Source organism: Denticeps clupeoides, chromosome 18 (assembly GCF_900700375.1).
Source record: "Denticeps clupeoides chromosome 18, fDenClu1.1, whole genome shotgun sequence".
NCBI classification, from domain to species: domain Eukaryota; kingdom Metazoa; phylum Chordata; class Actinopteri; order Clupeiformes; family Denticipitidae; genus Denticeps; species Denticeps clupeoides.
Window position 1 is genome coordinate 15,677,995 of NC_041724.1, and position 135,694 is coordinate 15,813,688.

Here is a 135,694-nt window from a genome sequence, read left to right on the forward strand (position 1 = left end):
TCTTTTAACAGAAATTATTACAAAGTCATTCGTTTGTGTCTGTACATTTATTGCTGGGCGTATGTTTAATCAATAACCTGAATGATAAAGGCAGGAGAGGTAGAAGCCTTGTTCAGAGTGGAGGGATTGTCTATGACAACCTGTAGCATGCCTCAGTGCACTTCTGTCTGACTCCTTTTGTTCTGAATGTTTCGGAAAGTCTTGCATTAAGTGAGGTTTTTGTCGGTAGATTCCTGTAAAGGAATCTTTTTTTAAAGAATGTCAATGGATTCAACCAGGGGACAATTCTCTGTAATAATTTGCTTATGGATCATGAGCACATTGTACCTCCTCAGTTCAGGTAAGTCGAAGGAATGTTTATTCTCAGTTTAGGCACTGTAATAACTGTCTGTGCCCCTTGGCAGGTTCCTTTAACCCCAGTCTCTGGGGGAAGAAGGCTACATTGATGGGAGGACCATGCTATTGGCACCTCAGCGGTCAGTGTGAGGTCCCAACGCTGAAGGAATTAAGTGTGTGTTTGGTCCTGCAACGGAGATTGAAGACATTTGACTGGACAGCCTTTGAGTACAAGCTTCACAATGAGCATTGGGTTGAGTTAGGTTTAACAGGTAGCAATGGGCGACTGAATGTGTGGCTCTTTGGAGCCATGTTGGATGTAGAAGAAGACCTACCACTCCACCAGTGGCACACCATTTGCTTAACCTGGTCTAGCAGTAACAGTCGGCTTCAGGTCTACATTAATGGCAGCCTGCATATGGATGAAGCAGTTAATGGTTCTCTTCTGCTTGGCAACGGAACACTGACGTTGGGGGTCTCACACAGCCTGGTGAATGGAGAGATGGTTTATGAAACTGGTACAGAGCTGATGGGGGACATAACCTTGTTTCGAATGTGGAGCCAGCACATGGGTCATAAGGAGCTGGAAAGTCACAAGTGTGTGGAGGGGGACATGTTCACCTGGAGTGAACGTGACTGGATCCATCAGGGCTGCCAACTGGTACCTGACAACAGGCTAACGTGTGGTGAGAGTCTGGGGTCATTCGCTCTTCAATTACACGCACACACACAAAATTAAGCATGTTTTATGAAATCACCAAAAGTGAGCAATATGAAAATAGGTCAGCTAAAAATATATAAGTTGATGGAACTGCATGTAGTTTTGTTTACATTTGGATTGCATTTGAATTGACCTGAAAATTCTTTACAGAAATCCTGTACAGTAAAGTGCCATGACATCTCTGCACGCATGATGGCATCTCTCATGCATCCTCCGTGCCATACATCACCCATCTCAGCATGCAACTTTAGTGTGGTTCCTCACACAGTAGTTCCTGTCCTGGGGGTTACTCATGTGCTGCACATATTCCAGAGACCTCAAAGCTGGCCATCCCACTGTAGCTTTCTTTCCAATTTTGATTCTGCCATTTTAGGTTTTAAAGTGGTCTTTGGTCAAGCATTCTGAGAGATGTTGATTTATCAATATTTTTGATGATTATTACTGTCTCTGTCTTAGATTGGTCAAGGTATAAAATTGAAACAAGGATCTCAGTCATTCAGGAGCACAGTGACATCACTGAAAATAATATCACGAAGCTTGTCAAGCTATGGGTAAGAGACATTTGGAAATCCCTTTGATGAACATCATTTGTCATTGTGTCCACTGTAACTTGAATATATGTTTTGTTGTGTTCTTACAGCTTGAGACTCAGTTCCATCTTAACATGTCAGTGCAAAACATTGTCATCTCACCTTTAAGGTATCTTTCATTTTCGTTTTAACCAAGTCAAAATATAAGAAAAATATAAATTATTTAATGCTAGAAATTAGAAATGATTGCAATTTCTGATCACATATAAATAGACCACAACGATACAGACCATGAATGTAATTGTTGACAGACAGGAAGTGTTGTAATCTTCTGTTATCTCTGTTTCACAGCCTAGCTCATTCTCAGAGTAATAATCTTGGAGTAGAAGATGAGGAGAAGCAGCTGGTATGTTGTTATCTCGTCTTGCCGTTATAATGTTTGCAATAAGCACAATGTTTGACCAAGCACCAAAATTAATAATATAAAATATAATAATGTCCTGGTAGTGAAACGGTAACAAGCAATAAAATAAAATCCTTCCTTTTCTGTAGGAAAGAAGAATACCAAATACGCCCATTTGGAAAAGGTATTTTATATATATATACTTTATAAATATACTTGCTTATTCCATGCCACTGTGTTAATAAAGAATTAAGAGGTGCTGATGTCTGCAGTGTTAGGGGCTGAGGTTGAGATTTTTGTTTGTAAATTTTAAAACACTAAAGACCTAGCCAAACCTTTTCATGATTACAGATTATGATTATTAACATTTCTGAATTATCCTTTATTAACTTTGAAGTGATTATAGATAATGGCATGAATCATCTATAGTTTCAACAGTTTGGTTTATGCTGAAGTAATCCCTAAAGCTGATGTTGGGGAAGTCCAGGCTAAGATTCACAAAGGTCTGCAACACCCATTTGTCCATGAAGAGCTGCTCTTGAATGCAGATCCAGCCTTCACAGCAGTCCAATCAGTGGGTCGGTCGATGTATTTTCATCTCTGGATTGTATTTTTCTTCTTATTTGATCCCGGGACTAATCCAGACTAACATTTTCAATTTTTTATTTTTTTTTTTGTGTGCAGAGGCTTTCCCCTCTATAACTGCAACTCCACTTGTAACCAGCAGTGCAAAGGTTCCATCTGCAGGTCTCAACTCTGCTTATACAGGTTACCACACTAATGATGTCAAAATGAACTACACTTCCGAAATCTAAATATTATTCAAATAGAGAAGATTATATGATTTAAATGTGATTTATGCTCACTAAAACCAGTTTTATTGGGCTTATCAATAATACAGATCCTTTTTATGTACCACTCTACCAAAAAAAAACATAATTACAGAATGCATTAGCAACAAATATCTGCAATGTCACTTATTTGCATTTTTATACAGAGATTTTGGGTTGGGGAGTCAAATTACAGTGTAGAAACTACAAGTATTTTTTCCAGCACATCCCACAGATTCCAAAAGAATGCGGTTAAAATGTTAAAATGCATCCTCCGGCAGTGTCCTACATACGACTAGACCATAAGGCCTATACGGTGGGGTCTATGGATGATGTGCCCATCACTCTGGTACAGGGTAGAGCTGGACTCAACTTGAACATAAATTAATTCACATATATGTGAATAAAACGTTATCTTTTTTACAAAAGTGGCTGAGTCAACGAAGGGCCCATCCTGCTCCTCACCTGTTCGAAACCCTTCTATCATCTCATCCAGAAGGCTTGAAATATATTACTCCGATACAAGTAAGTTGATAGAGATGTTATAAAATGCATACAAAATCAGTACTTATTAGATACAGATTATGGGCAGATTATTTTGGGGAGGGTCAAATGTCCTTTAATAAATAGTGTTCTTGACCAGTAAAATCTTTCTAAAAGTAATAGTTTTGCAACCTTTGACCAACCACTGACAAACATTCAGTGAATGAAAAAAATAAATAAAATAAATCAATCTTGTTCCTGATCTGTCATTGCAGCTTTTTTGGACACATTTTACAGAGTCAAACTGAATGCAACCATTAATGCCACAGTCTCCAACCCAGAGATAATTCTTCAGGATTGGGTAAAAAAAAACAGCAATAAACACACACTATATTATGAAGTATGGAATTTGGTACATTTTCTTTTGAAATTATTCTTTGGTTTCAGCTTCAAGATGTTTTAAGTCAACAAGACATGAATATCTTAAACTTTGTGATGATACCACAGTGGCAAAAGTAAGTGGTTCCACTCCTTAACTGATTCTCAGTGAAGATCAAATATAATTTCAATCTGAATCAAACTGATCTGAAGAGGCTGATCTGTGGTGTATTCTTCACAGTAATGGCTGCTCATTTCAAGTGCAAGCACCAGCAGGAAATGTGACTCAGACAATGGGACGCATTTTTGACTGCCTGACTAAAATATACCTCTGTGGCTCCATCTCCATCCAGGCCCAGAGAAAAGAGATCAACATCTCACAAATACGTATGGCTGGGGTATTTGATGTGTCTGTCAACAAATCACCTGTTTACATAAGTAAACTTGATGGAAAGTGTATCAATATTAATATATTGATAAACTTGTTGTCAATTCATCTATATTTCAGTAGTTTTAAAATGCATTCATAGTTTCCCAAATTTTATGAATTTATGGAAGTACTATATATATGATGTATAACGATGCAAATATTATTAACTGAAACTTGTCATGTAGTTTTATATACAGTGGGTATGGAAAGTATTCAGACCCCCTTAAATTTGTCATTCTTTGTTACACTGCAGCCATTTGCTTAAAGTTCTTTTTTTCTCATTAATGTACACACAGCACCCCATATCGACAGAAAAACACAGAATGGTTGACATTTTTGCAGATTTATTAACAAAGAAAAATTTAAATATCACAGTGTACTAAGTAGATCTAATACAGCCATGTATTAGATAAGACCCACTGTCTAATAAGACCCTTCAGATCTAGTACTGCCATGAGTCTTTTTGGGAAAGATGCAACAAGTTTTTCACACCTGGATTTGGGGATCCTCTGACATTACTCCTTGCAGATCCTCTCCAGTTATGGCAGGTTGGATGGTAAACGTTGAACAGCCATTTTTAGGTCTCCCCAGAGATGCTCAATTGGATTTAAGTCAGGGCTCTGACTGGGCCATTCACAAACAGTCATGGAGTTGTTGTGAAGCCACTCCTCCTTTATTTTAGATGTGTGCTGTACTTGGCCACATTTATCTTCCCTTGATAGCAACCAGTCGTCCTGACCCTGCAGCTGCAAAACACTCCCACAGCATGATGCTGCCACCACCATGCTTCACTATTAAGAGTGTATTGGACAGATAATGAGCAGGGCCTGGTTTTCTCCACACATACCACTTAGGCCAAAAAGTTCCATCTTGGTCTCATCAGACCACTCACCATCCTTGAATTCTTCAGGTGTCTTCTTGCACTGAGGAGAGGCTTCCGTCGGGCCACTGACTGGTGCAGGGCTGTAGTGATGGTTCACTTTCTAAAACTTTCTCCCATCTCCTGACTGTATCTCTGGAGCTCTGCCACAGTGATATTTGGGTTCGTCTTTACCATTTAAGGATGGGGAGGCCACTGTGCTCTTAGCAACCGTAAGTGTACCAGAATTTATTTTGGAACCTTGGCCAGATCTGTGCCTTGACACAAAGTCTCTAAGCTCTTCAGACCTTGTGATTCTCATATGCTCTGACATGCATTGTTAGCTGTAAGGTCTTATTTAGATTAGGAAAGTGTGGCTTTCCTAATCAAGTCCAATCAATATAATCAAAAAACATCTCAAGGATGAACAGAAGAAATGGACAGCACCTGAGTTAAATATGTGAGTGTCGAGGCAAAGGGTCTGAATACTTGTGACCATGTGATGTTTCAGTAAATGTCAACAATTCTGTTTTTCCGTCAATATGTGGTGCTGTGTGTACATTAATGAGAAAAAAGAACCTAAATGATTTAAGCAAATGGATGCAATACAACAAAGAGTAAAAAGTTTAAGTGGGGCCTGAATACTTTGCGTATTCACTGTGTGTGTGTGTGTGTGTGTGTGTGTGTGTGTGTGTGTGTGTGTGTGTGTGTATTTACATTACAGGCCAAAAGTTTGGCCTGTAGTTTCATTCATAGTTTTGATGCCTTCAGTGAGAATCTACCAATGTAAAAGGTCATGAAAATAAAGAAAACATTGAATGAGAAGGTGTGTCCAAACCTTTGGCCTGTACTCTATATATTTATGTATGTGTGTGTGAGTGTGTGTGTATTTTAGATCCAATATAAAACAAGTACATGACAAGTTTCAGTTAATATATATACCTATATGTAAATATAATTGGTCTGTACACTGCGTGACAGTGTGGCTGATGTGGGCTTTGCCCACAAGATGGCATCTTATGCAAAAAATAAAGGGCTTGCCAGATGTTAGTTTTAGATTTCTATTTAACTTTGATTGTCCTTATTTTAAATTAGATGATAGGTATTGTGATAACTGGCAGTGATTGCTTACTTTTCTTATGATATAATAATGTACTGCTTGTATTGTGGAACCATTCAAGTAATATTATAGTTTGATTGCTGTTAGCTTGGTTTTCATGGAGCATTTAAGGTGTCTGGAGTTTTTCTGGATATTTGACTCAGAGCCAGGTACCTGTCCCGAGCACGACCAGCAGACCATCTATGGTTGGTACTTTTGGCCTGAGACGCAGCCGCAGGAGACAATCATCATGATCTGTGAGAAAAATTCTCAAGAAAGTGCCACCAGACTCTGGTAATCACGGTTTTGGCTCCACATACTACCTCTTAGCATGCAGTAATTGCGTCTAGTTCTGATGTGGCACAGTTAATTTTGTGAAAGTACACAGTGAAGGTATATGACATTGCTGCCTTTTTATCTGTCAAAGCGCATCCTGTATCTGTAGTTAAACAGATCAGCAATACTTATATGATGTGCACGGCTATTTTAAAGCACAAATGACCAAAGACAATAATCCTCATATCACTGGAGGGTGATAAGGGTGATTAAATTTACAGGATGATGAAATTAGTCTCAGAAGTGAAAGCATCTCTTTGTTTACTCAGTTCTGGGTCCATAAATAGTGAGATAGCAAATTCATCAGGAGAAACCTTGCATCTTTGCATCAGAAAGTAGATAGAACAGACAATGCAGTGTGTGAGACATGTAACACATTTCACGTCCAACATGTGTTTGACAGGTTATTAGACCTCCACCAAACTTCCCATCAGAGTGTTTGGACAGAGATAATGTAGATTCAATATTTGCTGTTCCTCTAGTAAATTAGATGGCATGACAGATAAAGCCGTGTGGGATCCTCCAGACATGGCATCATGTGAGAAGATTGGGGTGGATATCAATGATTTGGACAATATCACTGTCACAGGAAGTATGTCCAGAAGCCGTGTTCGCTCAATAATTGTTTATTATTTTATATTATATTAAAATATATCGATTCCTCACTTTTCCTCCAGATAACTCCCAATATGTTGTGGATATTATCATGACTTTGCTCACTAACCAGACTGAACTGAGCCAGACTGAGCTAAACACTATGCTGGACAAGCTTCATGATGTAGTGAGCATAAGTCCAATTTCAACAGAACTTGGGGAAGACATGGTCAGCATAGTTTCAGACATGCTGGACACCAGGGTGGATTTGACTGCACTCACAAACAGGTTACTGCATTCCAGGCTTCAGTCACAGCTATTTCACCGTATATAAAGGTCATAGAAGATAGCTATTCTGTCCTCCAACCTGGCAACTTTCAACATCAACCTGCTTTAAATCTGACAGAATCCTTGAACTCACCGACAGCATTGGGGACAAAATGGACTTTGAAGGTGAAAAATTCAACACAACAGTCCCTTCTCTGGCCCTCCAGATAATCAACGTCAACCCAAACCAATTCACTGGCCTCACCTTTGGGGTGTCCTCCTTCTTTAGTGGCCAGTCACCAGAGGTGAGAGTTACAGTAACAATCCCATTAATGTGTGTGTTAATTAATAGAAGGACATTTTTGAATAACCTTTTTGTTAGTTCAATGAAGGTGCAACTTGGTACATTAATCCTGTTCACCTAACATACTACAAGGACTGAATTTTATGATTCTGAATGATTCTGTCTGGCTTGGGCTGTATGATAAAAAAATCTGGTGATATATATATTTATTTTAATACAGTCAAAAATACATACCTGTAGAATGTGTGCTGACCACATTCAAAAGGCAGCTGCAGGTGAAATGTGGATAATATGGATAAAAAATATCAGGATGCATGTACTGTACACAACAGACACAGAGAGTTTTTTTCTAAGCACATAACATAAAATAATCTAGTTTTAACTAACTTGCTAACCATACACTCATTCTACCCCCAAAAAATGTTTCTTCTCTCCGCTCTCTTCTCTGTTACGTCTGCCAGATCCATTCAGCACATGCACAGACACAGTAAAGTGAACCCAAACCCTATGTTTTGAGACAACGCAAGTAAAAGCATGAGCAGAATGTTTCCGGCAGACGGAACGTGTGAGGTGCTGACACTCCCCCTTCACTTCTCCTGGTATCAGAGAGAATCCTCTTTTGGAATCACTCACTCACTTTCCATAAATGTCTTACTCAGGTTTGTGGATGCCAGAGTCCATCCCAGGACACTCACTGGCATGGCCTCACTCACTCACTCACACCATTCACTCAATACATTTGTGAATATTTTTGCCGCACTGTTGGAGCATAATAAAGTGATCAATGATTTGATTAGAATTTTCTTTATGGCCATAGATTTTTGTCAGCCAGTTGTCTGATGTACAGCCCATTGCTGGCAACGTAGCCTCCATTTCGCTGCCTTTAGCTCTAGGCAGCATCTTCCCTCACAACAGCACCATCAGACCACGCGTTCAGTTCCATTTCTACGGCACTCAGTCCCTTTTCAAGGTAACATTGGTTTTAAATCATGTTCCCAATAGCTGTGCTAAAGTCTTAATAATGCACTGTTGTTTCCAGGACACGTACAGCACTTATAGTTCACTTATCATTTGAAAAACAAATGATAAGTGCTATTCATTTATTCATGATTCATGTGGCAATATAACAGTATGGTTCATCAGTCCTCAAGTCTTCCTCTTCCTCTCTCATGTACAGGACCCTGGTAACAACATGACACTGAATTCTTACATAGTATCAGCCAGTGTCACCAATGCCAGCATCAGCGACCTACAGCAACCGGTCATCATCACTCTGCATCATCTTATTCCAGCAAAGGTGTGCATGCACTACACATGCCAATTAAAGTACACACAGTCTTTTTGCCACAGTAGATTTTTGCAATAAAACTAAATCTCTTGTCTCACCCCGACCCTGCTTCTATATTTCATTTAATAAAATCACACTTTTGAAATAGAATCATTGTTAAAGCAGTACAAGGAATGCACATAATATTTACATTTCCTTTCAGGATCAGGACAGATTGGTGTGTGTTTACTGGAACTTTCAGACAAGTGGTGAGTTCACTACAAACAGCTTTCTCTTCAGGCCTCTGAATAAAACTAGGGTCTAATTGTCAAATCTGAAAGAAATAATTCAGTATTTGGATCCTCAGGAAAGGTTGATATTGAGTAAAAATCAAAATACCACAGTCACAGGTTCCAACTTCACTAACTATTATCATTTCCCTGAACAAGACACTTAAACCCTGATTTGTTCCCTCTAACTACTGATAAGTTGCTCTGGATAAGAGCATCTGCTAAATTCCAAAGTGTAAATATAGAATTATTATTGTGACACAGTAATGTTTGAGTTTATTTGATAATAATGTTTATACTGGGGTAGACTGGGACAGCCAAGGATGCCTGACTCAAAGCACAAGTGACAATCAGACAACCTGCCATTGTGATCATCTGACACATTTTGGTGTTTTATTGGTGAGTGTCCCGCTTGGTTTTATATTATTATCTATCTTTAGAAGTAACTGTTAAGCAAGACATAACATCGTGATCCTAGTTTTTTGTTGACCTTCTGCTACTCTTCTTATAGGATGTCTCCAGGACTCCCATTAGTGAGAAGGATGAGCAGATTCTGACCATCATCTCCAATCTAGGCTGTGGATTGTCTTCCATCTTCCTAGGGATCACTCTGCTCACTTACATAACCTTTGAGTGAGTCCATGTTTGGTGCGACACAATACTGCTACAATGCTACACTCCTACACTCCTACACCTTTAGATCTTTCCTGAGGTTCAATATTGTAATTTTACCTATATTTGTTAGTCCCTTGCCAAAATGCAGGCTTCAAATATCCTTATTTCTTACTTCTGTCATGGTTCCCCAGTTTTAAAAGCTGATTATTGATCATTCATGGCCAGCTGACAAATTCCCAAACATTATGTAAATAAACTTAATGCAACTTTGTTTATTTAACAGATTTTAACAGATCATTTAAGAAATGATGAGTCACTGTCTTCTTGTTCTTAATCTCTTATATCACAGGAAATTACGTAAGGACTACCCATCCAAAATCCTCATGAACCTGTCATTTGCTTTGTTTGGCCTGAACATGATCTTTTTGGTTAACTCCTGGCTGGCATCCTTTGATAACTATGGCCTCTGCATAACCGTGGCCGTGGTTCAGCACTTCTTCCTCCTTTCCACCTTCACTTGGATGGGCCTGGAGGCTCTGCACATGTACTTTGCCCTGGTCAAGGTGTTCAACATCTATGTGCATTCGTACATCCTCAAATTTTGTGCAGTTGGATGGGGTGAGCATTAATCAACTAATTTGTGTCAAACATCATTATCATTTTCTGCTATAGCCTTTGGCTTGGGTGGTATGATGATGTTATTTAACAACATGCAGTGGTAATGCTCACTGGTAGTGGCATTTTCCAGTAATTCATTTTCCTCATTGTATCCTGCACGAGTTCCAGAGGAGAGCCTTCACATGTATGGTTATATATCAGAAAACTAGCTGTACAGTCTGTCGTCATGTTTGGTCATAGATGGAAGACCCACCGGTGGGTGAAGACCCACCGGTTGGTGAAATATTTTGAGTGGCCTCAGCTATGAATGATGAGCAAATGTCTGTCCTGTACTTGTTGAACGTTTTTATGGTGTACATGATACTATTATACTGGCTGTACCTTCTCCTACAGGTTTGCCAATTGTGGTTGTTTGCCTGGTTCTGGCCATAGATAAGGATGTTTATGGTAATTCCGTTCAGGGAGATTCATTAAAGGTCTCTCAAGACAGTTCAGTTTTGTGAGTAAAGCTTTGTGTAAAAAATAATAATTTAAAGTCTAGACTTTTGGAATCACTGAAAGCATTTATCTCTGTCCTCCTCAGTTGCTGGGTGCAGAATGACAAGGCATTTTATGCCACTGTGGTGTCCTTCATTGCGCTCATCTTGCTTTTCAACCTTATCATGTTCGGCATGGTTCTGGTCCAGATCCGAACTATGCAGTCCAACAAGCCAGCAAGATGGAGTAACAGCTTCACACGTGACCTGCGAGTGGTGGTCAGCCTAACTTTCCTGTTGGGGCTCACCTGGTTGCTTGCATTTTTCAGCTGGGGACCTGTCAAGACCCCCTTCATGTATATGTTTGCTGTGCTGAACAGTCTGCAGGGTAATTACATTTACAGCATATAAGAAGATGTGATTATTTAGAGCCACTTAAAATCAGTAGTTACTGGGACATCCCCCCTGGAGACACTCAGGGTAGTGTATACAATACGTGTTTGCTTTATTGCAGGGTTCTTCATATTCATATTCCACTGCCTAATGAATGAGAATGTGAAGAAGGAGTGGAAGATCCACTTCGGACTCGGATCCAATAAACAGAGTGGTAAGAGTAGTAGTCTAACCCAACATGGTGAAGATGTGTTGCTTTGTTGAGATTAAGGATATCTTGAGCTTTGCTTTGATCTTAAATTTTGATGGTGATGATTGAACCTTCTTACTCTGATGCATTTTATTTTCAAGGATTGGCAAAATATATCAAAACATTTTTTTAAAATAAAATAACAAATACATGACTAAATGTATCAAGATAAAATGCTAAAAATGCTTTTTGGGACTGTGAACTGACCTTTGAACATATGAAACACTTTTACCAATCACCAAAATAAATTTACAAGCAGCAAATGATGCGGATGATAAACTGGAAGTTCGTGTTTGCTGACTGCTCATTTACCACACAAGCTGAACCCGACTAAAATGATAGAAATTGATGCTCGGGCAAGGATTTACAGCTCTGTACACTATATAGGCAAATTCAGGAATTAATTTGGCCACAGGTGTATAAAATCAAGTGCCTAGGTCATTTGGAAATTTCTAATTATTCCACAGTAAAAAAATTATTTGTATCCAAAGTGGACGCAATTTGGAACAACAGCCGTGGCGATGACTCTGTAGCTAAAGACTGAGCAGCTAATGTAAAGCACCGGAGTAAAGCATACCACCCATTGCTATAGTGAAGCGTTTCGGCTTCACAAAGCGTTTATTATGCCTTTTTATGTCCTCATGCACGTTCTCTGCTCAGGGTAAAATGAACTTTTGGTGCATAAACCAAGTGGTATCACCAAAAACTCTGCTCCAAGTTAGTCAATCAGATCCTAAACCTGCTTTCTGAGTACAATCTAGGCCTGCTTCCATTGTTTCGTGTTCTTATGATGCTGTCATGTCAATGTCTCACAGAAAGTATTTAGAAATACAATATTTTCATACAAAATATGAAGTCATTTTCATATTCTTTAAATGAAAAAAAAAATTAATATGTATTTGAAATACACTACTCATCAGATGCACCTACTCGTTTAAAGATCTTGGATTTTTTACATAATGGACCAAAACTGAAGACACAGGACTATGAAATAAAAGATGTTAGGTAATTGTAATAAACAAATAAAATATAAACCAAGACATAAAGTGGCTTTTCACAGCAGAGAGCTCTTGCCTTCGGTCCTGAAGGTTGATGCTGAACATCAGTCACTCAATTTAATGAGCACCTCATGACATTTGATGATGACAATAGTGAACAAAGCAGCCATGAAGAAAAAAAGAGGCAACTCTGAAATAACAGATTGCATTTGCTTCTTCATAATGGCCTCCTTCTTACTCACCAAAACATCCAGTAGGAGCCGAGGTGCCATTTGACTTGTAGTGTATGTGCATCAGAAACACTGCCCATCCCTGTTTATGTTCATGTAGAAATAACAGTGCTTGACATTAACCAATGTGTTGCATTTTCAGACTGGAGTCGTTCCATGACTGCTTCTGCTCATCCCCAGCAAAGCACTCTCATAACATCAGAGAAGACCAGCTCTATCAGGACCGTCTCTAATTCATTAAACTCAGAAGACAGTCACATCCTCACCTCATGAACAGGTGAATGACTGGACACACAGTTTCATGAAAAATGTATTCATCCAATCTAAATGCAAGTTTTTTTTATTCTGTTTGCAGAATGTGTTTTTTTTTTCTTTTAACTTAAATTATTGTAGATTTTCAAATGTAAACATTATCTGACATTTCAATAAAAGGTTGTACTGATATGTTTTATGTTTTTAAAAAAAATTGTTAATACATTTGAATACAGTCCCTGACAAAAGTCTTGTTGCAATTGTACAAATTGACCTCACGTGCCGCTGAAATATATTTCTAATCAAGAGTTTTTTTTACAAGAAATGGTTAATTTTATTCCCAACAGATTTTGTAATAATGTTTCAGTGCAAAACAAAACTGTTTTCTACAAACAAAACAAACAAAATACAAACAAAAATTCTAATATTCAAAGCTTGGTAAAGCCCATTGAGTTAATTATTGCAAAGACATAAGTGTTGCCGCCTTGTCATATGAGCTTCATCTGTGACTAATAATGGATCAATTAGGTGTCAGGTGTGTATAAAAAGACCCCCAGTAGACTAGACCTTCACATCAACTGCAACTAGACCTCTGCAAACATGCCTAACATGCACCCTGAGACTAAAGTATTGATTATCAAGAGGCTGAAGACCAGATCCACTGCTGATGTGGCAGACACCTTCAATGTGTCTCAGCATCAAGTACAGAGGATAAAAAAAAGATTTGAAGACACTGGAGACGTTTTTGGTCAGGCAGACCCCACAAGACAACTGCTAGAGAGGACGGTTTGTTGGCTCGAAAATCCAAGGCCAGCCCATTTTCCACTGCAGCAGAGGTCCACAAGACCTGGTCACCTGAAGTCCCTTTGTCAACCAGAACAGTTTGTCGGATTCTGTCTCGAAATGGAGTTCATGGTCGAATCAGTGACCAGACGGCAGCACTAAACAAAAGACAACTGAAAAGCTGTGTGGCATTTGCCAAGGCCCACAGCCTGCTAAAAAGATGAACGCTGGAAAAGTGGTAGAAGGTGGATTTTTCAGATGAATCTTCTTTTGAATTACACCACAGTCACCGCAAATATTGCAGGATTGCAACAGATCTCTTTCTGTTCTGATGTTACATCCAGTATGGGGGTGTGCAAGAGATCTGCAGAGTGGAAGGCAACATAGTTTGAAATACCAAGAAATCTTAGCTACTTTTTATATTCGCAACCATAAAAGAGGCCAAATTCTGCAGCAGGATGGTGTTCCATCACATACTTCCATCTCCACATCAAAGTTCATGAACTCTGGGAGGCATGCAAGACTGCTTTCTTTGCTATTCCTGATGACGTCATCAATAAATTGTATGAATCCTTGCCAAACCGCATGGATGCAGTCCTTCAAGTTCATGGAAGTCATACAAGATATTAAAATTTGGATCTCACAGCACCGCTACTTAATTTGCTGACATATTTTTGTATTTGCTGTAAACTTTTTCAATTTCTGTATATATGACAAAATTTTTGTCTTGCCAAAATTGGAGCTTTCTGTCTTGATTAAATGATAAATCTTTTGAAACAAATTCATTTTGATGCATTAAACATCATTTGGTAGAGTTTTAGCTTTTCATATGAGCTATTTCTAACACCAATTGATTAATTAAAAGTCAGATTAATAGCGGGTGTTTCTACAAATTAGATAAGCAACAAGACTTTGTCAGGGACTGTACATTTAATGCATTATCTTTGGCATTTTCCCCACTTAATATTGCAAAGAGCATTTATAATCTGGAAAAATATCCGCTTCCATTTGGCCCTGAATTCCATTTGGATTCCAACCCTCACCTTTTATGCCCTTTACCCCAAGTTTGTGTTGTGTTCTTTTTTATTTAAAAAGATTTCCCTTAACATTCCATTAACACCAATGTTGACTAAAATTTTTGTAATTATTGAGAAAATATAGTTGAACACGATTAGGAAATATTGAACACGATTAGGAAACATTACACAGGATGAACATGAAACACCGGGCCCTTCCAGACTGGATCATGACAGTACCCTCCTTCCTAGGCACGACTGCCAGACAAAGCAGTTCATGAAGGAGGGAATGAAGTCCATACACAGAGTCTTTTGCACATGAGTGGACGATGAAATGAATGGAAAATGACTGATGACTGATCTGGTATTCCCGATGGACAAGCGGCGGTAGTCCTGCGCAGACGGCTTCAGGCCCATGTGGTACCGGCACCTTGTCCGTCATCCGCAGGTGCCCATCGCAACAGACAGTCTACACCTCGCCCCACTGAATGGTCCCTTCTCACCTTCAATGCCACCAGACATGGGACTGTGGGGCAGGCGTCTTCGACCGCCTGGAAAATCTCATTGGGCGCAAGGGTGGTAGTAGGCTAGTGGGTAAGACTCGCCTATGAACCAGAAGACCCAGGTTCAAATCCCACTTACTACCATTGTGTCCCTGAGCAAGACACTTAACCCTGAGTTGCTCCTGGGGGGGGACTGTCCCTGTAACTACTGATTGTAAGTCGCTCTGGATAAGGGCGTCTGATAAATGCTGTAAATGTAAATGCATGAAGCCAACGTTGGCCAGGGACAAGGCGGCTGGTGGCGTCCTCCCAGCAAGTCACGGCTTGGCATGGCGAGGCAAGTGATCTGAAATGATGACAAGACTTGACGATGAAGAAGGACGCATTTGCACAACGTCATGAAACAGGGGTTTTAATCTGTGATGAACAGGACAGGGAAGACATCAGGTAACAATGACCCAACGGTAAACAGACACGAACAGGGCAGACACAGGTGATAGGATTAAGAAACATTACACAGAATGAACATGAAACTCCAGACCGGATCCCTGGCCCGGAGTAACCCCTTCCGGACCGGATCATGACCAAGTCATAGTCCAAGAGTCTGTTTTAGTTCAGAAAAATGAAATAAAAATGTTTTTTAAATTATTTTCTCAGCATTTTGCCAGTCAACAGTTACAGAGCCTGTGTCTGGAGACACTCTTGTTTTAAACGTTGGTTATTGTGAGTCAAAGACGGGGGAGGGAAGTGCAGAGGCGGGACATTCGGGAAACAAGGATTTATTAATAATACTAAATAAACACAAATAAACTTCAGCACGATGGCTGTAGAGGGTAGAACAAAAACGAGCCGTGTGGCGATTGCCAGAACTCAAAACATAGAACAGAAACTCAAGTTCGTGCACCAAGTCCACGAAAATGCAGTCGCTCCCGAAGGGGCGGAAATCTCCGGCTTTTAACCGCAGTCCGGATTGGGCACAGGTGATGAGTCCAGGTGCCGTCAATCCTGACACAAAGGGGAAGCAGAGAATACCTTTACTTTAAACATTTTAAACAACCACTAAACTTGTATTAATATATACATATTATGTATGATTATGTCACAGGGGGAATTCGATGACGCACTTGCAGACATACTATGGGCGTGGGCATAAGCCGTCGTACCGGTAGAGGACGCTGGGCGAGCGGGGCAGGAGGACCGGAGGCGCCTGGCCGGCGAGGAATGAGGACATTTACATTTTACATTACATTTACATTTACAGCATTTAGCAGGCACCCTTATCCAGAGCGACTTACAATCAGTAGTTACAGGGACAGTCCCCCTGGAGCAACTTAGGGTTAAGTGTCTTGCTCAGGGACTCAATTGTAGTAAGTGGGATTTGAACCTGGGTCTTCTGGTTCATAGGCAAGTGTGTTTCCCGCTAGGCTACTACCACCCAGGACGCAATGGACACGCTGCAACGCAGCGGGGAGTGAGTTCGGGATCTTTGGGAAGGACCGGGGCAGAGGAGAACCGGAAGACGGCGGGTTTCAGGATGGTCCGGGATCTTGGACTGGACGGGAGTAGGTCTTGGGCAGCAGGAAGGTAGGGGAGCAAGGAATCCCGTCTTAACCGATGGGCCAGGTAGGTTCAAGGTCAGGGGCAGGCAGTGGTTGTAGCCAGGAAGTTCCAGTCGGGGTTCTTTTCGTGGTTTCCAGGGGATCAGGCAATTCTCGAAGTCGTGGGCAGGCGAAGGTCGTATTTCAGGAATCACAATTATCTTTCTCCCTCTCTGTCCTGTGTTTGGCTCCTTGTAATTGGTGAAAGATGCTAGATACGTTGATTCTGGGACTTCCTCGACTATAAGATAAGATAAGAGGATCCCTTATTAGTCCCACAAGTGGGATATTTACAGTTGCAGCAGAAAGTGGACAGTATAACATAAAAGCTGCAAAAAAAAGCATAGACAATATGCCAACTTTATAATATAAAAAGTTCAATGTACAAATAAATAGTCCTAGAAAAAACAGTGGATGTGAGTTGTAAAAATAAATAAATATCAGTATATACATAAAATATATTTGTGAAATTGGACATATGTACAGAATATACACATATTTTTATATATATATATGAATTGTGCATGATGCCGTCATTCGTTCACTCATACCAATAGAATGTTGTGTGTGCTGTGCTGCAGTGCATCACAATGACAGTTTCACTTTCACTCCAGAGATGAGAAAGAAAGTGCACCATAGGTGACGCTCTTTAGTGAAAGTGAAGTGATTGTCATTGTCATACATTGCAGCACAGCACACGGTGCACACAACGAAATGTATCCTCTGCTTTTAACCCATCACCTTGGCACCTCAGGATTCGAACCAGCAACCTTCTGAATAGGTTGGTGGGAAGAAGGGTGCCTAAATTAATTTATGTTCTGTAATATCTCCTATTTTAGCAATATGTTTGGTGAAGGATATGGTCAAGATTCTTTGCTTTGCATTGCTTGAAGCTTTCTGGTGGCAGGAAACTTTTTTCCACAAATGATATAGTACAAAACTGACTGAACAAACGTGACACAATGAATGTCATCCTTTAAAAAAAAAACTTGCCCAGTTACATACTTGTCATACTCACAGCATTAGCACACTTCTAACAATTATGAAAAGCTGAAGCATGAAGGTAGGTGTGTCCACTCTGGTGTAGTCTGGTACACTGTAGCAAAGCTCTAAATCAGAGATGAACTGCAGCGTGTATGAAGACATTTCCATATTCACGGGCCAGAAAACCTCAGCATTCACATAAGACCAGGTAAGGAACAATGGCCTTGTCTACATGACTTACATCATAGACATGGGGTGTGTGTGTTTTAAAATGTGAGGAACTCATGATGACAAAGTCAAGAACAGAGGAAAGATATTTTACTTTAGAACATTAGAATAAAAGTTGTGTGGAAACATATTAATGGATATGTAATTGCATACATATGTTTAATATTTATTACACCATGTGTTCAAAAACACAAACTGTTGTGAACATTTGAGTAGTCTTATATTGGCAGCAGGGGGGTAATGAAAAAATTACTCCTTATATGGCTTATCACATCACTACAAGTTCATGTTAGGTCCTCAAAGTGTCCTGATTTTTTTTTTTTTTTTTACTTAGATCATTATTTTACAAAGAAATTGTTTATTCATTATATTGAGCCACTTCAACCTTAAGATTTCATTCAAACAGAAAAGCCTCTGAGCTCCCCCTGAAGATCCCAACATTTTTTTTATTTAAACATTTTTAGCATTGGACTGTGTGTCTAAAATCAATACAATTTTTTTACGAAAAAAAAAATATTGTCTTCTCTTTCCAGCACACATACTATTACATCTTACAACTTCAGGTCTTCTGAAGGCTTCATATACACATCAGCTACTCTCCACACTCTGTGCCAACTATGGAGGAGAGTGCTGACAAGCAAGTTGCTGCGCACACAGAGGACCAGACGGGCAGAGTTGTGTACACCTACTTCCAGGGTGACATCAGCAGTATGGTGGACGCTCATTTCTCTCGTGCCCTCAACAAACCAAAGGAAAATTTTTACAGTAAATAAAGTCAAATTCTTTGAAGTCAGATTTCCTTGTTCTCTCTATATTGGTTTACAGTAGAGCTGTAGAAGGATCTGCATACAGGATGTAAATGTCCTTACAGTTCCTTACATTTTACATTTTTTCCAGCATTTAGGCATTTATCAGACACCCTTAACAGTAGGTACAGGGACAGGAGACACTGGCTAAGTGTCTTGCTCATAATTCGATGTTCCACGTTTTATCAGTGGCCCTGCAAAGGTTGAATGCAAAGCTTGAGTATTTCTCTATTTTTTTTTTTTTAGAAGACACAGAATATAGTCATTGGACCTTGCAGCCTCAATCCTGGTTGGGCACATCCTCTGGACATTCTCAGACTGGCAGAGTTGAGCAGCCTCCAACAAGTCCCTCTCTGTCTCCCACAATATGGGCTGGTAGTTTGGAACTCCCTCCTGTGATGTACCCCCCAAGACCGTCTGCTGAACTTCAGTATACAAACACATGGCTCGGCCTGCTCCAGAGCGAAGAGCCAAAGCTGAGCACAGTGGTGGTGGCTCCAACCAAAGCTGAACTCCTTCCCAGCTGGATAGCTCATGCCTCGGACATCAGTCATAATCCCGGTGTGGATTCTTCACACTATCACTATGAGAAGTTACTCGAAAGGAGATGTTGTTCAATAATGGCACATGTTTCTGTTGCAGGGGCAGAGAAGAAATATCTATACTGGAACTGAAGACTTAACTCTGGACAGAGGCCCAAAGTCTTATCAACTGTTTCCCCAGGGACCACGACACCATGAGCAAGAGCCACACAGACAGCTGGAGACAAAACATTTCACAAAATAGACCTCAGTCATTCCTGTTTCGGGGACATTAACTCACACAGTTACAGAGAAACTTGTTCTTCCAGAACAACAGGTGCTGTACAGTACATATATATATATATCATAGACCTGAAAATGAACGTAAGATGCACTTTGGTGCTGAATTCCTTCACCTGACGTACTAGAATTCCCAAATAAATATCACCAGATCTCAGTAACAATTTGTTCATGAAAAATCTTTAATGTAGGGTGAACTCAGGTTTGTCGAGAAGGGTAGCTTGGAGGGGGTGAGGAGCAAGGCTCTGTCAGCACTTTCTGGTTTTCTTGCATTCATTTCCAGGAACACAGAAGATATTTAAGTGGTATATACAATATGAATATATATACCATGAATAACATTTTTAAAAAGACAGCCCCTACCTCATGTGAGGTTAATCAAACTTGTAAAGCTGAAATAGACAGTTTTACTCTTGTAGTTTTTGTTGTTTTGCCACACTTGTTTCCTTTCATTGTTAAATTAGTCTGAAATGAATACCCTTTAGAATCAATCATCCATTCTTTTGTGTCCTTTTCTAGTTTGAGGGCTTTTCATAACGGAAAGTAGATTTTCCCCTTTCACTACAACCAAGAAAAGGCCTGATGCAGAGATAAAAATGGCAGGTGACTCATAAAAGGGAACAAAATGAGGGCATTTTTTTCTTCCCTGTGAGCACAATGTTTCTACAAAACCAGCAGACTTCACTCAATATCAAAAGAGAATACTTTTTCATTATTGTTAATTAAAAAATTAATCAAACATATTACGGTCAGTGACGAAGACAAAACTTATCTTATTACTGTCTTAAAGTGGAATTTTTTGACACCATTTATTGACACCTATAGTATTTGCAAGACTCAGTTGAACACTAAATAATGCTCATTATGTGGATCAGACAAAAATATGGACAGGTTGGTTTTGCCAAGTCAATGTCTCACTAACTTGGCTTAGGTAAGACAGGGTTTCTGTCAAAAGGTGTATGAATTTTAATTTCAACAAGATCTTCTTAATGCATCTGTACAAGGTCACCAACAGAGCCTTATCTGAGTCTGTGGCTCTGGCATGAAAATTATGACTGGGATTAAGTTATTAAAAAAAACATTTTGCTCTAAATTCATTCAACTTTTAAAGTTGATGGTTGATTCCTTTCCCCTCAAATGGAAGAATTTAAATATGTGTCTGAGCTGAAATCAAACCATGCCCACATGTCTTCACTTGTGTCTCTCAAATGGGAATAAATAGAAATGTGTGGTTTTGATCAACACTAATGCACCGTACAACATGTGGGAATTTTCAGGGGCTCTTGCCCCAAGGAGAAATAACATTGGCCTTTCCTTGAACTAGGCATGAATCATGGTTTTATGTCTTTCTGCTCGGAAGCTGAAAGTTTGGTTTAAAAAAGGAGCCTGTTGACAGGATCTTTTTTGACAGCATAGTAAATAAATTGTTCATTGTCATTATGAACTTCAAAATAACATTGCGAAACATTTTCAGATAATAATAAACGTAATGATATCCGTCAAGGGTTTACATGAAGGCTGGAGATGAATATTCACATTACAGCATAAATATAATTTAAATAATAAATGATTATTTATTAATGCAACAAATACATACATACATGTAATTAATTAATAGTGTAAGTTTTTCTTGAAGCACTTTTTTTTTTTTATTATTTATGCAGTGGTAGGGTAGTGGGTGCTGGAGTCCATCCTGGGACAATTGCCACAGAGCAGTGTCCAGCTGAGACTGGGAAAGGACAATTACATAAAAATTATCATCACAATAATGATGTTGTCTGCACATACAAAGAACAAAGATTTCAGAAATGGTTCATTCACTTGTATTTGCTTGGCTTCTGCCAATGAATTGCAGCTTCTGCATCTCCAGATCTGGGGTTATCCCCCTGTGTGTTTTTTGAGTGAAACAAAATACATGATTTTCTGCTTCCTACACCTTGACCTGGATTTTTTTTTGTAGTATTCTACAGAAGTGACTCAGATCCGATGTGCACTCTGCTTTTTTTTTGTGAACTTCTTGTGAGAAGTCCTTTCACAATAGGGGGCAACAGAGAGGTTGGCCATGTACAATATGGGGTTCTTTTTCATCACATCTACTCTTTTGTGGATGGAACATACTCAGGAACTTTAGGAATATAGTCAGATATTGTTAGTTTATTAGGTATTTAAAATTTACTGAAGATCTTTTTCAGTCATCTTTAGTATGTTCCATCCCTGATAGAATTCTTAATGTTTACGACAAGGAAAGCAAAGGAAAGTCTCACACTTTCGCACAAAATTAGAAAAATTGTGATAATGAGGTCAAAGCCCAAAGAGAGAAATTATCGGAGTAACCCCTACTGGACCAGATCATGACACCTCCCCTGTTTCATGCACACATTGTCTTTATGTGTGTGTGGGGACTAAGTGTGCAACAGAAATGTTCTAAATCTAAACACCTAAACACCTAAACCTAAATTTGGGATCCTTCTTGTAGGACCAAGCCAGTGTACTCCCAAAGTTCATGAAAACTAAATATATCTGTTTGATATACACTGACACTGTGCAAAAGGACCGTACACAACGACAACACTGCGGCTGCTCATTTTTACCTCCAACACAGAGAAGAGTCTTGATGAATGCTTTCCTGGTACCTTGAGAGATTCAAGCAGTGCTGGAGGATCTGAGAGATCGAGGTGCAGAGCGAAGAGTGATGAGAGATCTGAGGTAGGATACTGTTGACCCATCCTTGGCCTTTAGGACAAGTATCAGTATTTTGAATAATATTCAGGCAACTACACGAAGCCCGTGGTGGGAGCTAGGCAATGTGGCAGAATTTGACCAGCCAGAGGAGTGAAAGAGATTGGAAATGTGAGATGAGTTGGAGAGGGAATTGTCCATGGTTTGGTGCAGTGACAAAAGGAAAAATTGGAGAATCAACCAGGGAGATTTTAATATCCTGTTATGGGGAGGAATCAGAAGGGAATAGCTGTTCAGGTTTGCTGGGGTTGAGTTTCAGATGATGTGCTGATATGTGGTCTCTACAAAATGCGACTTTGTTAAGAAATCAACCTTCCTTCAGTCTGATTTTCACTTATTCACACGTTCCTCTTCATAGCAGAACAAGTTTGTGAATGTGGGTGTGAGACGAATAAAATGTTTTACATGCATCTGATAGCATCTGATGCATTTGATAGCATCTTTTTCTACGGAAGGACAGCAGCGTTTCACAGATGAGCCAAAAACAAACTGGTTAAATTTCAACTCAACAGCAGGTAACAAAGCAAGTAAACCCTACTTCAGACATGGTTTTATATATGTATGTGTGCACATATGGCTCACGAAAGGCCCAAAGATCATATGAGGTTGCAATTTAAAATAAACCCCCACCCACACATGTGCTCGCATGCAAACTGCATCTGATGACTACATTCACACGTTGGGACCTCATCTTAAAAGACTTGCCGTGCTAGGAAGTAGCTCTCAGACTACCTCCTAGGGCTCATGAGACAGGCTGCTCAGATGTGCATGGGTGGAACTGGCTAACGCATCTCTTCTCACTCTCCATCTCATCACCCGGCTCTACCATGATAAACACCTTCCACACCAGCCTGCCACCACCTCCTGTGCCCCCTCGGCTGGGCCACCGTCGGTCAGAACCTCGGCAGAACTCCCCCCTGGTCTGGTTTTTGTCAGTGGTGCTGGTTCTCCACATGATTGTCACATTACTTGGATTCATCTACCTGTTTCAGAGAAGCAACCAGGGCAACCAGGTATGTCTTCGTCTTAGCTACTGTGCACTAAAATTTCAACCTAATATAGAGAACACATTGAACAACTTCAAACCAAATTTCACAACATTTATTTAACATTCAGTACATTTGTGTATCTGGAGAGGACTATGGCTGTCAATATAAACCCAAAACCCAAAGAAGAACCCTAACCCTAAGCTCGAACCTTCTTTGGCACCTTGTTGAATGAAATCTTTTTTGTGTGTGCTTTCACTGGGGGTTAGCCATTGTTCAAAAGGGACATGCAGAACCACATGAACTGCGTTGTGCAATGGAGAGACTTTACTGGCTGTAAATGAATATGAACATTTCTCTAAAAAGTAATTCATATTTAGTTTTGTTTTTTGTTCAATATTTGGAAAGGTCAATCAACACAATAAAATGTGGCTGTGCATACAAGCTGAACTGCATACAAAATCCTATGAGGAAAATATAGATTGTCTGTTTGTATTTTTGTGAGCAGTTCATTTTTGCAATACTTGCTAGTTCCATGAGGAATGAATTTACTTTAAATAATACTTCATAGTTATTTTAAATGAAAAACAAATCATACTTAATACTAATAGTAATTAACATTTTTTGCCTGTATTCTCTACCTTAGATCTCACAACTTGAAGCTAGAGGTATGTGTTGTGCTCCAATGCAGCTCCCTTAAAATGTTAATGCTACTAATCTGTTTACATGAAATTCCATCCCTGACATTTTTTTACTTTTAAACTTGCAGCTGACAAGCTGAGTAGTGAAAGACTACATCAACCACTAGCTCATATGTCGCTGAAGAACAACAATCCAACATGCACAGGTATGTACAGCCTCCGCTTCTGCTGTGGCCAATAGGTTTATCTCAACTTCTATTAATATGATGCAAATTATCAAATTTTTAATAGACGTGAAGAGATTTTGTAAAACAATTACAGTGATGAAGTCATTTTTTCCGTCTTCCCTGTTAAAACAATAGTTGAGGACAAGGTGCCATGTGTCCTGGTGTGGAACAATGACCACTCCGTGCGGGTGAACGTGGACACCGAAGGCCCCAGCAGATTGAAGATCAAGCAGACTGGCTACTACTACGTCTACTCTCAGGTCACCTTTTCCAAAAGGGACGTCAAAACATCGCCTCAGAACAGCATAATCAAGTCCACTGACCAAAGCCTAAGGGAAACACATAATAAGAAAGATGAAGTCCTGCTGGATTCCTACTGTTCTGTAGGCTACACTAGCCAGTGCAGTGCCTTCCAAGGAGGAATTTTCAAACTGGAGCAAGACGAGGAACTCTACGTCAGAGTCACAAATCTGACCTGGGTTAGCCCTGACTGGAACTCCACCTTTTTCGGATTATACAAATTGCCAAATGATCTATAAGGAAACTATGTGGAAGACAGGGAGAAACTCCATTCCAATTATAAAGGTTAAACTGAGAAAAACAGGTAAAAAACAACAACAACAGGTGCACTACAGGTGAAGAGTTACCATCATTTTCATCTTTGAAATATTTTTGGAACTATTTCACCCAGTTGAAATTGTGCATTCCCCAAAGTAGTGCTCTTTTATGCAAAAAAAAACCAAGAAAAAAAAAAAACAAGATGGACGTTACGTGACCCACATGGGACTTTCGAACCTTTGAGGTCAGGTTAGGCTGCCCAAAAGCTCCTGTGCTAAATTTGGTGAGCAGCTTGCATGTTATAGTTGTTAGTTTCATTTTCTGAAACTTAGTAGTACAGTGGTCAAAAGAGCTGTTCATTTTGACATTTGAGTAGTTGTAACACAATTCCTTCTAAACAGTGCCAAGCTGTCCTTTATCTATGTGTGTCCTTTTAATGTATCTGTCAGTCTTTAATAATTTATTGTGGTTAAACTTTACTTTACAGGGTCTTGTTACAGTGTATACATGGTATTACATTTTCATGTTACAGTGGTACAGATACATGTAACAGGGCCGCAGTATTATAAAGTTTAACTTTTGCTGTATTTATTAGGATGTTCACTTTTTGTAATGTAATTTTTTTCATAATATTAAACTATCAACTGAGGGTTATGTTATCGCAAAATAAAGTAATCAATAATGATTTTTCAGAGACAACACGGAAAAGCTGGTGCCATGTGAAAGAAGCCCTTGGGCTATATGAAGAGGAGTTGCCGAGCATCTTATATACAGACATGTGGTCCCGTGGTTAGCCACTTGCAGCAGACCCCAGAAAGTACAACATCAGATCGATTGGAACCACAATAGAAAAGCTGCTCTTTTTGACCACAGTACCATCAAAAAAAAAAAAAAGCCATGGAATATATTGTTTTGTGCTACACTGTATTGCAGTGTAATTGTCCTGCATTAGTTCTATGTTCTGTTTTTTTTTTTTTTTAAAACAATCTGAATCATCTCATAAAAATATTTCACCAATTCCAGGGCTGGTTTCAGCAGCTCTCCATCCTGGATGGCGGAAAGAGTGACAGTTTTTTCTTTGACAAGCCACTCTCTGTTCTTCAGGGGTTGCGCGGTAACACTGCTTACAGGAAGAAGATTCACCACACCCCAACACACACACACTTTCCACTGTCATTGACTCGCGCTACAACGAATGAGTCAGTCACCTCGGCAAAGCGGAGCCTGCATGCACTTTCCATGAAGGAAGAAGAGAGAAGGGCTGTTCCGCCCTCGCTTTTCATGACACAACGGGGGCGTAATGTCAGCTGCCCGCCCCACCCCACCCCTGGAATAACACAGGTGCGGTTGGTGATCTGGCGTATTGGTGCATCACTTGGTCACGAGCCACAATGCTGCACACTTACATTCAGTATGAAATACTATTTACATAAGGAGATCAACATATAACATGCAGTTATGTTATTAGTCAGTGCTCATAATCATAATTAGGACTCTACAAATAACCTTTGTTTTTGTCGTCGTTTTATTAAAACAAATTCTTGGATGATATAAAGCAATTTAACACAGACAACAGAAACCATAGGTAATACCAAACGTATGTAAGAGAATTGCATAGAACAACGTTGCAAAGTAATTGCATGTTGTGGTCTCAAAAGAAAAAAATGAAATTAATCCCCCAAATCTACACACATTCAAACAATACATAAGGCTAGAAAGAAAGCATGCAGAACTGGAGTGTTAACAAATACAATCCAGCCACACAAGTGGCTCCACACACATTATTGCCCAAAAATACACAGTGCTACGTAACAGTTGTTTTGTCTGTACAAGCAGAGAAGCTCAATGAAGGCAATTAAAAAAATGAAATAAAATTCAACCAGCAATGTAAAGGTTCTCACAGTGGATACAGGTGCCACCCTGCTGCCGAGTGACGTCCTCATCACTCAGTGCACAATTTTAACAGTCAACTTGTTCAGTAGGTGCACAGTAATGCTAAAATTATTCAAAATAGCAGTACAGATACGGTCATGGCTCTTTTGTTTTTGGAGGTGGAGGCACTTTGTCCCGACGATTCGATAAAAAAAAAAAAAGTGCCACTATTATTTACTCCCTACGGTAAACTTGAAGACTACATATTATGAGCACTAAGAGCCAATAGGACGCGTGAGAAATGAACACATGCGGACAAGAAAGAGTGGGCATGCTAGTTAAAGCTGAATCTAGGGATGTGTAACTGTAGGTGTTCCACGCAGCCAGAACTTTCTAGAAACGTTCTCCTCGATTTCATTTCTGATGTTGTGGAAGACATTCTGTGAGACACTGGCAAACGTGTCCCAAGTATAAATCTGATTATCTTAAAGGCATCCAAAATTTCCGCACATATTGAATGAAGGGTGAATTAAAAACAAGACAAAAAAAAAAAAAAACCAGGACCAGAGTATGTACAACATGTTCTACATGCAACAAGTTGATGAAACGAAAAATAAATACTCTATTCTAGTCTCAGAATATTAAAGCTCTAAATGCTTGCTTTGCTAATTTTCAGTAAGAAAGTATATTGCTATCATTGTCACAATAAATATTTATATATTGGATTTGTACATATGATATACACATTAAATATGTATGTATATTTATTAGTATTTATGGGCTATAATATTACTATGACAATGATGAACATCCCTGATAGCCTTAGACTACATAAGGGTGCAGATCAGAGACAGCAAGAGTAACTCCTATCTGGTACATATTATAGAAATACTGTACATCATGCAAATACTCGCCAACATCTCACTCCACAGATCCATTTTTTGGAATAATCAATTGACAAGATTGAGTCTTACTCAATTTTAAGATGGCCAGAGTCATCTAATACATAAAATGTGCAAAAAAAATAAAATGTTCAGGGAGGCCTTAAAAACTCAGAAGACGTAAAAATTGAAATAAAAAAAGAATATTGTATGTCTGCACGTACAAGAAGACATTACACAGAAGACTGCTTTTTCCCCCCTCTCAATGCACAGTGCACAGTAATGACATTTCAGTCTTGGTTCAACTTTCGGACATAAGCCTTTCATAAAAGTACTTCAGTCAAGCATTACAGAGAGAAAAATTACAATTGGTCAGACTCTTTAAGCACATACAGCCCACAAAGACATTGCACTTCAATTTCTCTCATAACTGAATTATGCTGTACATCACGAATGATGTTTGTAGAAGTGGGGAAAAAAGCGATCAGTGCAGGTCTAACAACCGTGCCCCCGCTAGTAAAGAAATTCAGAACGGTACCTCTTTTCTTGACGGACAGCACACACAAAAAAAGCACAAAACAATCAAAAAACAAACCAAAAATATGCATGCTCGTGAACACAGGTTACATGAAGGGTACGGAGGAATTGCAGAGTCTTCCTTAATGACTGGTTTCTTCCCAGGAGCAGTCGTTCTTCTGTTTGGCCAGTTTGCGGACCACTCTTTCCAGCTCTTTCCGTGACTTCTGTTCCTCCTCCAGACACTGCTTCATCCACTTATTCTCCTGTGGTCGGGACACACAACACAACAAGTCATCCTCTTTTCAGCGTGATTATGTTCTCATGGCCACCCGGTGAACACTTGAATAGAAATGTGAAATGAATGTAGGACCCTCACCTTTTTAAGCTCATGAACCTCATCCTTCAACGCGTAGACTGCATCAACCAGGCTTCTGCAACAGGCAGGTGAAGTAACACTAAACATCATAACAAAATTAATAACCTTGTGAAAACCCCCTCATTTCTTGCCTATAACTAAACATAACGAAAGCAAGACTAGGCACCATGCTAATTTTACTACATAAAAAACTGATTGATTCGTTGCAGCCTAGCATGTTGCCTGGTCTTCAGTTCCAAACATACTTTTCTTCCATGACAGTCTGTCCATTACTCTTCATCTCCTCCACAATGATCTTCTCTTCTTCTGGCAGGAGGACCTGAGGGATACACTCTTTCCGAACGGCTACAAGGAAAACAAAAAAAAACACAGACAAACAGTGAGAGACTGTTGTCAACCACTTAGCGATTATGATGGAGGATGAGCCATGAGCTGCCAAAGCAGATGTTATGGTTACCTGTGGTGGTCTGGTGCATGCTGGCTCCGGTGCAGTAGGCCTCAATCACCTTCAGAATCTGAGCATCTTCCTCCAAGGCAGCTGTGCCTTTTAAATTATACAAATAGAAAATAAATATGTCATACAGTAAGACTCATATGTCCCAATGATGTTCATAGATTTCAGTTCAGCATTTAACACTATAATCCCACAACAGCTCACACAAAAACTGATCCAGCTGGGGCTCAACACCTCACTGTATAACTGGCTGTTGGACACAAGCAGTACGGGTTGGCAGTAACACATCCAGCACCATCATTCTAAACACAGGGGCTCCTCAGGGGTGTGTGCTGAGCCCCCTTCTCTTCACTCTGCTGACCCACAACTGCACTCCGTCACACTGCTCCAACCTCTTCATCAAGTTTGCGGATGACACGACTGTGGTGGGACTCATTAATAACAGGGATGAGTCCAACTACAGAAGCGAGGTGAGCCGCCTGGCTACGTGGTGCGGAGACAACAATCTCTCTCTGAATGTGGAGAAGACGAAATAGATTGTTGTTGACTTCAGGAGAGTGAACACTCAGCATGCTCCTCTGACCATCAACGGTGCATCTGTGGAGAGAGTGAGCAGCACCAAGTTCCTGGGTGTGCACATCACTGAGGATCTCTCCTGGACAAATAACACCACTGCATTGGCCAAGAAAGCACAGCAGCGTCTCTACTTCCTCCGCAAACTAAGAGCACCAGCCCCCATCATGTACACATTCTACTGAGGAACCATCGAGAGCATCCTGTCTAGCTGCATCACTGTGTGGTTTGGAGCCTGCAATGTGTCCTGCCATAAAACTCTCCAACGCATAGTCAGAGCAGCTGAGAGAATCATCGGTGTCCCTCTCCCCTCCCTCCAAGACAGCACACGTCTCACAAAAAAAGCCCTCTGCATAGCAGCCGATCCCACCCACCCAATGCAAACCTTCTTCAGCCTGCTGCCATCAGGGAGGAGACTGCAGAGTCTCCAGGCCAGGACCAGCAGACTGAAGGACAGCTTCACCAATCAGGCTGTCAGGAAGCTTAACTCTCTCCCGGCTCTGCCCCCACTCCCCTCTTCTGCCCCACAAACCTTTTGAATTCTAACACACACACACACACACACACACACACACACACACAAACTGACCTGCACCAGTCACTCTGTGCAGCATTGGTCTGCCAACTACCTCACACTACTCATAGTCAGTTACAAGACTGCTCTGACACTTTTTACACTTTAAAAGCTCTGTTGCACTACATTGTTTACATGGTTTGCAGTCTCCACCATGTGCCCTTATTTGTATAGTGTTTTTAAATGTTATATATTATGCTTATTTTTATACCTTTGTATTTAATGTTACTGTTTGTATTTAATGTTACTGTTTGTATTTTAATGTTACTGTTTGTATTTTAATGTTACTTGTAAGCACCATGGGTCTGAGAGTAACGCAATTTCAATTCTCTGTATGTCCTGTACATGTGGCAGAATTGACAATAAAGCTGACTTTGACTTTGACTTGAGTACAGGCCAAAAGTTCGGACACACCTTCTCATTTAATGTTTTTTTTCTTTATTTTCATGACCATTTACATTAGTAGATTCTCACTCATTGCATCAAAACTTTGAATAAACACATGTGGAGTTATGTACTTAACAAAAAAAGGTGAAATAACTGAAAACATGTTTTATATTCTAGTTTCTTCAAAATAGCCGCCCTTTGCTCTGATTACTGCTTTGCACACTCTCGATGAGCTTCAAGAGGTCGTCACCTGAAATGGTTTTCCAACAGTCTTGAAGGAGTTCCCAGAGGTGTTTAGCACTTGTTGGCCCCTTTGCCTTCACTCCAGCTCACCCCAAACCATCTTGATCTGGTTCAGGTCTGGTGACTGTGGAGGCCAGGTCATCTGCCGCAGCACTCCATCACTCTCCTTCTTGGTCAAATAGCCCTTACACAGGTGTGGAGGTGTGGTTGGGCTCATTTTCCTGTTGGGAAGTAAATGATCGTCCAACTAAACACAACCCGGATGGGATAGCATGTCGCTGCAGGATGCTGTGGGAGCCATGCTGGTTCAGTGTGCCTTCAATTTTTAATAAATCCCCAACAGTGTCACCAGCAATACACCCCCACACCATCACACCTCCTCCTCCATGCTTCACAGTGGGAACCAGGCATGTGGAATCAATCCGTTCACCTTTTCTGTGTCTCACAAAGACACGGCGGTTGGAACCAAAGATCTCAAACTTGGACTCATCAGACCAAATCACAGATTTTCACTGGTTTAATGTCCATTCCTTGTGTTTCTTGGCCCAAACGAATCTCTTCTGCTTGTTGCCTCCAATAGGGCTGTCAGCTGTATAGTAACCTGACCTCTGCAGAACACAACTGATGGTCCCGACCCCATTGATAAAGCAAGAAATTCCACTAATTAACCCTGATAAGGCACAGCTGTGAAGTGAAAACCATTTCAGGTGAAGACTTCTTGAAGCTCATCGAGAGAATGCCAAGAGTGTGTAAAGCAGTAATCAGAGCAAAGGGCGGCTATTTTGAAGAAACTAGTATATAAAACATGTTTTCAGTTATTTCACTTTTTTTGTTAAGTACACAACTCCACATGTGTTCATTCATAATTTTGATGCCTTCAGTCTACCAATGTAAATGGTCATGAAAATACATTGAATGAGAAGGTGTGTCCAAACTTTTGGCCTGTACTTATATATTTTTACTGGAGCTACAGGGCAAAAGCTTTCAAAAGTGCTGATGTTGCACCCTGCAGGTGACTCAGTCCAGGACTGGCGTGATGACTTAAGTGATTTATACTTTAAAGGCTCCATCCATGACACACTGTGAGGAACCATGACACACTGAAGCAGCAACACTTACTTTTTCGGAGTAAGAATTCATCATCAGATGGTTTCCTTTCAGTTTTCCTCTTAGGCAGAAACTTCTTGATTGGTCTGGGGCTTTTACTTGAGTCCTGTGGAAAAAAAAAAAAGATTTCTCAGCGTTGATCAAACAGTTTATAACGGGGAGAGCGTCAGCAAGCACAGTGACCGAGCACAAAAACCACGGAGCTGAAGACAAACAAAGATGGACATCCAGACGCTTCCAACTGAAATTTTGAAGCTGATGTCCTTAACAGATGCTTTACTGAACTGCAGGTAGAAAGAATTCAGCAGCTTCTAAATGTGAAACCTGCATGAGGTGAAAGGTTACAATGCAAACGATGGAAGAAACAAGAGTCACTGATGCTTAAAGATGCTTTTAATTCTTATAAATCTTAATTTATCCTTGGTGCAGAATTACAGCCACTTTGAGCCAGTCCAACAATGAGATTTCCCCTGTTTCGGAGTAGCTTTATGAGCTCATGCTAATGAGGAGAAGACAGCCAGGACGAGGAGAACGGCCTATAGAAGTAAGCAGGCATTTGTGGAAATGACGTCGCAAACAGGAAGTTGTCTTGCCGTTTTTCTTTTATCAACCCACTGGTTTACGTGTTTCACGTGACAGAAGAAAAAAAAATACATTTGTGCCCATTTTAACATCCAATCATAGCGCAACTGAAATGCTTTGCATATTTACATTACATTTGCAGCATTTATCATTTGCACCCTTATCCAGAGCGACTTACAATCAGTAGTTACAGGGACAGCAATGGAGCAATTTAGGGTTAAGTGTCTTGCTCAGGGACACAATGGTAGTAAGTGGGATTCGAACCCGGGTCTTCTGGTTCATAGGCGAGCGTGTTACCCACTAGGCTACTACCCCATTTGGAAGCCATGACGGGTGGTGGAGATATTGTTTTAGGGGAGGGGCGGGAAATTCTCTGGGTGGAAAAAGCATGTCAAACAGGAGATAACTTTTCCCCTTATATAATAATGATTATTTATTTTAATATATTTCAATACTACAAATATGAAACACTGCCTGTCTTAACAGATTTATCCAATCTGCAGAAAATGCCACAATGTCAATCACTGGGGAAAAAAATTAATAAATGATCACAAACAAAACTAAAAGACGATTTAAAAAGTGAGGTGGGTTGGGGGCTCAGTTCCAGGTGGTGGATTTGTGTTTCCTGTGTCCCCTGTGTGTGCGTCTCACTTGCATAATTGGTTTATATGATTATTTGATTAAGGGATAATAACCATAGTTGTGTGTTCACTGTTAAACAACACCAATGAAAAAGCTAATGGTGTGATACATTATTCATTTCAACAGAACATGAATTATCCAGTAAGAATAAACCCAGATTTCTCTGTGAACTATAATCTGGGGCCCAGCACGTATGAAGTTAAACACACACACATTAACATAGGTCTTGAACATGATGCAAATACCATGATTACTCAATTTGGTGGATTTGAATTCATGCGTACAGCTCAGTGTAGGTGTGTGCACATGCGAAAGCGAGCAAGCGCACACACAGACCACAGACACACATGTGCGCACACACACACATACCACAATAACTTGCACAAAGAAAACACATATCAGCACATTAATGAGAATTAAATTCCCAGTGTCTTCATTCCTCGCTCCCCTCCCTTCCCTTCTGTTTCTCGGTAAGATAAGGTTGGACTGTGGTTGTGAATTCAGGCAAAATGCAAAGCGGCCCTGATAGAAAAAGAGAACAGTGGGCCAGGTGAGAAAACAGGAAGGCAGCTTTTTTTTGCCCAGGGAGAAGAAATGGCATGCGACAATGAGCACTTGCCAAGCATGGGACCGCGCACACACACACACACACACACACACACACAATCACAAACAATAACTCTAATTTCTACCCTTACCTTCAGAATATAAGACATCCTCTACAGACGTCAGAAAGGAGGGAGAGAGGAGAAAGAGAAGATATTCGTGCATGAGAATAAAATGAGATGAAGAAGACATGGTTGAATTACAGAGCACCAAAGAAAAAGCCATCCCATAAGTCAAACTGACGGGTTTGCATTGTGTTATATATATGTGTGTGTGTGTGTGTGTGTGTGTGTGTGTGTGTGTGTGTGTGTGTGTGTATGAGAGAGAGATGCATGCATTTTCAAAAGAATGCACATCCACCCTGGAAAAAAAGCTAAAGACAATATTAAGAATATGTTTAAATAATGGGAAAAACATTCATTTTAATTTATTAGGAATGAAAAAATAAAACATAACCTTTGGTACAGCAGATCCCACCAGTATACATGAATCAGTTTCCTGTATTAATCAGAGTTCATTACTGTGGTACTGTGGTGGAGTTGTGGTAAAAGGTGGATAAGTAAAACTACACCATAATAGACTCTAATATCTTAATTTTAATTATGATAATGATAACAGAATGACTGATGTCAATACTCAGTATAAACATGGTATAGAATATGAACTCTGAATATAGTATACTTCACAGCAGCAAGTGATTTCCTGAGTGATGTGCCACGGGCAACGTTTTTCAGTGGCACAGAATTTAAATGTCAGCAGTGTCAAACATTCACCAATCATGTTCAGAAGTGGAGAAAAAAGGACAGCATAGTACACAGTGCACTGCACACTGCATGTGGTGATGACCCACATCAACAAACCGAGACAAAAACTCGAGGCAAAGCCACAGCTACCTAAATCAGGTATGTTACCGGTCACGCAAAAAAAAATAAAAAATCACATTACTCAAACCCGTATCAGTCACTTGCCCACCCAGACGGAGGAAAAGAAAGAAAGAAAAAAAAAGAACTCAAGCCTGCACCGCTCAGCAAACAAGACAACAAGGTCTTGCATACACAATATGCAGGGCTGTGTGAAAACCTACTCGGTGTGAATCATGAGCAGACAACCACAGTGGTCATTTGCAAGAACTGTACCAAAAAAAAAAAAAAAACGCCATTGTTTCACGTCCTGTGGGCAGTTCCTGCGCTCTCAGGACCACCATCGATTAGTCAGCTATGAAACTTGCTCCCACTCATTTTTCCACGGGGGGGGGCTGCCTCTTACCTCCTTGTAACCCAGGGCCGCTGACGGTTTCAGTGGGGGTGCGGGTCTCAGGCAACTCAGAGACCATGGTTTTGTGAATCTGGGGGGCTCCAGTGCTCCACGGAGTGAGGGAACGGGAGCGCTAAAGCTCTGGGTGTGGCCTGGGTGCACTGGGGTCCCTACTGATTGTTTCCCATCCACATTCTAAAAGCAGAAAATGATTAAATAAATGAATGAATGATTCTAGATAAAACTTTATATAAAAACCATATATAGTGCATTATTCCAAAATGAATTAAATTCATTTTTTCCTATTCTAAACTCAACACCCTATAATGACAATGTGAAAGCCTTTGCTCAATAATGTCTATGCCTTTACCAGCAATTACAGTCTTTTTGAACATGATGCCACAAGCTTGGCACACTTTACTTTACTTTACTTTACTTTATTTGGCAGACGCTTTTATCCAAAGCGACTTACAATGGGAAGACACCAGCAATTCTCGTTCGATTTCTATAGAATATCAAGTATACAAACTAAGAGCCCTGATAAGGCTTAGACTTGGCACACTTAACCTTGGGCCAGTTTCACCCATTCCTCTTTGCAGCACCTCTCAAGCTCCATCAGGCTGGATGGGAAGTGTCGGTGCACAGCCATTTTAAAATCTCTCCAGAGATGTTCAATCAAATTCCCATGGACAACTGAGTTTAAGTGGTCGACCAGCTCTAGGAAGAGTCCTGGTGATTTAGAACTTCTTTCACTTATGGATGATTATTAACTGAATATGGAATATTCAATCCACTGTGCTTATTGGGACCTTCAAAGCAGCAGAAACTTTTCTGTAACCTTCCCCAGATTTGTGCTTTGAGACACTCCTGTCTACAGACAATTCCTTTGACTATATGCTTGGTTTGTGCTCTGACATGAACTGTGGGTCCTTATATAGAAGGTGTCTGTATTTCCAAATTATGTCGATTTTTTTTTCCACCGGTGGACTCCAATTAAGCTGCACAAACATCTCAAAGGATGATCAGGGAAAACAGGAGGCATCTGAGCTCAATTTTGAGCTTGTGAATACTTATGTACATGTGCTTTCTCAGTATTTTTTATTTTTAATAAATTTGCCAAAAACCTCAAGTAAACCTTTTTCAAATTGTAATTATGGAGTGTTGTGTGTAGAAATACTTTCTGGATGCACTGCATGATTCTAGAGAACATAGCAGGGATTTCATATGATCAATGTTGCTAGGTGACTCAACATCAGACATGTAAGACCATGTAACAATCTGGTTACCTTGACGATGGTTCCAACTGGACTTCCTCCCTTGCTAAAGACGAGCAGGTGCTCCAGCCACTCCTGCAGCTCTTGCTGACTGCTGCAGAACACAGTAACGCGATCAATCGCACCCCCTGCGAGGTAAAAAGAACCACCCGGAACTTAAGCATCTACTCTGTGGCAAGGAGTCCCAAACATACAAATGATCCAAATTCATCCAAATAAGGTCTACAGAGTATGCATATGATAACTGGGCACAGTAAAATAAAGACTAGTAATAAGTCAATTATAACTAGAAACGGGAGTTATAGCCACGCAGGTTGGGTTCATGCACTCATAGCACATGTGCTAATACCTAGCAGGGGTCACAAACCCAGGTCCTGGAGGGCACCCACACCGCCTGATTCCAGTTTGAATCGCCCACCAGTACCTGACCTCGGGTGATCGGGTGCCCCACTTTGCATTCTACTGCACAGCATTTCAGTCATATTGACATAAACTTCCAATGTTTTCATTTGCAATTATTGTTTCCCCTCCCCCCCCCCCCCCCCCCCCCCCCCCCCCCCAAAAATAAAATGGGCTGTGGTGACCAACATCTCCTCTACAAAAGCCCATTTGCATGTGTGTGAAAGACCTGTGGACAGGCTGTGACAGATGATAGTTTACCGTATTACATTAGGCTCTAGAATGTTCATTTGCTCTATTATGTTATGTATTTATGTGTCACCTTTAGTGCACATAAATATGATTCTGGCATTTGTCCATTTGAATCCCTGAGTAACAGTGTGCTTTAAACGTCTATCTGGGATTCTTCTCTGCTGGTAAGGTAGGACTGGTTTTAAATACCTTTTAGCTTCAGCTTAGTTGATCGCTTTATCATGTGCTACTACTAAATCTAATGGTAATTGTTGTTGTTGCTGTTATTATTCGAGCTTAACGCTAGACAATTAGTATTCTCAAGTGCTTAAGCAACTTGTGACTTCTTGTCACTGATTAAAGTGAGAATTGGGAGGCGGGGTTTAGGCTCATAAATTTAAGGTTGATTCGCAACAACCATCACCACCTGAGTAGATGTGATCTCAACTCACTCTCTACCTCATCAGTTGCTTCGCATACCCTCTAGCTTCTTCGCAATTCTGACTCCTTCTCCTCTTTACCACTTGAATCAGCCACAGACACTCTTATCTCATCACTCGCTTCATCAGTTGACCTCCTCTGTCCGCTATCCTCCAAACCCAAGAGGACCTCTCCTCCTACTCCTTGGTTCTCAAATGCAAAATGTAGCAATCATTGGGTGCTACAAGCAGCAGAAAGGAAATGGAGGAAATCACAACTAGACTATGACCTATCAACATATTGCAATTCGACATCAAGGATGCCTGCAAATTACACAGCATATTTTCCTCTCTGCTCAAACCACCAACTCATCTAGCTCAATACTCAATAATTGTAGTGGACTTTGCCAGTGGTCCCCTAATGATATATCTGAAAACTCTTTCCAAAATTCAGCCGTGGTGCAGAATTATAGCCACTTTTGGCCAGTGACAGTACGATTTCCTCAGGACACTGTTTCGGTGTGTGTAGCTTTAAATGACAATATGTTAAAGAGAGGCGGGACGAGGAGGAGAGTAACACACTCGCCTGTGAAGCAGAAGACCCAGGTTCGAATCCCGCTAACTGCCATTGTGTCCCTGAGCAAGACACTTAACACTTAATATGTTAAAGAGAGGCGGAACGAGGAGGACCCTAAGTTGCTCCAGGGGGGGACTGTCCCTGTAGTCCCTAAGTTGCTCTGGATAAGGGCGTCTGATAAGGGCGTCTGATAAATGCTGCAAATGTAAATGTGTCATCAACACTTCCTGTTTGCCGCAAACAGGAATTCGTGTCGGCATTTTTCTAGAATAAAATTTTATGAACCCTCTGGTCTCACATGACAGAACTAATTTTTACATCCAATCACAGAGCAACTGCAATGCTTTGCACGTTTTCAAGACATGACCATCAGTGGAGTTTTTTAGGTAAGGAGTGGGAAATTATGATGACATAAGGGAAGACATTCCAGATCCAACCGCCTGAGCTGCCGCTCTCTGAACAGCAAAGCAGAACCACCGCCATTCCCTCTGATATCTCCAATTACAGACTGGTCTCTCGCCTACCTTTTCTTTCAAAAATCCTAGAACTTAGCATCGTTAATCAGCTCTCTATCTACCTTACCCAGAACAACCACAAATTAATCTGGTTTCAAAACCACTCACTCCACAGAGACTGGTCTTATGGCCGTTATAGAGAAATGACATGCTGCCAGACAAGCAAAAATGTCATCAGTGTTAGATCTTTCGGCAAAGTCGACCGCAAAACTCTCCTGACCATCCTCAGGGGTCTGGGAATTGGTGACTCAGCATGGCAGTGGGTTGCTTCCTATCTGGAGGATAGATCTTACCAATTGACATGGAAGTCACAAACACTCAACTGGTGTCCCTCAGGGCTCAGTACTTTGCACTCTCCTGTTCTGTCTTTACAACAAATCTCTAGGTAAGGTTACATCTTCCCATGGGTTATTCCTCCCCACAACTCTTCTCACATTTCCAACGTCTCTCGTTCATGCAGATTCCTTCTCTACAACATTAGGAGGATTCGTCCATTTTTTTTAACTCCGGCTACTCAGATACTTGTCCAGTCTCTGGTCATCTCCAAACTGGACTACTGTAACTCACTTCTGGTTGGTCTTCCTCTTAGCACTAATCAACCTCTTCAGCAGACTTGTTTTCAACCTTCACAAATTCTTCCAACCACTCCATTGCCAAGTTCCTTCCACTGGTTTCCTGTAGCTGCCTGAATCAGATTCAAAACACTGATGTTTGCCTACAAAGCCAAGGAAGGGTCACAGCCTCCTACATCAGATCTTTCATCACTCCCTGCTCTGCACCTCAAGCTCTTCCAGCACTACTCGACTGGTACCACCATCTCTCAAGGTACTAAGAAAGCATTCATATAGACTATTCTCTGTCTTGGCTCCTAGGTGGTGGAATGAACTTCCACTAGATGTCCGAACAGTGGAGTCACCTAGTGGAAGACCTTCCTGTTTAGAAAGTATTTGGACTAAAAGTGCTCTCACAGACACCTTCTATATTGTTTTGTTCTGAGTTCTGGGTCCTGGTGAAGGAATATTTAAAGCACTTATGTAAGTCACTCTGGATAAGAGTGTCTGCCAATTGCTGTAAATTTAAATGTGCAATGTAACATGACTAAGCAGTAGTGGATGGGTTAAATGCAGTGGTGGTAACAAAGCAGACTATGCAGCAGAACAGAAGTGAGGTGAATCATGAGGTCAACCACTGCCCAGTAAGAAATGAGCAAGAGGCGCCGCTTGCTCCCTACTTGACAGAATACCTGCAACTAAGTGTTTCAAAAGAGAACCTTACAAACCTGTGATCTCAAAGGCATACTGGTTACTCTCCACATCCTCTATCTGCTTGGTTACTGTAGTCCCGGTCAGTGATAACCGGCTCTGTGAAGTAGAAAGAAGACAGAAAACTCACACGGTTGGAGCACCAACAAGAAAGATGTTTAGAGCTGTATGCTCAGGTCTACTTTGCTCACCTGATAGATGAACCCACTCATTCGGGGGCTGGCTGAAAGCATGACCAGCACATTTGTGAACAGCATGAGGTATCGCTCCTCCTTGTCCTGCAAGGCACGCAGACAGTTAAGGAAATGTGAGAACCACACAGCAAGATAATGTACTGCACCGGTAATAGGGGTGCTGAAATTAATCATATAATCAATGCATCATGATGCAGATTTGTTGCAGTGCAGAACATAATGGCTTACATCATAATGACGTTGCTTGGTGACTTTCTAGTGGTGGCATAAACATTTTCATTAAAAAGTAGTTCCGGTACTGACAGTGGCTGCTTGATCTGAGTACAGCACCACTCCGGGTAGAAGTTTCATGCTTTGCGGCACGTCCCTCAGTGGCCTTGTTCTCTGAATGCGGTCAAAGTGGAAATTTGTTGAACTTTGTTGTATTTTTGTAAAACCAAATAGAATCAAAGCAAGCGGGGCAACGGTGGCCTAGTGGATAAGGAATCAGAAGGTTGCCGGTTTGAATCTACGAAGGTGCCACTGAGGTGCACCCCACACACCGCTCCCCAGGTGCCTGTCATGGCTGCCCACTGCTCACCAAGGGTGATGGGTTAAAAGTAAAGGACACATTTGTGCACCGTGTGCTGTACTGGAGTGTATCACAATGACAATCACTTCACTTTCACTTCACTTAAAGCAAGGGAGTGTTCAGTGTTCAGAGGAAACTCTGGTGAAGCATGCAGAGAAAGGACGCCAGGAAGAAAGAGAATCTCATGCCATTGCTAGAGTTTCTGTAACATTCTCTGCATCAGACGACTAACTCCGCCCACAGCATAGTGACATACTACCAGTATATGCAACTGTTACAAGGTGAACGCTTACATTGTAATCATGTGAAAATGCATAAAACACTATGGGATGCATCGCGATGCATCGATATCGAGGCATTGATAATCGAAACCGAAACATCCCTCTACAACACTGACAGAGGTACGGAGGCAGAAGAAGCTTGTATGGGCCTTTAATGAAAGGAACATTCCTTGAAAACAAAGAAGGTGTAAGGCATCTGGAATCCCAGTGGAAACCGTAACTCAAGTCACTCAATCTCAGACTGATTCACAGAACCTGAAGGGCACCGGTTACAGCCAAATGAAGTCAAATTTCCACCCCTGTCAAAGAATAAATTCAGGCAATCATCTGAGTAAAACCACAACTTGCTCTAAAGCACCATTTCTTCCAGCTGGCAGGACCAGACGCCATTTCGATCACACCTATTTAGACCAAAATACAACATGTTGGGATTTCCATTCTAAATACAGACCTTTCTGAATAGTAAGAAGGTGATATTTTCCTAATCAAAAAGGCCCACATAAGACACAGTTCCTATACAATGACATGTTGTAACCACAATGTTTACAGACTGAAAAGTTATCAGCAGTTCCTGCAGTGGAGCTCTGCAGTCCTGCAGGTATTCTTACCTCATGGCCTCCAGTCTGCACATAGACCTGGGACATGTAGGCCACCTGTCCAAGGGCCTTCATGCCGTCCCCCTCCCAGCCCCTCACCGGCTCAGAGAGAATCTGCAGTTCCAGGTTCTTGCGTTTGCGGAGGTCCTGGCACTGCATCTGTGGGAAATCCAAATTCGGCACCATTCAGAACGTGATGTAATGTTCGGTATCTACACTAAGCTTTGGGACTCCATATTTGAAATGAAATACACTTTATCTCTGTTCTCTGATGACTCTGCAATAGTCAGCCTCATCACTGATGGGGACAACAGGGAGTACATGGAACTGACAAGGGACTTTGTGGACTGGTGCCAGCAGAACTACCTCCAGATCAACACTGGAAAAACCAAAGAGCTGGTGGTAGACTTCCGCAGGCACAAACATCCTCCACTGCAACCACTGGACATCCAGGGTATGGCCATTGAGGCAGTGGAGAGCTACAAGTACCTTGGTGTTCACCTGAACAATAAACTGGACTGGACTCATAACACTAATGCACTTTATTAAAAAGGGCAGAGCAGGCTGTACCTGCTACGGAGGCTCAGGTCTTTTGGAGTACAGGGGCCACTCCTAAAGACTTTTTATGACTCTGTAGTGGCATCAGTCATCTTTCACGGTGTGGTCTGCTGGGGTAGCAGCATCTCCGCTGGGGACAGGAAGAGGCTGAACAGGCTGATCCGGAAGGCCAGCTCTGTTCTAGGATGCCCTCTGGACCCAGTGGAGGTGGTGAGTGACAGGAGAATGGTGGCTAAGCTGTCATCCCTGTTGGACAACATCTCCCACCCCATGCAGGAAACTCTGACAGCACTGAGCAGCTCCTTCAGTGGCAGGCTACTGCACCCACGATGTGGGAAGGAGCGGTTCAGAAGGTCTTTTCTTCCAACCGCTGTCAGACTCTATAACAAAGACCTTGCAGCTGACCACACATACACAGACTTGGGCACATTCTGTTAAATTGTTAACTGTTTAAATTGTAAATTTGTACATATATACAGATACATATTTATCTTTTTTTTGTGATGCTATTACCTCTGTTTTTGCTGCTATTACCTTCTGCTTCTGTCCACTTTCTGCCGTGACAAGTGCAATTTCCCACTTGTGGGACTAATAAAGGTTTATCTTATCTTATCTCAATATAATGCATGGGTTATGAGTCTAATATCACAACGTTCTAACAATAAGACAACTGAGATCCCGCCTAAGGTGTAGGAATGATCTTATTTGTTACTGAATCACAGAAAATGAAGATGGAAAACAAGAAAAATCTAATGTCCACCTACAAAAAAGCACACTTCGACAGTAATGTGAAAGAGGTTTTAGAAAATATTGGAAATAGCCAATTTGTGGTACAGTATCTTTACCATTACCAGAATCAAAAATATTGTTAAATGAGATATTAGTAGACAAAAATGTATTGGGACTCAGACCTGTAATTTTGGTAAGGGAGATATGAGATTTCTAAACCTTTGATGAGGTTAATGTTTACACTCAAAATATTTTAAATTGTATACAAGTCCAGAGGGATGAAATGAAGGATACATTTTTTTTTATTTGTTGCACTACAATGAGAGGGGGTTCCCCCATGAAACAGGAAAATGTAACAATGCATGCAGCCCCGTTCCACGGTGTGAACCATGTACATGTATCCCACCCTCTCTGGCTTTTGACACCTCCTCTCATGCCAGACATTAATGGTGGTTTTTCCATCTTCAGAGTGCTGTGCTCTCTGGCAGCTGCTTCATCAAAACCACATTCTTCCAGATCCATTATTCACATGTGCAAGAGTCAACGGTGTGGAGTTTCTCATTTGTAATGTACTAATTTACAAATAGAACATATTATAAAATACATTTTATAGAGGAAGGAAGTGACTGGCAACTGACAAAGCAGCTCAAGGCTCCACAATACCCACCACAAGACTCTTGAATGTTGCTGTTGCTTTCAGAATGTCGCTGTAGTCAGGATGAGCCTCCTAGTAGAAAAAAAAAATGTTATTAACATCTCCAGTTTCATGCTAAATAGACAAGCACTGTGCTAGGAATTAAGATAAAATGGGGCATTAGTGGCCTAGCGGTTAAGGAAGCCGGTTCGAATCCTGAGCTGCCAAGGTGCCACTGAGCAAAGCACCCTCCCCACACACTGCTCCCCGGGCACCTGTTGTGGCTGCCCACTGCTCACTAAGGGTGATGGTTAAAAGCAGAGGACACATTTCGTTTTGTGTGCCATGCTGTCTATCACAATGACAATCACCTTCACTTCACTAAATGAGGGTGGGTGTAACCTTACCAGGCGAGTCAAGTGTCAGGTGTCAGCGAGTCAATGTGTAGAGGGTAGGGCCGGGCAATTGTACGAGCTTTACTGATGATCGTGATAAAATCAGCTCAATCTCTGTGAATAGCTTAGGCCATTTTGCTTGATTGTGCTAATAATTTGCATAATTTGAATATTTTGTGTGTATTTAAATTACTTTTAAATGGAGACACGTGGCTGCCAGACATACCAAGTCTCCTGGACGTTCCTGGAGTTTCCTCGCATATTGATAGTGGCTCCCTGATACCCTCGAATTAAATAAAATCCCAGAACAAGAGCTTGCTTGCAAGACAGAGAGAGTGAGAAAACATGTGTATGTGCAGATCGCTGCGAGTGTTGCCTGTTCTACAGGCCAATCAGATTTCAGTGAGGGTTGGCTTTCATTTAATATGAAAGACCAAAGTTATGATTACTTTGAAAACTGATTATTACTGTTTATAAACTGATTAACAGTTATTGGCTCAGCATCATGGAAGCGGGAGATTTCCACCAAAAGCTTATTATTTATTGCTGCTGCACTTTGCCTTCTATGTCTTCTATGTATCATGTCTTCTATGTATCATGTCTTCTATGTATCATGTTCTGTCTACGTGGGAGAGGTTTTCAAGTAAGAATTTCATTGTGCTCTGTACGCTGTACTTTATATATATGACAATAAACTTCAACCTCAGAACCTCAGAAAGCACGTGGTTCACTGCTAATGTTGCAAAGAGCGATATGGATTAAAACGGAGCAAATGAGGGACACGATAGTCATAGTTTCATGATTGTTTTATTACCTCTGGTATCTTGGGTTTCAGTCTAGCAACTTAAATAACTAAAAATAATGTTTCGTGCTAAATATTTTTTGCCATATCACACAGCTCTAGTCTAGGATGATAATTAGATAGTGAATAAGCACTCCCAACTCTGGGCTGAGTGTATGGACTTGGCCTCCTACCTCCACGTGCCGCTCCAGCTCCTGTAACAGGGTGGGGTATTTGTCCAGGCGCAGAAAGGGTCGGCTGAGGCTGGTGGTGAGGCTCAGGACACCAGGAGCTCCCTGGGCCTCCATGAACTTGTCCAGCTCCTCGCTGTAATTAACAAATGTTTAGTCATTCTTTACTTCTGCAGTCAGTAAAAATTGTTTTTCACACTATAATGTTTCTTTTGTCCTCATGCTATTTTTCAACTTCCACAAGAAAATACTGTGGCACACCTCGAATGAACAGAAGCATGATACGCGGTCCTGTCTTGACTACTTGTAGTTTGTTTAAACAGAAGTCCTGTTAATACACACGCACTCTTTTGTTGTCGTGCTCCGCCATGGCCAGGAAGAACGTTGTGTCTTTTTACTCTGTACTAGTAGTTGAAAACAAAAAAGTCTTACTGAACTTGGCAAAACAACAGTGTTTTATGGTAATGAATTGAAAGGGAACGTAATTGGAAGGTTGTAGGTTCAAATCCTAAACCGCCACGGTGCTTCTGATGTCCCCTTGAGCAAGGTAGAGTGCCCACACTACTCGTTAAGGGTAATTGGTTTAATGCAGAGGACACATTTGTGCTGTGCTGTGGTGAGTCACATGTGACAATTACTTGACAATGCAGCATATTTCCATTAGCATAAGTGAACATTGTGAAGTCACTATAGTAAATGTAGCATCGTGTAATTTTAAAAGAAAATCAACACGCATTTACATAGAAAAACAGCAAAAGGGGGGAACTTCCTCCCCCTTAACTGTGTCATAGTAACACCCTCTGAAATATCAGAGTAAAATAGCCATCAACAGCTATTATAAGGTGTAATACTGAAAGTCAGGCAAAAGTGTTAAAATAAAAGATGTGATTGAAACCTCTTCCTCAGCACAGTCATGAATTATGAAGAGACTCGCCCTGCAGTGTGTTTGTGCAGCATGAGGATTCTGCAGGCGGGAAGGCAGGGGGTGGGGGTGGGGTCTGCAGAAAGGTCGGCGAGTGTGAGGTGCAAATGAGTGTGCACCGAAATCAAGACTGTTTCTACCTCAACTTAACCACACTTTTATATCCTGCTGTCTTAGCAACAGCTTCCTGTGTAACTCGACAGAGTACTTGCCTCTAAAAAACATCTCTCACCTGCCCAATTTACCACGTCAATGACAGAGCAGACAGGACACGGTAGTCTTGTAGACATATTGCTCATTGTATAATTACAAATATGAACATTGAAAAATCCGCTGCTGTCTGTTCAAATGCAGTGGAGTTTTCATTCTTAATGTAGTACAGTTAATATCATGCAATAATAACTAAAATCGCCTCCAGTGTAAAAAAGTTAATTAGGCCTATGCTATAGCATTTTGATATGTTATCCCTAGTAAGAGTTGGTGTACCCTAAAATTTTTAAACTAATATCTTTAAGTCATTCAGTAAAGCTTGACAATATGTTGTTACAGGGTGGTAGTAGCCTAGTGGGTAACACACTCGCCTATGAACCAGAAGACCCAGGTTCAAATCCCGCTTACTACCATTGTGTCCCTGAGCAAGACACTTAACCCTAAGCTGCTCCAACTACTGATTGTAAGTCGCTCTGGATAAGGGCGTCTGATAAATGCTGTAAATGTAAATGTAATGTAAATGTTATCAATGTGGAACCTCTGTATAGAGCTCAAAAGCAGGTTCCTCTGTAAAAAGAACAAGATTTACATAAATTGCTCTATGTGTTTTATATTAAAAAACCAAATAGAACAAACATATACTCCTTAAAAAGGTGTGTCTTTAATAGTCCCCTGAAGATGAGAAGGGACTGTTCTATTATTAATGACTGGACTGGCAGTTAACAGGAAAATTATCCTCAGAGCAATCACAAAAAGAAAAAACCTTTCCAAAGTTAAGGAGTTGAATGATAACATAGATACCAGCAGACATGTACTCTTACTCTTCTCTGCACTACAAATCAATCTTGTTATAAATGCTTCCGCAGCACTGCTTCCTTTTTCAAAAGAAGGAAACAGTGACATCTAGTGGATTTAAAGTAATAGTGTTTAAAGTATTAGTTGGAAGAAGGTTTTAGTTCATCCAACACATTTCACACTCTACATAAAAATGGTAACATGTGACTGCCAGGTGTGAGGCAGCTCTCACTGACCTGTGATCTGTCAGCACGCTGACTGCAGTCGGGTGGCCAGAGCAGTAGGAGAGGTAGAGGGTGCGAATCTGACACATCAGGTTGAGGTAACAGGATCCCAGACGCTGCTGACCCTCAGGCAGTCTGAGGAGAACATCAAATCATCCTTTTTTATATAATGATTAGACAGGGACTGTGTTACAAAAAGTTTTTTTTTTCTTTTTTTTTTTTTTTACATGTACACAAATGTAATGAGAAGAAAGGCTTTTTCCACCAACACCAATTAAAGGCAACATGTTTCAGTATTAATGTAAAAGAACATCATTATGTACTGATCTGTTGCTGATAAACTGGAGCATCCAAAGTTTCATTAAATTTGATTAGGATAAATAAAAACCTGAGAGGCTGCTTCAGTCTATAGACTAGAAGACTTATTTTAAATCATCGTAAAAATGATCACAGTTTTCTGTATCATTCAGAGACCTGAGGTATTAATGAAATGTGTTGGGGCCTTTAGAGCTAGAATGTATAAGTTTTAAATATTCACTGATCAGGGGAATTAGATTTGTGTGACACCTTTGACCATATGGATATTTGAAATGAGGAAAAAGCATACTTGGTACACTCTTCCAAAGTCACACACAGGCCCTGCTGAAATGTTAAGATCTCCTCCAAGTTCCCGATCAGGCTGGCGCTGTCTGCCGCAGACAACCTGCAGAGTCCAAAACAGAGAGAAGGCAAAATTCTGAGCACAAGCCAGCATCCTGTTCCAAGCAGAATCAGGCCTTCCCATGTCTTCCTCACTTGTCACTGGCCTGAAGAGGCCGCAGGTAGCAGCTCAGCACCGCCTGCAGCTCTTTGATGAACTCGCGCTCATGATCCAAGATGTCCTGCACCACCTGAGGGAACCACGGGCAGTCAGATACTATTTATATTCAAATTCACATGACTAACACTGTCTGCACATCAGCTGGTTCAACACAGCCAACTGGATATCACGGACTCTGTACACATCTATTACTGAACGCAGAGTGTGTCAGGGTTGAGCTGAGGCTGAATAAACACTGACTGATTATATAATGTAGAATTGTATAACCATGTAATCACGTATGCTCCCATAATTCCAGCACATACATTATCCCATTAGCTGCTATTAATAAAAAAAAAAAAAAAGTGTGACAAAAACAAATGAATTAAGGAGACATCCCCTGGTGGCCTTAACTGTGTAGGTGGCTCTAGATGGTTGCTGGTTTTGCTGCTGGTTGATAATGCTGTTGTTGGATTGTTTTGGTGCATTTTACAATCAAGATAATGATTGTTGAAAAAAAAAGCTGCTGTCTTATAAAATGTCACAGTTGTGTTACATTAATGTTCTAAGGTGCCTGTAATTTACATCATAAGGTCCATTGTATAGAGATTCGCATTGTTCAGAAATTATGACATAAATGAAAGATGTTAAGTCAAAACAGGTAAATTCCACAAGCGAAATAAAAATCACCATTATTGCGATAAAGTGGACTTTTTTTTAATCAATTGACATCAATAACAAGACTTTTATTTAAAGGTCTTTCAACCAGCAAATAGAAGTATTATGATAGTACAAGTACCTGAAAAAAATGAGTATTGATGATTAAGTGCTGTTTTTCCTTTTGCTTCCTTTATTTTTTCCCCTACATAGTAGCCAAACAACGGGAATTGTATATCCTATCCTCTTACAGTTTGTTGAGTTGTCAATAAATGGGGTGGTAGTAACACACTTGCCTATGAACCAGAAGACCCAGGTTCAAATCCTACTTACTACCATTGTGTCCCTGAGCAAGACACTTAACCCTGAGTTGCTCAAGGGTGACTGTCCCCGTAAGTCACCCTGGATAAGGGCGGCTGATTAATACCGTAAATGTAAAGTAAATGTTCTGTGTTAATGTAGCCTAGCTAAATCACATCCTCAGCATTAAATAAAAACTCACCACACTGTAGTAGTTCTTGGTCAGCTGGGGCACATCGAACCCTTTTATAGCTTTGGGGGAGATTGGTTTGTCTGGCAAAATAAACATAAATGTTGACGTCAGCAAGACAGCAGTGTAAAATATTTCCCCACTGTCAGGAAACTGGTGTTTGTCGACACTTGTTGGTTCATCAAGATGATTTAAATGCTCAAAACAAACCAGCTTCAGACCTGCCTTCTCTGGTTACAAATAATCTGAAGTCACAGCTTTCTCCTTAATATTATGTGGCTCAACCACATATTTTTATCCTAGGATTTCACATAAGAGCATTCATGTTTCCTCCCCATGATACCTTTTCATGGGGAGGTGAGACATCTGTCCTCTCTAGGGTAACCACAGGGGTTCCACAAGGCTCTGTCCTTGGCCCCCTTCTATTCTCAATATACACTCGCTCACATCATCCAATCACATGGCTTCTCCTATCACTCTTATGCTAATGACACCCAGCTCTATCTGTCATTCCCACCAGAAGATGCTACTATAGCAACAAAAATTTCGGCATGGATGTCTGAGCGACACCTCCAACTCAACCTATCCAAAACCGAGATTCTGATCTTTCCGGGCAACAATTACCCTCAGCAAAACCTTTCAATTCAAATTGGCTCGCTACTGTTAACACCGGCATCTGCAAAAAGCCTTGGAGTTTGGATAGATGACAAACTGAGTTTGAACCATCACATTGCTGCGATCTCCAGATCCTGCAGGTTCACTCTCTATAACATTCGCAAGATTCGGCCTTTTCTCTCGCAACAGGCTACGCAGCTCCTCGTCCAGGCAATGGTCATCTCCAAATTCGACTATTGTAACTCTCTCCTGGCTGGAGCCTCTGCAGTAACCATAAAACCACTCCAGATGATCCAAAATATGGCAGCCCGTCTCATCTTCAATCAGCCAAAATACACCCATGTTACACCTCTTCTTATCTCCCTCCACTGGCTCCCGGTAGCTGCTCGCATGGAGTTCAATTCCTTGATTCCAATCAACTCTATTCTCCGTTGTTGTCCCTGGCTGGTGGAACAACCTGCCCTCCTCCACACGACTAGCCGAGACTATCACCACTTTTAAGAAGCAGGTGAAAACCCTCCTATTCAAAAAATATTACAGACAAATCTAACACTTACACACGCACGTGTGTACACATTGCACAAAACAATACATAAATGTATAAATACATTATAATTTTTCTTCGTCTAGCACTTAACAATCTCAGAGCATGCTCTTCGCTGACAAGTTGAGCCTTATCAGGGCTCTTAGTTTGTAAACTCAATATTCTATAGAAATCGAACGAGAATTGCTGGTGTCTTCCTCTTTTAAGTCGCTTTGGATCAAAAAAGTCTGCTAAATAAAGTAAAGTAAAGTAAGTAAAGTTAAATGTTCTTACACATTTTTACAAAATCATTTCTTTGACTTTTCAAGGCAAATTTTCATGACCATATGATCTCTGAAATTTCAGGTGTTACCAAAGAAAGTTACCAAAATATTGTTAAACTAAATTTATGACAAAAGCTTAACTTAAAGTACAGGGAGGAAACAATCAAATAAATAAATTAATTAATAAAGGTGATTGTTACCGCTAGTGCTGAGCGATTATACGATCTCGATCGATGATAGTGATAAAATTAATCTTGGTGATCAGCTTTTAGTATTTTTCACAATCACTGCCTGACTCTTTGTGGCGCAGCGAACGCCAGCCAACCTGACAGCACTATGAGTGCTAGACTAAGCAGGAAAGGAAAAGAGCTGGTTGACTGTGAATAGTTTAATGTTGAGATGTGTGTGACATGTTAACATGTACTTTCTTGCGTTTTTAATTCGTTATTCATTCATGTGTATATGTATCCACACGCATACAGGTCTTTTCAAGACCTTGAAAATTCTCTTATCAAATTGCCTGACTTTTTCAGGTTTTTAATGACCGGAAGAATCAGATCAAGAATCAGCATCAGATTATTTTTCCACTTTGTATGAGGATTTTCGTTGTGGAAAACATTTACTGGACTCCACTTGAGACATTTCCAGTGCAGAAATGGCAAACAGCAAAACATAATGGACCCGAACCCCCCCACTCACCACAGGGTTTGACTTCACGGACGTAGTTGCTAGGAAACCAGCCAGTCTTGCCATTGAGGGTCCCCTCCCACCAGCCGCCATCCTCCTGGCGAGTGACGTGGATGAGCTCGCCCTTGCTAAAGGACAGCTCGTCCTCGTTGTTCTGCTTGAAGTTGAAGCGAGCCTTCACCACCAGCTGCCCGGCAGTGCCACTGCTGCCACTTCCACCCCCGTTCTCTGCCATTTCCTGCAAGAGAGGTCACCACAGAATAGTCAAATGGATATGATGAACACAATTTGAAATGGTCAAAGACTTCTGTGGACATTTGCTTATAACTAGGGCTAAAATCATGGTATACATTTGGAATTAAACTGATAAACTTTAGCATTTCAGAATTTACCATGTGTGTTCTCTATAAGCAATAAAAAAAGCTATGAAACGTGGCATGAAAGCATCTGTGAAACAGACAACCTTGAATTAAACCTATTCTTTATGTGATGTGAATAACTTTCACATCCACATTGGTATCCTGAATTGGATTTAATCAGAAAGTGCATCCACTGCAGGCGCATTATGTATGTGGAGGCATTCCTCACCACCACTGGCTTGGACTGTCTGCGCAGCTGCAACCGGCTGGACTTGGACTGGGTGGCAGTAGAGGAAGACTGGCTAGGAGCTGGAGAGCTGGACTGTGGACATGACCTCTCTGTGCCACAATCTGCGAAGAAATAAACATGTCTGGTTCTGGATACTGGGACATTCAAGGGTTGCAGATGACAAGTCTCTGGAGGCCATGAATTGTCAGAAAATTAAAACTCATTTCTTTGCTTATTTGGGGGGAAAAACTATAGACAGGGCAGGTCCATACACAGAGGCATTTGATATAGATTTGCCTATATAGACAATGACCGAACTATGGGGCCCTATGAAATCAGTTTTTTTCCCCCTAAATTCTGTAATTTTGTCATTATAAACATATTAATTCACCTAAAAACTATGAGAGTATTTAGTGGGTGGGGAATAAATAACCTCCAATATGACAAGTCACATTTAATCACTGTTCAACAAAGTGCTTGTAAACCATTTACATGAATAATATCTGCATTTCATGCAAAGAATATTACACATTCCTCCTTTTGTAAAATAAAAGTGCTTCTCGTTTGAAGTCACCATAAAAAACGGATCAAATAAATAAACATTGTGTAGACCTGGAATACAAAAAAGTTGCGGCCACTTGCATAATGAACGGAACCGTGAAAATAAATCCCCGTTTTAAATCGGCTGATTTATTTACTGGCTCTAGTTTCCTTCTTTTCTCTGTTTCTGATCGGAGTTATTGATATGTTATTCACATATGTTATTACAAAAGAGCCGAGCCTGAACGTTGCATAAGTGCGCGCATGCGCGGGACCGATTTGGCACTAGCCTCTCCGCCGTCATTTACTTTGCATCCCACCTCAACCGTAAACAAGTATAGTGGGCCGCAGCGGCCGGAAACGCCAATTATAGGCAATCCCACAAAACTTGGTAACGTACAAGATAAAATAAAATCTTTAAAAAAAAATTTTTTTTATTTATACTTTGATTCTTCAATCACTCATTATTACAGCCATACATGCTGTAATACATGCATAAATAGGTTCCTTTGAGAAGTACTGTCTCCTGTGAAGACTGAGTTTACACATGCTGACCCCTCCATCCAACTTGGCTAATAGGTCATTTTCTCTGCACTTTGTGAACATTTGTGATTGTTCCTGTATGAAGTCAATAATATGACCTAAGTCTGTGTTGTCCTTCAGTTGACAGACTATTATTTTTCAGTATGGGTAGAAAATGGGTCCGGCTGAACTGCAATAATTTGTGTCCTATCCACATTTTGTACTTTCATGGTATTTTAGGGTCACTTCCCTTTGTTAAGTCACTAACTGTAGATTGGTGAATCAGCACTGTCTTACTAATGTTAATACAAGAAAATGTATTTAAGAGTGTCATTAAACATTTGAGACCCAAATGCCCATTGTCAGGACTGCCCCACTGCTACCTTTGAAAATGTGATCTGGTCTAAAAGTATGGTGGGGCACTGTAGTGTGTGCAGGGGTGTGTTTAAAATGCCATCAAGTGAACCAGCGTCCCAATTTTAGACCATAAACTCCCAGCTTTGCTTTCATTTCCCCCGAATCAGGCGGAACATCACATTCTTCCCAGTCCGGCTCAATTCCCCATAAACCTGAAATTCTGGACAGACTATATAAACTGGCATGGACAAAATCAGACTATCTGCCTAGTGGTTGTGGCCTCTATTCTGTGTGTGTGTGTGTGTGTGTGTGTGTGTGTGTGTGTGTGTGTGTGTGTGTGTGTGCGTGTGAGAGAGTCATGCAGCTGCAACAGTTCCTTTTTCTTGCCATTTTACTTTCACCTAAATAAAACCCCCACACATTCCAGTAACTACAAAAAAAAAAAAAGTCAGTTTTAAACTCAATCTGCTAAATTAAATCTGCTTCATCCACTTAATCTGCTTCCACTGCTCCTGTGAGATATCGCTGTCTAATTTTATAACAATTGGACTGAGCATGTTCCCAGGATATTTATATTGCTATGAGCACAGTCATATCAAAAACAGGATTAATTACATGTAAGGGATTAACAAATGTTCCCTTAGATTACAGCCGTGAGCGTGTTATGTTATTAATGCAACGCGACAAGTAGAACACGTCTAATAATTCCTCTGCCCCTCCTGCATACAGACAGTTCAGTTGTCAGGGACCAAGAAATGCATTCTGGGCTAAAAAAGTATTTAAAATTCCAACATGCCAACCATGAAACAAACTGGTCCCTGACCGGAATAAACATCTCTTCTCAACCTCATATCATCAAAGCGATCTTGGGAGTGGGTCTGTCCTGACACGTTCCCACTGGATCTCTCCTTCTAAGACAGAATGCAGGAAGCGTACGGATTCCACGACCGGACAAGACCCGTGAAGAGCCTTCAGCAGCCGCCACCACTTCTAAGCCGTGTCAGATGACTTCAGAGGTTTTGCAACAACAAATTCAAAAGGAGAAGAGACATGCTGAGCCACTACCAAGTGGAGCGTGTGATCCTGCGGATCCCTGTCTCACTACAACTTTCCTGCATGGACCTGCATGACCCATGGCATGTAGTGGTTTTCGAGCAAAACCCACCCAAAGACAAAGTGGGGCATAATGAGTCCCTTCCCAGACACTACCTCAGTAAACAAGTCCTGGTCTATTCTAAACGTCCTCCTGTCACGGTCGCATTTTTTTTAAAAATGAATTTATATTTTTGAAGAAATCTGTAAACTCAACATTTTGGTACTGATTGAAGCCAAAATCATTAGAATCAAGTAAGGATTCATAACTCAACTAAGCAAAGAGACTTTACGTGAACATCACACAAGGCATAATTTTAACCTTGTGTTATCAACAGAACTGCTCAGCCTCTATTATGGAACATGGACAGTCCATCTCACGTAAAGCAAAAACACCATCAGGTGTTCACTGCATGACTCCTTCACATGCTGGCTGGTATGACGGATGTGCATACGGTGCCAACAGCACCATTTCACAGTTCACTTGGGACAACAGAGGAGAACTGAAATATGGCTGCGAATGAAGCACATGAGAAGAGGTTTCAAAAGGACACTGAACAGCAACGGCTACAGCTCCGTCGCATGAAGCTTCTACCCAGCAGTTCTCTGGCAACCATATTCATATTCCACTCAGCATCTAGTTCTATACTCCCAATAAAACTAGCCCAGTCAATGAAGACTTGAGTTGGATCAACATGTGGAGTCTCGGTTGGAGTCAGTGTGAATTAGGCAACTATGAATGGCAAATGTAATACCCCAAAAATAAAGTTATAAAGCAATGGGCGATACAATCAAATAACAGAAACTGATTATGTCATATTCAATTGCTCTAGAACAAAAGAACAATGGAATTATTTTCTGATACATTACATACATAGCAAAAAGTAGCAAAAAATGCTAGAATTTTGCCACTTCCTATTGACTGCCAATGAGATCATGCATGCATTTATATGATTCCTTAAACAACTTAATACATTTCTTAGTTATGAGTCAACTATAACAACGTACAGTAACTACCGAGCCAGTGCTAGAAATGCAGCATGCAGACTATTATTATAAATCACATAATTTCATTCTCAACAGTTACCAATGTTGCAATCAGTGATAGATTGGGACCTACCTTGAGTGGCAATATTTACTGCCAAAAGTGTGGTGAGGACCTTTCCAAAATTTTCTCCAGTGTACAGGTCTTCTGGTTCAAAGCCCTGGAGGAAAAAAAAATACACTGGATATAAGTCTACCCACAGCTTTAAAGGTTTTTGTGATTAAAAAATATTCAATTCAAGTAAACAAACAAGTACAAAAAAGTACAATTCAACAAATACTGTCAGTACGTCGTATTTCACGTTTTGTAAGACTGATTTTGCTGTGCACATTCTACACTGACCAGGAAGATGGTGGATTTCTTTAGCAATGCCAGTTTGCCAGTCGCAATCTCTCAAAATCTCTCAAACTAGACTAACGTAAACACATGCAACGCCACTACGATATTTACATTTTTTAAAAGGTCCTATTATATTCTTTTACTAGTTTTTCACCTCTTTCCTATGCAAATCATGTCAGGATCATGCAGCAAGATAGTTATGATAGTAAAAGCTTGAACAAATTCAAGCAATAGTCCAACCCTCAGCTATATAACAGCTGCACCACAATCATGAACAAAAAAACTGCATGTTAATGGGATGAACATACAGCGAGATCACAGTCTAACACATTTTGAGGCCTGGTCGCCATTTGACAGCCGCTTCCTGTTTCAGATATGATCCAGCAGAAGCGAGAGTCTTCTGAATGGCTGCCTCATCAAGTCAAATAACCAATATGTGCCCTCTGGACATCGACTGGACGCAATCAAGGTAGAAGCTACCAGACTCCAGAAATGTTTAAAAATTTTTAAACGTGTATGCACTTTGAAGAGAGTGGCTTGACCAGTTCCCTGGCTCAGATGATATAATGTACTGCATTCATTGTACATGTTGTGAGAAGACATGACTGGCAGTAGTTGATGCTGGTGCTAATAAAAATCACCACAAACCAAAGCCATGAAGCTGGCCGACCTCGCGATGCAGCGACAGGACGTCATTTCAAAAGGAATTACAGCACAGTCACAAATTATGGGAAGTCATTGGAAGGAATTATGAAAGGGAAAAGACCCTCCCAAAACCACCACCAAAGGTTCACCTCTGTCCTGAATTCAAGTGAGCTTTTTAGATCTCTATTTGAATGATATTTTTACAGAGAAAACACTGTCCAGCCCCAAGCACAGTCTGTGATTCAATGCTGTGTGAAAACAAAGGGAGGCTTTTGGCCTTTTTTTTTTTTTTTATATAAATTAGTTTACTGTCCAACATTTTCACTGAAGACGCTGGTGTTGCAGTTGTCCAGTTCAAATCTGGATACATACCACATTGGGCCAACGTGAACATCACGTGAAAGCCGTGGAATCAAGACGGTTAAGATTTTAAATTACAGATGAGGTGCACACGTTGTTCTACCTTCTGGTCAACCATGCCTTCAGAGATAAAATGACAGGGCATAAAGACACGTGACCCTGCTCTCCAGCAGGAAGTTCTGAAGTTGCAGGCCCTGCCGAGGTGATGCGCGATGGCACAGAAACGGCCAGGAACCCGGGGTCCCGGTGAAGCGGTGAACGTACCTCGATTTTCAGAGCGCTGCATCCTTTCAGAAAGTCCCGAATGTTGGACACGCAGTCCGCCTCGTGCCTCGGCTCCGAGCAGAACTGAGGAAGACAAATAAATAAAAGACAGACAGACAGACAGACTGTAAGCGGCGGAAAAATAAAGAAAACGTCACCGCCGTCGGCGGCCCACGGGGCGGCGGGTCGCGCGCGCGCACGCGCATTTGTTTATGTTTTGTCCCGCGGCCGCGCGCGGCAGTCCGTCGTTCTCTCCGCTGCACGCGCAGGCAACCCGTCGGAAGCGGAAGTGACGCCACGTCGCGCCTCGATAAAGAGACTCTGTGTTGGTTAAGTTAGCCACGGAGGTATAAAATAAAAAAGTAAAAAAAAAAAAAAACTGCGCAGCTCACATTCAAAATATCTGGAATTAATATTTGTAACATGAACAACATCCTTGCAAAGTTAGACGAAACAAACACCGCGAAGGACCGGTGCGTTTCTAAATATATCCCTTCTGTCAAATATCGGAGCAGATCCTTCACAAAGTACTTTATTTTCTACATTTATATACTGTGATGGTGCGACATGGCGAGCTGAAACCCGGCCTGGCTCTGACATTTCCAGCCGCGTTTAGCCAGAGGTAGAATGCGGAACATGTTTTTTTTTTTTTTGGCTGTTTTCAACAGGAAGTCGAATTGCCGACTCGAACGTTTTACATGTTTTCATGAAACCTTGCGTGGTCTAATATAAAATAATTGCGCGCGAATATTAAAGCTTGCAGACGGGGCCTGGGCGTTCGCAAAACCGTGTAATGAATTACGAAGGTGCCCAACTGTGCATTCCGTTTTTTCTGGATGTCAAACTACCAAACTAATTCAGCACAGCTTTATACAACCTGGTTTCAAAACCATTAGTCATACAGGGCGCAGTGTGCGTCTACGTTTGCAAAAATATACGTTTAAACGCGTATTTCGTCCATGTCTGCAAACCTTTGGAACAGAGCCGGGCAAGAGGCGCTCCATAAGCTTGCACAAGACGACCCCATCCCGCAACGACGCTTTCAGGAACTCCTCCGGATCCGCGATGTTCTTCTTGGGGGAGTTCAGCACGCCGAGAGCGATCAGCCACGTTACCGTCTGCTCCTCGGGGTTCATCGCTCCGGCGGACGCGGCACCATGCACGACGCGCAGGCGGACGCTGCCCACATCCGCGATACTTCTGCTTTCTGGCGAGGAGAAGTTGACGGGCCTGCTGCTGCTGCGGCTGCTGTCGCGCAGTGCGCTCATTCACGCAGACGAGCACCACGGCAGGTTAACAGTCAGCCCGCCCACACCCTTATCTCTGACTTCTTAAAGAGATTACCGAGATTATTGCACGTTTTATATCCTAATCCCCCTTCCCTTGTTCCAACACACAGGATTAGGACAAAATAATTAAAAGGCTTTGGGTTTGGATTAAGCAAAAAAATAAATAAATCTTTATTGTCAAATCTAACGTTCGAGAGAAACCAGACTCCTCAACATGGCTCAACGGGGATCAAAGCCCAGGGACATCTGACCTGTAGGTAAAATGGGGTTGTACAGAAAAAAATAAGATACATTAACACAGTATAAAAACAGTTAACATTTTTTTTTTTTTTTTTTTTAAGTACAAAAAGCAGCTCCATACCTGCAATTCCCTGCCCCTCAACATGATCAACCAAGACACTGACGGCCTACGCAAAGTTCTTACTGGACTTAAGCAATGAAGGCGTGGATTCAACCTGCAACACACATTTTATAGTTAACACTTGAAAGTCTGTGGGGATTAAAAATCACAATTTTGGTAAGGGAATTTAAAAAAAAACAGTAAAACCAATTGAGGGTATTAGTGCAGTATCCATTTCTCTCCAGGTGGTGTGAGTTGCGCAGCTTCATTCCAACAGACGTCCTTTGGTTAGGGCATGCTTGAAAGGTGTTTGAATTACGTTAAGTTGCGGCATTAATTCCAATAGGAAGGCACATCCTTTAGACCACTTGAATTTGATGAATTTTTGCACTAGTTAAATTTCCACTGAAATGTTGGTTGAAGACGTTTGCTAAGTGAAAATATGAACACTGCAGTAGAACATTACATCAAAACTGGTGGGAGATATAGAAAAAAAAAAAAAAAATCCAGTTTTCTTCTGTGAATAAATGTGCTTATACTGTAAATCTACAACAGAATAGTCTTCAAAAAAAAAACAAAAAAAAAACCCTGCTTTGATTTCTTATTGCAAACTTCAAAGAGCAAGGCCAAATTTTTGGTTTGGCGTGCCAACTCACACAGACGTACCAACTCCGTTACCACCATAAACAGAAAGATTTGCTTTGCTTACCATACTGTGGACACTATGTGATGTGGAAAGGTTTCTTGGGTTTTTGCTGTTGTGGTCTTTGGGAAGGTCGTTGGGAGCAATCAAGCTTAGACTTTTGGGTGAAGGATCCTTGAGAAGATTCTCCAAAAAAAAAATACAAAAAATAAAAATACCTCGAACAATTCATATTGTGACTTTGATCCACTTTGAGAATCTGGATGGCAGATGGTGCTGGTTTTGTTCCTTGTGAGCTTTGGAATGAGTTTTTTTTCCCTTCAAGATTATTCACTTAAACCTTTATTGGTAATGAAAGCCATATTTCCAGCACAAAGCAGGTTAACAGCACTACAGCACAAAAAAAAATGTTTAAAAAAAAAAAAAAAAAAAAAAAGCAAACACTTCACTTTAACTGGCAACAGTACCATGAATCGGGAAATGGGCAGGTCAGGTGACGAGAAAAAGAAACACTATAAAAACATAAGAAAATAAAAAAACCATAAAGAACATTTCACGATCAGAATTTATGCTTGATGTCCTTTCAGCAGTTTATTTTAAAAGACGAACTCTCTGGGATTTCCACGATTTTCCTTATTCATGTTGCAAAGCGGCCGCTCCGTATTGTGAGTCCATTTCAATACCGATTGCGAGCAATTCCTCTATCAGGGCGGCTGCCCCCACGACCCCCTCCACGGGGCGCCCCGCGACTCGAGCTGCTGTACTCCCGAGGAGGGTAGCCTCGCTCGAGTGGGGGAGCCGGGCCCCGGTCCTGCCTGCCCATTCGCTCGCCGCGGCTGGCGGGGTATGGGTCACTTCGACTGCTGGGGTAACTGTCACGACTGCCATATCCATCCCGGGAGCTGCTGCCATAGTCGTCATAGCGACTGCTTCCGCCACTCCCACCGTAGGATGGCGGGGGACCCCGTGAGGGTGGGGCGCTGCGTGAGTTACCTGCAGGGTTAATGGGTCAGGTAATTGGCAAGATTCACTTAACACATTTTGTTTGCTTTTCTTTTCTCCTTGCTCATGTTAACGGGTCCATTTCCCTAGGGGAAAATGTCATGTTACTTAATTCCCAAATCAAAAAAAGATTTTAGCTTTCCAAATACTGACTTGAATGAGAACCCTGTGGAAATTGCAAGTTTGAAGTTTCGCAGAGAGGCTCGCATGTGTATGTTCCAGTTTGCTGCTTTAGAAAATTGAATTGTATGACCTGAGCTTTTAGCATGCCACTGCTTGTTGCCTTCCAGGAGATAAATGCAGACAGGTCACTTCGCCTTGTACTCTGAAGACTTGGTGGTAGTGAACAGGCATTTGAGTTGAAGGGGGGAGAGAAGTTCCACGAGGGAGCATTTCTGACTCGGTCTGGATGGACTGGACGCATTTTGCTTGTTGAAGGCATTGGCCTTTTTATTTTTTGTCTCGCTCTGAACACATGGCTGGGTAGTCCAAACGAGTTCACGTAGCTACTTGACGGGAATCCTAAACTTATGTTGGAATCACACAGAAGTGGTTTCTCTTACCGTAACTATCATAGCTGTCTCTGTAAGAACCCGAACTAGGTCTGTCCATGTAGCCCCTGGGCTCACGTCCACCACCATAGCCATCACGATCACTAATAAGAAAGGGACTAGTCAATAAATGACCTCAAAATCCAGAGAAGCAGCAGACAGTTGCCTACCTGTACCCCCTAGACATGGATCCATAATCCTCCCGAGAGCTGGAACTAGGATAATCTCGATAGGAGTAGTCGCGAGGTGGTGGGCCATAGTCCCTGGAGTCCCTGGAGCTCATGTAATCACGACTGGAATAACTATCAAAAGACAAGAAGCCAATAAGATGCATGCAGAGAACACAACGCTACCTTTGAACTTCATACTTTGTGCAAGCTCAGAACTTCTTAGAGGTTTTGAGAAGAATTTTCAGCATTAAATCAAAACTACTATTTCGTCATCATTGCTTGCATGTTGCTTCATGTACACTGAAAACCTCAATTTAACAGTCAATGTGGTCAGAACAAGGCTACTTAGTAATTAAATATACATGTGCGTGTGTGTAACCTATGCATTTAAGAATGATAACTCACTTGTCCTTTGATGAGTAATGATCATCTCGTGGGGACGGGTAATCATCTCTACGTGACATCATTGAGTCCCTGCGGGGTGGGGGAGGTCCATACAGATCCCTGTCCCTTGACATAGGAGCTGCAAAGTGTAAAGGGTGGGACAATCTTTAATACATATTGGACCACCTGACCCCCCCAAAAAGAAAAGAAAAGAAAACTTACGCCTGCCCATAGGGCCAGATGGTGCAGATCTCTTTGGTGGTGGTCCCCCATTGCGAACTGGAGGACCTCTTTTTAGTGGTGGTGGCCCTCTGGATGACATCCCCTTAAAAAAGGGTTCTACAAAATCTGTCATCACAGAAATCTTTAGGTCAAACCAGTGAAAAACCAATGACCATGTAAACAAATGAGAGTTTCTTAAGGGCAAATGCACACCGAAAGAGGGGACTACTTTATGCTCACCTCTGCTCGGCGCACCCCTCATTCCACCAAGTCCTCTGGATCCTCGGGGACCTCGTGGCAGCCCGCGACTCCTCAGAGGAAGCGGACCCCGGTGGGCCGCAGATTCAAACTGAGGTTTGGTTGCTTGCTCTACTTTGATCGACTTCCCATCAAGAGTCTGGAAGATAGAAAAATAAAAACAGATATGATTAAAACATGTGGAGACTGTGAAAGGAATTTTTTTTATTTAATGAACTGCTTTCACCTTTCCATTCATTTCCCGGGCAGCATCCTTTGCATCAGCTGGACTATCATATGTCACAAATGCAAAGCCTCTTGATTTTTTGGTCTCGCGATCTTTCATCAACAGGACTTAAAAGATAAAAAAAAAATTAAAAATAATAATAATAATAATAATATACATAACTGAAAGGAGGATAAGGGTGCAAGCTCAGAACTTCTTAGAGGTATTGTTGGATATTTTCACACATGATCAAAGTGATCAACTTCATCACTGCTTGCAAGTGGAGATAAATAACAATTAAGCTAAAATAAACTTATTGCCTAAAGACTTCACCTGAAGAAAGGTGATATTTCAATGTCGGTTTTAAAAGCTGCCAGCTTTGTATACTGAAGCACTGGAAATAAAGCGCGTTACCTTCCACAATTCTGCCATATTTGCTGAAATACTGCTCAAGGGCCTTCTCCGTCGTTTCAGTGTTGAGACCGCCGATGAAAAGCTTCCCTGGTCGGTCTGCTTCCGCCATATTTGCGTCTGTTCGACAGAAAATAGATGCAAAAAAAACACCCAGATCCCGGTTACAGCGCTGACTGCAAACTCGGCTGGCCGGCTTCAAGGCCGACGTGGCGAGCCGAACGTTCACAAACAGTAACGCACCGGAGCAGAAAATGACACCAGAACACCTTCACACGGCAGAGTGGCGAGAGACCCACTAACCTCGTGTCGGGCGACTCGGCCACGCAAACAGCGGAGAAACAGGCAGAACAAAATGGCGGAAGGCGGGCAGGCAACGAGGGCCACACGCTCACAACGCACTCGCTACGAACACCCGAGTAGCGTCGAAACGTTGAGCGACACACATAAACTTGCGCGAAACTAAAACCAACTGAAACCTGCCGTGAAATTTACACGCGCACACAACTGCGCGCAAACGCGGAGTGTCGCTCTCCGTACGTGCCGTGCGCGGTCACAGCGAGAGCCCGAACGCGCCTGCGCGAACAGAAACGCGGCAGAAGACGCGTGAGAGTTCGCGTGTTTCCCATTCGAAGTAAAAATAAAGAATAATAATACTAGTAATAAAACCAGCACTCACCTCTGTGCGGACTCTGAAAGCGCAGCGGGAAAGAAACGCGGAGCCGAGGCCAGTCGTGCTTTTATAGTGGTCACGTGTTGCGGAAGTTGGTCCCCTTTCTCCCCCCACGTGCGGAAGCGCGTCGCGAGTCCAAAATGCCGATTGATGGGGGGAACAAACCGATTAATGAGGGAACGGCACCGTAAACCACGTCGTCTTGTCCATGGACGTTTCAGTCTGTGGCGCAGTGCAGCGTAACGCCCTGTTTGCTGTAATATAAAAATAACCCGCATTTACACCGCATCGCACCGAATTCCCCGTAATTCGCCTTAAAGATCCCAGATCGGCCGCTAGATGCCGGATCTGCTAATCCCGGCTAGCTTGATCCGGTGTGCTGGGTTCTCTGTTTTCAGTGGTTGGATCGAATCATCCGAGATGACTGCGCGCTCCCGTCTCCGCTGATCTCGGTATCCCGAATCCCGAGATCCAGGATCAGATCCGGGAATGACGAAGGAGCGCGCGCAAATCTTCAGTCCAGCCGAGCAGGAGCTGTTGTTGGAGGGCTACAGGGAATTTAGCGCTATTATACGGACTAAAGGCAATACTGCAAAAGCAGCCAAAACAAGGAAAGAGGGCTGGCAAAAAGTGGCAGACAGATTAAACGCGTAAGTAATAATTTATTAGAATTGTTTATTTCCTACACCCACTGCAAAGCCCATGATTAAACCAAATTAAACACAATCTCAATCCAGTCAAACTATGAAACACGTTTTATTTTTTATATCTTTTCAATTTGTTCCTTTTTCAGAGTGAACACCAGCACACCAAGAACCTGGGAACAGGTTAAAATAAAATACAAAAATATCCTTCAAACAGGTATAAAGATTGTTTCCAAAAAATAAAAACATTTGCTTTGTAAACTACAGAATAAATCACTTTATTTTTCTTAAGCAAACAGGAAAAAGGCAGAATTGCAGAAAAATGGGGGCAGGTCATCTGGTCCGGACTTCATCCCGGCCGAAGAGCTGGCTACTCACCGGAGCATTCGCCGGCCTATTTTAGAGGCGATCAAAGGCGGGACGTCCTCTTTGGAGCCAGTGGCAGGATGTAGCAGTGGTGGCTTCATTTCTGGTACAGAAATGTCATAGGACACTTATATCAGAATGAAAGTGGACTTGATTGATTGGATGATTAATTAAATCACAGAGAATCCTGTAATACATATTTATATTAACAATCAAAATTAAATCACCATATTCACTATATTGCAGGACAATGGTCTATGGGAAGACCTTGATCACATTGTAATTTAATAGAGAAAAATTTATTTTAAAGGTCCCCTATTGTGAATTTTTCACTCTGTGAGATTATTTAACATTAATATGATTTCCTCTAGCCTGTCTATGGTCCTGCAGTGGCTGGAAATGGCGATAGGTGTTAAGCGTACTTTGGCCATTCTGCTTCATCATTCAGAGAGCAGCAGCTCAGACGGTCGGAACTGGATTTTGTCCCCCTTATGTCATCACAAGGGGAAAGGTTTTCTCCCGTTTCTCATGCTTTTTCCGCCAAGAGATTTTCCCACCCCTCCCCTAAAAAAGTAACTCTACCAACCGTCATGGCTTGAAAACGTGCAAAGGGTTGCAGTTGCTCTGTGAATGGATGTAAAAATGAGCAGAATGTTTTTTCCGTCACACGAAACTCTGAAGAACAAGTAGGTTAATTAGATTTTTTCAGAGAAAACACCCACTGGACTTCCTGTCTGCTGCATACATTGTGGTTGGTGAATGGTCCATCAACTTCTATAGGCCCTTCTCCTCCTCGTCCCACCTCTCTCATTCTCCTTTGCATTTAAAGCTACACACACAGAAACGGCGCGTCCTGGTGAAACCTCATTGTGGGACACAAAGTGTTTTTAATTTTGCACCTGAATTTCTCATATAAAAGGCTTTTTAAAAAAGCATTTGCTTCCTACATGGTGATATTTGCCTTTTATGAACTTAAGTACTAGCATTTCATTGTATGATTTATATCAGTTTTACAGATGTGAGATTTTCTTTTCTTATCTGGTGTCTTTATTTCCTTTACAAATGTTTGGGGGCAGTGACTGGAGATGTCATCACACTTGTGCCAGTGACTAAAGAGGACCCAGGAGATGGGTTCAATGATGAGACACTGTCTGAGTTCTCTTATGCAGAAGAGGTGAGTCTTTAAAACTCGCTCAACAAACTTGTGTAACATACCCCTAGAGTGCCTGTGCTGAAAGCAATCTGACTCTTGCAGGATCCCGTAGAGAGAAAATTCCTGCCTTCTGCCGCTCAGTCGGAGCAGTCAGCATCGTCCCAGAACAGAGGCAAAGAGGTGAGTAGTCGCTTTTCTACAGAGGCACAGGGCTCCGCACGATAATCCTAAAACATCCTGCTTTTGTATGAAGGAGGATGTGTATGCTATCTACAAAAGGAATCTCCTCCAGAAGATGGAATACCGTCAGTTAAAAATGAAAAAACTCGAGCAGGACATTGAAGTTGACGAACTGAAAAAAACAAAATTGCTGTTACAAATAGAACTGCTTCAGAAACAGCAGGTAAATACATTCACCGTGACAAACACAGTATGAGTTTTCACTTGTTAAACTAGGTATTTACCAGTACTTTTTGTTGCAGGCTTAAAAGCAGCTGGGTCCGCAAACCAAGTGGAAAATTGCTATATTTAGGATCATTTCCGGTGTGAATAGTGAACTGCACTGTGAGGACTTTTTTTTATTTTTTATTCTGCAGCATCGTAAAAGCAGTTCAGATCCTGACTGGGCCTGGGGTCACCTAGTCTACACCTTGGAACAGGGAACTTTATCAAAGTTTTCTTTTAGTCTAGGATTTGATTTAATCCAGGAAGGAGATATTGAATTTGGTTTACATTCTGTTTTTGCACAAATCATACATTAAATTATGCTTCTGTTTTTACACTATTGTGTGTCATTTAGAAATAAAATGTTTTGTATGGGGAACTTCATCGGCAATAAATAGTTAGGGCAGCCATGAAAGGCGCCCGGGGACGGTGCTTTTGCTTAGCAGTTGGCTCGGTTTTCGAACCGGCAACCTTCTGATCACGGGTCCGTTTTCTTAATCATCTGGTATTAGCAGATGACCCCGCTCCCCTGCCCCCTTTATCGACCTTGCATTTATACCTTTTGAGAAATCCATGGTTTTAAACCTAAGTGTTGAATTCCTGTTGAAATGCCACAGCTCGTTTTTTAACTGGTAGAAGCATACTGCTCCAACATCGGCTTCACCTCACTGGCTTCCAGTTTGTTTAAGAATCCCTTTTTTAAAGTCCTTTTATTTGATTTAAGTCTTTGAATGGCTCTGCCCCAGTTCATTTGTCTGAGCTCCTGCCCGTTCTCTCGGGTCTGATTTTATCTGCACTAAAATCACGTCCAAGATGATGGGGCTTTTGCAGTCACTGACTGGACCGACCTGTCAAGCCATGTTAGGCAGGCTCCTTCACTCACAGAGTTCAAATTTACTTCCGGGCTTTCCACCCAGTGTGAAGTGGTGGTTTTTGTACTTGTCTTTGTTTCAATTGATTTTTTTTTTATTATTATTGCTTTAGGAACTTATTTGTATTTGTTAATTTTATTATTGGCCTGTGTGTCTACATGTTGTCTGTCTGCTTTTATTGTACAGCTCTTTGGTCAGCCTCATTGTTGGTTTAAAAGTTCTTAAATAAATATAATTGGTATGGTAAAGTAAACTTTTGAATAATTTTATGAAAATCAGTGGGTTTAACTACATTATTGTTGTTGTGTTGTCTCCATTTAAAAACAAGAACATTTCTGTGTAAATACATCTGTAAATACATCAGTGATGTTTCGGGTTATTTCCAACATCATACTCACTCATCTAGGTGACCCAGCTGGGGTTGATAACACCCATGGGTGTTAGGGATATTGTTATTGATATGAGTGCTTTTCCTATTTGCTCTGAATTGTAATTAAATAAGTAAAAGTTCCCTTTAATATTACTAATAATGTATGAGAATAAACACCATTTTCATTAGTTTAATATTTATTACCCCAAAATTTTAGACAATGACAGGGATAGCCCCAAATAACAAAAACAGACAATGACAGTGGCGGCTGTTTCCACCATTTGCCGGAATGACAGCAATGACAGCGACGTCTCGTGCTCCTCACTAGTCTCACTCTTCCACAAGTGCTACATGCAGTTCTGCCAGATCATGTGGGGGTGGGGTAGGATCATTCAGTCTCTGCTTAAACTTGTCCCAGACGTGCTCTATGGGGGACATTGATGGCCATACCATATGAGGCACTCAAACTTCCAGAAATCGAGCATTATCATCCATGAACAGAAAGTTAGGGGTGTGCTGGTGGAATTGGGGGATGATGATGGGTTGTATGATGTCTCTGCAGTAAGAATGTGCAGTGACTGAACCATGTACAATAACCAAATCTGTTTTGCGCTGACTGGTGATGCCCTCCCTGACTGTTGCACCTCCTGCAGCAAAGCAAACCCAGGGGGCCATGTTGACCTCAGCGTATCGCTCACCTCGCCTTCTCCAGCAACGCTGATGTGACACTCATCAGTGAAGAGGACTGCATTGTCCAAGTCACATGGGCTTGTGCCCACTGCAAACGTTCACGGCGGTGTCTTGGTGTCAATGGAGTCACCTGCAATGGTTGGCTGGCACTCAAACCAAAGCGTTGGAGTCGGTTGTGAATGGTTTATCTGGAGGCTGAGTGCATGGGTCCTTAGGGACTGGTCATCATTGTGGTCTGTCACTCGTGGGGCTCCACTCCTGGTCTGTCATGAACTCTGCCAGTAGTTCTGTGTCTTGATGCAAGCCTGCTGATGACACTTTGAGACACAACACACCTATACACAATGAGACTAAGGAAGCAGCCCTTTAATCAGAAGGTCCGTCAAGGTGCCACTGAGCAACACACCCAACAGACTGCTCCCTGGTGCCTTTCATGTCTGCCCACTGCTCACCAAGGCTGATTTGTTAAAAGCAGAGGGCACATTTCATTGCGGGCACCTTCACTTTCACCGTGTGTTGTGCTGCAGTGAAAGAGAAATCACTTACATTTACATTTACGGCATTTATCAGACGCCCTTATCCAGAGCGACTTACAATCAGTAGTTACAGGGGACAGTCCCCCTGGAGCAATTTAGGGTTAAGTGTCTTGCTCAGGGACACAATGGTAGTAAGCGGGATTTGAACCCGGGTCTTCTGGTTCATAGGCGAGTGTGTTACCCACTAGGCTACTACCACTTCTCTTTTACTTTATTTGTTTAATAACTTTCATTCCAACCATTAATCATTACCAATTAGGAACTAATGAGGATTTTTTTGTTTATGAAAGGGGATGAATGTCGACAATGAAAATGGACAAAAACAGACAATCCCACAATCGAACGGTAGGTGGCGGTATAAATGAATTGAGGAATAGAGTTTTAAGCTTCAATTCATGGAGCTAATTCTGTGGCGCCGTGACGTATGACGTTGTCGAGCGCTGACGTCATGACGTCCACCAGTGTTGGCTGACCGGTTTGCAACTACAGGGAAATCATCTATTGCTATCGATGTAGCCGTCGACCGAGGCTTCCTGCAGAGCACCCCACGCACGTCGCGGGCACAAATTCAAGTTCTGAGGTGAAAATAAAGCGGCCAGGAGCTCCGGACCGACATGAAGACGCGGGCGAAGCCGGTTTGGAGACTCGTTTTGAGTTTCATCGCGCTCCGCTCCTGTGCTGCTTTCTACCTTCCGGGTTTGGCTCCTGTTAGTTTTTGCGAAGAGGGGACGAGCGGCGACGAGTGTCAGGTACCGGTAATAATTATAATGACATTATAATTATAATGTTCCCACTCCGCTGGTGTGTTGTAGGCGACATAAAACAGTAAAAGCAAAATTTGCGTCTCAGCCCCTGGCGTAGTGACTGCAGTCTCGTGTTCAAATTAGAAAACGAGATGTATCATGAGCTCTCCTGTCACATGTATTTACTGTATTGCTGACCGCCCGATGATGCTTCCCTGATCCTCGCCGAAATATAAGGTTTTCTCCCAGGCCGGCATGACTCGGCCTGTGTGTGTGTGTGTGTGTGTGTGTGTGTGTGTGTGTGTGTGTGTGTGTTACTGATCAATTCACAGTGTTGGTGTTTTATTGTAGAACTTTTGTTTCTCCACCTTTTCTTTTCCAGTCGACCATCCAGCTGTTTGTCAATCGTCTGGATTCTGTGGAGTCGGTGTTGCCATATGAATATGACGTGTAAGCTCCCAACTGGCCACGTCCGATGACCTCGCCGCTCCGGCTCGGAATGTGCTGCATGTTTTATGCATGTCGTTGGTGTCACCCTCAGGTTTGACTTCTGCCAAGATGCTGAAGAGAAGAGACCATCTGAGAACCTGGGACAGGTCTTGTTTGGAGAGAGAATCGAGACGTCTCCCTACAAAGTAAGGCACCTTCCAACATGCTGCCTGTTTTATGTGTGGAATTAATAATAAATCACCATTTTATGGGTTTAAAATCTTGTACGAGGCATTAAAATCTGTAACATTTCATGATCACAGTTTTCAGTGTGTTGACAGTAGTTTTGCAATATGCTTCGGTTCTTCTGAGGCACACAACATTTGTTTTTTTGTTTTTTTTTTTGTTTTTTTTTCAGACAAACTAGCTGCATAACATGATAATTTCCGGTGAACGCATTGTTTTACATTTATTACATTTTCCCTCATACAGTTCAACTTCAACAAAAATTTGACCTGTGAGAAGGTATGCACGAGGACCTATGACATCTCAGCGAAGGATGATAAGAAAAAACTAGATTTTCTTAAGAGTGGGATGCAGCTGAACTACCAACATCACTGGTGAGTGGTTCATATATTGGGGCTGTAACCATATATTACATATGGTTACAGGGGCTCAAAATGTCCGCTGACACCTAAACTGTCATTTTTCTCAAAATTGGTTTGATTTAAAAAAAAAAATTATTTGCCTACTTGTTTGTATATTTATTGTTATGTCTTACAAATGTACAGGATAATTGATAATATGCCAGTGACGTGGTGCTATAATGTGGAGGACAATCAGAAATACTGTAATCCTGGTTTCCCCATTGGCTGTTTGGTGACTCCTGATGGACACCCAAAGGATGCTTGTGTCATTAACGTAAGCCTGTTTTTTTTACTTTACTTTTTCATCCTTCAAAATAAATTGAGTGAAATTTAAAGACTCTTTAAATGTTTTTGTTTATTAAGTGTGATCCTGAAAGTGCACTCATGTCGTCTGACCACTGACTCAAGAACTGATTCAAATCATCGGCGATACACTCATATAAACCAATGAAACCATCTACCAAGTCAGATTTGTGACTGATCAGGTTTAATCTTATTGTGAATTTAGGTAACAGATTCATTAAGAGAACTGTTAAGATCTAATCAGAGTAACAATATGCCATTATCCAGAGTGACTTAGAATCAGTACTTACTTGGACAATCCCATTCAATGCAGAATAAATTCAGTCTTACCAGAATACTAAAGTCTTTAGTTTCATTGCTCCTGATACCTCAGGAAGGTTGATTTCTGTTGTACCATTGTCTTGTAGTCTGCATTTAACAAGAAGAACATGTACTACCTCTTCAACCATGTGGACATCATGATTACATATCACAGTGGGGCCACTGAGGGATGGAAAGGTGCTCGACTCGTTGGTGCTACCCTGGAGCCCAAGAGGTCAGGAGAACTGCATGAATTATTTACTAGACTGTACAATGGCTTTCATTTAAAAGAAAAACTATTCATAATTTTTTGGCTTTTGTTGTGGCCCTGGCAGTATCAAACACGAGGATGAGAATAAGTTAACATGCGATGGCCCACCCATGGAGATACCAAATGAGTTCACTTCTAATACGAAGGTGACTTACAGCTATTCGGTCAAGTTTGTGGTAAGTCTATGGTTCACTTTGATGTGTGCTTTTGGTGATATTTTGCTTGGTAATGATCAGGTTAATGGATTATGCTGATCATTATTGTCAGTGATTTTGTTACATTTAAAAGCTTTTTTTTTTTTTTATGTAACCAAATTTCTGTAATAAAACAAGATGAACAAATAAAGGAACAAATACATTACTTTAAAAGCTGAAGTCTGGCAAAAATGGCCGGAAAAATATTAAATTTGGTTTTAAACCAGTTAAGTCGTTTAAAAACATTTCTCCAAAACTTATCAAATGTGAATTTCCCTCCCTTATAGCTGTCTGACTTTGGTCATAAAATGATTTTCATGCCACTTTAATTTTAAATATGTTCTTTTATTAATGTCATGAATTGTTCATGTTCTAGGAAAACAATTCGATCAAGTGGGCTTCACGATGGGATTACATCCTGGTGTCCATGCCTCATACGAACATTCAGTGGTTTAGGTAGTTCATTCGCAGTTTTTATGGTTTTCATGTGTTTACTCAAGATATATCCTGTTTCCTGCTTCTCCTTGTCGCAGAACACAGTTTTCCGTCACTTTTGTTTGACGTACACAAAGTTTTATTTGGTCAATGAGTGATTGCTGAATGTGTCTTTGTTCAGCATCATGAATTCTCTGGTGATCGTGCTCTTCCTTTCTGGCATGGTGGCCATGATCATGCTGCGAACGCTGCACAAGGACATCGCCAGGTACAACCAGGTGGACCAGGTACGTCCTCAAACTCTGCAAACTCTTTTGTGTGCAAATGAATTTTGTGTCATTTAAAGGCTTATTCTCCTGGACTTTCCATGTGATCCTGAGTGTGTTTTTTGTACAGTAAATGTATGATTCATCTCCAAACACTAAAACCATGAATTCCCACAGAATCTATTAAACAATACAATAAAATGGAAAACTGTTTTTCTTGGCAAAGTTGACATAAGGACTGTTGGTCCTGCAAACATCAAACACCATTTCACCCTTCTGAAGTTCTAATGTTGACATGCTGTGACATACAACTGACAACTGACAGAAGTTAAACATATTGCAAGAGAAGGAAGAAAAGAGACTGAAGCCTAGGACTGAATGCGGTTGTATACTAGCCATTCAGACCAATGCTCATTACCGGGCTTCCGGCGTATCCTTAAAGTCTTAAATTCGATTTTCCAAAATTAAGGCAAATGACTAGAAATCCTTACATCCTGCGTTTAAAGGTCTTAAAATACAGCAGACAAAATAAATCAAATGAAACAAGCCTTCAATCTTTCAGTAATGGGCCTCACAGTGTCTGATGAGAACATCTCTGGTCCTTGGACAAATGTATTTGACTACCTTGATGCAGGGTCTTAAATGCAGCAGAAACCCTGTCATTAACATATGGCAGTTTAAAAAAAATAATAATTCCTCTTCTTCAAGATCCAGATAACTGGTTAATGTAGGTCCTGTAAGGTAATTCTTCTTTTGTGAAAATCACCCTTAGTAATTTGCGCTAGTTTAAAAATAGTGTCCTTAGGGCCAAATCATAGGCTTGTGCACATCAGAGAACCATTAAAAAAAATCTAAAAGAACTGTTGATCTTTAACTGCTGCATCCTCCATTTACCTGATAGTCAACCGAGCTCTGGCCAACAGGCATTTTATATAACTTTGCAACGATCTTGTCATTGTATGACATCTGTGGTATGTTGGGCTTCTCAAGTACCATACATCCAGTACCCTGACCCCCGGACTGAGGACTACTGATCACAGTAGCCACTTCAAAACCCTCATTTTATATAACTTTGCAACAATCTTGTCATTGTATGACATCTGTGGTATGTTGGGCTTCTCAAGTACCATACATCCAGTACCCTGACCCCCGGACTGAGGACTACTGATCACAGTAGCCACTTCAAAACCCTCATTTTATATAACTTTGCAACAATCTTGTCATTGTATGACATCTGTGGTATGTTGGGCTTCTCAAGTACCATACATCCAGTACCCTGACCCCCGGACTGAGGACTACTGATCATAGTAGCCACTTCAAAACCCTCAAAAAGCTTCCCAGTGCTCATTGCGTAATGTCTTGCAGTGGTCACCGGACTGGGTAAAGATTCCTCCAGCTTCTGGGAATGCCTCTCTGTCTTATGTAAGCTTGTCAACCACAGATTCTTTTTGTGTACTTGCCTTTGGTTTGTTCTAGTTTTTCGATTGGTGGTTTTACATGGGTGATTTTTTTTTTTTTTTTTTTTTTTAATTGTACAAGTCACATGCCCTGCAGTGCCTTTCTTGTATCTGAATGGTAAAACATGGTGTATGAAGCATTCCTAAAACATGCGTAGGGTCATTGAAGTGTTCGAGAGCTTAAACGGCTCTACGGGTCTAGTGTTTCTTGAATATACACCATATTTTATTCCATGACAAATGTATGCATCTCGCTTGTACTTGGCTTGGAGTGATGTGAAAGATCAGCCTCTTTGGTTGGGATTTGATTGAGAAATTCCAAATTCTTACCTGCGTAGTATTAAGTAAGTATTAATGCCCCATTGTTGAATGGAGCAGCAGGTCAGTGTTCTCCTGGAGACTGTGTTCCTGTTCTGTTCTGTCCAAACAAGTTACATGTCCCTGAGGATCTGATAAATTGTTTCATCATCCAAAGATGTTTCTACACAAAACAGACACGTTCTGACATTATGATTAAAACAAAGATTGCTCTAGAAACTTCTCGGGACACATGTAATATTCCATTGAATTCAAATTTTCTAAAACTGCACCAGAACTCTGCTGTTTTTCCATATAGAGAATATACAGGACAATTTTGTGTGCCACAATTGAAGTCCCAGAGTTCAGGTTCAACGGCTGTTTAATAAGTTCCAGGCCTGTGATGCTGATTGGTTGTTTTTCATGTGTAGGAGGAAGCCCAGGAGGAGTCGGGATGGAAGCAGGTACATGGTGATGTGTTCAGACCGCCCAGAAAGGGGATGCTGCTGTCGGTTTTTCTCGGCCAGGGAACGCAGATTTTCATCATGACCTTCACCACCCTCTGTAAGTCATTTCCCTGATGAAACCTGATGGGCTTTCCTGACCGCTGCTTGCTTGGACGTCACACGTTTATGTTGGTGCCCAAGTTCATCGTTTTGTTGTAAGGTTTAAAAACGACCTTGATTATGATGCCGATTGTGTATAGACTGGTTGTGTTTAGACTGGTTTGTCACACTACACAGAAGGTTGAAATGACAAAAGATGAAGTGCAGATAAAGAATAAGAACAGCGGCAGCTAATGAAATGTTGATAAAAGTTATCATCTCTTCCTGCCCAGTCTTGGCGTGTCTGGGATTCCTCTCTCCAGCCAATCGGGGTGCTCTGATGACTTGCGCGGTGGTCCTGTGGGTGCTGCTGGGGACACCGGCGGGCTACGTGTCTGCTCGACTCTATAAAAGTGAGCATTTTACTTCCATTTTTTTTCACTTAAACTCCGTGAAAACACTTTAATTAAATGAAACCACTTGTACTCATTTGTCCCCTCAAGCTTTTGGTGGAGAGAAATGGAAAACCAACGTCCTTTTAACGGCTCTCTTGTGCCCTGGGTATGTCAGCTGTTGTTGTCTGAAGGAACGTTGAAACCGCTTCAGCGCTGGACCCTGTCGTTTAAAACGTTGTGTTTCCTCAGAATCGTCTTTGCCGATTTCTTCCTGATGAACCTCATCTTGTGGGTGGAGGGCTCATCGGCAGCCATTCCATTTGGCACGTTGGTAGCCATCTTGGCTCTGTGGTTTGGCATCTCCATGCCCCTCACCTTTATTGGCGCCTACTTCGGTTTTAAGAAACCTGTACGTCTGTAAAATACTTTTGGTTTATTTTTAGAATGATGAGAACTTCTGTAAATGAGTCAATTCATCTTTCATTTTACTGCAGTCATTAGAGCAGCCGGTACGGACAAATCAGATTCCCAGGCAAATTCCAGAGCAGTCGTTCTTCACAAAGCCCATCCCTGGCATCATCATGGGTGGCATCCTGCCATTCGGCTGCATCTTCATCCAGCTCTTCTTCATCCTTAACAGCATCTGGTAGGTGTTTAATCTCAATATGATTCGTGTTTTTTTTTTTTTTTTTTGGCTGTTTCCTTGACCTTCATGAGTCTCCACTGTTCTATTTATTTTCAAGGTCCCATCAGATGTACTACATGTTTGGGTTCTTGTTCCTGGTCTTCATCATCCTCCTCATCACCTGCTCTGAAGCCACCATCTTGCTCTGCTATTTCCACTTGTGTGCAGAGGTTGGGAGCTTGTATTGTTTTTACGAGGAACTGAGCCGATGAACAGACACGCACCAATTCCACAACAAATGTACTCCTGGCTGACAGGACAACTAATGTTTCTAAAGTCAGAATGTTTGTGTAGACTAACAATTACTATTACTATTCCTTCAGGTGCCAGACAAAGAAACTGAGTTAATGACAAGGAAAGGGACACATGCATTCTCAGTCAATTCTAAAAGTACAATTGTCAGTTTAATTTGGATTTCAATTGTTGCTGTAGACCAAATTTTAAAAAGGGATCAAAAGGTTATGAGCTTCAGGATATAATCGGAAATCTGCTAATATTCCCACAATCCAGGTGTTTTTACTAGCTAGTCAATCATGTTGGTCACTGTTTATCTGCACCATGGGTTATATCAACCGGCCGCTTGGTTACAGGACTACCATTGGTGGTGGAGATCGTTCCTGACCAGTGGATTCACCGCAGTTTATCTCTTCATCTACGCCGTGCACTACTTCTTCTCAAAGCTACAGATCGTTGGAGCTGCCAGCACCATCCTGTACTTTGGCTACACCATGATTATGGTGCTTATATTCTTCTTGTTCACAGGTGAGTGGAGGACAAAGTACTCCCCATGTCTCGCTCATTTCCATACTGAACGGCAAATGCTATTGGATTAGTGAGCTTTTAAGAATGATTTGTTCCTAGGTTTGGATTAGCAGAAGGGTCAAGTGTGGGGGGTGTCAACTGTAGGGCCTATCAAAGCCCATTGAGACATACTGTATGTGATTATGGGCTATATAAGAAATAATAGTTGATGTTGCTGTATAAATGGTTTGTAAGTGGTGGACAAATCTTAAATGTTGAAGTATCATACCGGCATAAAAAAAAGTATGTATTTTGACAAATTATCATACACAAAGACGTTTCTCAGAAGATCTGCTTGTTACTCCTTCCGTCTTCTTAACTGCAACTCCGCCATGCGAATCTGCACTTAAACCACTCATTATTGTTCACTTTGTTCATCAACATGCGTTACATCAGGGGTGTCTAACTCAATTGAACAAGGGGCAAAAATGTATGGGGTCGCTTTCGGCAAAGCAACTTATGGGATTGTGTTATCAGAGTTTCATATCGCCTGGCCATAATAATAGATTTATATAAAATAATGTACAGGACTTATGTGGCCTGTGGGTCACGAGTTTGACACCTATGCGTGCATTGATTGGCTGTAAAGGCACGTGAGATGGCTGCACGGCCAAGTATGTCTGTGCTGCCAGATGAAAATGGAGGTTTGTACCTTGTTGTAAAACAAATAACTAAAATGAAGAAGTAAAAATGATCGTACATTAAGGTATTCTTGGAATTATTGATCATGCATAGGGTCAAAATATCTTGTCTGGTAAACACTGCTGGTGGGGCGTTAAATCATTTACATTTACAGCATTTAGACGCCCTTATCCAGAGTGACTTGCTATCAGTAGTTACAGGGACAGTCACCCTGGAGGCACTCAGGGTTAAGTGTCCTGCTCAGGGACGTAATGGTAGCAAGTGGGATTTGAACCTGGTTTTTCTGGTTCATGGGCAAGACTAGGTACCACCCCTCAGGGTGCAAGCTGGAAGCCACGTGGTCATGTTGGCGTCCGCCCAGACCATTCTTGTAAAATTAATAGGTTAAAAGTTTTAAATTCCTCAGCCAACGTCGGTGTCCACTCCCTTCTTCCCCACTGAACGCAGACGACAGCATGTCACCTCCTAGAACACGAGGCTGCTTCTATTGTATCATGGCCCCCACTGAACAAGCGCAACCTGTTGTACTGGCGTCACACCCCTGTTAGCTGAAACAGGCTCAAGGGAGATTTCAAAAGGCAAATTTCCATAATAGCTTGCAAAACTGGACTGGGAGTGTGATTTTCATTTGCAACGTAAAGGCGAATTGAGCTGAGCATGTCGTGACTGGCTCATTGTTGCAGAGATGCAGGCTTTAAAGGCCACTGCCTAAATAATATTACGTCCTCATGTGTGACATGATATGACACCTAGATAACAGTGTGATTCACTTCATTTGGAATTGGAGGTTAATTAGCGACCTTCCACCAAGAAAGTGTCATCCTGGACCTAGATGAACGGAGATTCCGGCCTGACGTTGCCACCTCTGCCCGCGCTCCGCATATATGGTTGCCTTCAGTGACACGGCTAATCATTCCTGATTGACGCGCGGCGAGCCGATTGCCGTTGTTTTCGGAGGTGAGCTTTTATCCGGGGTAAATAAATGTCAGGCGGCTCCCCGGTTTATTTGTTGCCATGGATTTTAATAGATGCTGCGGGGATCTGTGGCTTGGCGGTCGATCTAGAAAGATGATGGGGGGGGGGGGGGGGGGGGGGGGGGGTGGTGGTGGTGGTAAAGTGGGGTTGCTTGTGTGACTACAACACCCACCTCCCGACTGCGGGTAAAGCGCTATCCAGGAAGGAAGAGCGCAGGCACAATGAATTCTGGGAGCTCGTAATCGCAATTAAAATTCTGATTGCCTCTTTTCTGTGATCGGCTTTGATCAGGAACGTGATTCACTGGCCTGTTGTTGAAATCTACGAATCCATTAACAGCTCTAATCCGAAACGTGTCTAGCAGTTTTTAATAAATATTATTTATTTGATCTTTTTTAGGAACATTTGTTTAATCTTGACTGGCATCTTGTAGCTTACTGGAGTTTCTGTGTTTTTGGATTTCGCTCTTTAGTTTAGGAAACGGGTCTTTTTATAACATTTGACATTTTACATTTACAGCGTTTATCAGACGCCCTTATCCAGAGTGCCTTACAGTATTTTCAGGGACAATCCCCCCCTGGAGACACTCAGGGTTAAGTGTCTTGCTCAGGGACGCGATGGTAGTAAGTGGGGTTTGAATCTGTGACTTTGTGGTCTTCTGGTTTAGAGGTGCGTGTCTCTCCTACTAGGCTACGACCACCAGTGCCCTCTGTATTGCAAATCAATCGCGGATTTAAGGAAGTATTCACGTCTATTTTGTTTTTTTAACTCCTTTTTTTTTTCCTCAGGTACTATTGGCTTCTTTGCCTGCTTCTGGTTTGTAAATAAGATCTACAGTGTGGTGAAAGTGGACTAAACCAGAGACCCGTCCAGGTCCTCTGAACCCCGGCCATCCATCCACCCCTGCTGAGACAATGGCGAATTTGGCCCGAGAGGAGTGTGCCGAAGGACGGCACCTCACTGTTAAGTGAAGAATAAGGACTCTGGGTTCTCCCATCGCTTTGCTACGAGCATCAGCATCACCTTCTATATTTGCTTTTTTTTTTTTTTTTTTAAATATAAATGCCTGTAGTTCTCTGACGTTCGATAGGTGGGCTCCCTCATGGAGCTCTCAAAGATTTGTCACCCTGCTCCGGAGACCCTCCTCATTTCCAGAGTATAGAGGAGAGAACCAGTCCTTAATGTAATTTAGTTTTATCTTAATTTGCTTTTATATGTTATGGAAGTTTTTTTTTTTCTCTGTTGTAAATGAGAATATATATATGTGTGTGAAATACACCAAGATTGTCTTCTTTTTTCTTTTTTTGGCCCCGTCTCTGATAAAATATTTGACCACAATGTTGCTGTAAAGATGATGTATTGTCTTATTTTTTTTAACTAGTTTGATATGCGTTTTTGTTCATATGAACAACAGTATACATGGTTAAAGAAGCACATCTTTCAGGTAGATCTGCTTTTCTACAAATAAAAGTTCCATTCACTCATGAAAAAGCTGCTTGTGGGTCTATGTTTGGAGGAGATATGTATTTTATAAAAAAAAACAATATACCAATACATAACCTGGAGATACATGTCCTGGAGATTTCTTGAAACGAAGCTCTTTAGGATATTATGGTGGCAAACCTGCCCTGCCTGTCAAACCTGCAGCACCAGTTAAAATACAGAGTGGTATTCACTCTGGGTTGTGGAACAGGATCCCTCTGCTCTATGTGGACCTCTATGGCCATTCAGCCTTCTTCCATATTATCATGGCCTTTACCAAGATGGTATACAGTCCCTGACAAAAGTCTTGTCGCTTGAGTACAAATTGACCTCAAGTGCCACTGAAATATTTTTCTAAACTATTGATTTTTTACAAGAAATGCCTCATTTTATTCCCAACAGCTTTTGTAAAAATAATTCAGTGCAAAACAAAACTGTCAAAAAATATTCTAATATTCAAAGCTCGGTAAAGGCCATTGAGTCAATTATTGCCAAGACATAAGTGTTGTTGCCTTGTCATATGAGCTTCACCTGTGACTAATAATGGATAATTTAGGTCTCAGGTGTATAAAAAGACCCCCAGTAGACTAGACCTTCACATCAACTGCAACTAGACCTCTGCAAACATGCATAACATGCACCCTGAGACTAAAGTATTGATTATCAAGAGGCTGAAGACCAGATCCACTGCTGATGTGGCAGACACCTTCAATGTGTCTCAGCGTCAAGTACAGAGGACAAAAAAAAGATTTAAAGAGACTGGAGACATTTTTGGTCAGGCAGACCCCACAAGACAACTGCTCGAGAGGACTGTTTGTTTGCTCGAAAATCCAAGGCCAGCCCATTTTCCACTGCAGCAGAGCTCCACAAGACCTGGTCACCTGAAGTCCCTTTGTCAACCAGAACAGTTTGTTGGATTCTGTCTCGAAATGGCTTCCATGGTTGAATCAGTGCCAAGAAGACACCACTAAACAAAAGACAACTGAAAAACCGTGTGGCATTTGACAAGGCCTACAGCTGGCTATAAGGATGGATGCTGGAAAAGTGGCAGACGGTGGATTTTTCAGATGAATCTTCCGTTGAATTACACCACAGTCACCGCAAATATTGCAGGAGGCCTACTGGAGCCCACATGGATCCGAGATTCACCCAGAAAACAGTGAAGTTTGGTGGCGGAAAAATCATGTTCTGGGGTAACATCCAGTATGGGGGTGTGCAAGAGATCTGCAGGGTGGAAGGCAACATCAATTGTACCAAGAAATCTTCACAAACTTCCATCTCCACATCAAAGTTCCTCAAGGCGGAGAAGATCAAGATGCTCCAGGATTGGCCAGCCCAGTCACCAGACATGAACATCATTGAGCATGTATGGGGTAGGATGAAAGAGGAAGCATGGAAGACGAAACCAAAAAATATTGATGAAATCTGGGAGGCATGCAAGACTTTCTTTGTTATTCCTGATGGCGTCATCAATAAATTGTATGAATCCTTGCCAAACCACGTGAATGCAGTCCTTCAAGCTCATGGAAATGATATTTGGATCTCACAGCACCACTACTTAATTTTCTGACCTATTTTTGTATTTGCAGTAAATCTCTGTATGACCTTTCTGTCTTGATTAAATGATAAATCTTTTTTTCAGTGACACTAATTCATTTCAATGCATTAAACATCATTTGGTAGGTTTTAGCTTTTCATGTGAGGTTCTTCTAACACCAATTGAATAATTAAAAGTCAGGTTAGTGGGTGTTTCTACAAGATAGATAAGCGCCAAGACTTTTGTCAGGGACTGTAGATGATTGCCGGCCGAGCATCAAAACAAATTGAATAAAAACGAGTCGATAACAGCAAGAATGCACACAAGGTCAGATGAACTCTCAAACTCTCTTCCTTCTCACGGTCTACTGCTTGCCTGAATGATCAAACTAGGCTACATGGATGAACACAAGCGTTTATTAAAAACACTTCACATAGATCCTCTGGAAAGCACAAAATACTGCCGTACAGTATATTTTTATATTCTTACAAACATCTCGTCAACAGTCAAGCTGCTAGAAATAAAAAGCACAATATAAATTCACACCTCACCGGTATATACAGTAGACGACCCCGTACAACTAAAGCACACCATGGTTTGGCTTATTCTCCTATCGACTACAGACGGAATGGGTTTTTGCACTTCCTACCTGTTGATTGTCTACAGTTTTCGAAAAAGTCCACGGACTCTTGGCAGAATGTTGTGTCTCGGGTCAATTTGCTTTTAATTCATAGTTTAATCAATTTTTTCACGTCGATGAAATCCAGTTATATTACCACATTCACATGCAGTCAATCGGAAAATGATTGACGATGCACAATTATCTGACCTCTGAAAAGTATCTTTGTTCGTACTTCATCACCTGGTTGGCCTTTAGGAATTGAATAAACAAAAGAAAAAACAAATGACCTTTTCCACCATGTTCTGTGCTTCTGAGATGCACTGATATGACGCTATTTAAAAAAAATGCACCATCGCTGTAGGACTCCGCTATGCTGCATATTCTAATACAACAATCCAACACACACCAAACCTAACATCTGGGTGCAATATAACATCTGACAGTTCTGGCCGCTGACCAGGTATTCTAATAATTCACCACTTTAAATATCATCTGACTTTATGACCAGCTCACTGTCCTAAACTATTTCATCAAGTCTGAACAACCGTGCATAAATATAAAATAATACAAATTACAATAATGCACTGAAGGTCATGCCATTCCATATTGGAACAGGGCGACCCCCTCATGTTTCATGGTGAAAAATAAGAGCATTTGCAGTGGTAGAAAAAGTGCTTGGAGGTCTGGTCCCTTCAGTGGTTTTTCCACCTTTGGTGGCTTTTGCAGCTTGGGAAGGGACCACTGCTGTCCCTCTCACGGTTCCACTTCAGGTTAGTGCTCTGCACTTTAACACAACGACCTGAGCGCCTTCGTTTCTTCTACATTCCATTCGTTGCTCGAGCATGAAGAGGCTGGGCTACATATTTAAAAGAGAGCACAGACTAGTAATACTGGACCTCCTTAATATGAGGTGAAATCCAAAGTCACCGACACTGCAGTGAAAATGCCGTGTCTCCACAAGTATACAATAATATATCATTCAAATGTTTTTGTCTTTTTCCATAAATGGCTAAGTTTGGGCCCAGTATCTAATCAATGACACAGACTTACAAAACATATCCTGTTTTGAAAAGTAAATAATAATTATATAAAAAAACAATCTTTACGATTATGATTATAATGATCTGTGCGTGGTTTGCGTTTGTAACGTTTTACCTTTTTGTAGCTATCACTTAGGTGCTAGATTTAAATGTGAACTTTGCTACATTTCCAGTCAAATAGTAGTAGAATAAAACTATGAAATTACACACATTAAGTTTGAAGCTCTTCAAAGCGCCGAACGTCTGCTAAGATGACAGCGTTTCACACTCTTGGCTTCTCTCGACCACCTGAAGGATTTCCTATGTGGAGAACTTGGCTGCTTTTCCTTCACTCATGAAAATTCTGTTCTGCTATGACCTATAAGCTGTACCCTCTGCGTCTATATGACCGCATTTACATTCACTTTCAAGATGTATTATACATTCATTATATATCTATATCTATATATATATCTATATTTCACAACAGTTACATTTGTACAACACAGAGACACAAAGACAAAAGAAAACCTTAGTCAGGTGACAGAGGTAAGTGACCAGATGTGCTTGAGGTCCCACGATTCCACCTGTAGAACTGATGTGGGTTCCTGGCAGGCTTCGGTGAAATTCCTCTCTTGCTTCCGTTAATGATTAGTAAATATTCCGGATGCTTTTTATTGCACGCGCGGTGACAGGGGACCAACGTCCCCTCAGGCCACGCGGTCGCTAGCCGTCAGCTCCTTCTCTGAGCTCAGGCTAACGGAGGTGGTCTCCTTCCTGCTGTCCCTGGACGACGTGGTGCCCTCGTCCCACACGGGCATGGGGCAGATGCGGCTTGCCGGGCCCCGGTAGCCCGGCGGCGCCTGTCCCGAGCGGCCGTCTGTCACGGTGAAGCAGCTGTCGGCGCCCGACGCCCGCCCCGGCCGGCTCTGTCCGCACAGCGGCCCGCACAGCAGGGCCAGGAACTCCTTCCTCACGCTGCGGTGCATGTAGCCGTAGATGTAGGGGTGGAGGCAGCACTGCAGGAAGAAGAGGACCAGGGCCGCGGAGGTCAACCAGGGGGGCACCGAGGCGCTGGAGCGCATGGAGACGGTGCTGAGCACGCTGTACGGCCCCATGCTCACGATGTAGGACGCCATGATGACGAACACCACCCGCGCCGCCTTGCAGTGGTAGTGGAAGCGTCTGTGGCGGCCGCGGGCGGGGTAGCCGGCCGAGAAGGGGGTCTCCGGTTGGGGGGCGGAGACGGGGACCTGAGAGTCCAGAGGCTGCTGGCCGCCGGACTGTACCGGGTGCACCAAGGCGTTCTGGCGCCGGGCGGCCCGGAAAACCATCCAGTAGCAGGCGAGCATGATGGCGACCGGCAGCCAGAAGGACAGGGTGGAGACCAGGGCGGAGTACGAGTAGCTGGAGGACCACACCACCGTGCAGGCGTGGTGGTGCCGGTCAAAGTCGATGGCCCCCCACCCGTACAGGGGAGGGGTGCTCTGAAGGGCGCTCAGGAACCAGGTGAGGGCGATGAGGTTGGTGCCGAGGTGGGGCGTCATGCGGGTGGGGTACGAGAGCGGGTGGATGATGGCCAGGTAGCGGTCCACCGACACCACCATGATGGTGTTCACCCCCGCGAAGGCAAACAGGTGCATGAGGACCACCAGGGCCTGGCAGAGGCGCGCGTCCAGCGGCCAGACGCCGGGCGCGGCCGCCGCGATGGCGAAGGGCATCACCAGCACCGTCTGGAGCAGGTCGGCCAGCAGCAGGTTGAGCACGAAGCAGTTGGCCACATGCAGCAGCTGCGGCTTGCGCTGGAACACCAGCAGCACCACCACGTTGCCGAAGAGGGACGTGCAGACGATGGCCGAGATCAGCACCATCTTCACCGTGCTGCTCAGCAGCGACGGGCCCGAGGGACCCGCCGCCCAGGGCGCGCTGCCGTTACCCATGATGCCCCGAGCCTGCGCCAGGGCCGGCCGGCAGGAGACAGACGCATGTGTGGCGCTCGGACGACCGCGTCGCGACTCATCCAGCGACCGCCATCCCCGCCACGGCGTCTATCTGAAATCACGTCGCGTCCGCGAAAACAGCTGGCGCGGCTCCATTGTTCGCGTCCGTCCAGATGTTCGCCAATAAAAAGCCTGAACGCGACGTCTTCCTTCCGCCTCGCCGCTGTTTGGTGCGTGCGTGCGTGTGTGTGCGTGTGTGTGCGTGTGTGTGTGCGTGGGGGGTGTCGGCACCGTGTCGCAGCTGCGCTCAGGCACGTGAGGACGCGCAGTCAGCGGTGCTGCGCAATATCCCCCCCCCGTGATGAAGTCCTACCGGGCTCGCCACCTGAATACATGACCTGTCCACAGCTAAAAGCAGAGCGACGCGTCAACATGTCACATTCGTTAAAAGGGAAAGTTCTGCACGGAAGAGCACAACACTGCTATTTTGCAGGACCCTGTCCACGGAGGACGAAACTAAGGCGTGTAAATGAGCGAACGTGGGCTGCAGTTAACGTCGTACGTTTATGCTAATTGTGTGGGCGGGGCCAAGAGCAATTTAGAGCGTCGTTGGTCGAATCAGACCGAAGCAATCGATTCAGTGGAGGGACGTTCTGCCTGTTTTCTCAGCCCATCGTAAATAGAGAGACTCCTTTGAGTGTCTAAGGAAAAATATTTTTCTCCTCTCTCGGGACAGTGGTGGTCTGGCGGTTAAGGAAGCGCACTTGTCACCGAAAGGTGCCACTGCAGTCCCCTTGGATCAAGGTACCGTCCCCAAGGTGCCTCTCATGGCTGCCCACTGCTCAGTATGACAAAGAAATAAATAAAAAAACACTTTAAATCTCCAACGTGTTACCTCTAGAAAGATGAATGATGATATTTCACGTTTTAGCGCAGACTTTGCACTCTTTGAGGTCTTGGACATGTTTGTGTCACCATCTCATCATAAACTGCATTATCTATTTACCATACTGCTGTGGAGATGATATTTTGTTTCTTTCCTACTAACACGCTGATCGCGGCCTCCCAGGATTATGGCCTTCAAACTGTTTTTTTTCTTTTGTATCATTTCTTCTTGACCAGGCCTTTGTACAGCTTTAGCACATATTATTCTGGGAATTGTCGCAGTGTCATGACGTCTCCAGTAATCTGCTTGAAGAACATTTTGGGCAACTGATTAGATATATGAAATTTTTTGTATAACACACATGGAGAAAACGCACATGGAGAAAAACAACGGAATAAGTCATTCAGAGGGGGATGCCGTTCACCGCAGTGTTACTGTTAACACTGGCTTAACAGGAGTCCATGCTGATGATGCCCAGGGTCATCGGTCCATTTTTGGGTCCTCTCGTCCTAAAGGCTGCTGCCGGATTCTGTTCAAGCGTCCAAATCGACAAACCGTAGCTGTAGACAGACACGTGGTGCACCTTGATCCTAGTGGGGTGGGCTGTCCTTCCTCTCAGGCTGATAAGATGCTTCATCGTCGCGTTGTTTTGTGTTCCCGGCTGTGGGATCTTTTTTTTTTTATTCCATTACTATCCCCGTGGTCTGCAGGACTCGGTAAGATTTCTCCTTTCGTGGCGTTCATTTTTGGGCCAAACCACGGTTGTTGTTAAAATAAATAATAAAAAATAAATAAATAAATGGTGTTAAAATAAATACTAAAGAAGCATTTAATCTCTCTCTCTCTCTCTCTCTCTCTCTCTCTGGACCGTTGCTGTCCCTGGATGTACCTGCACTGACCAACTTTGAGATGGCGGCTGGCAAGTGTGTGAAGGCGTCGGGGCCACAGGGCCCTCCGTGGCCTTTTGTCATCTACAGATTCTGTTGGCGGATAGAAAAACGAATGGGAGACCTCCAGTGGCGGATTGTACATGGACCCCGTAGCTGCAAACAGACACGTGGTGCACCTTGACCCTAGTGTGGGGGTGGGCTGTCTTTTTTTTTTTGTCAGGCTGATGAGACACTTTCTCATTTGTTTGTTTCGTGTCACAGGCTGGGGGACCTGTTCCTTGCTGTTGTCCCAGTGGTATGATGATAGCGTTACTACATTTTCTACGCCTGCGTGTGGAGTACGCCTACTGCAAACTGGTGGGGAAACTGACTGGGTTTATGGTCATTAGTGGGGTGCAAGGGGTGCATGCTTAATGATACTGATGAGTTTGTTTGCTACTTTCCTGGATTGTGAGTTGTCTTGTGAGCTTTCACTTTGTGTGGATTTTGTAACACGAATGGTTTGTAATAAAGTATTTTCTCTCTCTCTCTCACTGTCGTGTACAAAAAGGTTACATTCTAACTTCATTTGTATGTAAATACATCTGGAAATCATTCATTAGTCAAGGGAATAAATCTCAGGTGTGGACAAAAGGCCATTGATTAAAATTAGGTGATGAAAATGCATGTCACAAATGCATCACATTTCTCACAAACTAAAAATTGTTGCTTCTGACAAAAACCCTTCTGTTTACAGAAGTATACCTACGAACTGCACGCCACAAAAAAATCTCATCTCTAGTTTCATTGCATATTTTCTTCCATTTTGAGCCGGATAAAGTGAGGCTCTCTGCTGCCACCTTTTGTCTGTACTGGGGTAGTACAATTTTTTGGATTACTTATTGGATTATTGGATTATTGAACCTCTAACATCCAACAAGATGTGGTGCTTGTTCTACCCTCTCCTCAAACATACGGTGCTACATCCTTCCATAAAGAAAGTAACATTGCATCATATAATTACACAGCTTGATAACTGTGTGCAGAGATAAAAAAAAAAAACATTTTTCAGCATGAATGTGATGTGAAATGGCAGAATAGTGTGGGGAGGTTCGAGAGAGATTTTATATCCACAGGATTCAAGAACAGTATCTGGACTTTGTTTCAAACAATACGACACAAGGTATAATATGAAGAACAATATGATGTGACACAATGTAAAAAGAAACGTCCTGGTCACAAAAATCAGTGAGACTGCTCTGCCATCTTAAAAAAAAAAAAAACAGACGCGCTGGAGGGCTGGAGTCCAGTCCGGCTTTACAATTGGGGGGCTCTAATTCACCGCCTGGCACAGCCCTGCATGTCTCAGACGCTCACAATCAAACACTTTAGAAGTAATTACGCCCATCCCTCCTAGAAGGTGATTACTCCAGCACACTTGGCAACCATTGTTAACTTGGGGGGGTTTGAGTTGCATCTCACATTCAAGCCAATGAGGAGACCCCCCCCCCCACGGCCCAACGGATCACAAACAAAAAGAGAAGTGCTGGATGGATGGCGAGGCCTCTGAGAGGTTGAGGACGACTCTAAAAGTGCTTGTATGGGATTCTTTCAGAAGATTAACTTGGTATGAGAGCTACCTGCCATGGACACATTTGACGTATTCATGGAGCCGCCACAAAGACGTTTTCCCTCCCTCCGGCCCCCCCCTCAGCTGAGGTCACAACTCCATGAAAGCGGGTGACTGAATGGGATAATGGCCACAAAAGACAACAAACATCAAGTGTCGAAAAATAAGGATCCCGTAAACGTGAGCCCCTATTCAGAGGACATGATGATTTCCCCCCTCAAATTGACCATTGAGGATCCTTCACAGCGCCAACCAAAGTCTGCGGCCTAATTAATTTCAGACGAGGAGTGTTGTGGTGACAGGATGCTGCCGAAGAAGGGAAGGTGTCTTAATGGAACAAAATGGACTCTAATTAAATCTTTCTGAGTGACAAACTTCCACTGGAGAATGTTGAGGGCACAGTCACAGACAAGAGCATAACCACTCAAGCCGAAAAAACAGCGAGGGCGTAAACAGAATAAAACACACACACTTTTATATAATATATAGCATACATTTTATAACAACTTAATGCTTCACACTCTGTATTTGAGCCCTCATAAAAGTGAATGTGATTATGGAGGATTATGCTGGGACCCCACCCCCTGGTGGAAATAATGACCATAGGGACTGTGAGTTACTTTAGGCAGCCATGGAACTTCATCAAAGGAGGGTCCCTCCAGTCCGGCTCAGTGTCCCGCAGACTTTTTCGGGACTGTGCATGAACCAAAGGAGAATAAAGGAGGTCTGAGCCCACAGACTCAAAAGCAAAGCAGTGACCACAGGATCACAGGGTGTGTGTGTGTGTGTGTGTGTGTGTGTGTAAAACAGATCATATTTATCTGTTTCTGTGCATTTTCACACAGACTGAGTTTTGGAAATGAAAGTAAAGCGCGTGTGGAGATGGAAACCGAGACCCTAAGAGAAGCATGCATGTGCACTGCTGTGTTTATGTCATTATTTTGGGGTTATGGCTGAAGAATGGAACACACACACACACACACACACACAGAGGGATAGTGAGGAGCCATGGGGAGGCCCTGCTTCTTTACGCCTGCTTACTCAGTGGAAAAGGCTCTAACAGGTGTGCCATTGTGCATATGTGTGTGCATCTAGACACTGGCGTGCGCGTTCTTCATCTGCGCTTTTTGATTCGACGCAGGAGGGGGCTCGGATCTGAACAGCCGTCCGTCTTTCTGTCTGCGCCCCCCCCCGTACCTAAAAGAAAACAGAAAGCATCACAGACGGATGAGTTCACCCTTAATGAGACCCTCAAACCAGCCCCCCCAACTCATTCTGGCTCTCAGACAGGTCAGCACACAGAGAGAGAGGGAGAGAGAGTGAGAGGGATGAGAGGATGGCTGGGTTCACTGGAGACTGGAACTGCCGGCCTGAAATGGGATGGTGGTGCTGGTCTGTAGGGTCTGATTCTGGGTCTGCTGTCTTCACGTGGGACCTTCCAGCACAGGAGAGTGGACAATTCACGCTGCAAGGGACAAGGGTATGAGCCTCCGTCCTCTTAAAACTGTACACACGCTATACACATACTTCTGCTGTGGCTCCACACACTGCTTTGTGTTACGTTTGTGCAATTTTTAACTCTATAATATGTGCTGAGCGTGACATTCAGTCACTATATTACATGGGGGAATAATTCAATCATTAGGCCTTAGATGGTCAAAGGTCATTGAGAACAGTCCTTTGAGAAAGTTGTTATTATGCAAACGTTGATAATATATCATGATTAAGTTTTTAGTGGAGGTAGGTCGGGTATTTTTTAAAAATAAATACACATTTAACTCGTAACTTGTGCTGTGTTTGATTCTTCTCGTGGGGTCCCGGCTGCGCGAGAGCCGCTGCAGTCCCCGCGCCGACCAGCAGGTGTCAGGGTTCGCCTTGGAACGCGGCCCCTCGTCGCCGTGGGCTCCTCGGAGAGCATTAGCGAGTGCACGTGGTGTGACAGCTTCCCCAGGAAGCTTGGGTGACATTTGCTTCACTCAATGACACAAGCTAATTAATCATTAGCGATCCCAGAGGTATTCCTGTAAGAGAGGCTTTGTCGTGGCTCCCCCAGCAGGAGGCTGCAGCACGTTATGTATGCATGTGTTTATCCCGCGCTAAAACGTCTTCATTCTGTCCCAGTCGTGTCTTCAGATCGGAATCAAGCACTTTTTGCTTCTCTGAAGTAAAGTTTATGCACATGGCGGGACAAAAAAAAAATCGTCCAATCAGGGAGGAGGGAAATATTGTCATTGGCTGGATCCATGGAGATTGAGAGCTGTCAAAGCGATGACATCGTTTCAGATGAAAGGATGCTCCTTTGAGAACACAGTCAAATAGTAACTCCCTTTTCATGTGTTTTCGAGGAAACGGTGATTCGTCAAATGAACATTTCGCTCCAGATTTTGTACAATTTCCAGAAACGTGAGCATATCTTCTGATTGACGGAGAGCGGTGGGCAGAAAGTCTCTTTGTGTGTGTGTGTGTGTGTGTGTGTGTGTGTGTTCGGGGTGTATCCTCTCTCGGCCCGTCGTGAGGTGGATTCCTTGCGCCTGACCTCGCCGCCACCCCCCGGGAGCGCTGGCTGCTGAGTGTCATTACTCTGCCCCCCTCTGGGTCCCCTGCTGCTCGTGGAGAGAGATACAGGTCGCACACACGGCCACAAGGGCCGTCGCTCTTACTCATAGTGGACAAATGTAGCGTGGCTCGTGGAGGGGTTCATTTGTAAAACAGCCATTTGATGGGGTCATGGTTGTTGTTTTTTTTTTTTGTGGCTCCGCCACAGAAGGTGACGGGAGCACCTTTTGCATCGCACCGCTGAAGGGGAGATGAATAATTCTGTTTTATTTCATCATATCGGGCTTAGAGAAGCTGAGCTTTCTCTGCTCAGCCAGGTGCCATTTAGAGTCATTTGGAAGAACAATGGTGCCTTCGTTTCCACTTTAATCAAGTCTACAATTACGCCCCAGCACAGAACCATCACTGGAAACTCGGTGTCGCAGTTAGGGACACGACCGATGACAACTCGGATCGCTTGTGTCCCACTTGTCCCTCCCTCTCAACAGGACATCACCGGTGTTAACATGTTGATGCAGTCAACAGAGCCGTTTGTGGAGATCGTACGTTTGTCACCTCCAATGTCCTGTTGGCGCAGCCAAACAGAGTTTCGGGGTCCATCAGGTAGTGCCAGGTGAGGCATTTCCCTGCCCACCCTGCACATCTGAAGCCTGCCTGCTTGATTCACCTTGACTTCTGCCAGCTGTTGAAGGTGCCCCCATAGGTGCCAGGGCCATCCGTCTTGATCAGCGATATGGAGTCTTTCCAACATCTTCTGAGGACCTGGAACTTTTTCTGACAAAGGTTTTTTCAAACAGTAACGCATAGAAATCTGGGAGGGAAATACCACCTATCTTGCCTCCCCACGTCATTCAACCCCGATGGGCAGTCATCTCCAATTATGACAATTATGCATGCACAAAGCCACCCAGCGTGCTAGTTACCTGCCTCCCTGGTTTGACTTGCCCAGGAACTTGCTTAAAGATGCAAGCTTGATGTGCTTCCATCTCAGTAGGAGGTCACGGCACAGCATATTTATACAAAGCTTACTTATCTCCAATGTTGCAGCCTTTGGGTCCTAGAGTGACATAACCGTGGAGTGGAGTGCTGCTTGGGTGACAAACAAATCAACATTCATCCTCTACAGAGGGGCTTGATTGTCACTTGAAAGGGGCTTGGAACTGATAGACAAGATAAGAAGGAGATAGTGAACTCACTTATGGAAGCCCTTGGAACTTAAATTCTTATGTAGGTCACTGGCTTTGGTGAAGCTCCACACATTGAGATTTATGTAACTAATTAGCAGTCTTGGTTTTTGCTCAAAAGAATCAACTTTCGTGTTTCAATTTCGATTGTTTTAGCACATATAGCAGAGTGGATGAAGCCATGATTCACAAGTGACGTCCTTATCTTCAAGAAACCCCACAATTACATCTGGGACCACGCTGCATGATATTAACGCTCCAAAAGGCCTCACCTCTCCTTTGAAGCATCCTGTTTCTCTCCTCTCTCTCAACGTTGGCTTTTTTCCACACCCCAGCCATCAGACCTGCCCCCTCCCTGAATAAATGCACCCCTCATCCAGCACATTGCCAGCGATAGAAGACAGAACGAGAGGTGTCGCACGCCCCCTCCACGCTCCCCAGGAACAAAAGCCTTGCTGCATTGGACACACCTTGGATGGCACAAAGGGACGAAAAGGCAGACGAGGCTTGGACACAGCGGATGATGCTGCCGGAACAGATAAAGACGCTTCAAAAAGTTGCGATTCCACTCGCGCTCCTCTTTTTTCTCCCCCCCGAGGAAAAAGAAAGGTGGCGTCTGTTGTCGGTCTGCTGCGCGTTCATGTGCTTGTTTGTGTGTCTTGTGAGTAATGCGAGTTAGGAAAGTGATGACTCCCTCAATGCCACGTTACCCACTCATGGGTGTTCATCTCCCCAGCAGAGCGAAAAGAGCTGACTTCCCCCTATCTCCCTCTCGCCCCTTCTCTTTTCCCTTCACTGCAGAAACAGATGGCAGTTTATGCTGAGCACAATCGGAGCCATTCATTTTCAGACGGGCACTTGGCCCTCCCCACCTGCCCGCTGCCCCACTCACCCCCTAATGAACATGTCGAGAGCTGTCTGCTCCAAATGGCTCCCCGTAGGAGTCCGACCCACAGGTACGGACCCCCAACCTCGCGCCAACCGGCCTCCATTTACCTACTGGGCCGGGTCCGTGCCCACGCACCCTCCCCCTTTCTACTCCTGCCTTCATCAGCACCAGCCACTAATACCCCCTCCATTTAATTAAATCAAGATTTCCCACTCAGTGCGTCAGCATTCCAAAGTAACATGCAAAAAAAAGTGCGAAGGGAAGCATATATGCTTCCTACACATGTGCGGGGCAGACGGCCTCCTGTCTGGCGTGGCGTGTGTCCCATGGTCACGGCGGTGCCTAGTTCCAGACACCCTTTCTCCATCCATCCTCAAGCAGAGCCCCGACACAGAGCTGACGTCCCCGTCCTCAAAGAGCCGAGGGCCGGACACCCACCAGCTTTCTCATCCCTGCCGTCCCGCCGGCTAACCAGACCTCCTACCCCTGCGCCCCATTCGTCAGCAGAGTCCACGACAGGTACCCTGCCCCTCGACCCAGAAACACAACAGGAGCTGGTGGGCCCGAGCACCCGGGGGACCCTCTGCTGCCTGTCAGACACCCCCGGCCAGTGGTTTGAGGGACAGAGGAAGTGCAAATATCCCCTAATGGTCTCCATGCAGATGGCTGTGCCCATGACAATAACATGCTGTGTGCCTGTGGCCCTCCATCAGCATGACCAGCCGAGTTGCCATCACAATGACTCGGTGGAAATTATGCATGCGGGGGGGGGGGGCGGGGGGGTTGCCTTTCTCATGCTAAACCCCGCAGCAGTGCTATGATAATTAATGTGCCCCATTTCAAGTCGACCGGTCTTTTTAAAACCCCCTCACACACCTTCTACGTCTAAAGGGGGAACATTAAGGTGACAATAGCGGACAGCGAGCGAGGTTCTGGGCCAAGACTCTTCTCCCCACTTCCAACCCCGTAGATTATCGCTCAGAGAACCTCGTGCCGAAGTGTGCCAGCGGTCATTCGGGGGTTTTCCTCGGCGGAGATTGACAGGAGCCAGACGATGTGTGGGCTAGAGAGGTGGCGTTCGCTGACCTCCTTCACTGAACCTTTGAAGTGAAAGAGAAGGAAGAGCGTTTCGAAGGACGTGGGTGGTGAGGATTTCTCTCGTACTCCGAGCACTTATGTAATGGAGATCACACCTGTGCAGGTTGGGTTCAAACGGCAGCGCAAATGGGTTCCTCCTGCCGCTCAGCTGGGGATGTTTGCCATGGAGGGACCGTTGGGTCTACCGTGAGGCTCCAAGGCCGTTCAGCAACGCAGCAGTCGCTCCTGCAGAGTATTTTTGCAGTAACACAAAACCAGGAAGCCTTTGAAACCAACTGAAACCCCCATCTCTCTGGAGGGGAGAGGTTGACAGTTCAGCATCATTAGAGGGAGTCCAAAGCACTTTGGATCGGACACCCTGGGGTGGGTCACAGATGTAGCCGGTCTGGACCCTCCATGTCTGGGCTAAGGCCAGTACTGATCCCTGCTTGTCTGACCACAGCCAGAACCTTTGTGTTGTACACGTGGCTGTAGTGTGCAGCACAGTGTAGGGACCCGTGGGCCCTCTTTATCACAGCTGAACATCTACAGAACTGCCTTCAGCACGAGCAGCTGGACTCTCAACAGGAAAGTTCTGAATGAAGAAATCCGCCCCATTGCCAAATGAAATCATATTTGTAATGCATATTAAGTGCAAAAGCTCACATGACTACAAAACGTCCTTCAGTATGGACTGTAGCTCTAGACCTCTTTCCAGTCCCATTTTTTTGTGGATTTGCTGAATGTTAAGAATTATTAAGTGCATGATATTTGAATCATAAAATATGTTAACTAAATATTCTTAAAAATTAATTTGCAGCATGTTAAATTTTTCAAATTGTGGTTGATCTTCCTCCTGGCTGAGGAATGGAGATAATTAGCGAATGCAGGTGGAAATTTGGCTTTCTGGTCTCTAGCATGATGGTTTATTTCTTATGTTCCACCCGTTATTAAAAACAGTATGTTTTATAACCATAACGTTCTTTTCCAAAAAGCATTTCACAACTTATGCTATATAAAGGTATATATATCAATGCTTAAAGGATTATATATATTTTCAAATATATCCTATATATAGGCTGCATAAATATGCCATGATGGCTATACTATTTAAAAATTCAGTCTACTTATTTTCAATATGCTGAGCATTTCCAGCTGGGGTCTCCAAAGCCACAGCACACTTTATATTTCCACCGAAACGGTGCCAATCAGCAACTGCAGACAGCAAGCGTTTTTTCAGGCTGGTCCTCAGCATTAACAACGTCAAGTTAACAAGGTGGCATTTACAGTGGTGGTCACGCACACACAATTAGGAAGCTGTTGTATTTGTCGTAAAAATCTGAGGGGGGTGGTGGTTGCCAAGGCCTTTTTGACTTTGAACAGTGGAAAATGAGGTTTGTCTAAAACCTCAGTGTGTTGTTTGACATCATTCCAGTGTTTATGGATTTTCCCCAGTTTGGCAAAATGGGGGTATAAAAAAAAATATGCATGTACCTTGTGTTGTGGGAGGAACAAAGGTTGCAATGTTTGCACAATGTCGATGGCATCTTGGGAGGTCTGGCCTGAAGAAGTTATTCAAGGCGGTCGTGGTGTTTAATGACAGCGGGATTACAAATCGGCTGATCTATTTGAGAGTCAATATCATCCCCGTTCCGAAAAAACAAAAGCTGAGCAGTTTAAGAAAAAAACCGCAAGCTTCAAAGTCTTGAAACGTTTGCAGTGTTCTTAAATATCCTTTTTATTCTAGGATTTCCTATTAAGATAACTGACGCTCTGGGGCTTATTTGCTTGTTGAAGTTCACGTGCAGCGAATGGCCGTCAATTTGAAAAGCCCGTCTGGCACAAATCAATATTTTAAATGGGGAGGGACATCTTTTTTTTGGGGGGGGTCCAGTATTCTGTTTCACCATTTGGGGATCAATGCTGTCATGTTAACTGGTGTAACGGAGACAGTTTTTTTTTATTAGTGTTTGCTTTGTCTACACTGATAAGTCAGACGGAGATGAGCGAAGGTGTTGCAGCTCAGCCCTCTAGTCTCTATGGGAGACCTGCTGATCCTGTCATATCTATGCGAATATGGATCAGGCCAGGCCGGTCTTATCTTATCAGCTTGACCTCCCCTCCATGCTGCTCTGGCAATACAGGGTCACTCGCTCCTGACCTCTGGTACACCTTTAGCTGCTGTTACACACAAATGAAGGTGGCCAATAGCAACGAAACATACGAATAAAAAAAATTATATATATATATATATATATACACACACACACACACACACACACACATATTGAATGAATATATTTTGTGTGTATAAAGGGTGTACGTACAGCTTTATATCACATTAAAATGAAGTGGATGTGTCACTGACAGCAAATTAAGCTCTAAAATTCTTTATTTGAACAAAAGTGCCTTTCATGTCAGAATAAGTCTATGTATTTATAATTAAATAACGTGTACCATCACCATCAAAATGTGTTGAATCCCTGGCAAATAAATCAAAAGCATTTATAAAATTGGATGTCATTAAAAAAAAAAAAGCCATTCATTATATACAGCATATGTTTTTTCATTATATACAGCATATGTCCTTGGCACTGTGTGCAAAATTTATCTGAGGTCTCTCAAATACCCATAATTGTCAGACTAAGACACCTAAATTAGTGATGATGAACCACATTAAGCACGGGGACGACAAACTCTCCCAGAAGATAAAAAGTTGATGTGACCAAAAGGAAAACTCCTAAACGGGGCCTGTCCAGACAGTAAATCCCGGGATGACCGTAAAGCCCTTTTCCTGTCCCTTAGCTTCTTTGTCTCCAGTGGGTCCTACCACCCTACTGAGATTATTGCTTATCATGTATTTATTTGTTTAATCCACCCCTCCCCCAAAACTCATCCCAGTGGCGGCAGGAAGGCAACCCACCCGCCCACCAAAGCCGTCTAGCATTTTAATGCCCCCGGCGTGTCTGTCCTGTTCTTCTTCTCTAGTACTCGAACCAGCGCTAGCCAACGGGTTTGTAGCATCCAAAATGGCTGATGCATTCCCTTCCTTTTGGGGGTGTATGAAGCAACGCACCCCGAAAGAAATCGTGCTGCCTGTGCACAGCTTCTATAAATAATGGATGCATGCATGAATATCTTTTATATGGGGGGGGGGGGGTTGCCTTAATTCATTATTAATCCCTTCAAGAGAAGGAAAATGGAGGTGGTGGTGATGTGTGCATTGAGGGGGGGTTTGGGGGGGCATATTGTCCAGCTAAGCGCTTCAGTTTGGCTCCGCCTCCCTGTTGTCACCACCCTTACAGGCCCAACCCATGTCCAGCGTCAGGTTCCGCCATAGCCAGAGCCCTCCGCCCCCTTGCGAAAGACTCATTCCCTCAATCTCGCCCCCTACACATCTGGAATCGGGGGATAATCTGTATTTTGGAGGTCTTGGCAGGGGGCTGATCCTTTGCTCGGGGTTTTTGTGTGTGTGTGTGTGTGTGTTTGGTTCAGCACCAGGAGTTGCTTGTTCAGATGCAGTGCCGCTGATACGCCACAGTCGAGGTCTGTGGTCCGTCCCGGTGCCCTGAGACAAAATCAGTTCGTGGCCTCCTGTCCCCCGGCAATGCACCTGATTCCGCCGGACTCGTCCGCGGGAATTTGCGTAATGGTTTCCGTAAATGGCCGTGAAGGCGGCCGACTTTGAAGTCGGCGTCAGCGCCATTTGGCTGCCGAGGCGGAGGTGGGGCTGGTGTTGGGGGAGGGGGGTGGCTGGGCTAGCTTAGCGGGGCCACAAACAAGAGTCTGATCACAGGCCGAGCTGAGAGGGGTTGCAGTTGGGTTACGGCTATTTTTGGAGCCGGGATTATCGCAAAGTAACGTGTAACACATATCAAAATATTGTGATGGGAGAGCCGAGGGGGGAGACATGAAGTGCGGCGGGGCTTCTTGTGTGTCCTGCGGTGTGTGCTAATGGCATTAGGTTTAAGGTCGATAGACTTGATTGAATGCGGGTGTATGTGGCATGTACATTAATTTAGTCCATTTTAATAATCATACAATGAACACACGTGCATATGTACATGTAGTTATATTCCATGCTCATTTGTATTTGTATATATATTTGGAGGCGTTCGAGTCTGTGCGTATCCGTATCCTTATTTGTATGTCACGTGTGGGCGTTTGAATGAAATTCCAGGATTTTCCATCTTCTCCGTGTATTTGTCTCCCACTGCTAGGCTGCGCCGCCTGCCACGAGCCCCCTCGCTAGCCATGACCAATCACAGCAGCACAAAAGGCAGCCCCGCAGGCGCCTCCTCCAATCCAGACGCAGGGGGTCGAACATCCTCTCACAAGCCCCCGCACCCCCCACGCCACCTCTTCGTGCAAACGGGCATAATCCAGGCATACCTGTCCCAGATAACCACGTGACTCCGCAATCTCGACTTCCTGGCCCATATCCAATCAGTCCCGTGTTCGCCTTGCGACGCTCCTGTTCTAGTTTAAAGTGAAGTGAAATGATTGTCACTTGTGATACACAGCAGCAGAGCACACAGTGCACACAGTGAAATTTGTCCTCTGCATTTAACCCATCGGCCATGACAGGCGCCCGGGGAGCAGTGCGTGGGGACGGTGCTTTGCTCAGTGGCACCTTGGCGGATCGGGGTTCAAACCGGCAACCTTCTGATTACGGGGCCGCTTCCTTAACCGCTAGGCCACCACTGGCCTTTTTTTTTTTTTCCTTTGGGTTTTATTTCAGTATATGACTTTTGAGATATTGAGAGATAAAACATTTTGGCTATGCAACCAGAAGGCTATTAATCTTTCCTACATACATATACCATTTGACTAAGCAGTTTTATGCTTGTCAATTTTAGCCAAAAAGTTCTGAACCTAAAAATGTTATTGGCTTTAAGCAACGCTATTGGCTGTGGCAGATCCTAACTTACAATACTGATACTTGGGCTGTGCAATTTGTTTTTCTATTGAGATTTTTGGGGTGAGCGCTGGAATGTGCACCGCCCGAATGTTTGGAGTCTTGGGTCACAAGCTGAGGGTATCCGAGAGGCAAATTATGGCACCACGCCGCGCCGATGAACTCCAGGCAACCTCTGCGAAATACCTCCACCCCCGGGGGCAGGAAATTGAAATATTGTGCTGTATTGACAGGCACGCGGCCATGGATCATGTGAACGTGCAAAAGAGCAGCGCAGCCCGAGACCCCCTTTGGAAGATCAGAGATGGACCACTGGGCCAGGAGTTCAAAGGTAAAGGAGGGAAGACCCGTTAGCTGAGAAAGGGGATACATCTCATCACAGGGGTCTGGTCCCGAACCAGCACTGCCGCACATACCTCATCCCGCTCTTCCCACACACAGAAACTGCCAACTGGCAACCTTCCGCACTGGTGAGCCAAAAGGATTCTGTGGTAAAACACGTTATTGTCGCCCCCTTTATCTCGATTGCACATCTTTAGTTAAATAAACATCTCGATTTTATCTCCTGTGAATCAGAGAACAGTCCCTGTGCCAACGATCACATTAAAAGACATATCTGTTCTTATTTTCTCTGACTCGTGGTTTCATGGTTTAACCAACAGTGTTCAATTGCCAGAGCAGGTGTAAACAATCCTCCCTCTATCTCATTCTGTTGAAAGTGAAGTGATTGTCACAGCACACGGTGCACAGTGAAATGTGTCCTCTGCATTTAACCCATCACCCTGAGTGAGCAGTGGGCAGCCATGGCAGGCGCCCGGGGAGCAGTGTGTGGGGACGGTGCCTTGCTCGGTGGCACCTCAGTGGCACCTTGGCGGATCGGGGTTCGAACCGGCAACCTTCTGGTTACGGGGCCGTAGGCCACCACTGCCCCTTACATAGTAAAATATTCACGGCCATCTTCTGGCTCAAAACGAAAGGAAATATGCCATAAAGCTTTCACTTCTGAGCGCTTAAGACATGACCGCCATTAGTACCATGGTTAGAACGGCTTCCTCGAGGAGGCACAGAACAGCCGGCCTGTTGCTGACCGGCTAACTTCGCTCGCCTTTATAATAAATGTGGATGAAAATGCAAAATAATGTGCTTTAGGTTCGACTTCTTGCCCACTTGTCCTGGCTTCCGACCGATCTGGGATTACCACGGGCCACAATCCGAACACGCATTCGGTGTTAATAATGTAAATCCTGGCTGGAGTAGAACAGATCCGAGCAAAGGGCAGAAACCACGATGTTTGGTGTCAATTTATTAAGAGCACGAAAAGCGTTCTATTGTACGGACACAAACCGAATCTCGATCGGAGCGAGGTGACATTGCGTAACGTGCGTCACGTCCATACGTACAGACCCAGATTCCGAGCGCCGCGCACCGGCGGGTGAGACCGCGCCAGACTATGATTATGTAAAAGTATAATTCTCCAGACTGTAGGATACCACTTTAAATTTTTTTTTCTCCCCCCACAACATTCGAGACTGCAGGTTCCACGCCGCGGCGCCGCTCGAATTCTCTCCGTGACCTTGTGAACCCGAGCGATCGCGCGCCGGTAAGATTCTTCCTTTCGTTCCGTTTTAAAACGTTTTTTTTTTATTTTAAATATAGGGGTCACTTGCGGTTCACAGACAGGAAGTGACATCAACGAGGTCAAAACTAAAAATATTTCGCAGGACGTGCGGTGTGGGATGTCCAGGACGCCGCCGCGGAGCAGGTGGAGCTGGAGGTGGGACCCGCGCGTGGGGACGTGGATGCTGGGGACGCGGGACGCGTCCGAGCCGAGGTGCGCGGTAGGGGGGTGGGGGACCTGGCGTCTGCCGCGCGTCGCTGGGGACAGATTCTGCGGCGTCGGAAACACGTAAAACGCGCGGCCGGAGGGGACTTTTCCTGCGACGTTGACCCGCGCGCGCAGGTGTCGCGTGATTGTGGGTGTCTGTTTTATTGCGTGGACCGCGGACGGATCGGCCGGTTCGTGCGCCTCTGTCCGGGACGGGAACGCAGTGGGGCGCGCGCTGGCGCGCCGGCGCCGTTTTAAAGGCGCGTCAGGGTCACGTGTCTCCTCGCGCCCCCGTTATCCGGTGTTACGGTAACGGGGAGGTTGGGATTATTACTGCGTTTACCTGCGCGCCCGTGTTCCCCATTCGGCGTCCGTTTACGCATCTGGCGTAGGCTGCGACTACACTGCACGTTAAAATAACAAATTGTTTAAAATTTGACGCAATTCTATTCCAAAATAATTTTGCAGTTATTAAAAATTTCAATCTTAATCATATCTTTATTGTCTATTAATACAGTAAGAAAATAAACATGTTCATGTAATTGCATGTGCGTGCGTATGTGTGTGTGCGTTTGTGTGTGTGTGCGCGCGTGTGTGTGCGTGTGTATGTGCGTGTGTTTGCGCGTGTGCATGTGTGTGCATGTATGTGCATGTATGTGTGTGAATCTGCATGTGTGTGTGTGTGTGTGTGTGTGTGCGCGTGTGTGAGAATAAGTGTGTGCATGTGTATGTGTGTGTGCGTGCGTGTGAATGTGTATGTGTGTGTGCATGAGTGCGTGCATGTGAATGTGTGTGTGTGCGTGCGTGTGAGTGTGTGTGTGCATGTGTGTGTGTGTGTGTGTGTGTGTGTGCGCGTGCAGAGAGCTCCAGCTTGTGTTGTCTGCATGTCTGGAGTGATGACTCCATTATTCATGCTTGCGTGTAGACAGGCCGGTTAATCTCCCAGTCTCTCTGTCTCAGCTGTGCCCTCCCCGTACCCTTCTGCCCGGGCATTCTGGTCACAGCCAACCGGCCACCAGCGCCAGGCAGTGGGACCTTGACACGGACCCCTCCGGGGTCCAGGCCAGCGCAGGACCGTGGCTCCCAGGAGCCTGTGCTAATTATCAGGCGCGGGATGGGGAGCGCCGCATGGTCGTATATTCTCTGCGCTGAAAGGGGCAGGGCGGGGGGTCTATTGACAGCTGACAGGTGCGATGGCGGAAGGCGTCTGGAATTATTTTTTTTTTTTTTAGGTGGGGGGAGAAGTTGTTTGGATGAGATGGGAGGGGCCATTGAAACGACCTGATTTAAGTGAGGTGATGGTTGTAATCCACTCCTGTTACACATTCCTCATTATTCATCTGCATTCATATTTTACTCGAGTCATTGGCCGCATGTCTTGCACTGCTGCAGACACTGTTCTGCTTTCGTGGCCAAATCCTGGTTACAGCCGTTACAAATCCCCCTGTCTTGGTGTGGGAGCCAGACAGAAGGCTTCTTTCCCGAAACTTGGTTTCATTTAGCATTCCACAGGGGTTTATGGGCAGGTGTTTAAAATTACAGGCAGGATATTTATTGGAAACTTTTGAAGGCTGTTTTTTTTTTTTTTTTTTTTTTTTGCTTACCTCTCAAGTTGGATGTGTGCAAATACACATACAAATTTGTTTTTAAATGCTTTTTAAATGCATATTTATTCAAAATGTGTAACTACGTCTATGAAACAAGACTTTTGTGAGCCTTTTGTGACTGTAATCATACGCAGAAAAGCAATAAAAGCCAAATTTGTAGTCTCTCTTTGTTATTGGTTTTACTCAGTGTGGATCAGACTTTTATTTTTTCTTGAACCTTTGACATCTGGTCATCACTTGCAGTCATAAGAAAAAGATGTGCATGTGGAAAACTCCCAGTCTGCTTTTATTACCTGCTGTATCTCTTACATGGTGGATCTTTTTATTTTGCATGTTCTGAGCCGGGCGTCACTCTCCGGGGCCAGGCCGCGGGCTCAGAAATCCCAGATGAGGTGTGGAGCTTTTTAACAGCCGTGAAGTTCCTGTAATGAGTAAAGTGATGGGTTTGGGGCGCTGCTGATGCCGCTGCTCTGCCCGCACCCTCCCCTCGGTGAGTGCGTGATTGAGAGAGTGCGCCTCTGACTGTTGTCCTCCCTAATCCAGGATTTGGAGGGGTCCGCAAATTCTAACAAGGTTAAATCAGTAGTCGGGCTGGCTCAACGGAGGAAGCGGGGCTTAGTGGAAATAAATAAATAAATAAATAAATAAATTAGGCGTCTTAAATTAGACAGCTTGCCATGTCTCTTCAGCTAAAGCCACGCGGTTGTACCTGCACGGCCCTGGATTATTCGCAGCATGCCACGTATTCCCACTAGCTTCCCTGGCACCCGGCCTGGCCCCACCGCAAGTCCCCTGGCTTCTAATTTATACCCATAACGAGGAGCCCTAATGGCTATTGTGTTTTTTTTAAAGGGACTAATAAGTCAACATGCGGCCGGAAAAGGGGAAATCATGTCTGGTGATTAATGAAGGCCAGCCCTCCAATGATTCCTGGGCTTGTTTGTGGCAGCTAAATGCATTCCGGGTTTTTGTGGAGGACATTTTTTTTTTTCCTGCGTCTTAATCACCAACCACCATATATATATAAAAAAAACCAACAGTCTCAGTGTGTGGCTTAGGCAATCCACATGTGGGCACAAGCCAGGAAATCTACAGCAGACAGGAAAATGTCTTCCCTCCCCAGAAGGTAATGGCCTTTACCAGAGCCTGAAGGCAGTACTGGTGGGAGCCACCCAGAAGATTATAAAAGTTTAAAAAAATAAAAAATTTAGGGAAATAAAATGTTTATAAAGAGACATATATCATGAATGTGTTATATATATATTTATGAACACCTTATTTCCCTAAGATTTTTTATATATATATATATATATATATATAAAGTTCAGCCTGACCAGATTGGACCATTTTATAATAATAATAGTTAATTATACATTAAATAACACAATAATATTATATTTATTGTTGTGTGATAACAGTATTATAACATGATTATTATATGATTTACTGACTTGGGAAAATCCTCAGTAATTGAAGACTTCAGCACCTACTTCCCAGTGAAAGTGATGGATGTGGCTGAGCAGCAGCTATTTTTCACTGTAAGCAGCCTCATTAATATCCACGGCCCCCCACGTCTCCATGCTGTGGAACTCCGGCGGCCGGCGTGGGGTAGGAGGCTGGGATGTGCCAGGCTTAGCGACTCCGGAGGAGGGCCCGGATTATGGAACCTGGGCGTTGACGTAGCCCATCCATCAGCCGGGGTCCAGCCATCTCCTCTCCTCTCCAGGACCGGGTTCTGCTGGCTGGGTGCTAATTAAGCTTCCATATTGCTGAGTAAGAGTGCGGCCGCGCTGCACGGGAAACGTTCTTGGGCCCCGACAGCTGCACGCTGCTTTGGCAGACGGGCGACTAAATAAACCCGGGGCCGGGCGAGATGGGTGACACGTGCGAAGGGGCTTGCCGCCCCGCCGCCCCCCTCCTGCGCCTCATGCCGTAATTCATGTGTGGCAGCCCTGCTAAGGACACTGGGGTGGGGTGTGGGTGGGGGTTTGCGACAAGCTCGTCTTTGCCTGTTTACCCACGGCCCGATGCCCCCCTGCCGGGAGCAATGGCAATTATCACCTTAGAGGAATGTGGGACCCTTGTGTTAAATTCCCTTTGACCCCCCTGGCAGAGCAGGTCAGGAGGTGGTGCTCTCCCCGGGGGGTTGTGTGCAGCATGGAGGTTGGAGGACTGGGGTGGATGGGTGCACGGCCAGGAGAAAGGAGCGCAGCTTTTATTTCCCCCCCCTGTAGGCTGGACCCTCACACCCCAAACTCAAGCAGGAAAGGACTGGTGTGAAAACTAGTGAGAAAAGATCTGCACCCGTTGCCAAAATGGTCAAAACGGTACATATATGGCCAGAATTGAAGGCATTTCAGGCTTTGAATATATAAAGCCGAGGTTTTATTACCTAGTGCCAGTGCTCATTTTAAGAAGCTGTGTTAAATTTTTTGTGTAGTAATCATTTTTTTTCCCATTTCCTGTTAATCATCAGTGGAGAACAAGATGAGTTTGTTCCATGTCGACTAGTTTTTAGTGCATTTGTGCAAATTACTTTATAAGTAGGGTATACAGCACCCTAAAGGTCACTACTAATGGAGGGGGCATGTTTTCAGGAAGGAGGGGTGACAGGAACTACTACTGTTTGGTGTAATGGAACCGGCGTCCCTGTCTTTTATCTACTGTTCTACACACTAACTGCAAACCTGCTCCTGGGAAGGAGTTTAAAACCATGTCCATGATCTAATGCCAACAGGTCAACACTTAGATATGACCAAGTGGAAGTAATGTCCAGAACGAATTGGAATGTCTTTGCCACTCTATCCCTTGCAAGTTTAATGACAGTTTGCCTAGTTCAAAACCTCTACGGACACATTTAGACTTAGAACCTGACCTGTGACAGACCACTGCCAGTATCTCCCAGTGTGTGTGTGTGTGTATTTGTATGTACTCAGTGACGAGCAGCAGGCAGTGGTGAGCTGCGTGATGCCATATGTCATCTGACGAGAGCTGATGTCTCTTTGTCTCTTATTTCTTTCACAGCTTTCGGTGAATCAGTGTATGCAAGATGCACCATGTCTGTAATCCAGCCAAGGTAAGAGATGACATTAACATATTTTCCCACTTGGTGGAGATGTGTGTGTAGTCATCTGTCTGTTCGGAGAGTTTTTTTTACTGAAGAATGAGAATTGTACAGTGGATGTCATTGGTCCTCATTTAACGCTGTTATATATGGGAGGAGAAATGAGTGAGCTGGTCTAGAACCTCTTTTTATCGGTCTGGAAACCTCAGGGTGGTGTCCAATGGCTGGCAGGCCGAAAGAGTTAATGCTGGGTCCATCTCTCAACCCGGAGTTCTCCAGATTTTGCTGCTTTTTAATTGATTCAGCTACAAGGCCAGTGGAGAGGCGCCCCCAACACATTGTGACAAAGTCAATGACCCCCGTCGTTTCATCAGATCACCTTGCTGCATCCGATTAGTCCCACTTCTGCGATCACATCATGGTCGCCATTACCCAGCACAGACCTCCTCCCGCAGCCCAAAGGTTAAGCCGTGACAAAAAAAACAACTCCATGATTTATTTAATATCGGGGAAAACCATCGCTCCATCATCTGTTCCTTGCCCTTCTGAAAACCTGTCCAGACCCCCGCTCCACCACAAAGTAAATGAGCCATGACCAGGCCAGGGTGCAAGAAGTCCTCGTAAGTGCTCCTTTTCCCATACCCACTCACCCTCCTCTCCTCCTGGGATTTGGATCTCTGCGTTGCCATGGAAACGTCTCCCACCGCACAAATTTTGCACCCCTGCCCAGGGTACAATTTTTGCTTGATTTAGCACAATGTAATGTAATGACAGGGGGGCGGAGCCAAGAGGTTCCTTCATGAGGCACTCCCTGACAGAGAAACAGTTCATTAGTGCGTCTCAAAACTTCTACACTGTGAGTGGAGTTGAAGTGGATTATGGGTATTCATGGCATTCATGCGTTTCGTCACAACAAGGATCTTTCCGTGTTACACACTGTTACGCAATTATCTAGCAATTATCACACTCTACTCAATCAGCATTGAGACAATAAATCCATTGTGACGTTGCTCAGCCCCTTGGCTGACCAAATCAACAATAGGAGGAAAACATGATTTTGCTAAACTTTTGCCCTCTTAAAAAATTCTTAAAAAAAACAAACCAATTACACCATGCATGGTGTCACGAAATATGGATCAAATCAGTGAGTGAAAATAAAAAGTAATATATACAAAAAAGATGCAATGCAATGAATTTGCTGCTGGTGATGTTTGGTTAAGCTCCGTCTGGATGTATGGCGGCTCTTCACTTTGAAGCTCGCTCGCTCTCGCTCTCTCTCTCTTTCGTCCACACACGTTCACGCCTGTCCGCCTCTGCGGGCTCACAACACACATACTGGCCTTTTCAAAGCCCGGCCTCTCGCGCTCGCTCGTAGCGCAGACACTGCCTTTAAAAAATACACGTCTGTGAGCACAAAAGGGGCTTTGAATGAAAATAGCAAGGCTCCTCTCTCATCCGTCACTAAGTGATGTCTGTTTTCACTCCGGTGAAGGGCAGCTGACGTTTTTTCTTGCCCGCCTCCTCCTGAGATTCTGTTGTGGGCCCGTGTATCACCTCTCTGGTCTAGTAGTCCGGCACAAAAGAACAACAGCGTTTCCCATCCTTTGTGGCCTTGTCTTTGATGAAAACCTCTGGCAAATTTGGGCTTAGTGAAGCGTCCCCATTGAGGATGTTAGGGAAAGTGCAAACTTAACTTGGCCGGGTTTCCTTTGTCCTAGATGCATTCATGTCTTGTCCAGCAGAGGTTCATAATGGACAATTCGAAGGGGTGGTTTTCCCTTGGGATTTGATTCTCAGCAGATCAATGCGAATCTTAGATGAAATGTTCCTGGTAAAGTCTACCAACATGAAATATGTACAAGCCCAATACATGACTGTTGTGCAGATTTTTTTATTTTAAAGTAATCTTGCTATTAAAACACAACAAATCTGTAAATATTTGTTTCATATATCTATTATGTGAAAAATGTATGCATAAAATATGTATTCATGAACATGAATAATAATTGTTCGCAATTATTTAATAATGAGCAAAAATTATTTAACAAGACACAGTTTGATATCTGAATGCTGTGCACAATTTTTATCACATTATAGGGCAGTGGTGTGTAGTGGCCCCGTAATCAAAAGGTTGCCGGTTCGAATCCCGATCTGCTAAGGTGCCACTGAGGTACCACTGAGCAAAACACCGTCCCCACACACTGCTCCCCGGGCGCCAGTCATGGCTGCCCACTGCTCACTCAGGGTGATGGGATAAAAGCAGAGGACACATTTGTGCACCGTGTGCTGTGCATCACAATGACAATCACTTCACTTTCACATTGACCTATTGTCATGTATGATGCTGCTGCATCAAACTACAATTACCATGAGCACTTGCAACCCAACAACATGGCTGCCATGTCAGTTTATAATCTTATTTCCATACAGTGGCTGATGCTACAGAATTATGTTTTATGACTTGTTTTCAAATTTTAGACATTTTTGTCTGTTAGCATGTGAGTTTTGCACTAAAAACTATCGGCAGTCTTGGAAGTGACTTTGAAATTTACTTCTGAGTAGAGATGTGATGCTTCAGTGATCTCATGATTTGATTTGATTCGATGATCAACACCTTGATTTTCGGTGAATCGTAGTGCATCCCATAAATGCAGCACGAAACTCCTACCCACGGTGGCACTGTACTCAGATCAGGCAGCCACAGTCGCTACTACCGCCACCAGAAAAATCACCAAGCCACGTCATTCTAATATAATTTATTATTTCCATTTCCATTTACATTTTACAGCATTTATCAGACGCCCTTATCCAGAGAGACTTACAATCAGTTACAGGGACAGTCTCCCTGGAGCAACTTAGGGTTAAGTGTCTTGCTCAGGGACACAATGGTAGTAAGTGGGATTTGAACCTGGGTCTTCTGGTTCATAGGCGAGTGTGTTACCCACTAGGCTACTACCACCCTGTTCTGTTCTACCACCCTATTATGTTCTGCACTGCATCGATGCAGAATTGTCCTCGTCTGCTTTGTGATGCAATGATTGTTAGATTACTTTCAACATCCCTACTTCTGAGGCCTACTTCTTGATTCACATAATGAGTTCATTCCCATCACATACAGTTGAGCTAAGCCACTGCAACTGTTCTCTGTTTAGGGCAAAAATAGAATCAGTTTATGTCACTCTTGATTCAAGATACCTGACTTTGCAAGGCAGACACCCGATTTGTTCGAAAAATATGATGATGCAAGCAACATAACAACATACGCTAGTAATCGACTAGTACAATTAGCACAATTGTTGCGGCTCTAACAATAACTCTTGGCACAAAGAACGGGATGAAGAATTTACTATCTGTGAAGAAGTAGTGGCGTCACATTTGAGCCCAATTCTGAGCACTAGAGTCTGAGGCGTATAGTCTGGGTGTAGAATTGGTCCCTGGTTGTTCAGTTTGAGAAGCGAAAAAAAGAAAACTGTTCACGTAAAAACCGAGTTTTAACACATTTATTTGAAGTCAGCCATCCTCTGCTTCGCGACGGGTGCGTTCTTGGCTCCGCGTCCTGCCTGGAAACCCTTTAACACCCACTTTGTGGTGAGCATTTGATAGAGGATAGCCCTCTTCCCGCTCGTGTTGTGCCGAAGAGCTGTGAGCGAGGATTGTGTTCTAAGGCAACACGTCGCGCGGTGCTAAGTGCCGTTCACACGCACTGTCCATCTGCCTCGCCGAGATCGTCTCCGTCCCAAACAGTTGTTGCGCAGCGCGCCTGTCTTTGTTCCTAGCGAGCGTTCATGCATAAGTGAACACGAATTTAAGCGACCCAAACCTTTTACGTTTTTTTTTTTTGAGTCAAGATGAGGCAAAACACGCAGGGAACAATGTCCCCAATGATCCTGGGATCAGGTCCATTAAAGCCCGGCGAAAACAAACACATGCCCGGATAGTGAGCGAGGGACACAAAGAGCGTGTTTGGGGAGAGGGGAGGTCCATGGGAGTGCCTTGGCCCTTGTCTAAAATGGTTAGGGGCCCTGGGCTTTCTGGACGGTGTGTCTTCAGGGGGCCGGTGTGGGTAATTACCGGCAGGCCGCACGTGGACGACACGGGGGGAGATGGCGGCGAGGAGGAGCTCTTCCGCCTCAGCCTTCCCGTCTCGGCCCCTTCCCTGATGCTCGGAGGAGGCAGGGGAGGTGGGACCATCTATGACATGTTCATTGCTTTTTTTCTTGTTGGGTGTTGGGGGGGGCTTTCAAGGACAAAAGCACCCCCCCGCCTGTTGCCCATCCATGTGGAAAATACTCAGGTTTTGGGACGGAAAGAGGGAGACAATTAGCGGGATGTGCTAATCACCCAGGCAACACTCATTTAATTGACGTGAAAGTTTTGTTTAATCTAACAAGTCGATAGGCAATATGACAATAGACTTGTAAAAAAAAAAAAAACAGACTTGAGAGGACAGTTTTAAAAAGCGTTACATCGTTCTGGGCCAGAATCACTTTTAGGCTTATGATTCGCCAGTGGAAAATGATTTATGTTTGGTATTATTTTGATAATGAAGACATAGATAACATTGTAGTTAAGAAAAGTGCATTCTCACTGTAATTATGTCAAACCGATTGTGATTTGTCAGGGAAAATTAGTTAGCCCTCGCAAAATAAATCAATAAGCTATTTAGGGTCAGAGAAAAGGCAACTGCACCTTCCATTGTTGGAGCTGGCAGTGCAGCTATTCACAACTCCATTCAGAGTCAGACCTCTGGTTTGCTGGGCCTGAAGGCAAATGTGTGAAGAGTTGTACAGTGTGTGTAGCACGTTATATCCAGATCGATTTGGCACAAACACAGCTAACAGCCAATCAGAATCAAGCATTTGCCCAAGTTACGCCACACCTGGACTGGAGCCTGAATGTAACCATTAGTTGCACGTGTTCCTGTATAATTTGATCATTTACTGTAATTGGTCAGATCAAATTTGTTGGGTTAATGACAGAATTAGTTTACATTTTGGTTGACATCAGGAAATAAATGAGGCTGTACTGACAACATCGGGCAGTGGTGAGCAGTGGTGGCCTAGCGGTTAAGAAAGCAGCCCCGTAATCAGAAGGTTGCCGGTTCGAATCCTGATCTGCCAAGGTGCCACTGAGGTGCCACTGAGCAAAGCACCGTCCCCACACACTGCTCCCCGGGTGCCTGTCATGGCTGCCCACTGGCCACTCAGGGTGATGGGCTAAAAGCAGAGGACACATTTCACTGTGTGGACCGTGTGCTGCTGTGTATCACAAGCGACAACATGAAATATACACAACATGTATGCACTTGTTGGAAGGTCAAATCATCTGGTGAAATTATGCATTTAGGGTGCTGGTTGCTTTTGCAGTAAAGGGAAGGGTATGAATGTAAATTTGTATTAAATGTATGCATGCTGAGACAGGAAGAAGCTGACTGTGCTGAAACAGGCGGCCACACCTGTAGTAGGAGGTAAACTGGTGCTTATTGACAGTCCATTGCAGAAAACCTCTGTCCTGTGATGTAATACTATATAGGTCAAGCACACTAAATGTGTCTTTATGTATTTGTGTGTGTGTGTCTGTGTCTTTTTTTGGGGGGCAAGAGCAGAATATCCTCAGGCAACCAGTACCGTAACTGGGCTGCGCTTTTCAGTGGTGACCTCGGAATTTTAATGAAAAATCTGAAGAAAATGAAGTAAGTCCATTTGAGGGTGAAATTTGGCTTCCTTGATGCAGGGGTGGCATGAATCAAATTTTTTCTCCACCAAACGGCAGAATAATGCCCGCTGTCTTCCCTTCGCCTCCTAGTCTGGGCTTCTCAAGCGTTATCTGTGCTACCCGACTGTGTTTGCATCCCAGATTTTGCCCTTTTAGTGTGCCAGACAGTTTGGCACCTTGCCAAGAACCACAGCTGGATTGGTCCAGGCTTTTAATGTGTGTGTGTGTGTGTGTGTGTGTGTGTGTACCCGCATGCAGGGGGGGGCAGTGGATGTCTGGAGGCTGCGGATTGGTGAGTCCGCTGAGGGCACTAGTGTCACAGATTTGGAAACAGCGGGTTGGGGGTTTTCCGGTCTTGATTTCTACGCAAAAGTCACGCGCTGCGTGTTAACACTGGCACCGCGCACACCGTGAGGCCGGTCCAGGCAAAACGTGTATGAACTCTGACTGGCGAGCCAAACGGCGTGCCCAGCAGTCAGCTGAGCGGAGCGGCTCGTACTCAGACGCTCCCGATTAAATATTTATGGCATATTTGATTTCCCTCTCAATCGATTTTCACGTGGCTGGGGGCCGAGTCGGGAGAGGTCTGGTTTTGAATCAAGGTCTACCACATATAGCATCCAGAGTAGGACCTCACGCAATACACACACACACACACATACACACATATATATCTAGGGGTGTATAGTTTTCGTTATGTAATTAGAATATCTAATAAATATATATTTCTATATGTTTGTTATATTTTTCTATTATATTGAATCAACCAGTTCACATTCTGTATGTCACCAGCAGTCCACGTGTGCGGTGCGTTGAGATGATATTGACATGCACAGGCCTCATTTTGTAAGGAAGGATGCGTGGGGTTGGGTGGCGATAAGAAGGTACACCTCAATTTTCCACCATTTTTATGACCGTAGTTACACAAAGACTTGATGCAGCAGCCATTACTGCGCTGTGCTGAGTGTGAACAGGCTGGAATACTGAGTGAGCGAGCGTGTGTGAGCACCCATGGGAGGAGGTGGGGGGCGGGGCTCCCACCACAGTCTACACTTACTCCGTCCGTCCTCTATCTCTCCTGCGAAGAGCGCTGCTCGTTCTGCGGCACTTTGGCCCTGACAGCTGACTGCTTAAACGCACGGAACCAAAATAAGTGGCTTGCTGGTCTCCATAACAGACTGTACATAATCACTACAGAAGGTATGCAATTACAGCTGTCAGCCCCATCCACTGTAATTGATGCAAGTGTGCGCTGTGCGCTTGCCAGCACCAGGCTACTTGGCGGATGTGTGATCTTGGCAGTGTCAGCCACTATGCCAGCCCGACCACCCCCTACTCCTCCGCCGCCACCTTCACATCCATAGCAGCCCGCTCGGGTCCCACATCACAGGAGAAAAGTGTCAAAAGGAGCAAGAGGGGAAAACCACCACCACCATCTCAGCAGTTCAGTTTGAAGTGAAGTGATTGTCACGGTGCACACAAAAAAATGTGTCCTCTGCTTTTAACCCATCACCTTTGGTGAGCAGTGGGCAGCCATGACAGGGGCCCGGGGAGCAGTGTGTGGGGATGGTGCTTTGCACTTTGTTGGCTCGGCATTCGAACCGGCAACCTTCTGACCACTGGCCCAAGTTCTTTACGCTGGCCAGCTCATGTTTAATGAGGATGCTTGCCTTGGCTGGTCCCTTGGCCCTCCAGTGTTCATTTATCAGGGTTGGGGTTCTCAGTTTGATGTTGCTGCTCATGTTTAATGTACAGCATTTATTTATCTACATGTACAGCATTTATCAGATGCCCTTATCCAGAGCGACTTACAATCAGTATTACAGGGACAGTCTCCCTGGAGCAACTTAGGGTTAAGTGTCTTGCTCAGGGACACAATGGTAGTAAGTGGGATTCGAACCCGGGTCTTCTGGTTCATAGACGAGTGTGTTACCCACTAGGCTACTACCACCCTAATGGTGGCTAACTGTGACTCCAAAAATGGTGGGATGTCTTGTTATAACGAAGAGTTGCTGCCAGATGATGTTCATGATGTTGTGGTTTGGAGCTTTGGACACAGCAGCGGCTGCTAAACATATGCCAGTCATTTAATGAGAAAACTAAAGAACTTAGAGGAAAGTCCAATGCTGCCTTTTACAAAATGACCTCCATAACAATGAACAAACTGTTTTGACATGTAATGTTCTATAAGATTTTGTACCAAACTCCCTTTTGAAACTAGAATCTTTTCTTGTGTGCTGTTACTGAAGTACAGTATTCCCCTGTTGCATGAGTCTGGAAAGCTTGCATGTTTAAGCTTATTTATTCATTAAATCAGCTTATTTATTCATTAAATCAAATTTACTTGGAACACTTATTTAAGTGAGATATATGCGGCAAATATTATTTTAGCTTCTTTATTCTGTGCCCAGGAGTATTTTGTGTAGTCGCCATGGATATAAAATATGTAGACTAAATAAATAAGTAAGTACAGTATGTTCATATTTTTTTGACTGTAATGATAGTACAAATACAATACAACACATTGTTGCTGCTTGAATAGCCTGACTCTATTTCTATTAATCATGAAATGTGATTAAATCTGATAAATCCATGGTCTTTTGTTTGGCCTCCAGCCATGGTTAGTTAGCATAAACCAAGAATTAATTGTCTGGTTTGGACACAGCCCAACAGTCAGGGAATATTTTAGTGAAATATCTTCACAAACAACACAAGGGGACAGTGTGACTGGGGAAACTGTATGTTGTTTTATGTCTACTGCTCTGTCAACTTCATAAAATATAATGCCTACCAAACAGTATCAGGGTGGTAACCACACTCGCCTGTGAAACAGAAGACCACAAAGTCCCAGGTTCAAACCCCACTTTACTACCATTGTGTCCCTGAGCAAGACACTTAACCCTGAGTGTCCCCAGGAGGACTGTCCCTGTAACTACTGATTGTAAGTCAAATCTGGATAAGGGCATCTGATAAAAAAATGCTGCTGATGATGTAAACATATATTATATGACTTATTATATATGCATAATTGTCCTAAAACCGGTTTACATTGGCCAATGTACACTGGACTGCTGAAATTCACACATACATAAACACAATGTTGTCTTTTACAAATTTGTAAAATATTAGTTTAAATTAGTATTAGTATGCTAATAGAATATTAATAGCCAGACCTTAACCCAATCCCTAAATGCAACCCCAATGACTTTTAAATGGAGACTTGTGGCATTTTTGCTTTTATTTAAATGTCCCAGCTTTTACAAAATGTCATGTTTGCATAGCTTTGCGAGGACATTTTGTCCCCCCGCAGAGATAAACCACAAAAACACACACATCTCAATTAAATTAAGGCTAATGAAATTTAGCCCTGTGTAGAATCAACAGTGTGAGGGGGCATTAGCACGTGTCTGCCCTCACCGGGTCCGAATCTCCGGCGGCCCAGACCGCACGGCTCACGGCAGGGACACAAGGTGAAGTGTGAACGTTTGCTGAGTGCTAAGATAATGATTGTGCAATTAGCAGCAGCCAAAAGGAGCGTGTAGTGCGCAAGATGGTGTCTGCGGCTATTGTGTGTGTGTGTGTGAGTGTGTGTGTGTGTGTGTGTGTGTGTGTGAGTGTGAGTGTGTTTTTAAAGCAGGGCTGAATTAATGGTCTTCCTGATGTTATAAGTTAAAAGATATGACATAATTCATGGTGTGGGTTTGAGAGCTACTTGTGCAGATATGTGTTTGTGTGTGTGTGTTTTTAAAGCAGGGCTGAATGAATTGTCTTCCTGATGTTATAAGTTAAAATACATGACATAATTCATGGTGTGGGTTTGAGAGCTACTTGTACAGATATGCGTATGTTAAGTGTGTGTGTGTGTGTGTGTGTGAGAAAGAGACAGATGCTTTTTAAGACCAGCTGGGCAGCTTTGTATTCTTATGTCAACGGAGGTGCCAGCTGTTAGCTGCAGTTCTAGTCAAGAATTCATCTTTTATTATGCAGAGGATGGATGCAACTGCTACAGTTTAGAAAGTGAATGTATCCTGTTTTGGACATGTGTGTGTGTGCGCATGAAAGCAAGTGACCGTGTTTGTGTGCGTCCGTATGCTTCGAGATGAATATCAAAAGAGAGAAAACCTTGATATAAGCCCAAAGAGGCCCCTCAGCAAAACATCTGGGTCTACCTCGACTTCTAAACCCAGACGGAGCAGTGAAGGTGAGCTGATCATCTTGATCCTCGCTCCCGCGCTTGTGTTTAATTCATCAGAGGCGGTGGGACGCGGCTGGTGAGGAGCATTTGTGACTTGATGAATCTCCCTTTGACTGAACACTGGGGTTCCCAAACCAGGAATCCCTTTGTAGAAGGGGTGTAATTGGGCGGTTACCTCCTGGCTACTAACTTCTGCATAATTTAAAAACTCATACTGGCAGGCTGAAAAACAAGAAGGAGAGACTAGACACGGCTCCAAACGAAAGAACTGTTGGCTACTCATGCCAAAGACGAAATGACTCCTCATATGTTCTATACTGTTCTTACCATGGTGCCAAATAACTAGCTAATGTCTCAGCTTGGGCTTTTTCGCAGCAGTATGAACTTGCCACCCCGTGAATTATATCCAGTCTCGCCTTCATTCTTACACATCTCCGAGGGGTTCGTGCTCCGCCGCAACCCATTAAACACACAACGCCTGGTAAAACAAATGGTCTCAACTGGTTCTTAATACACAGCTAACTTAGCAATCATACGAACACTCACAACATTATACAAATAGCTGCCTTCATAAGCTGTCAATAAACAGACAACGTTCGCATTGACAATCGAGAATAAATATTAGCACTTTTGGTTTGCCTTTATTCTTTATCTGTTTTTCCTGTTAAAACAGTTTGTCATATTGGTCATTTACAGTTTGATTCATTGACTTGTTTTCTTCGAACCCTAGCGTTATTTCCTCGGGATGAATTGGATCACGGGAGGATCGCTCATGTAGTGCAGTACCAGTACCAAGCCACTGGTGCAACCGATCCCTGCTTTGTCTTGTCACTTAAGCGAGCGTCTGCCTGCATGCAAAGGTCATCATGTGACCTCTGGGCCGTGATCCTACAATTGAAGGCAGTGGCCCCCATTGTCTCGAAACCTCTTCACAAGCAACTTGGCTCAGTACTGCTTTTAATTGAATCAGTGTTGGAGTGGAATGATACTTTGTTTTCTCTCTAAAAGAGCTTAAATCGTATCAATATTCTCTATGGTATACATTCAGTATGTATATTATGAAATAAAAAAAAACAGTAGACCATTGGAGGTATTTAATTATTCAAAGGTTTAAACATTGTAAATGTTATTGTTTTTCCATGACAAAAAGCATGAAAAGGGTTATAATATGAAAAAAAAGGAAAAAACAATGATTAATGACTGACAAAAGATTGTAATAATTATGTTGACCCCACATTTGCTGATGCACTAGCTATTGTACTGGCCAGTTCATACTGTACATTCAGTTCATTCTTTAATCATTGCTGCTTTTTTCAACTCAAGTAAGATTTTAATGGGTTTTCTAATAATCAGTTAAGCTTTTAAAGTGACAGACACTGCATTCTACTGGAACTCAAGGCAAATTGTTGATAAGTTCCTCTCTACATTTATGCAGATATTCCATCCAATAACAGCCATTTCTACTTGTTTGTGGACAATGTCCAGTGTGTGGACAGGAGCTGTGACCCATATCATTTCTTTTTAATGCTCCAAGAAGTTCAAAAACAGGATATTTCTATATTACCTTTTGAATGGTATGTATACTATATAAAACTCTGTATGTATGTAAGTATGTGGTAGATACCAGTTAAAAAACACATGCTAATTAGTGTGTGGCTAACGCACTAATGTGCAGACTACATCAGCAGCTTCCCCAGATGGAAAAATCATCTCCACCTTGAATTAGCACGATCATGGCATGTTGCAAAGTGACATAATGGCACCCCCACTCGTGAAGTCATATGTCAAAGCCCTCTTTTATGTCTCGAGGCTCATAATGAGACACTCATGAGGGCATTGTTTCTCATTTGCTCCTTTCATTGGACTCACAAGGATGTATGTGACTGTTGCATTGTCTCGCACGCCCCTATATTTTTAAATGTGCTCGGCTGTCAAGCGCGCCTGAAAAGACCCGCTTTGTGATGGAATTCCTCCGAGAAACAATTGGTGTCGAGCGAGAGAGAAAAATACTTTGCGAAACGTGCAATCACCGCTCAGTAACCATTCAAGTTGTTTGATTGATGGCAGATCAGAAACAGTCATTTGCAGACGAGTTATAGAAACTCTCTGTTGCGTGGACGGCTATTAATGCAGGAGTGTAACATGTATCTGCAGCCAGCAGTGGCCACACACGTGGCTTAAAGTTGTGCTCAATGACGTGAATTGATGTTAAGACACTGGGAGTGTGACATGAAAACAGCACATTTACCATAGAAATTCCACTGATCGGCGCCTGACACTGACTTCAATCTGACTTTTTTTTGCTACGTGACAATTAAATTAGCACTTGCCGTCATTTAAAGCTTTTTGGTATCAGGGATTGAAAGCCTGAGATTGATTGAAATTATGGGACCTTTAAATTGCGGAGACAAGAGGTAATTTCCTATATTACTGCAGAAAGGCACTGTATGATGTGAGTATGGGATTTGAGTTTTACAAAAAAGTTGCACTCTTTTGTCCTTTGTGCAGAAATAGGATATACCTTAAAAGGACTTTATAGCATTCTTCTGACAAATGTTTCTAATACGAAGACAGAAAGAGAAACAATTCTGTTATGTGCGTGTTCTATATCACTAATACACATGATAGAAAAATTCAGATCATTAAAAAAAAGCCTTCAGGGTAGGGGAAATATTATTAGTACATAGATATTTATAACTCCATGTCCCCCCTTTTACAAGGAGTAAGTTAGTAAGTAAATAAATAGTATATATTATTTATGTACACACACATATAAATGGATGAACTATTTCTGATTTATGAAATTTGTTGTCTTGAGAATTTGAATCTTCATGTAACAGTTTGTTTCTTCGTATTTTGGTGATCATGGGTCGATAATTTTTGTAATGATGGAGGGCAACAAGAACTACTGCTCAGATATGAGGGCAGACAATATGTTGTGTGTGTGTTTCTGTTTCTGTTCTTTCAAGTTCCAAATCCATTTGTCCAACCCTACGTTTTTCTTTCTTGCTCTCTCTCTCTCTCTCTCTCTCTCTCTCTCTCTCTCTATATATATATATATATATATATATATATGTGTGTGTGTGTGTGTGTGTGTGTATATATATATAGAGAGAGAGAGAGAGACTGTTTGCCCCACCCCCTGTCAAACCCATCTCTCCATTTCTGGTGGGGAGGTGCAAGAGAATACAGACAGTTAAAAAAAAGCCATCTGGCTGAAATGGTGTTTGTTGGGTAGGGGGGGTTGTGGCGTGGTGGTGGTGGGGAGTCGTGCTGGGCACTCAGAATGACAGACAGCAGTGAAAAGTGATTTGCGGGATCCCACATTTACGCGAAGTATCCCAGAGTTGCGAGCTTTCACGGCTCCCTCCGGTTTTCCAGGTAAACGGCGGGCCCCGGCTCTCCGTTGCGCTGCCGTTCTCGCTTTCTCACCCTGTGTGTTTGCATGTGGGTGTGTATTGCGTTTAAAGGGCAGCTTAGTGTTGGAGTGTTACCGAGATAGTGGGTTGTCGTGGTGCAGTTCGGCTGACCTCGTCTCACAGAAGCGTTTCATGCAGAAGCACGGCTGTGATTTAGAAGAGAGGAAAAAAAAAATCCCCAACAAACTCCTTCTTACAAAATATTATAATCAGCCGCTGCTATGCATCCATCACCCATCCCCCTTCTCATGGCAGCCTTTCACTTGTTCTTTTGCTTAAAAAAAAAAAAAAAAAAAAGAAATTCTGTATGGAGGCTTCATTTTACACTTGCGCCAAGCTCTTCTGTTGTTGGAGAAGAGGAGGCCGCAGGAAGTCTTTATTTCTGGCAGGCTGGGCCTCCCATCTCCCCCTGTCTCTCTGGCCGTTCTCATGGACCCCCACCCACCTGCTGGGACCCTGCGATCTGGCGGGGGACAATTACCACCGCTCTGGCCCTTTGATCATCTGACCACATGGAAGCACAACAGCTGACCACATGTTTCAACAGACAAGAAGAGAGAGAGAAAGAGAGAGAGAAGAGAAAGGGGCTGGTGTGGAGGAGGGGAGCAAGAAGCCCATCATCCATAGTCCACTGTTCCAGCACTGGCCTAAAAGGGCCTGAAACGATTTCTTTATCATAAATTGCATGCCAGTCATTTGCATCATTCTTGAAGGATTATAACAGGTTCCAGAAGCAAATACATGTTTTTTTTTATGAGGATAATTGAAAAATTGGTCTGTCAGGTCAACATCTGCTCCAGGAACTTTTGGTTTGGCGCCGCTGGTGGCTAATTGTCACTTGCTGAAGCGCTACGTGTAAAGTTGTGTCCATAATTCATAAGTTCCCAGTGCCATCCTTTTGCACAACTTGTGTGACAGGGATACTCGCGGCCCAGCACGATTGGCCAAGTCTCCCTATTTGAAAGGAGGGCGTGATCCTTCATCTGGGTTCAGCTACGCCGGCCTGTCCGGGACACCTCACCTGGGAGATCGCTCGAATTGTGATGCTTCTGTCAGTCTGTGTGTGTGTGTGTGTGTGTGAGCGTGAGAGAGTGTGTGTGAGCGTGAGAGAGTGTGTGTGAGTGACAGGGAGGACATCAGCCTGGTGTTTGTTTTTAGCCTGTTTGCAGGGATGGCCCCTTCGAGTGTCCCCATTGTGTGGCAGATCACTTTACTACATTAAGGACGCTTGAAAAGAGCCTCTCTTGGTGCCGGGCCCTGGCTGGAATCACTGGGGTTGTTTTGACTGGCTGCTACCCTTTATTCTGGCCGCTCAGGCACTCGGCAGCAGTCGGCCCTTTCTCTGAAGAGAGGGTGAGAAGACGGCCTGACGGGTCACAGACGCAGGCATTCACTCACACGCATGTTGCCAACTTTTTTGTGTGTGACCTATGGAATGTTACTCTTTTTGGCAGTTTAAGCAGGAAAAGTTTATTGACCTTTACAAAATTATGGGAAGTTAATATGTGTCAATGCATAGCGAGACATATTGCAAAATCTGAAATTATAATTAATTAATTATTCTATGAATTAGTTAATGTCCTATAGACTTTTTAAAATCTATATTTAAAAAAATCTAAATAAAAAAACTACTTTTTTTTATGTGTCCATCCGGTGTTAAATATATCATCAAATATAACAATGAAATTGAAAAACAGTTGATTCTGTACATTAGAGCTGTAAAATAAATCACTGCATCACAATAATGAAAAAAGAATTCTGCTGTTTGCAGTTTCTCCCTTTAAACAGAGTTTGTCACACACAGGCTTCAGTCGATACTGGATACCATAAATATATTTATATAGCACACACACACACACACACACACATATATATATATATATATATATATATATCTCCGGTCAGGAGAACTGACCTCTGTTCCTCATTGCGTGGTGACTTTACGGTCAGTGTAAACTCCCCTGAACTCTGCTCCGCAAGACATGCCGAGGAAACGACGGTTCAGTGGGAGGCATTGTTCCACTTACCCGTTTTGCCTTTTGCGTATATATTCCTCCCCGAGTTCATAATCATTTTTATCCGGCAGTTAAAAATAATTAACAAGCCATGCTGTTTTGCCATCCACCATAACATGTCCTCGGCCTGGCAATGAAAGACTTTTCCATAAGCACGGCCTCGTAATTGTGTCGAGATCCATTTTAAAGTGCAGTAATTTCTGGGGTTTACAAGACCCTGTAAAAGCTCAACATGCCCTGGTAATGAGAAGCATGAATGGAAAGGCGGAGCTGCTTGTAGGCCTCTGTGAGAGATAGAGGACCAGATGCTGCTAAAAAGACCCAAAGCCATCCAGAGATGTTTGGTGGTGCTTTTGTACCAAAAAATTGAAATAGAAAAATTGGTAATAAAATAATGCACCCAATCTATGTTTCACAAGAAGTTAAGGCTTTTTTAAAAAAATAAAACTACAGACAGAAACATTTAGTTTTCTTGTGAATTACAAATAAGGTTCTAGCTGTTTTACCAAAACATTAGCATACACCCGGCCTGAGCATCACGTAAATGAGAAAGTTTCACTCCTCCTTTCCCATGAATATTTCCTCATTATGAACATTTCTTTTGTTACATTTACATTGACACATTTGTTAACCTTGTTAACTACTTCCTGGTGTTATCATCTGAAACCAGTTCAAACCGTTCCAGTAGATGCTACCCTTGGTCACTGCCAGAGGTGGTAAAACTCCACACATTCTTCACTCAAGTTGAAATATAGAGACTTCTGTCTTGAATCAACATCCATAGTGAAAAAGTATGGACTCTGAAACCAACTTAAATGTTATAGGAAAAAGTAGCCCAGTTGATTACAGTTGTGGACAGTTGTGTGAATGTGACCTTATGTCATATTAATACATCTGTAAAGGAACAGAAGCTTAATTTAATAGCTGATGAAGGTATTCAGTGGGAACAAATGTTATGTAGATTGCAATAACCAGATGAATAAAAGAAGCTCTGTTTGCCATCGCCTCCATTATACAAAGTGACACTTCTAGGCCAAAACATCGGCCTAAAACTGTTGCCTTTTTCTTCTCATCTCACGTCTGTTGTCTTGTTGCTCATCATGCGCAATCCCCAGCGGGATGGTCTTCTCTATGTGTGTTTCTAAATGAGTAAAAATGAGTAAAGGCGCTGAAGTTAATTGGAACTATAGTAACAGACCTGTTTTGTAGGAAGCATGAATATTCATATTATCTAAATGCGAAGAATTGTACAGACCTGGCAGTGAAAGAGAAAGTAAAGTAATGTAAAGGTACAAGCCATCTCTGCTTTAGTGATTTTTGCGTTTTGGGCCCGGTTTAGGGACAGCGCGATCAATATCGACGGGGAACTGACATCATATCGCCTGCAGAACGCAGCACATTTTTCAGAAAGATTTGATCTCACCGGGCAGAGCACGACCACGTGGTTTGGAGTGGGAGTGACCCACATCTCGCTTCACTTTTGCCCTTCATGGCCAGTTCACACTCAAGTGGCCGCCCTGTCTGTAAAAAACGAATCGCTCCACATGTGGCTTTTTTTTTTTTTTTTTCTTTCTTCGGTCTTGTTTTAAAAAAAATAAAAAAATTCTCAGGCTTAAAATTGAATTTGGGCAGTTCACATTGAGAGTCAGTCATTGTGGGGGGAGGGATGTTGTCAATCAATGTGGGGGTGTAAGGGGGAATGTTGTTGCTGGGATACTGGCGCGGAGGTGGGGCTGCTGGGATTGTGTGTTCGCCGGAGCCCTCGTAACTCCACGGGCGGTCGGTGCAGGGATTAAAAATAACCCCGCCACTCTCCGTAACTCTTGGTGTACACTTTTCCTGGCCCTCCGCGTGCACACCGCCGTTCGGTGGATGAGTCCTCCTTCGGTCTGCCTCCCGAACTGATTCCACGTCCTTAGGCCGTTCGGCGTGATAAAGCGAGTCTGGGACGTCTGGGACGTCTGGGACGTTTCACCGATTTACCGACACCGTTAGTCAGTATTCTTTCATCACCTCAGGTCGTTTTATTACTGCTGATGTAGTTTCCCGTCAGGCACCTGCACAGGAAATGCCGCGTACAGGAGCACCTGTCCTTTCTGGCTCAGGGAACTCGCAATGGCGGCCAAAGAGCGGGGTAAAGGAAACGCTCCCTGTTAAACCGCTGGAGTACACCCCAAAAGACCCACAAGTGGGATAATTATATTTTCAGACTTGTAAACATGCCGTTTTTATGTAGTTCTCGGCTGTGGGAAGCGCGCGCTGCCCGGTTATGTTAGTCCAGGCCAAAATGAAGTGGGAACCCCTCAAACCCTCTCTTTAAAGCGGTGTGGGGCGCGTATGCGTCGCGCCACACCTTATGAGGGTGTTTCGTAGGGGACTCCACAAAATCATTTTCCACATGGGCTCAGGTTATCGGAGATCATAAACCCGAGCTGCAGGTGGGACGCGGTGGCGGTCAGTCTAAAGGGCAAAGCGCCCCCAGGAAAGGCCGCCGCAGCTTTTTCCCCCCTACGCCCTGCTAATGACAGCCAGTTTGAATAAATTATTCACTCACGTGTCAAATCGATGATGACACAGGTCTCTGGGCTTCACCACAAAGAACTCGTTAATCTGGAGTTCTTCGGAGCAGTTTGGGGGAATCCTGCGGGTGAATCCGGTAGCCGTCTGGTTTGGGGCTTGGTAAGAAACGCCGAGTTTGCTCCCGTTACTCTACGAGACGATGGACGTGTGTTGGACGCTTCATTTGCTGTGTTAAGGACGTGCCCCCGCGTTGCCGTCCCTCCCCACTCCTGGAGAACCAGACCGAAGCCATCACTGCCGTTTTTGACATTAAAATAAATATATAATTCATTAAATAATAAGAAATGCCAAAACAATTTCCCGTTTTTTTTGTTCTGCCAATCCAGCAGCACTCAGAATTCATCAGCATAGATGGATAGAAAAAAAAAAAGAGAAAAGAATACACTGGCCGGGCGTAGGCCTGTGAGTGCCTCGCCGCTTTTTACTTATCGCATTTCGATTACTTTTTAATTGGGGCAGCAATTTTCTGACAGAATGGCCAGTGTACGTGTTTAGAGCCGGGTGGTGACAGGTCTAATGGCTGATTGCACCAAAAAAAGGAGATGGCGCGATATGAAAAGCCGTCAGCTCGGGACAGAGACAGGCATAATGAAAGACAGCCGCGGCGGGAGAGGAGGCCTTAATGTTTCGGGGGTCACAACCCGCACCCCCCCCGCTTATTCTCGGTTTCCACCTCAGAACGTTTCACTTCCAGTCTGCTTACATGTGTAGGGACCGCCGATTCAAGTCAAATCTGTCAATCTGTCCCCTCTTTGACACGCACACGCACACAGAGGTTTGGCTAAATTGTAGTGTCCTGTGCGGGGTCACTAACCGTCACCTTGTAATTAAAACAGGCCTTTTTCTTATTGGAAGGAATATGATGGTGAAATTGATGGCGTTGGGGAGATTTACCCAACGAACCTGTAGGACGTTTTTTTTTTTTTTTTTTTTTTTTTTTAATAGGGTCTCTCTTTTAGGCGACCAGCTGGAATTAGAAGTGGATTAATAATTTTAAACAAGGTTAAACCGCATTAATCTGCATGTGCTGTCTGTCTGTCTGCCTGCCTGCTTGCTCTGTGCTTAACCATTAGTCTGTCTGCTGGGGGGGGGGGCGGCTCCTCGATCTGCTTTAATCAGAACCGTCTGAACCGACACAATCCTTCACAGCTGCCAGAAGTAAAGGATTGGACCGTCAACAGCAGTTTTTGTCACCAGGCGTCCGAGTTGGTTTCTCCGAGTTGGAACTGCCCCTCAAATCCGGTTCCACTGCTGGGAACGAGGAAGCAGTGCAGTTGGTGGCTAAAGTTCTAGACCATTCGTGCGGGCTGGATGCTACCTGCACACACACAATCACACACAATCACGCGTGGCTCAGCCCTCCAAGCCATTCAACTGGGTGAGGAGTGTGTGTGTGTGTGTGTGTGTGTGTGTGTGAGACAGACAGGGCCTGAATAGAACGGAAATAGGTCTACCAGCAGTTATTAATTTTAATTGTTCTGTTGCTTCCTCGGCCGACACATCAGGGTGCTTGTACATAGCAGGAACTTCTCCAAAGGGGTCCAAATTACCAACCTTGCTTATTCAGACCGTCTGGCCCCGCCCGCCACCCTCCCCCCAGTCCTTTTAGAACTGCAGGTCCTCCTGCTTAATGAAGGTAGGAGACAATGCAGTCACACCAACACAACGTCCTTCAGAACAACACCAAGTTATTTCCATTTTTAAAAAAGGTCTGTGTGTGTTGCAGAAATAAATCTGTATTTTATTATTTTGTTATTTTATGCCCCACCCTCCTTTTAATTTAGCGATTATTAAATTGTTCTGTGAATGTAAGGGGAACATTAGCCCCCTTCTGAGCTATTATGGGGGTTGTCTGGTGTTGCAATTTCACACTTCACCTACTCCGACAGGCAGGCCCGCGTTTCACCTTATTTAGGTAATACACCAGAATCCAGGCGGAGAATCTGCTGCTAATTCACTTGTTTGGAGGAGGAACACGCGAATTTAGCAGCAGTGGGGAATATTTCGGAAGGGTGACAAACCAGATAAAACCAGATAAAAGTAATAAAAAAAGATCCAAAAAGATATTCGGATTTCATTTTGGAAATGTAGGCCTGAGCATCTTTTGGAGGCGTTTGAGTGACTTATGAGGCATGAGAGGGGTCGAATTTATGATTTTATTAAAATTACAAACGAAATGGAAAAAAAATTGGCGTAGACGATCGATATCATTTTTTTTCCCTCTTCAAGTTCATCATTTCTAATGAATGAAGAGCGACGGTGAAGAAAAAAAAACCCCACAAACATGACGCACCCACGACCCGCTACTCCCGCGCGCGGCCGTGCGCGCTCCCGCGGGTCCGCCGTGCGCGCGCACTTTACAAAATGGAGGTCGGGGTGTGCGCGGAGGACAGGTGTCTGGGAGTCGCCAATGCACGTTGAAGATTGATGAATTAGTTATTATTATATCCGGTACAAAAACTACAGGAGTTTGCAGCGTGTGTGTGTGGAGCTGAATGAACGAATGAATAACGGAAATGTAATGATTATTACTGACTAGTCGTTTTTTAAATAGAGGTATCATTTAAATTATTATTGTTTTTGTTGTAGTTTTATTATTAACCAAGATATACAGTAATCCACAGCGTAATCCAAAGTGTCTACTTTACTATACGCTTTACTGGAGAGATAATTCAAATATTTATCTATTTACTTATTTAATTTTTTTTTCTCGGGCAGGGGGGTGGCCTATTTCAGGATTTTTACCCAGAAAAAAAGAGATGGCTGCATGTTGGATTTTTGATACATTTTGATACCAAAAGTTATACAATCACAACGTTCTGCTGTTAATTGAAATATATTTGGTGAGATTAGGCTTCTTAAGCGTGATTAAAATTAATGAAATAAATAGAAACAACATGTGAACCAATTACTGATCATTTTATTGCTGAATGGCTGAGAAGAAAAAACATTTATAAAAGACCAAGTGCACTTTATCGTAAACCATCCTTAAATGACACGATGAAGCTGAAGAGTAATGACATGGGGGGGTTGTCCCCAGGGTACAGAGAAGCTCTCGGCCCGAGGGGATAGATTGACTCAGGAACACCTGTGGGCCGTGCATTATCCTGGCGTGGGGCCGCTTCGGCAATAGTCCAGCAATTCCCAGCAGCACCTGGTGTCCCGTACCTGCATCTCCTCCCTCCTCCTCTTCCTCCTCCTCCTCCTCCTCCAACAATGCGTAGAAAAGGGTGGAGAGAGGGCCTTAATTAACCAGTGGCATCTTTGTCATTAGAGGAATTTGCATGTGGAATGTAATTGTGATTTTAAATGCTGCCAAGCAATGTACAAAAGTTGCGTAACTAAACGGTGTCTGATCGGGAAATGAATCATCTTTTCTTTCGTTTATATTTGACTAACAAAATTCAATTCAGCCTTAATTCAATTTTGAGGATCCAAACAATTTTGCCAGTGCACGTCTTGTTTTTCTCGTGATGGGACCAAAAGGTGTTGTGGACGAAATTGAATTAGCCCTGTGTGAAGGTGAGGCTGTGTTTTGGGTGGGAGGGTGGGTGGGGTCTTGTGTTGTGTCAGCTGTGGACACTTGAAGGTGATGTCCCTTCTCACTCGGCCACAACCACATCCAGCCCGAGCCGCGGCGCTCCTGCTGCGTCTGCTCCCTTTATTTCGAGGTGTTGTTTTTGGCCTGGTGTCAAGAAGGTCAAACTTCACCCGACCCCCGACCCCCACCCCCACCCACCGCCCAGCACACTCTTCTCTTCCAGCAGTGCGCTGTGGCTGACCTGGGCCCGGCCACTCATCACTTGGGACATAATAGCTGCCCTGCTGCCCTGCTCGTCCACCCACTGGCCTGTTGGACTGGAGTAGCTTCGTCGCGTTCAGCCAGGACCTCCGTCCCCGCCATCGTCCCATAGCGCCGCCCTTCTGTGGGACTCCATGCTCTGTCCGTGTTCAACATGGGCTTTTTACAACCCATTTTTCACATAAAGTGTGTGTGTGTGTGTGTGTGTGTGTGACCTCAAAACTGCATATGATACTGCTGACATCATTTAGAAGTATAGTCAAAATACCAAGACTCTGGGTATTATGATGTTAAATGTATGTTTTTGTTTAGAAAACTAATGCAATTTGGCTATTTTCACAAATTCTTTTGGATAATTTGACGCTATTGGGTTGCATTACTTTATAGGTCATAGAAAACTAAATAAAAACCTAAATGTCCATTCACCTGAAATACGATGAGGTAACACCTCAGGGGTTATAATGAGGCTTCATTTGATCTATTATGCAAGCAATATTGTTAAACCATGTCAAACATTGAACAAGTATTTATTTCTCCAAAGTGTTTATTGCAGAATCTTATTTTTTTTATTTTAATGAAACCTTGACATGATGTGTGTACAGAAAAACACTGTTCTCCTGTAGTACTTGGAGACCCCTCCCCCGATATTCTAGAACATCTCTACAGATATAAATGACCAATATTCACACTTTCACTTTTTAAGGCATTATTTTTACTTGTGTTATACACTTTCCATTAACCATTTCACCGCTGGCAAGATGAAAATAAACGTGAGGTATTTATTGGCCTGGGAACAAAGTGTGATGTAATGCCAGCAGTGGTTCTGGTGACATGTTCTGCATCCACGTGACCTGGCTGGGTGTAAATCGATCCGAATGGATTGGAAAGATGTAGACACCACCTAGACATCAGCAGCCCTGACCAGTCGGATTCACACCTACCCATCCAAGCTCACCTACTCGGCGGCCTGAGCGGGATGGAAAGAGCGGAGGTTTCAGGTCTCCGACTTAAAGATGCCAGATGCGGAATGACCAAAAAAAAAAAAAAAAAAAACTCATGTGACTTCCATCACGTGACTGCTGGGATGTTTAAAAAAATTAAATAGAGCCATAAGACTATATTATACGTTCATTAAAAAAAAGTCCATAAAAGCGCCTGCTGCCTTTCGCCAGGTTTTTTGACACCTTCCCAGATGTCGCGGCAGTGGGGACACACGCACTGTCCCGTTTGGGTTCTCCGCGCTCTGCTCGTAAAACCACAAAGGGACACAAACGCGGACATTTCCTGCGCCCAACATTTTCTTTAAATCGCCCGATTAAACGCTGCGATAATATGAAGCGGGGTGTAAAAGGATGCAAACGACTCGTTTAAGATTCATTGATTGTAAATGACAATGCGACAGTGGCCCTCGCTTATCATGACAATGGCCGTGCGACAGGTAGCAAGCAGGCCTCTGAAGGGAAAACATCCTGGATTAGGGGCTTCACTGGGCACCTTTGCATATTCACCCTTCTCCCTTTCTGCCAGGTAGAATAAGCTGCGCTCATTTGTGAGTGCTGCTAATTGACGTGCAAATACTCCCCGCGAGCCGACCTTTGTGCGTTCGCGCCCTTTCATAGTGTAAAATAGCCTTTACAAAAAGTATATATATTACAATATTATGTAACGTGGTGGAAGAAATCGTCGATAGAACCGGATTTCCGACATAGTCAATGTTTAACTGATTATTGATATAAAATATCGTGATACTCAAAAAAAAAACGATTATTTCGTCCAACCAAACATTTAATGCATGATTCCCGAAATACAGAGTGAAATGTGTATGGACTTTTTTTTATTAAACATGTATATTCCTTTCCGTCTGCCCTGCGTCGTAATATGTCCTCTTGTCTCCTCGGTTGCGTGACAGGACGTGTTTGGATCTCGCTCCTGTGGGCTGATCCTCTTATCCGGCTAATGGTTGTGGGCTTGAGTGGAAGTCCTGCGGTGGGGAGGCGTCGCGCGCGCGTTACTTTCGGCCAACCACATTTCCACGACGTTTACACGGAAAAACGCGTCATATTTGTATCCCGTTGCAGGTACAGGCCGCAGGGATTAATAAAGTTAATTAAATGTTTGCTAAGTTGTACAAAGTTTATATTAAGCGATCCAGACACCACGTGACCGCCAAGACGCCCTAATCCCGTAGAGGATCTTGGGAGATGCAGTCTTCTCCCTTCCCGGTGAGGGAAAAGCGTGCCGCGTCTCCCGACCCTGTTCTCTCTCTCTCTCTCTCTCTCTCTCTCTCTCTCTCATCTAGGCGATTCGGTCCGATTCAGCGGGTCATCACTGCGCGCGCCATTTTGTGACGTCACGAGCCATGTCAGGATCTCGAGCGGATCCTGTAAGACAGAAGGGGGGCGTGTGCAGCGACGCATTGCGCATGCGCTGTAGTGGGAGGCAAGGGGGGATAAAACCTTCAAACTGTTTATATTTGAAGATTGGTGACGAGGTGGGTGGGGCCTTGGACCGGGGTGGGATTTCTGGGGGTTCATCAGAATACCCATAACCCCCAAACTGCTTACATCAATTATTAAAGGCATTAATGAAAAAAAAAAAACTAAATAGAATCCAGTAATTAATAGGATGTGGTTTTAGCTAATTTGAATTAGGAAAAATTCAATTTGTGTGCAACATTTGTCGTTTATTTATTTATTTTACGTGCTGGTACTTTTGAAAGTGTGACGAACCTTTGCATTATAAATAAATTGTAGAAAATTATAATGAACATGATGATGTATTTTAAAGACATTTGTGGTTGAAGTTCATTGAAGTTGAGCTGAAACGAGTGTTTACATTTAGTCTTCAGTTTGAAAAGTTGAGTGTGTCGCGATCTTCTTCCAGAAAAACACGATACTAAGATGGCGCCCCCCTCACTGTCAAGTTCAAGTAATCTGCCGCCACCCCCACCCCGCCACCCCCCAAAAAAGGGACAAGAGTAAGACACTCCGTTGGTCACTTTTAATCTTTAATGATCGAGTTTCTTTTTAATTTCAGTCAAAATGTATGTTCACATTGGACCATAAATAGTTTGTGAAACAAACCAACCAACCAACCAACAGACAACCAGCCTACTTCGAAGAGGTACAAGGAACCTTGGTCTCCTTCCCCTGAATTCCGGAGAGGATGAGGATGGCACAGTGATGGCACTACGCTTCATCACGCCATTCTGCTTTTCAGGACAGAGAAATGAGGGTGACTGGAAATAAAAAAAGTACTTCTTTTTTCTTTTTTTAAATTAAGCTATATAAAATAGTTTATAAAACATATATTCATTAAATTATTTAAATAAACGTATTTTTCATATATCACTGCTTGCTTACGAGGTTCTGCTATTTTTACAATTTTTTTTGTTCGTTTTTCTAAAAGTAGTGCTGGTGGTCTGAAATTGTCTCATAATATATTTGTGTATGCATAAGATTCAATTCTGAAAAATATGTTACAATGCAATGCTGTAAATCTGTGCCATTAAACACATATCCAGTCCTCTTCACACTAAAAATCTGAGCGCACCAACAGGTCATCTGGAAAGGTTATTCACATAAAACGGCTCTATTTTAACAACCACAGTATTCAGAACGAAGAAACACGGTCATATTCACACAAGGAAACTACATTTAAAACAATGCAAGCTGACGGACAGAACAAAAGAAACTTTTTTTTTTTAATTATCATTTTTCAGAAAAAAAAAGAAAAAAATTCTGCTGCGTCGTGATGGGCACGTTTTCCTGCGTGGGGTCTGAGAGCGTTACTGAGACCCACGGAATGAACTGCTGCTGATCCACGGATGCAGGGTGCAGAACAACAGTTGGCTGAATTCAGTGGAGTTTTGGACCTAAGCGCTGCCTGTACGAATGGAGTCTACAGTCAGATGGGAAATAATAATAATAAAAAAACAACAACAATCAACACTTATTAAAGTAGCTTAATTCATTTGACCAGACTTTATATAACGTGTCAACTCTTTAAAAAAAAAAAAAAAGATTTACAGGATTGTGCTTTTCTCGGCTTGTCCCCGGCCTGGCAGCTACATTCTACAGTGGATAAAAAGCTCAATCAATCATGTTTATGTATTTGATATCTTGATCCAAACAAGACACGTTTATTGGTTAAAAAAATGATACAATCGCAAAAATAAAATAAAAAACTGGGAGCTTTCGAGCGAATCATTTTTTAAATGTTAAGCTGGCCATGACCCCAAAACTGTACAGTCTCGTTAGAAAAAAAAAAACATTTCCATAAATATCATTTTAAGGTTCGGATCTTACGCCGATAATTAAATTACAAATCGATAAATATGGCATCATGGATATGTATTTACATCGTTTTCTTTTAACAAAAGGCAACGTTATATTGAAAGGTAACAATCGTAACCTAGTACCACATTTTCCCCACCTGAAAACGGACGTGGACAACATATTCGACCCCATCGAACAAGGAAATACATTCACGTGGAGGCTATATACTTATTTATGCTTCTTTTCTTCTGTTCAAGTTCAAGACAAAGACTTTGGCACGTTTCTTAAGGACTGTTTGAAGTTTTGACAATCAATTTAAAAGGCGACGGCAGCCCGCCACCTAAATATAAAACACCGTGAAATATTTTTTTTGTTTGTCTGTTAAATAAAATTTTGCGAAAATACATAAAATGAAAAATAAAAAATAATCATCTGAAATCTGAAAACTGAAAGTGGAAACCATTTGCTTATGAATTTTTAGAAACTATTTTATTATATAGTATGTTGTGTGTGTGTGTGTGTGTGTGTGTGTGTGTGTGTGTGTGTGTGTGTCTGCGTGTTGCTTTTCTTTTCTTCGAACTCGGAATAAAAGTCCAATTTCGGGATCCTGAGAAAGGACGAGGCCTGCAGGCCTGATCTCTCCAACTCGTTCCACGGCCGTCCAGTTCACGCTGCTTCTCCGCCTCCACGCCACGCGAAGCCTCTCCTTCACACGTACCATTCGTTAAAGTTGGGTGGGAGTCCGTCGCCCTGCGCCGGCGCGTTCTGCGCGCCGCTCGGCGGGGTTTTCGTGGGGTCCTCGGCGCTCGCCGACACCAGGACCGGCGGCGTGGACGACTCGTAGCCCGAACTCGCCGCAGGAGACGACTCGGAGCCCTGCGACTCGTGTACCTGCAACAGCCAAGCGGCCCGTTAGCGTGCGTGGTCCCGTTACGGACGTGCGTGGGTGCGTGCGTGGGTGGGCGCGTGGGTTACCTTCATGTGTTTCCTGAGTGAGCTCGGGTGCGTGTACGACTTGTCGCACACCTTGCAGATGTACGGCTTGTCCGACGTGTGCACGTGCATGTGCTTTTTCCGGTCGCTGCTGTTCGCGAAGCGTCGGTCGCAGCCCTCGAACTCGCATTTAAACGGCTTCTCTCCTGCGAGGGTAAAAAGGGGGTCAATTCACGCACACGCACGCTCCCCCAAACAACTCACAACTCGAGACAAACGCACAGCGACGCGCCGTTTATACATATATACACATATTTTTTTTATCTAAAATAAACGAGAAGCCGCGTCCTCCCTCCTTTTTTTGGGGTACCTGTGTGAGTCCTTTTGTGGATTTTCAGGTTCTCCGAGCGCGCGAAGATTTTCCCGCAGCCGGGGAACGGACACGGGAACGGCTTCTCGCCCGTGTGCACGCGGATGTGGTTGACGAGTTTGTATTTGGCCTTGAACGACTTGCCCTCCCGTGGACAGTCCTCCCAGAAGCAGACGTGGTTGCTCTGCTCGGGCCCGCCGACGTGCTCCATGGACACGTGCGTGACCATCTCGTGCATGGTGCTGAACGTCCTGTCGCACGTCTTCCTGGCGCGGCTCGGCTGCGGCGCCTCGTCGATCCACTTGCAGGACAGCTCCTGCTTGATGGGCTGCCGCATGTACCGGAAGAAGGCCCCGGCGCCGTGGTGCGTGGGCACGTTCATGCCCATGTTCATGTTGATCGGGTGGTTGTAGTTGTGCAGCTGCGCGGCCCCGTACGGGTCGGTCCGGGGACTCGCCACGGGACGGTACGGGTCCGGCCTGCCGAAAATGTCCCCGCGCAAGCCCAGGTGCATCTGGCCGTTGACCACATGCCCGCCCGGGGACGCGTGGGTCACGGTCTGCTCGTGGAGCCCGGGGAAGAGCAGATGTCCCGGGTTGTCCGGGAAGATGCCGTGCTGCGCGCCGGCGGCGGCCGTGGACTCCCCGATGCCGGCGCCGCGGTTCCGGAACAGAAAGTCCCGCGTGGAGTTGAAGGCGCCGCCGCCGTACGAGCCCACCTGGCCGCCGTGGTGGTGGCCGAGCGCGGCGGCGTACCCGCCGGCTTGCGGGGTGAAGGCGGAGGTCTGGCCGGCGGCGAGGTCGTGGGCGACGGGGCTGAGCTTAAAAGCCGCCGAGTGGGTCGAGTCCGCGAAGGGATTGAGCCCCAGTCCCGGGTCCCGGTTCCCCAGGTCGTGGTGCCGCGGCGTCCCGAACCCCCCAACTCCTAAGGACGGGAACTGCGGACCGCTGTCCAGGAGCATGGTCATGTTCAAAAAAAAAAGGGAGAAACTCGCGTGGAGAAAAACGCGCGGAGACGTTCGGCGGCGAGAATTTCTTTTTTTTCACGGAACTTTCTGGTCTGTTTCAAAAAAAAAAAAAAAAAAAATTCCCGCGGCTTCGCGCGACTCCCGGTAACGGCGCTCCGTGAGAAAGAGGCTCGGACTCCCCCCCCTCTCCGCACGGATGATGTCCTTGGACTGATAAAGTCAATCACTCCACTCCCCGCACATAAATGAACTCGGGAGGCAGCGCCGCGGCGCCCAATGGGAGCGCGGCGTGCCGCGGGCCACGTGACGCCGGCCGAGCGCGCCGATTGGCCGGCGCGCCGCTGATTGGCGTGGCCCGCGGATGGAAGATGGCAGCCTGGCCGGGGCGCCGGGCCGTGATTGGTCGGCGCGGGCGTTGTTCGCAGGTGAGGCTGGAGCCGCCTTGTGTATTTACAGTCCGAGCCGGACCGAAAAATCACGTCGAACGATCCGAATTTTAGTTCGACCCCGATTTATATACGTATTTGTTTTTAAATGTTTAAACCCATGAAAACAGACTTTTACTTTGTTGCATGCAATAAAATGATAATAAAAGGGAACGAGAGTGTACATTTTTTGTAAGCGGTTAAAAGCTTTTTTTAAAGGGGGCGGTATTTCAATTTGCTATTGCACCGTAGGGCATTAATAATAATAATTTTATTTTCTCTAATATAGTAACACACACACACACACACACACACACACACACACAAAGTGCTATTGAGTGAGTTTCACATGCAGGGCCGCCGCTGACTCGCTGCAGGACACACACAATCTGATCAAGTTCACAGGCGCCCCGAGAGCTCCACTCCCACCCGAGACCCCCTCCCCGAATAATGTGTCTCGAGAAGAAGAAAAAAAAAGAGCTCACATTTTTTATTTTCGACATCTGAGGGGGGGGAAAGAACAAATCTTCAACCGGCCTCTCATTCCGCTCTCTGGCCCGCACTTCATCCATCACACTCTCCCCGGTATTAACACTAAAACGATAATTGATACCGAAGGTGAGTTTTGTGACTTTTATTTTGTTATTTTGTGTAGTTGACGGACGGTTGTGTGCTTTTAACGCTCCTTTCAGCAGTAAGAATTTCGTTCGATGTGTGTTTCTACAACCTGATGCTGATCGTTCGTCGTCGGCTTGCTTATTCCCTCTTTTATGCCTCTCGTGGGGAAAATCGGGTGTCTGTGCGTGGATTTAAACGCACGCAGATGTATTTTTCTCCCGTACTGGTCCAAGACACTCGCAGCCTTTTTAAAAGAAGAGACCCACTTCCCTCCACATCCCTTAACCACCCTTCCCTCTCTCTCTCCCTCTCTGGCGCGCGCGCTCGGTAGTCCACGCAACTCGCGGGCGCGCGCACACAACCTCACGTTGGAGGAGCGCGGGAGAGGAACCCACGAACTTTCCCAACTTTTCCATTTTTTTAACGGACGCGGCGAGAGTACCTGACGTTCCTCGGTAAACGCGGCGTGCGCAGGGCGCGTGAACCGGCCAGTGACCTTTGACTCCACAGAAGGCTTCCCGCGTGCTCTACATCTTGACCTTTGATTAGAAAACCGGTCAAACGATCCATACCTGCCAAGTAATCGGTTTCATTCAAAACAGAAAAGGCAAAAAATAACAATAAATGAAATATGCGCGGTATGGGCAATATGAACACGTGACCAGGTTACGATGGCAAGAATAAATCGCCACGTCGCTGCATCTGTTATTACCATATTGCAATACAGTAAAAACTGGGCAATGCATCGCGATCCACGGTCGGTGGTGAAAAATCTTTTTCTTTTTCATATAGTTGTCACGTCTTTATTGTTTTTGCTTTATAGCAGGCCCATAAGCTATTAATATTATCGTCCTTCTTATGCTTAGGTCATAGTATGTTTTTTATTGGATTTTATGATCACAGACTGTTTGTAATATCTTACTAATTTTTGATTTTGATAAAAATATATATATATTTTTTATTAACCATTGGGCTTGAAGTGTCCTTTTTCTGTGCTGTTCGGTTTTTATAAAGTTTCTGCTCTGCTCACATCACGTAATTTGCCCCCGGAGTTGGCTTTCTAGCTCTCTGCGTTCTGAACGTGTTCGGTTATCGGATCGGGCGCCGGCCTCCAGAATGTTCGTGCGTCCCGAGCATGCGCACAAGATACTGATTTAAGACGAAAGTTTATTTTTTTCTGGCCTACATAATGGTGAGCTGCTCACGGGACGCTAAGAATGGCTCTATTTTTCCCATCTTGCCACACACACACACACACACACACACACACACACACACACACACACGCACTGACACACACCCATGTCCATGTGTGGTTAGCTCGAAACGTGGGTGAGTGTGGACCAGTGAGGGTTTTACTCCGAGCCTCGTCTTGTCCTGTTTTCTATTGAGTTAAATAAATGAAACTGTGTAATAAATCGATCCGTGGGAGGTGCACGTCACAGTGGGCTGGTGTTCGTGCGTTGGGAATATTTCACGGTTCGGCTCAGAACCTTCCCTCCCGAGGTTTTAACCCGATCGTGGCCAGACAGACACGACCAGACGGTTTGATTAAACACGCTAATCAATTAAATCAGGCGGCTTCATTAAAACGAGCGGCGATATGATTAGACATATTCGTTGACGATGATGAATCGTGGAGCGTGAATATTCTGGAGGACCACACCCCAACCCCAAAACGACCTGGACCTCGCGTCCCACGTACCTGCTCGGCACCTGCGTGCTTTCCTCACGCGGCGTGGGCAAGGTGGGCCCTCCTTGCGCCAGAGAAAATTCCCAAAAGTAAAGTCGCCACTCATCAGGATTTAATCGTATCGACATTTTGTTCCCTTCGCAAACGAACGAATGAATACACACGAATCAAAGAGCGATCGTATCATAATAACGAGTTTATTACAGTGATGAAGAAAATAAAAAGACATTTACTTCCACGCCACTTAGCTCGTGTATTAATCATTATGCCTGCTCCGAATGACTTATGTCTCCTGTAGATTGTCTGTAGTAGGTACGTGGACACCGTGGTATGAATATAGTAAAATAAACCGATATTTAAGTGTCGCCGTCCCCTCCCTCTCAGCTTTTAAAGTCATTGTCTGTGGCCAGTGCTGCTGATGAGTTGAGGCCGAGTTGGGAGAAAGTGGAATATTTCCGCGCTTCTGCCCACTTTGCGGCGTGCGTGGC

At 43.5% G+C, this 135,694-nt stretch overlaps 9 protein-coding genes and 2 non-coding genes across 17 annotated transcripts; 5 read left to right on the plus strand and 6 right to left on the minus strand.

The window, feature by feature from the left end:
* The first annotated feature begins 312 nt into the window (after nucleotides 1-312).
* Nucleotides 313-12,980, plus strand: adgrg4a (adhesion G protein-coupled receptor G4a). The gene is made up of 19 exons (XM_028960926.1): nucleotides 313-340; nucleotides 405-1,022; nucleotides 1,514-1,608; nucleotides 1,698-1,756; nucleotides 1,939-1,993; nucleotides 3,751-3,818; nucleotides 3,923-4,068; nucleotides 6,234-6,363; nucleotides 6,888-6,997; nucleotides 7,083-7,287; nucleotides 7,406-7,571; nucleotides 8,388-8,540; nucleotides 8,748-8,867; nucleotides 9,639-9,760; nucleotides 10,092-10,360; nucleotides 10,754-10,859; nucleotides 10,944-11,224; nucleotides 11,351-11,443; nucleotides 12,850-12,980. The coding sequence occupies exons 1-19, from the start codon at nucleotides 313-315 to the stop codon at nucleotides 12,978-12,980; spliced, it is 2,955 nt and encodes a 984-aa protein (XP_028816759.1).
* Nucleotides 12,981-17,826: 4,846 nt separating this feature from the next.
* On the plus strand, nucleotides 17,827-20,053 carry vgll1 (vestigial like family member 1). The gene is made up of 4 exons (XM_028960762.1): nucleotides 17,827-18,051; nucleotides 18,605-18,836; nucleotides 19,124-19,438; nucleotides 19,520-20,053. The coding sequence occupies exons 2-4, from the start codon at nucleotides 18,689-18,691 to the stop codon at nucleotides 19,549-19,551; spliced, it is 495 nt and encodes a 164-aa protein (XP_028816595.1). The 5' UTR covers nucleotides 17,827-18,051; nucleotides 18,605-18,688; the 3' UTR covers nucleotides 19,552-20,053.
* A 3,124-nt stretch (nucleotides 20,054-23,177) lies between these two features.
* cd40lg (CD40 ligand) lies at nucleotides 23,178-25,332 on the plus strand. Its single transcript, XM_028960643.1, has 4 exons — nucleotides 23,178-23,450; nucleotides 24,070-24,091; nucleotides 24,193-24,270; nucleotides 24,427-25,332. Exons 1-4 carry the CDS (start codon nucleotides 23,265-23,267, stop codon nucleotides 24,828-24,830), a joined length of 690 nt encoding a protein of 229 aa, XP_028816476.1. The 5' UTR covers nucleotides 23,178-23,264; the 3' UTR covers nucleotides 24,831-25,332.
* Nucleotides 25,333-26,355: 1,023 nt separating this feature from the next.
* arhgef6 (Rac/Cdc42 guanine nucleotide exchange factor (GEF) 6) lies at nucleotides 26,356-57,768 on the minus strand. Of its 4 annotated transcripts, none has more exons than XM_028960026.1 (22): nucleotides 57,456-57,767; nucleotides 56,485-56,568; nucleotides 54,952-55,036; nucleotides 51,321-51,442; nucleotides 50,745-50,970; nucleotides 48,636-48,706; nucleotides 47,473-47,567; nucleotides 47,285-47,380; nucleotides 46,690-46,812; nucleotides 44,530-44,662; nucleotides 43,193-43,252; nucleotides 41,251-41,397; nucleotides 39,788-39,874; nucleotides 39,614-39,695; nucleotides 36,206-36,321; nucleotides 34,932-35,114; nucleotides 33,758-33,778; nucleotides 31,848-31,941; nucleotides 28,955-29,041; nucleotides 28,743-28,842; nucleotides 28,498-28,552; nucleotides 26,356-28,384 (listed from the first exon to the last, which is right to left on the minus strand). In XM_028960026.1, exons 1-22 carry the CDS (start codon nucleotides 57,750-57,752, stop codon nucleotides 28,262-28,264), a joined length of 2,487 nt encoding a protein of 828 aa, XP_028815859.1. In that variant the 5' UTR covers nucleotides 57,753-57,767; the 3' UTR covers nucleotides 26,356-28,261. The 4 variants fall into 4 exon arrangements, with proteins under 4 accessions (XP_028815859.1, XP_028815857.1, XP_028815858.1 ...); XM_028960024.1 differs by having other exon boundaries at nucleotides 28,498-28,576; XM_028960025.1 differs by lacking the exon at nucleotides 33,758-33,778 and having other exon boundaries at nucleotides 28,498-28,576; nucleotides 57,456-57,768.
* Nucleotides 57,769-57,914: 146 nt separating this feature from the next.
* On the minus strand, nucleotides 57,915-63,136 carry rbmx (RNA binding motif protein X-linked). Of its 4 annotated transcripts, XR_003743064.1 has the most exons (10): nucleotides 62,639-63,126; nucleotides 61,963-62,079; nucleotides 61,570-61,676; nucleotides 61,326-61,482; nucleotides 61,086-61,211; nucleotides 60,885-61,002; nucleotides 60,480-60,611; nucleotides 60,322-60,413; nucleotides 58,135-58,228; nucleotides 57,915-58,024 (listed from the first exon to the last, which is right to left on the minus strand). XR_003743064.1 is itself a non-coding variant. In XM_028960789.1 (9 exons), the coding sequence occupies exons 2-9, from the start codon at nucleotides 62,069-62,071 to the stop codon at nucleotides 59,433-59,435; spliced, it is 1,158 nt and encodes a 385-aa protein (XP_028816622.1). In that variant the 5' UTR covers nucleotides 62,072-62,079; nucleotides 62,639-63,136; the 3' UTR covers nucleotides 58,235-59,432. The 4 variants fall into 4 exon arrangements, 3 of the variants coding, with proteins under 3 accessions (XP_028816622.1, XP_028816623.1, XP_028816624.1); XM_028960789.1 differs by lacking the exons at nucleotides 57,915-58,024; nucleotides 58,135-58,228 and adding an exon at nucleotides 58,235-59,749 and having other exon boundaries at nucleotides 62,639-63,136; XM_028960790.1 differs by lacking the exons at nucleotides 57,915-58,024; nucleotides 58,135-58,228; nucleotides 62,639-63,126 and adding exons at nucleotides 58,235-59,749; nucleotides 62,263-62,543.
* Nucleotides 60,685-60,758, minus strand: LOC114768659 (small nucleolar RNA SNORD61). The gene has a single exon (XR_003743103.1). It is a non-coding gene; the product is annotated as a small nucleolar RNA SNORD61 (small nucleolar RNA).
* On the minus strand, nucleotides 61,752-61,822 carry LOC114768658 (small nucleolar RNA SNORD61). The gene has a single exon (XR_003743102.1). It is a non-coding gene; the product is annotated as a small nucleolar RNA SNORD61 (small nucleolar RNA).
* On the plus strand, nucleotides 62,758-66,364 carry LOC114768476 (uncharacterized). The gene is made up of 7 exons (XM_028960792.1): nucleotides 62,758-63,282; nucleotides 63,426-63,493; nucleotides 63,569-63,748; nucleotides 64,719-64,816; nucleotides 64,898-64,975; nucleotides 65,049-65,198; nucleotides 65,278-66,364. Exons 1-7 carry the CDS (start codon nucleotides 63,122-63,124, stop codon nucleotides 65,281-65,283), a joined length of 741 nt encoding a protein of 246 aa, XP_028816625.1. The 5' UTR covers nucleotides 62,758-63,121; the 3' UTR covers nucleotides 65,284-66,364.
* Nucleotides 66,365-68,161: 1,797 nt separating this feature from the next.
* Nucleotides 68,162-78,583, plus strand: tm9sf5 (transmembrane 9 superfamily protein member 5). Its single transcript, XM_028960705.1, has 17 exons — nucleotides 68,162-68,456; nucleotides 68,833-68,900; nucleotides 68,992-69,085; nucleotides 69,372-69,499; nucleotides 69,671-69,800; nucleotides 70,237-70,364; nucleotides 70,465-70,576; nucleotides 70,971-71,050; nucleotides 71,211-71,316; nucleotides 73,481-73,613; nucleotides 73,888-74,007; nucleotides 74,098-74,155; nucleotides 74,239-74,398; nucleotides 74,484-74,635; nucleotides 74,733-74,844; nucleotides 75,265-75,436; nucleotides 77,881-78,583. The coding sequence occupies exons 1-17, from the start codon at nucleotides 68,322-68,324 to the stop codon at nucleotides 77,946-77,948; spliced, it is 1,956 nt and encodes a 651-aa protein (XP_028816538.1). The 5' UTR covers nucleotides 68,162-68,321; the 3' UTR covers nucleotides 77,949-78,583.
* Nucleotides 78,584-80,384: 1,801 nt separating this feature from the next.
* On the minus strand, nucleotides 80,385-84,176 carry gpr101 (G protein-coupled receptor 101). The gene has a single exon (XM_028960466.1). The coding sequence runs from the start codon at nucleotides 83,690-83,692 to the stop codon at nucleotides 82,463-82,465; it is 1,230 nt and encodes a 409-aa protein (XP_028816299.1). The 5' UTR covers nucleotides 83,693-84,176; the 3' UTR covers nucleotides 80,385-82,462.
* A 44,736-nt stretch (nucleotides 84,177-128,912) lies between these two features.
* On the minus strand, nucleotides 128,913-132,695 carry zic3 (zic family member 3 heterotaxy 1 (odd-paired homolog, Drosophila)). The gene is made up of 3 exons (XM_028960384.1): nucleotides 131,504-132,695; nucleotides 131,176-131,339; nucleotides 128,913-131,091 (listed from the first exon to the last, which is right to left on the minus strand). The coding sequence occupies exons 1-3, from the start codon at nucleotides 132,468-132,470 to the stop codon at nucleotides 130,909-130,911; spliced, it is 1,314 nt and encodes a 437-aa protein (XP_028816217.1). The 5' UTR covers nucleotides 132,471-132,695; the 3' UTR covers nucleotides 128,913-130,908.
* Nucleotides 132,696-135,694: the final 2,999 nt, after the last annotated feature.

Coding starts and splice junctions, on each gene's coding strand:
- adgrg4a (XM_028960926.1), top strand. CDS start 313: ATGAGCACATTGTACCTCCTCAGTTCAG. Junction 6,998..7,082: donor CAATATCACTGTCACAGGAA/GTATGTCCAGAA, acceptor CTTTTCCTCCAG/ATAACTCCCAATATGTTGTG. Junction 7,572..8,387: donor TTAGTGGCCAGTCACCAGAG/GTGAGAGTTACA, acceptor TTATGGCCATAG/ATTTTTGTCAGCCAGTTGTC.
- vgll1 (XM_028960762.1), top strand. CDS start 18,689: ATGGAGGAGAGTGCTGACAAGCAAGTTGCTGCGCACACAGAGGACCAG. Junction 18,837..19,123: donor ACCAAAGGAAAATTTTTACA/GTAAATAAAGTC, acceptor TTTTTTTTTTAG/AAGACACAGAATATAGTCAT. Junction 19,439..19,519: donor GGACATCAGTCATAATCCCG/GTGTGGATTCTT, acceptor TTTCTGTTGCAG/GGGCAGAGAAGAAATATCTA.
- cd40lg (XM_028960643.1), top strand. CDS start 23,265: ATGATAAACACCTTCCACACCAGCCTGCCACCACCTCCTGTGCCCCCT. Junction 24,092..24,192: donor CTCACAACTTGAAGCTAGAG/GTATGTGTTGTG, acceptor TTAAACTTGCAG/CTGACAAGCTGAGTAGTGAA. Junction 24,271..24,426: donor CAACAATCCAACATGCACAG/GTATGTACAGCC, acceptor TTAAAACAATAG/TTGAGGACAAGGTGCCATGT.
- arhgef6 (XM_028960024.1), bottom strand. CDS start 57,752: ATGAGCGCACTGCGCGACAGCAGCCGCAGCAGCAGCAGGCCCGTCAAC. Junction 50,971..51,320: donor GACAGTCCAAGCCAGTGGTG/GTGAGGAATGCC, acceptor CCTCTCTTGCAG/GAAATGGCAGAGAACGGGGG. Junction 28,843..28,954: donor CATGCACCAGACCACCACAG/GTAACCATAACA, acceptor TTTTCCTTGTAG/CCGTTCGGAAAGAGTGTATC.
- rbmx (XM_028960789.1), bottom strand. CDS start 62,071: ATGGCGGAAGCAGACCGACCAGGGAAGCTTTTCATCGGCGGTCTCAAC. Junction 61,677..61,962: donor ATATGGCAGAATTGTGGAAG/GTAACGCGCTTT, acceptor TTATCTTTTAAG/TCCTGTTGATGAAAGATCGC. Junction 60,414..60,479: donor TCCATGTCTAGGGGGTACAG/GTAGGCAACTGT, acceptor CTTTCTTATTAG/TGATCGTGATGGCTATGGTG.
- LOC114768476 (XM_028960792.1), top strand. CDS start 63,122: ATGACGAAGGAGCGCGCGCAAATCTTCAGTCCAGCCGAGCAGGAGCTG. Junction 63,283..63,425: donor GTGGCAGACAGATTAAACGC/GTAAGTAATAAT, acceptor TTCCTTTTTCAG/AGTGAACACCAGCACACCAA. Junction 64,976..65,048: donor CCCAGAACAGAGGCAAAGAG/GTGAGTAGTCGC, acceptor TTTTGTATGAAG/GAGGATGTGTATGCTATCTA.
- tm9sf5 (XM_028960705.1), top strand. CDS start 68,322: ATGAAGACGCGGGCGAAGCCGGTTTGGAGACTCGTTTTGAGTTTCATC. Junction 74,399..74,483: donor ACTTCGGTTTTAAGAAACCT/GTACGTCTGTAA, acceptor ATTTTACTGCAG/TCATTAGAGCAGCCGGTACG. Junction 74,636..74,732: donor TTCATCCTTAACAGCATCTG/GTAGGTGTTTAA, acceptor TTTATTTTCAAG/GTCCCATCAGATGTACTACA.
- gpr101 (XM_028960466.1), bottom strand. CDS start 83,692: ATGGGTAACGGCAGCGCGCCCTGGGCGGCGGGTCCCTCGGGCCCGTCG.
- zic3 (XM_028960384.1), bottom strand. CDS start 132,470: ATGACCATGCTCCTGGACAGCGGTCCGCAGTTCCCGTCCTTAGGAGTT. Junction 131,340..131,503: donor CCACAAAAGGACTCACACAG/GTACCCCAAAAA, acceptor TTACCCTCGCAG/GAGAGAAGCCGTTTAAATGC. Junction 131,092..131,175: donor CACTCAGGAAACACATGAAG/GTAACCCACGCG, acceptor TGGCTGTTGCAG/GTACACGAGTCGCAGGGCTC.